This window comes from Schistocerca americana, chromosome 8, assembly GCF_021461395.2.
Source record: "Schistocerca americana isolate TAMUIC-IGC-003095 chromosome 8, iqSchAmer2.1, whole genome shotgun sequence".
NCBI classification, from domain to species: Eukaryota; Metazoa; Arthropoda; class Insecta; order Orthoptera; family Acrididae; genus Schistocerca; species Schistocerca americana.
Genome location: NC_060126.1, coordinates 193454174 through 193575026, shown reverse-complemented (window position 1 = coordinate 193575026; position 120853 = coordinate 193454174). Strand labels below are relative to the sequence as shown.

The 120853-nt window shown below is 41.3% G+C and overlaps 1 protein-coding gene and 1 non-coding gene across 2 annotated transcripts; both read right to left on the bottom strand.

Moving 5' to 3' along the window:
• Positions 1 to 4410: 4410 nt before the first annotated feature.
• LOC124545130 (septin-1) lies at positions 4411 to 59180 on the bottom strand. Its single transcript, XM_047123956.1, has 9 exons — positions 58994 to 59180; positions 58712 to 58904; positions 40419 to 40542; positions 39879 to 40013; positions 39359 to 39476; positions 30936 to 31022; positions 23837 to 23997; positions 12951 to 13052; positions 4411 to 6737 (listed from the first exon to the last, which is right to left on the bottom strand). The coding sequence occupies exons 1-9, from the start codon at positions 59015 to 59017 to the stop codon at positions 6608 to 6610; spliced, it is 1074 nt and encodes a 357-aa protein (XP_046979912.1). The 5' UTR covers positions 59018 to 59180; the 3' UTR covers positions 4411 to 6607.
• Positions 59181 to 76691: 17511 nt separating this feature from the next.
• Trnal-caa lies at positions 76692 to 76766 on the bottom strand. Its single transcript has one exon. It is a non-coding gene; the product is annotated as a tRNA-Leu (tRNA).
• Positions 76767 to 120853: the final 44087 nt, after the last annotated feature.

Below are 120853 nucleotides of genomic sequence, written 5' to 3'. Positions count from 1 at the left end.
CCCGAGGAGGAAGAAATCACCAATGCAGCTGCTGAAAGGATGGCAATGATCGAACTCCATATGGACTTATCAGTGCCATAATGTGGTGAAGTGGTTGGGTTGGTAACCAAGGAAAAGGCATCCCAATCAGCAGTGGCAGAGGTCCACCTGGCACGTTGTCCAGGCAAGTGATACTGAAGAAAAGACATGATGATTGGAAAGTGATTGCTGTTGCACAAATGATAACTAACTCCCCACTGAACAGAGGGGAGGAAACCAGAGCTGCAGGTGGAAAGAATAATGGCTGAGAAAGTGCTGCATGCTACACTAATGTGTGTGAGGGCTCCAGTGTTTAGGAGGCAGAGATCATGCTATGCTAGCAGGACTTAAAACAGTCCTGCCTCAGTCAGTAGTCACAGTACCATCCCACAGACGGTTATGGGCATTAAATCCCACAGGAGGAGGACATGGGGAGGGAGATCTCTAAGGAGAGAAAGAAGAACAGGAAGTGAAATTTAGATTACAGTGCTGTAAAAATATTTCTGAATGTGAAAACTAAGGCAGGCAAAATTTGCATACTGGCCAGTGGATAATCATAAGCATTGAAGAGTTATAGCGTTTCTTTGTTTGTTTCTCCATACAGAAATTAAACTGGTTACGAGGTAATAGAAAAATAATGCCTTCTTCAGTGACACAGATTTCTCAAGGAGTACAAGTAAGATCTGATTTCTCCTCATGCGGCAGTCTCCACAACTTATTCTCTAATAATTCAATATTTAAATGTGTCTTAATTATAGTGTTTTGTGTATTGAACCCCAAAATGACGGAGAGACTTCGTCCCACCGTAGCCCTCGGCGGTTCACAATCCCCCAAAATGCCACAGCAGTCGACCCACCCCACCACCGCCCACACCGAACCCAGGGTTATTGTGCGGTTTGGTCCCAAGCCCCCCCCCCCCCCTCCATCCCTCTGGGAATGTCTCATACCAGACGAATGTAACCCCATATGTTTGCGTGATAGAGTAAGTGTGGTGTACACATACGTGGAAACAGTGCTCGCGCAACAATCGCAGACATAGTGTAACTGAGGCCGAATAAGGGGACCCAGCCCACATTCGCTGAGGCAAATGGAAAACCGCCTTAAAAACGATCCACAGGCTGGCCGGCACACTGGACCTACACTACTCCGCCAGACAGATTCATGCTGAGGACCGGCATGCCTTCCCGCTTGGGAAGCAGTGTGTTAGACCGCACGGCTAGCTGAGCGGGCCTTAATTATGGTTTTAATATCCGGATCCATTTAAACATTCATATAGCAACCCCCAGCACAATAGATACAAAGTTACGACATGCAGTCATTTCACAACAGGAATTATGATTCAGTATTGACTAGTGTGTGCCATGAAAAACATAACAAGACAGAACAGGTAGTTGGGCACTAAACTACTGCAGCCAGTGGCATCTCTACAATCTGAAGCTGATGGAAGATTCGGGTTTAATATCCCACAGACTGAAAAGATGATCTGAGACAAAGCACAAGCTTAATTTGGAGAAATGCAGTCCTGACATTCACCTTAATCAATTTAGGAAAAGAACAGAATGGTCATGTGCTTAAGCCCCAATCCTGCTGAATGATATCTGGTGCCTTGATGTCGCCTCATTTGGTGCACTTGGACACTCAATGAGAGTTGCAACAGCTTATCACACCAATTATATAAACTCCTACAATCTTATTATTGACATGTTTAAAACGATTCACTGGTCATTACTGTAACACCAATAAGTTCCAACTCAAGATCTAGTCAACTATCTCCTCACCAGAAATATGTGTGGAACTCTTAGGCAATCACTTGTCAAATTTCAAGGGCTTGTACAATCCATGTCACATCAGATTGAAGCAGTTTATTGCACAAAACAATTATGTATATTGTTTCTGTGTTATGTATGATCAGTTCTTAGACTGAGCGGGTGAGATTTTAACATAAAGATACGTCCTACTGAGATACAATTGCATCCCACACATTTGCAAAGTACATTACAGTGTCTGTACAAGCCAAAAGACAAAAATGTGCCGAAAAGAAATGTCCATACTGTAATGTAGCCCTCGTTACAGCTGGGCATAGACATACTACATTCAGACAAATTATGTGTAAAACTGACGTGTACAAGGCATCCCCCCCCAAGAACAAAGACGTGATTCAGTAAAACATTTTGTACATCTATTAAGTTTAATTTTTCACAAGTTTTGTAGGAACAGATTTCATTGTTTCAAATGAAACACTGCATGTATTTATTGTATTCATAGTTACTAAGTGATGATTTTTTAAAAATATGTTAAAAGTAGTAGTCCAGCTGCCCTAACCAAGGTGACAGAGTCTAATCTCGAATGCGTTCGATGTGAACAAGCATGCAGAATCTCCTTATCAAATGTCTGGACCCATGTGAACATGAAAGCAATACTAGTTATAATACACATGAAGGTGGCAGTAGTAACCTTGTCCCTCCTAAAGCCTCACTGCTTGTCAAGCAATGCAACATATATCACAAAACCAATTTTTCGTATATTTTCAAGGATAGAAATTTAACTACAGCAGCCAAAACTTTCATAGATGCAGCTTTGTTGAAAGTATCCTTTCCAATGATATGCAATTGCATGAATTTGTATTGTACATACAAGATACATTGAAGCGCCAAAGAAACTGGTATAGTCATGCATATTCAAATACAGAGATATGCAAACAGGCAGAATACGGCACTGCGGTCGGCAGTGCCTATACAAGACAAGTGTCTAGTGTAGTTGTTAGATTGGTTACTGCTGCTACAAAGGCAGGTTATCAAGATTTAAGTGAGTTATAGTCGGTGCATGAGCAATGCAACACAGCATCTCAGAGGTAGCAGTGAAGTGAGGATTTTCCCATATGGCCATTTCACGAGTGTACCGTGAATATCAGGAATCCGGTAAAACATCAAATCTCCAACATTGCTACAGCTGGTAATAGATCCAGCAAGAACAGGACTAACAACAACTGAAGAGAATCGTTCAACATGACAGAAGTGCAATCCTTCCATGAGTTGCTGCAGATTTCAATGCTGGGCCATCAACAAGTCCAGCATACGAACCATTCAATGAAATATAATCAATATGGGCTTCCAGAGCTAAAGGCCCACTCGTGTACCCTTTATGACTGCACGATACAAAGCTTTACACTTTGCCTGGGCCTATCATCACTGACATTGGACTGTTGATGACTGGAAACATAGTGCCTGGTCATATGAGTCTCATTTTCAAATTGTATCGAGCAGATGGATGTCTACGGGTATGGAGACAACCTCCTGTATCCATGGACCCTGCATGTCAGCAGGGGACTGTTCAAGCTGGTGGAGGTTCTGTAATGGCGTGGGGCATGTGTAGTTGGAGTGATATGACTCTTGACAGGTGACACATACATAAGCATCTTGTCTGATCACCTGCATCCATTCATGCCCACTGGGCATTCCTACAGACTTGAGCAATTCCATCAGAACAATGCAACACCCCACACACCCAGAATTGCTACAGAGGGGCTCCAGGAGCTCTCTTCAGAGTTCAAACACTTCCGCTGGCCACCAACCTCCACAGACATGAACATTATTGAGCATATCTGGGATGCCTTGTAACATGCTGTTCAGAAGAGATCTCCACCACCTCGTACTGTTATGGATTTATGGACAGCCCTGCAAGATTCGTGGTGTCAATTCCTTCCAGCACTACTTTAAACATTAGTCGAATCCATGCCATATCATGTTGCAGTACTTCTGCATGCTCGAGCGGCCCTACGCAATATTAGGAAGGTGTAGCAGTTTCTTTGGCTCTTCAGTGTAACTTTGCAGCACTTTTTGTGTAGGAATCTGGAAGCATGTGATTGCCAGCAAGCACTGTGGTTGCTGCGAAGGGAATGAAACTGCGGGGCACATAAGCTCCACCTCCTCCAGGGGGGAGAGGAAGCAGCAAACCAAAATCAACATTGCATTTGCATTACCTATTCCAGTGCTGCACTGCTATGGAGTGTTTTATTGTTTCCTAACCAAGGTTGGCAGCAGGTGGAAACAATACATAACAGCACTGAGTAATGAAAGTTCCATAGATTCCTTAACTTCCCATTAGGTACCATGTTACATTGTGCATATAGAGATAGAACTGAAACTTTTTTTCATTGCTTTCTCATATTTCTGATGTATTCCACATTCCCAAAGGTTATACTGAAAATGATGATTCATTTACTTCTGCCTCTCTGCTCCTCTTGTCCTTCACGCATGTGCATTTGTATTTCCTGATGATTATAAGAGCACAGCTTATACAAATTATAGAATAAATAATTGCTTAAAATCTTTCTGAAATTAAATTTATTTATTTATTTATTTATTTATTTTTTTTTTTTTTTTTTTTTAGCAGTGATTGGGAGATATTATCTATTAGTTTTCATAAAAATACTTTATCCCATCACTGGAATATACATAGTCATCTTAGTGACTAATAAACATCTGGTTCATACATGACAAATATATTTCTAAATATTAAAAAATAGTGAGTAATATAGTTTACAGACACACTTTCAAATTCTTCATACATTTGTTCTGCCTATCTCCAATAACTCACAATTTTTTCACATTTTCTGTTGATAATTATAAAATGTACAATGTTTTAAAAGAATATGCATGGCACATTACAATTTAACTGAATATACTGCTATAGCTACATAAAAAAACCAACATCTTATACAAAATATTGTGCATATAATTTGCAAATGCAGTCTGGGAGTATGAAAGTTTATCTAGTGCAAAAACAGCAGAGGCAATAGAAAATAAATAACCACATTAAAGTGACTGTTCTGCAGATGAACATATCAGACACATTAAAAGTTAAATAGTTGTATTTTTTTAGGCACAATGTTTATTAAAAAAGGGATTTCTTCTTGTTTAAATACTTTCTCACATGGTAATTTATTTCTGCTTTATATCAGTACCACAATATTTACACATACTGCTTAGGGAATCAGAACAAAAAATAATAAAATCTTCAGATTTATAAAACTGTTACACTCACACATTTTCTAATTTATAATATTAAAGCAATTACAACTAACTCCTATCACAAAAAAAATGTGAAGTTATCCATGTCAAAACTATTAACAGTCATTAGTCATCAGGAACAAAATATCTAAGTACAAATGTTATGATTGTGAAAAATGAGAAGGAAAACCAGTCTCATTCCACTAACCATTTATTATGCTTCCTCACTAATATGCATTGAAACATAACAAGTAATAATAAGTTCTTTTTGATCATAGACTAGGGGAAAAAAACTGGTCTTATAATGAACATGAAATATGACATTGTTATGTCATATAAATAATGCGAGGACAAAGAATCAGATCATTGGCTGGCCTTAATATCAATTAGCACAAGAGTAATGTAAACATTTCAGCATGAAGAGACAATCAGCTTAGGATAAAGAGTACTTCATCTTATTTGAAAAAGAATTCAGAGGAGGACATATATTTCAAACTACAAAATTCTGATTACAGTATAATGAATAGACATTTAACACACCAGGAAGGAGCTACTAATAAAGTACAGCACATTTTAGATGAGGTAACAAATCTGTATGATTGCTCTGTACAAAAGAATATCCATTATGCTATGGAATGTGCCACTTTATGGTAAAAAAAAAATTATACTGACTGACAGAAGAGCAAGCAGATATACCTCATCTAACTGCCATTATACTGTTTTGTATAACTAATAATAAAATAAATTCCGATAAGGTTGTTTTGAATATAAGAGAAAAATAAAGTATTATTTCAGAGATACAACTGTGCCAGGAATATTTACTAGAATTTTGTTTTAAATTCTAATGCATGCACAGTTAAGTTGTTCTTGTTAATAATAAATTATTTTCTTTCACATTTTGTCTAACTGTTGTGGGTGTTCTCCAACACATATTTGCACTATAAAATGTTTGGAAAAAGTGCCTTTATCAGACATGTAATAATGTTAGTGATTAAACCTTATTATTGTAAGGATCATAGTAACACTCCTGCCAAAACATTTTTGTTCACTGTGTACATTGTAAATTTCTGTTCATTGCCTTTGTGGGAAAGAGTAGAGTAATCAGATGGACTGGTGTGTCTTAAATTCAACAGAAATCATTTGCACAGTCAAGGGAAAGTAATACTGATAGACAATGGAGGCATTTATCCACAATTAGTATGTTTCCTGTATAAGCAATATCAGCATGGAACATAATTTACTAGCAACATTCAAACAGTACATATTCATTCCTAAAATTACAGTTGAATCTGTGACATTCCTAACTGAAGTAAGTACATTCACAGCAAAGGTGTTTCTTTCCTGTACCTACTGAAGGTACTGGCTATGGATGCAGCCACCAATCAAACAAAAAGAATGTTTCCAACAATTTGTATGCAGATGTTCCTACATCAACAATGGTTATCCTTTATATTCTTATGCAACATAATTTCATAATAATTTCGAAAAATTAAATCAATGTAATGAAATTGACTTAATAACTCTTCACATTACTCATTAAATAAAATGAAAAAAAAAAAAAAAAACCACACATGACATTACTAAGGCTGTTGCTGCTGCATTTGTGCTTGCATTTTGGCTAACATCTCTTGCATTCGTCGAAGTTCTGCTTCTTTCTCTTGCAGGATACGATCCTTCTCACCTGCACCAACTTTCTCCTCTGGCAACACCCTACCCAGAAAAAAAGACACACATAGTAATGTAGAATTCAACAATGCGAGTCAATAACCAACTCACTGTATAGTGGAGACATTGGGCAATACACACACAGATAAATGCGAACTGGGCACGAGAGTAATTAAACGCAGATTCTAAATATTCTAAACAGAAAAGACAAATGAAAAGCTCTCTAATTCTAATGTTCCTTTTTTCTTTGGTAAAAGAAGATAATACAATATGCAGAGGGTATACAGGTGTTCTCAAGAGAAGGATAAATCAATAAAAGGTGGTCAGCAATTAAAAGTTCTGAAACATCTCTGGGATATTATGACAAGTTTCACTGCATGTGCAAAATAGTGATTTATTGATGGTCAGTTTTGTGTAGGAGAGGATGTCTATGTGTGATACTTAGAACAAAACAACTTTGAGAGTTCCCTTGTTATGAAATATCAGCTCACTTGTCTCTGCAGTCTTGTGCATGTTGTCACCCACAGAACTCATCCTGAGTGATAGCTCAGTATCATTTCAGCAAGAGATCTTTATAGGGCTGTTTTTAACACTCTCATTTGGATAAATACTGAACAATATGCCTCTTTTGGCAAAACACAGGAAAATGATGTAGCTGTAAAGAGGAATGTCATCCTCATTCTTCCTCTTAACCACTATGGAGCCCAATGTTTTAATAGGTATCCATTTATGTACAAGTAAAACCATAAAAAAAGGTCCCAACAAAGCTTTAAATAACACACACACTTGTGTGCAAAACTTAATGACGTACTGTCACATGGCGAGAGGTGGGAACACACAATGCACCCAATAACACTGTCGAACATAACTGTTCTGGTGGTGCAGGTGCTAAGGTGTGAACAGACATAATTGGGCATGGGTGCATTAACCTCCAAATCTCTGAACACAGTACACTCACTGGTCAATGTTGTAGTGACACTGTACTCCTTCCCCATGTGTGTCATTTCATTTCAGTAGTGCATTTTCATGGATTACATTGTTCGGTCGCATCAAACTGTGCAGGTAGAGGGGCTCTTGGAACAAGAGTATATTGAATGATTGGACTAGCCTGCCCATTCCCCTGAATTAAATCCCACTGAGAAGCTGTGGAATGTGTTGGGGAGACGTATTGCAGCACACAAGTACCAACGACCATCCAGTGCTGGTGAAAGAATGGATGCCATAGACAACCATCATAAATTGCAGTGGCTTCAGTGTAATTACTGTCTTTAAATAAGGGTGTAATTTCTGTTCATCTCATTTCACAATTCTTTCAGTCACCTTCTGTACTACACTGTAGCAGTTTTTTTCTACGTATGGTCCACGTTTCATTGAGCTGCCATACACGGCAGTGACACATTATGCGAAAGTTACTTTCCTCCTTTAGTTTTGTACACAAATGTGCTATTATATTGGTACCGGAAGATTGTATTTTGTTTGTGGATAGTTGAAAATGCAAGTGCTTATTCACCTTACATTTATTAGGTGTAAGCAACAAAATATTTTTGTATTTGCAGTTAAATGTTGTAGCATTAGCATTTATTGTGTCTTTGCATAATAACTGATTCATAAGTCTGCTTAATTTACTTCAGGAGCTATAATTAATTTCTCTACTTTTTTTGTTTATTTATTTATCTTTAAGTTTGTGCAGAGACAAAACTGACCACTAGTGATGGTTGTAGGAACTAATGGAGGTCCATTAGCGGAGGGGTATGATACGAGTTTTTATTTATTGATGCACAAAAATTATGAAGAAACCAGTGAGGCCCTTCTCTTGAAATGCAGAGTGGGTAATCTGAGTAAACTGTTAGGGGAATAAAAGAGAATCAGTATTCTTCACACACATTTAGAAGCAGCAAAACATGAACTTTCCAGGTTGTGGATAGTGGACCATTCAGAGAATGCTTTCTGAGATTATATTCTCATCATTAATATTTAAGCTGGATGTAAAAACAGTGCAATTAACTAATTGCTTTAGGGCTGTGTAAGATTATTTCAATTTTTAAGCAAAGTACATTTAATTGTGGTCTTCTACAGATCTCCCATTTTATACTACAGGGTGTAGACTTGAAAGTGTGCTAAGCTCAGGTCACAAGCAAGATCAGCATTAATATTTGAACTACAATGTTTCCAGTTTTATTTACAGGTTATTTCACGAACAATAATAAATATTTTAGGTGGTGTTACTACAGACCAATTTGAACAAATCGTTCCATACGAAATGTGTCCAGTTTTTATTGTTTATCAAGATACAGATTTTAGACTGTAACCCATACAAATATTCACAAGTGGTGCTACATAAAGGCAAATAATTAACACAGTAATACTTGTTCTGGACTCACAGTGTCCCAGAATTTTTAAATGACTTACCTTGACCGTCCATTTATTAATGATATCGACTATAGCAATTCAGATATTTTGGTCATATTCAAGTGGTTACTGGTGCTCAGAACAATGCAGTAGCCAGTGTTAATAAGAAGTATAAAAATGACAGGAGCTTCTATGGCTTGTGTCAACCTCTGTCACATGGATAATAATAATGTGATGCATAGGATGCTGTGTTTTCCGCACCTGTGCACTTGAAAGATTGAATTTTCAATGGTGGATGTTGTTAATAAATGTACAACCAATGCCCAACATAATCTCATTAAAAAAATAAGAATGATTAAGTTTGAAGCTGTTTTCCATAAATCACACCTCCAACTTCAATGCACTTTCAAACTCTCGAGAGTAGTTTTTCTGAGGTCATCTTGGCATTATTTTATGAGAAATGCATTAGTCATTATTCAAATGATCAATTCCTGTACTTTGCTTACTTTTAATTTGTAGACTTCACCTTTCAAACCATACCCTCAGGCAAAAATCTGAAGAGGTGATGTCCTGAGACCTATGCAGGCAAGAAATATGATGATTTTTGTTGATCCATCTACATGGGGAGATATGGTGCTACCTGATGACTCGAATGTGCAGGAGATCCATCATGCTGGGAGAACATAGCTATCCTTGTAGCCCAACAAACCTCTTCGAATAATTTTGGAAGCTCATTCTCAGGGGGCTAGATAACTGGGCCCTGTAAGACAATGCAGTAACACAACAGGCCAAATCCAGTGACTGTCTATCATACCAGATTGTACATAAACAGAGAAGTGTTACTGAAAATATGTATCCACAAAGGCATGTGGATTTTCATTGGATCATTGATGTGAGTTATGAGCGTTATTCATACCATCACGAGAGAAATGGTGTCAACATTAAATAGTATTAATGGGGGTTACTTGGTAATTTTCTTTTAATTTACATCTGAAAATCTGAAGTTTATCACTCAATGCTCTTCATTTCTAGTTACATGACCAACACTTCAACAGATACGTAAATTATGCCACAAAAGCCTACTCACAAAGTTCGAAGAACCAGCTTTAATTGAGGATCTAGAAATATACTATGGCTACCTATATATTGCTCCAGTGGAGACTGCAAAAACACTTAAGAGATTAGACTAATTACAGTGAACAAAGAAGCATTTATATAGAAAAGACATGTGATACAATGCTTTCTTCCACGCACTTCACTCTGGTTAGCAGACTATAGGCAGACTACAGATGTACACATAGATTGGTTTGGAGAGCAGGCTAGCATTTAATATCAGGTTTAAGCAACACTAGTCCAGAGCAAGACCCTTCTTTGTGCTAATGTCTTCCAAATGTGCAACACACAGTCCTAGAGTGTCAGTAGGAGATAATTGCAAGTCCCATCTTATCAGCTTCCTCACACTGGCTCTTATGTTCTCTATGCTATTCAAGATGAGATCCTTTGCAGGCTAACAGAGGAGTCTGGTTTTACAGCTCCCAGTAAACCTAGCCATTACACATTTACTGGCAATAATGATCTTGGAATCATACCTGTTGGACATCGTACCATCACAAAGGGTAACACTGGAGATTACCTGCTACAAAAGATCCTGAATGGCAGTAAGGGCACAATCAAATCAATGAAGTATTTCAAACCCTCATGACAATCTCCATATCAACCTGAAACAAATGTATACATACTGAATAAAGGTGAAACTAACCCCCTCTAAGTTTGTATGCATACAACTTGTCATGACTTCTTTTTCTATTCAAAACGGGTATTCATCATTGAATATTATGTGTCTCCACTTTTCATTAAAGACAAAAGCATGTGGTGATATTTTGCAGTCCCGTCTTTTGAAGATGCTTTTCAACAGGACAATGTAGCTTCCTTCAGTCATTACGAAATGCTCTTGGAACTCCAGAGAAATAAAATAAGGACACTCCTGTAAGGTTTCAGTCAGCAACACATCTTCCTTCTTTGCTGAAGTGGGTTGCAAACCACCACTTGGAATCATCTCCACTTATTCTATCCCCTCATCCAACTCAGTACTGTTTGAAATGGTGTTCAGTACCGTAGAAATACAGTCCTTGCAAGTCCTATAAAATTGTCTTCAATACTATATCATAATTACCTGCCAAGTGTGTCTAAATGACAAACCTTGAGACTAGCACTGAGCTTCTATTTAGAGGCAAATAAATGCATATTTATGAATGGCCATGCACCCAATTCATTATATTTATTGTTTGCAGCATAACTGATGCGTGTCTGACAGAGCAGTTTCTTTTGTTCCTTCTGAATTACGAAAATTTAATCTTATCACCACCAATGCCCTATAGTATTGTGACTCTACAGAATGCATAAGTATTCCTCATTTTAATGAGTCACTTTGTTTGCTGTGGATTTTACAATCATACTTGATCCTTCCAGGCCTGAAAGTTGTTAACATCTATACTATATATAACTTATGCATCTATTTACACTGATGTGACAAAAGTTATGGGACAGAGATACGCACATATACAGATGGCAGTAGTATCAGGAATACAAGGTGCAAAAGGGCAGCGTTTTGGCGGAGCTGTTGATTTATACTCTGGTGATGCATATGAAAATATTTCCGATGACATTATGGCCACATGAAAGGAATTACCAGACTTTGAATGCAGAATGGCAGTTTGGGCTATATGCATGGGATATTCCATTTCAAAAAACGCTAAAGAATTCAATATTCTGAGATCCAGTGTCAAGAGGACCAAATATCAGGTGTTACGTTTCACCTCAGACAACGCAGTGGCCAACAGACTTCACTTAATGACTGAGAGCAGTGGCATTTTCACTGAGTTGTCAGTGCTAACAGACAAGCAACTGTGTGTGAAATAACTGGAGAAATCAATGTGGGATATATGCCAAACATAACCATCAGGAAAGAGCGGGTAAATTTGGGGCAGCAGATGACTGAAATGAGTGCCTTTGCTAATAGCATGACATCACCTGCAGTGCCTGTCCTGAGCTCATGACCATTCTGACTGGAAAACCATGGCTTAGTCAGATGAGTCCCAATTCCAGTTGGTAAAAACTGATAGTAGGGTCAAAGTGTGGCACAGACCCCACGAAGCCATGGACTCAAACAGTCAAGAAGACACTGTGCAAGCTACTGGTGACTCCACAATGGCATGGGCTATGTTTACTGGGTCCTCTGGTCCAACTGAAGCAATCATTGACTGGAAATTGTTATTTTCGGCTCCTTGGAGACTACTTGCAGCCATTCATAAACTTCTTGTTCCCAAACAATGGTGGAATTTTTATGGATAACAATGTGCCATGTCACTGGGCCACTATTGTTCACAACTGGTCCGAAGAACGTTCTGGACAATTCAAATGAATGATTTGGCCACTTGGCTCACCCGACATAAACCTCATCAAATATTCATGGAACGTAATCGAAAGATCAGTTCATGCACAAAATCCTGCGCCAGCCACACTTTCACAATTATGGCAGCATGGCTCAATATTTATGCAGGAAACTTAATAGAGCTGTTGAGTCCATGCCGCAATAGTTGCTGCACTACACCAGGCAAAAGGAGGTCAGAGACAACATTAAGAGGTCTCCCATGCCTTATCACCGTAGTGTATTGTTCAAATGCAATGTCCATATGTAATTTTATTACTCTGGTTTCAAAGTGTTAATTTTTTGTGCTTCACCAAACTGATTAATAGAAAACACATTTTTGTTTATCCAGACAATTGATGGCCTGCTAACCAGACTCAAAACCAAGAAATTTATTTTTTATCAATAACACTTCTCATGCCTTAGATATCACTTATTGAATACTTCCAGTTTCAACATAACAGAAACTATAAAACACTTACGTTTGCCTTTTTGGCACCGAAGCTCCTTTAGCAAGTCGCTCAGATCTGTAATTTTCGTAGTGTACTTCCTGTGTCACTTCCTGCAAGTCCTGCATGTGGGTTCTGCAAACAAATGAGATTGTTAATATTCCATAAGTAATCCCTCCATTTTTCCTTAAGATCTCTAAACTGCCAATGCCCCCAAAAGCTTTAGAAGCTCAGAACTTACATCAATTATCAGATTTTCTCAGTTGGCAATTTTTAGCACAATACAAATTGAAACCCTGCAAAACTAACTGCAGATGAGACACGAGAGAAAGAGACAGAGAGAGAGAGAGAGAGAGAGAGAGAGAGAGAGAGAGAGAGAGAAGAGAGAATCACCCTGAATAGTGAATAGACTGAATGGTCCTCCTCCTCCTCCTCCTTTGTACTTCAAGTGTAGATGGTTGGTTATTTTATTTTTAATTTTAGCTTTGAATAAGAAAATTTCATTTTCATGAAAGATACACACAACTAACTCCAAAAAATTTGACACCTAACTGTTTACAACCAATTACACGGCACTGGTAAAGCCAAAATTTAAATGACACTCATAAGAACAGAGTCAAAAGGTACCACAGATGCTGATGAACTGGCACCAACAGAAAAACAATAAAAGAGAAATAATGGTGAAAAGGCAAAAAAATAAGATTATATGATGTGGTAAATATAAAGGAAGGAACAATGAAAGAAGAAGGTTCAGATTACATGTCACAGTGGAGCAGCACTTGCTTATGAATGGCTAAAAGATTTTCAAGCTCTGGCCTAAAGTACCAAAAATGCTTCTTTATGTCTGGATAAGTGTTATGTTATCCAACAAACTACTGTAACAAAATTTGTCAGTTTTGTTACACTACACATGTCTACATTTTTCATTCTCTTTTCACATGACCCTCTTCGATGAAAATCTTCCTAATGCACAGGTCCCTCAATTGGTATCAGATATTTTAATCTTGTGGATTAACGAATACTTAAAATGAAGGGAAGCATGCAACTCTGACATCTGCAAGAGTTATGTCAATAATTTTGATGTGACTAGTAAGTGGTTTCTTTGGTTTCTAAAGCCTTGCCTGCTTACACTACTGAAATTCACTAGATTAGCATATTCGAAAAAATATGATGGTCGCAATAAGTTTTTAAATCAGCATTACATATTTGTTCCCTTCAAACAAATCCAAACTAGTATGATACAATGAAAATTAAATGAGATTAAACTTGGAAAGGAAATTCTTTTAGGCCTTGGAAAGGAAATTCTTTTAGGCTTCACAGTATTGCTGTTGGTGGCCATGACAAATCCTGGACTGAGCTGTCTAGCAACACTTTACCTCCCAACTGTGTTGGTTGGTTGGTTTGTTTGTTTAAAAGAGGGGGTGAGGGACCAAACTGCTAGGTCATCGGTCCCTCATTCCGATTAAAATAATTCCACAAGGGCAGGAGTAAAATAATCGAGACATACAAAACACAGCTGGAAGAAAGGAGAAAACCACAAGAATGACAGAAGGGCAACAAACATTAAAATGGACAAAATCAGACAAGAAACACACAGAGAGATGCAAGAAACATGTACAAGAGATCAAAGCAAGGGAGCAGATTACCATGTCTGCCTGACCATGAGAATAATGAGGAGAAGCCAGTCACTCTGCAATACATTAAAACCTCCACCCTAAAAGCACTAGGGTGGAGGATACAGATGAACAAAGGATCAAATTATAAAACCCATCCTCATGCATAAAATGTAAGACTAAACCTGCTGTTGAGGCATCGTCGCCCAACACCGAAGGTAGGGTGCTGGGAAAGTTAAAAGTCCACCGCAGAGCGGCTAAAAGTGGGCAGTCCAGCAAGAGGTGGACGACCGTCATTTGTGAGCCACAGCAACACCGAGTTGGGTTTTCGTGACAGAGGAGGTAACCATGCATTAGCCACATATGGTCAATGTGGAGCCAGCAGAGGGCAACTGATTCCCTGCGAGAGGACTGCATGGAAAACTGCCACACATTCGTAGTCTCCTTAATGACATGCAGTTTGATGTACGTTCTGTTATGCCATCCCATCTCCCAAAGCCAAAAAGCCCTGTGGCATGAGACAACGCAGGTCAGTTTCGGAGATGTCCATCTCCAGAAGCAGTTTCCGCATAGCCTGTTTAGTCAGCCTGTTGGAAACTTCATTGCCTGGGATTCCAACGTGTCCTGGGGTCCACAAAAACACCACTGAATGATGGGACCGTTCCAGCGCATGATGGACTTCTGAATGGATGCTACCAAAGGATGGTGAGGGTAGCACTGGTTGATAGCTTGTAGGCTGCTCAAGAAGTCAGTACACAGGAGAAATGAGTCACCAGGGCATGAGCCGATGTGCTCAAGAGTACAACATATGGCCGCCAGCTCTGCAGTGAAAACATTGCAGCCATCTGTCAAAGAGTTCTGTTCAATATGTCCTCCATGAACATACGCAAAGCCTATGCGACCATCAGCCATTGAGCTGTCAGTGTAATCCACTTCATGGCTCTGGTACATGTCGGGAATCGAGAGGAAGTGATAGCGGAGAGCCGCAGGGTTAATGAAGTCCTTAGGGCCATGCGAAAGGTCCAGAAGAATTTGCAGCCTAGGTGTACACCATGGACGTGTACGTGCATGGCTCTCGAGGAGAGGTGGTAAAGGGAAGGACTCCAGTTCAGACAGAAGGGACTGGACGCGAACCGCAACGGTACGCCCTGACCTGGGCTGCGGTTCGGAAAGGAGACAGTAATTCGGATGCACAAGAGAACTACTAATGAGTGCAATGTAACTCGCGAGCAGTTGTGCACGCCTAACCTTCAATGGAAGGACTCTGGCTTCCACCATGATGCTGGTCACCAGACTCATCCTAAAAGCTCCTGAATATGAAGGGAACTAGGGGAGGCACCGGCTTGGACACGTAAAGTACGGAGGAACAGTTCCATTTGGGTGAAAATCGGGAGTGGGCCCCAGAGACCCCACTCATACAATGTGACAGGGATATGATGTCCCCAGGTCATGTCATATGCTTTACGTAAGACAAAAAAGACAGCAACCAGATGTTGGCATCTGGAAAAGGCTGATTGGATGGCAGACTTGAGGGACACAAGATTATCAGTGATAGAGCGATCCTGGTGGAAGCCGACCTGACATGTAGCCAGTAGGCCACGTGACTCCAGGACCCAACCCAACTGATGATACATCATACGTTCCAGCAGATTACAAAGCTACAAGGCTGATGGGCTGGTAGCTGTCCACATTAAGCGGGTTATGACTGGGTCTGAGCACCAGAATGATGGTGCTCTCCCACCATTGCAATAGAAAGATGCCATCGCACAAGATCCTGTTGAAGACCACGAGGAGATGTCGCTTGTAGTCAGACCACACAGGTTGTCATGTGCTCTCCAGTGGATAGATGGGAGGCCAGGACTGCAAACCGAGAGATCAATGGCCAAATATGTGCCATGTGCCACGCTGAAATGTGTGGGGCCACCTGTGTTTGAGAAGCAGAGGTCAAGTTGAGACAGTAAATTTTCAACATCCTCGTTTACGCACGTTAAAATCTGCCAAAAGGTTTAGGGAGTTGCTCAATCAGTGCAACCAATGTGTTCAGGGATACTGCACCATCTGGAGGAAGATATACATTGTAGACAGTTATTTCCTGCGTTGTCCTTGTCCTGACAGCCACAGTTTCAAGAGGGGTTTCAATGGGCACAGGTTCACTGCATACTGAGTTCAGGACATAGATGCAAACTCCACCTGACACTCTATTATAGTCACTACGGTTCCTGTAATATCCCTTATAGCCGCGGAGGGCAGGGGTCCGCATTGCCGGGAACCAGGTTTCCTGGAGGTCAATGCAGAAAGCAGGTATAAAGCTTAACAATTGCCGTAGCTCAGCCAGGTGGTGGAAAAACACCCGCAATTCCACTGGAGGATGACGTTATCGTGAGGCTAGGAAGGCATTAAGCATACAAGAAGGCAGATTATGCCTCAGGTTGAGCCACTGGCAGGTGTCCGCAGTGGCATTAGTGGAGACCTTGGGAAAGAGGGCCCCACGAGACCCCTTCTGCACGAGAGGAGGCTGCTGCTTCTCCAGCAGGGGAGAGGGAACCGATGTCACTTGTGTTTGAGGGGGGGGGGGGGGGCGGCCTTGCACCTGAAGTAGGTGCTTTGGGAGCAGCGGAGGAAAATTTGCCCCCTTCCACCAAGGGGGTGGATGTATTCTGGTGGCCCAGAGGGCCCACTGTTCTTGGCACAGAGTGAGTAGCCACTGGGACTTGGGACGGCGATAGTAATGTAGCTGCAGCATATGTCGACAACAACCGAATAGTGTGTAATCTTTTGAAAGTATGTTTAGCCTCTGTGTAAGTCAACCGGTCCAGGGTCTTTTACTCCATGATTTTCCACTCCTTTTGGAGTACTGGGCAGTCTGGCGAGCAGGGAGAGTGGTGCTCTCCACAGCTGATGCAATTGGGAGGTGGCGCACAGAGTATCTGGGTGCAGTAGACGTCTGCAGTCCTGACATGTGGTGCTGGAAGTGCAGTGGGAAGACGTGGCCGAACTTCCAGCACTTAAAGCACCGCATAGAGGGAGGGACGTATGGTTTAACGTCACAGTGGTAAACCATCACCTTGACCTTTTCAGGCAATGAATCACCCTCAAAGCCCAAGATGAAGGCACTGGTAGCAACCCTGTTGTCTTTGGGTCCCCCGTAAATGTGCCGGATGAAATGAACACCCCACCATTCTAAATTGGCACAGAGCTCGTCGTCAGACTGCAATGATAAATTATTTCCTGGACCGGCCTTTATGGAGAGTGATGGAAACAGGAATATCACCCAGCTTCTCACAGGTGAGTAACACTCAGGATTGGGCTGGGGATGCTGTCTGAATCAAGACTGCACCATTTCGCATCTTGGACAACGCTGTCACTTCTCCAAACTTATCCTCAAGGTGTTCAACAAAAAATGGAGGCTTTGTAGGTAGAAAAGAGTCCCCATCAGTTCTACAGATTAAAAACTGAGGCGAATATGGCTCTCACCATTCTGTAGCCCTACGTTCCTTCCATGGTGTAACAAGGGAGGGAAACGATTTAGGGTCATACCTGTTGGCATTGTAATCTATCTTGCTCTTCTTAGAGATTACTGGTGCCGTACAGTCACCAGCAAGAGATGCCATAGTCTGCTTCATTGCGGGTCATCTGCGCTGATGCCACCCACTCCGATCAGGGGCTCTCCCCACGGGCGCCGCCCAGCCACAGCAAAGGCCAACTGGCATGATGGCTGTTGCCAGGAGTCCCAACACCCCAGGAAGACAGGCATCTCCTTGGCATACATGGGGAGTTTACAGCTCAGGCATCAGCAGTGCGACCCCTGTGTTGTCAGTGGGCTACCACCAAATGGATACATGATGGCCCCACCACAACGGACAATATTGGATTATACTGTGGCATATACTGCACCTTCCAGCGTAGGTATCAGTTGTTTTATGTTATGATCATGTTATTTTTACTTAGTTTTATTTGTGTTACCTCAGTAAAATTGTAACAACATTGCGGAGATGCTGAGTTGCAGGTAGGCACAACAAAAAGAATCTTGGAATTCACTGCAGTAGTGTGTGTGTGAGTTGCGTTTGTGTGAGTGTGTGCGCATGTGTGTATGTCTGTCTATTGTTGACGAAGACCTTAACAGCCAAAAGCTACAATTGAGAGTCTTTTTGTTGTGCCTATCTGCGACCCAGCATCTGCCCCGTATGGTGAGCAGCAACTTTCCTTCTCATAATATTGTTACATTCCATCCTGGACTTTCCTCAGTAAAATTGTTTTTGACAGCTTTGACAACTCCAGAAATGCTATATGTTTACAATGGAAATTACATTTTGTGGAAAGTCAGTAAGTTTATTTTCAGAGATAGATTATTTGGGTTTTACGCAAAAAAATTCTATTGGTTTGTGTCATGATAATTTACTCTCTTTTCTTTTATAGTGCCAATTAAATTTTCCACTTATTCTTTGTGTTTAAAATCTGTTTTTGATTAAGTTTGTCTTCTGGATATTTTGGGGAAATGGAAATTTATGATCATACAGACAAAATTATGAGCAAACAGATTTTAAATATCAAAAATACCAGGAAAATTTTATTAATATCATAAAAAAATGTAAATTAGCACAACGAACACAAATCAATAGAATATTATTTACATAATACCAAGAAATACCTTCTCTGATAATCAAATGTACTCACCAAATTTCCGCAAAACACTATTTCACTGTAAACATATAGCATCACTGGACCTTTTGCGGTCAAAACGCTGTCAAAATTAATTATACTAAAATTATACAAAAGTATATAAAAACAACATCATCAAACATAAAAGAAAGGTAACCGATACTTCTGCTCCAAGATGCAAGATTGATCATGACATACCAGCCAAGATGTAAGCATAATGTACCATACACGGACAAAGAATCTAACACAGACATTAGGAACAATATTATATGTATTGTACCATCTTACAAGTACACCAGATAATATAAAACACCGAAACAAGTTCACCATGGAAATATGTAATACCTAAAAGTAAATAAATCAATAGTGCAGCAGAAACCTGCAACAAAAATAAAATATTTTAGTCAAAGAATTCGTGGAGACCACATGCACTGCTAAAATTCGACCTTACTAATCATCATGTTTTTGGACTGACATAACTCACTTAAAAGACCCCATTCCCATCTTTGTAAAGACCATGTTATCTTTTCTGGAAACTATACATTTCAAAAGTTATCCCGATTAAAACTTTTATCATCATAAGTATTCCAGAGTTTTTCAATTTGACAGGGTAATCCTTTCAAAAATTCATTGTCATAGTATTGTAGCCCAAATTTTGCTGATTCAAGAAACGAGGAAGTCTCTTCAAATAACATGTTAAGTTTATGAAATATTCCAATTAGAGAATTTTGAGTTTCTTGGTAAGCTTTGGTAAATTTTCGTATGCGCCAATACTTCCACACTATAAAATAGCACCACCATTTGTACCATTTTAAGGACATTGAGCCAATGGTTCATTAAAATAATTTCTCTGCCTACAGCATATGTATGTCTTAAGTTACTATCTAGAATGGAAGGACATTGCATTTTATGATAACTATGCTACATGCATCTAAATATGTCTCGCTGCACAAAGCCACATCTGGTTGGTGTCTGTAGTAACCAAAACCAACTGCGGGAACGCCTTGGGCTGCGGATTGGAGCCGCCAGGCGGGGAAGCCGGCAGCGGTGGAGCACGCACCACCGGGTAAACACAGGACGAGTCGCACGACAGACCAACGACAACTGACAACAAATGACCACGACCGACACAACAAGGAAGAGATAAACAACGGAGGCTTGTGGAAATCACAACACCAAACACCAACAGTAAATCCACTCGGAACCAGAGCCAGGCAAATGTCAACATGGAGCAACGACCAGAACACAGTACCGCCGAGATAGAAACGAAATCCAGAGCGAGTACCAGACTGACTGGGCTAGGGCAGAGCGGGTCCCTATACACGAAACCGGAGGGAGCGGCTATTGGCCGCTGTCTGCACGTGGTGTAGCGGTGGTGCCCTCGCTGCGCAAGAGCCGCTGCCCGGAATAGCGGCCGCGGAGGCGGAGCCGTCCATTTGTTCTGGCACGTGTTCCACTACCGCGGCGGAAAGTACTAGAATGTCCAACATTCACATTATCGTAAAAGGAAATCAGTTGGAAGTAATGTAATAATTCAACGAAAATTATTAATTGTTTCTTTCAACAGTCTCACTGTAATTTTATTTGTAAAAACAGGGGGAGTAATACATCACTGATTATAATTGTGATGGAAAACAGTAATGCACATGTGTAAATGTGAAAAATCTATTCCAACAACATTGTCTGCAAAGAGTCTTAAATCAACTTATGGAGTTTTAAGAAGAAGGAGGCTATCGATGAACACGATTGGTAGGTCAGTAAAATTACTATCCCACTTTTACAAATTGTGGAGGCAGGAACACATACAATATGCATTATGGGGCAGAAGAAAATGTGAAACAGTTGTGACAGGTAGCTGTTGCATAGTTGTTTGGTGTGATACTTGGAAAAATAAAATTACTAGACTATATTTCACTGATGGAAGCCTCAGCTGCACACTACTAGAATTGCAGGAACATATTCCACTGCACTGTTGACAAAGTATTCAGTATCAAAATGATGGCTGTCCATCACATCTTACACATCCAACAGTGCTGTCCAGAAAAGAAAGTATCCAAACAAATGGATTTATCAAGCAGAGCTCTTTGACTGAATGATTTCTACTTAAGTACATTGTCTACTGCCATCCCCCAATAACCCAAGAAAATATGTGAGAAAGTATTCTTAAAGTATGTGACATAATCATAATGGAATGTTATGATAAAATGATTTCAAAATTGTATCAAATCAGATAACTTCACTTTGAGCAGCTAATAAAATAAACAAAAAAGTAGCTCACTATTCTTAATTTACACAGTAAAACTCTTTCTGAGCTGAGAAATATCACTTAAGTTGTAAAAAGACTAGAAACTAGTTTCTACATTTAATCACACTTAAAGGTAGTCACATTATACATGTCTGGAATTGGCTGAAATCACCTGCCACTCAGTGAATACGAGGTGTGATCTAAAAGTAATTAGAATTTCTGTTTTTCTTAACGAATCTTTCCTTATTCATCAACATCAAATTTGTCCCCTTCGAAGTAATCCCACTCTTTTTCCAATCTTGAAAGCACTTCTGGAACTTACTTTTCATTACAGTGTTGAGCTTCTTCAGTGATTCTGTTTGTATCCCATCAATGGTGACAAAACTATGTCCTTTTATGGTCCTCTTTAGCCTTGGGAATAGAAAGAAGTCAAAACAGGGATATGCCTGGCAAATATGGTGGTTGAGACAACATAACAGTTTTGATTTCTGCCAAAAAATCGTGACCAAGCATTGAGGTGTGAGCAGGAACATTATCATGATGCAATTTCCACAAGTGGTTTTACCATAATTCTGCTTGTTTTCTTCACTCAAATGGTGTGTATCTTCCAGGTAGAATTCCTTATTGCTCATATGACCATAAGGCAGGAACTTGTGATGCACTACCCCACTGTAACCAAAGGAACCAGTCAGGAGAACTTTCAAGAGATCAAATTTGTCAATTTTTTTTTTTTTTTTTCGGTTTTGGGCCTTCAGGCAGTTTTCATTGGCATGACTAGGCCTTGGTTTTGATGTCATCCCACTACACCCACGTTTCGTTACCTGTTATAACTTTCTTTAGAAGTTCTGGATCATTGTTGACTTTATTCAAATATTCCTGAGCAATATCTATGTGACATCATTTTGGTCGAAATTTAACAATTTTGGAACAAACACTGCTGCTACACGTTTCATGCCCAAAATGTCTGAAAAATTTGCGCAGCATGAGAGAAAGGATACGCCCACATTGTCAGCAACCTTTCTGATGCTGATTCAGTGACTTTCCAGAACAACTCTCACTACTTCTTCCATACAGTAATCAATAATTGATGTGCTAGGGTGTTCAGAGCAGTCATCAAATTCACTGTCTTCTCGATCCTCTTTGAAACATTTACACCACTCAAAACTCTTTTCTTACTCAGTGGATTCTCCAAAAGTCACAGACAATTTTTAGAACACACTGCTGGATTTAATGCAAATTCTTTGATCCATCTTTTTTGAAAGCAAAAATTTGCCGAGCACTTGAAGACACATAAATCTTTTCGAATGTCAATAATGAACTAAATATTCAGAACAGCCAAAATGCAAACATACATCAGGAAAGTGTGAACCAAAAACATAAAAAACTGAAAATCTAATGTATAAGCCCCATGAAATTAAAAAAGTGCCATTACTTTTTAATCACATCTTGTATTTAAAAATGACACTGATCTTTCTTTTTTTAGAATATGTCATTCAAGCAATTTTCATTAGCATGACCAGTTAAGGCTTTTACAGCCAAATAATGTTTATTTGGCCCATTCCTTGTCAAATAAAACTTACCATGGTTTTTGCAGATGCACGAGTTAGGTTGGACATCCTGCAAATGGCATTTATCCACTATCCTGAGAGTTATGCAAAGAATTTTGTGTTGCTACACTCTGATTAAAATTATTTTGTGACTGAAGTTTCAGTGAGTTGAGTGGAAGGTGCCAGCCACCATCCAATTGTAGTTTTTCCTTGAGTGCCATATGCTCACTGTGTTGCCTGTTTTGCATATTACAAGCAGTGCCCTGTGAGGCATGGCTGGCTGCATGCCAGCAACACTGCACCTCTCCACTGCAAACTGTCAGTCACAAAGTTTAATTGGAGTAAATGAACACAACTAATCTCATATATCAACTAACTCTTACAGCAGCACTGAACATTCTATTCCCAAATACACTTGAAACATTACAGTACAAACTTCTTTCTTCCCTTTTCTTCTCTTTTACTACCGCATTTAGCTTTTACCATACAGCTGGCTATCCATCACATTAGTATTTTTTATATATGATCTCTTCTCAGTCCTCATGAACAGCTTTTTTCCTTTTCTTTATAATTTGCTTTCACTTTTTAGTATGTCTCTTCCAGTCTCCTTTTCCAATAAATTCCTAGATATGCAGTGTTTGGGTGCGTTTGTGTTTGTGTGTTTGTGTGTGTGTGTGTGTGTGTTTAAGAGATATCAGTTCTTAGCCTCATTACAGCAAATAGTGTGTCTGTTGTTAATACACACACTAGCCACACAGTTCACATCTCCTTATATTTAATAATGTTACAATCTTCATAAATCACACAATCAAATGAAGTGTGAGACTATAAGAGAAATTAAATAGAAAGACATACATAAGCATTGTGCGCAGCTTGATAAAGTCACAATGGTCTGGATTCTCCACTTCCACCACCCCCCAAGGATAGAGACGGCCTCGCACCTTTCGTCCTCTCACCTCCAGAAGTGTATTTGCACCACATACAGCAAAAGGAACTGCTTCTTTCAACTGCCGGACCTGACAGAAAATAATATATATTAGTTATCATTATAAAATATTTATCAATGTTAGCACTGATCGAGGACAAGTATTCAAATTAAAAAAATTCTAACTGTCAAAAGATGAGTTCTGTAGGTCAGCATACACATGTGACATTTTCATAAACATAATTTAATAACTCTGGCACTGTTTTGCAAATTGCAGCTAGTGAATGAAAAAAAAAAAAATCAAAATTTACAGCAATATCAAAAACAGTGAATAAGTATTACACATGCTTGGCAAGGGCACTAGACTATCTAAGAAGTGGCCCAAGACTTGTATTAACAGTAAGCTTTTCCTGAGAAAGAAATGTGTAAAATCCTGGAATATTGTGGTCAATCCATGTGGTGAGTCTCTGAAGTTAATCTATTAACTCAACTCAATTAGGATGTTCATCAAGAGAAAGTCTGGACCAACTGCACTTTTGAAAAGACACATGTGGTTGCAGTAACCCATACCTGTACTTATTATCATTAACAATACTCCTCCAGTTACTAATTGCTATATGGTATCCACCACAATGTCTTTTCTTTACAAATTCATGTGTGACTAGAATCCTACAACAACCAGAACCAGAATTCATCAGTAAAAAGCACTATGCATTCTAGATGACATAATAAACAGGTGGTTTGTGTCTGCACCACCATCCCCCCCCCCTCCCCCCCCCCCCCCCACACACACACACACACTGAACAGGCGTGTGTCTGCACCATCATCTCACCCTCCTTCCCAACACATGGGTGGAGGGGGAGAGGGAGAGTGAGGGGGAAAGGGAGGGGGAGAGTGAGGGGAAGAGGGAGAGATGTCTGACATACAAACCAACTGATCTTGGCGTCAAACACTTAATTTGTCAGAAACTGTGACTGAAAACTTTGAACACAGAAGTCTTCAATCATCAATGTATTCTGCCATGCATTTACAACCAGTTACTGTCCTTTATAGTGACGACTTTACACTAGTAGTCAGAAAACTGTGGCTCATAAACCACATATGCGTCTTTCTCCAGTTGAGAGTGGTTGCTACAAAATATCAAATGCTAGAAACCACACTCAGTGATAAAGCTCTTAATGACTGCAAAATTACAGAACTTTTTTTGTTGAAATGGAGAGTGAGCACACAAGAACAGAAATTAAAGCATTTCTTCTTGAGAAGGATGATCACTATTCAGAACTACTGAACCATCAGTGCATCCAAAAATTTTATTTCGTGGTAGATATAATGTCTTATTTAAACTAGCAGGGAAAAGATGATAATTTGTTGATGTTAGATGAAGTTGTTTCATTGAGAACTAATTATATCATTTTGGTCTTTATTCTGAAGAAAAATTTTGATTCACTTTCAAAGCCTGTTTAAATACCATTACAAAAATATTCTAATACCAACATTTGCCATTCCAAAACAACACTTTTAAATATGACAATCTTTTCCCAACAGATTCCAGGAATTCAGAAATGGCAAAGTGACATCAGAAATTGCAAAAATTATTGCAATAACAAGTCAATGCATACAGTAATGGGATTTATAAATAATAATTGTTAAACAAAAAAAATATACATCAACCTCTTACTGCTACTAATACTACTACTGGAACATAATTAAATTATTCTCTCTCTAACATTGACACTGCAACTCCGAAAAGCAACAGCTAGATTCAAAAAGCAGAGAATTGTGGAGCATGGAATTTGAATGCCTTCTTGTGATATAGAAATACTGAAGAGAAACAAATGTGAACTTAGTTCAGAGCACAAGGGGACTGCTTTGAAAGACCTGGAGTAGTAGGAAATTCTGATTCTTCACACCTGGGATAGTATTCTTAATTCATATAATCAGTTGGGAAAAAAGAAGATAAAGAACAACAACAACACCAAATGGTCCCTAGCCAATTCTTTGTCACTAAACATTGAAAAAACACACTACATGCAGTTTATAACTTTTCAGAGGTTTCCCACCTGTATATGTCTAAAATATGATGATAAATAGATAAAATAAGTTGACAATGTTAAATGCTTGAGATTACAGCTCGATAATAAATTCAACAGGGAGGTGTGTACCACAGAAATGCTGAAGTGCCTAAAAAATCTATATTTGCAATCTGAATGTTGCCAGGCATTGGTGATACAAACGGATAGCATACAATGCTTACTTTCATTCTATAATGTCATATGGGGCTATTTTTTGGGGGTAATTAATCAAGCCAAGGTAAAGTTTTCTGGGCCCAAATATGTGTAAAAAGAATTATTATTTGTGGTGTGAAATCAAGAATATTCTGCAGAGGCCTGCTTATGCAACTAAAACAACCAACTACTGCTTTCCAATATATTTATTCTTTAATGAAATTTTTATTAAAATATATCTCTTTTTCAAGTCAACAGCTCAGTTCATGGAATCAACACCAGAAATAAGAATAATTTACATCTACATCCATGAGCTGCAAACCAATGTGAAATGAATAGCACATCACACTGTATCAGTTATTACAGTTTTTTCCCGTCACATCAAAATATGGATTGTGAGAAGAATGCCTGTGTGTGCCGCAATTAATCTAATCTTGAGGTGCTGGCAGAAGTGAAGCTGTGAGAGCGAGTTGTGAGTCTTTCTTGGGTCGATCAGTCAGCAGAGCAATTACCCGTGAAAGGTAAGGCTCAGTGTTACACAACAAATCATGAGCCACAACTCACAGAAATATCCAGAGGTGCCTCACACAGAGAGCATCCCAGAGTTCCCCCGAGAGCTGCAACACCAAGAACAATCATTTCTTGGCTTTTACACGATCAATGTATAGTATCTTTTTTCTAAATTAGGGCAAGGCTCTTTATCTCAATTTTTATAATACATTGTAAAATAAGCCACAATTTTTACATTTGCACATACACCAGCACCTTTAAACCATACAAAAAAAGACTGTCTCATTAGCCTTACACACCTCCCAAATCCTTATAACTGCAATGCATCAGACGAATCACACGATGCCGTGTTATTATACGAGGAGAAGGCATTTCTGTGGTATGTTTACAAGTCTGTTCAAAATATATCAATTACTACACAGAGTCAATTAGGTGCTCAACCTGTTCTTCGCAGGCCGTCTGTTTTTGTTGGAGGACTTTTGAACCTTACGTTTACAAAGAAGAATACTGCCTATCATGGTTGGGGTGGACAATAGCCACAATTGTATGTTATGGTAGCGTTAAAAACAAGCTTGGCCTTGAATCTTTCAATGCCCATGACATTATTGCTTATCAGACATTTCAGATATCAGAAGTTTTTAATAGGGACATCGAAACATCATATCTCAGTTTAAGTATGCCTTTAGTTACAAGGACTTGGAATGTACTTAAGGCTATTGCGACCGAGTCTGTTTTTGTATGGTTTAAAGACTCTGTTGTACAGAGTGCCAATTACTGAACTATACGAAATAAAACCGTCATAACTTCTGAATGGTTTGCGTTAGGAAGTTCAAATTACGCAGTTGACTGTGCATGATGGGAATTAGTATGTGCTGTTTGGTTTAGTGACAAAGCCCACTTTCATTTGGATGCATCGATCGATAAGCAAAATTGGTGCACTTGGGGAACTGAGAATTTGCATTTCACGATTGAGAAGTCTATTCACCCTCAACAGGTGACTGTGTGGTGTCCAATGTCCAGTCACAGAATAATCGGTGCGATATTCCTCGATAGCATGATGACTACCGAACGGTACGTGGAGGTTTTGGAAGATGATTTCATCCCCATTACCCAAAGTGACCCTGATTTTGAAAAGATGTGGTTCATTCAAGACAGAGCTCGACCTCATCAAAGCAGGGAAGGAGCACTTTGGGGACCACAGTCTGGCTTTGGGGCACCTAGAGGCCACTGGCACGGCCCTCAATTGGCAGCCATATTCTCCAGATCTGAACACATGCGATTCCTTTTTGTGGGGCTATATTAAAGACAAGGTCTACAGCAATAACCTCAAAACCATTGCTGACCCATTCAGGACATCATCAACAGCACGGATGTTCCAAAACTTTAAAGGGTCATGCACAATTGTGCTATTTGTCTACACCACATCATCATCGATGATAGCAGGCATATCAAAAATGTCATAACCAAGATCCGAATATCTGTAGTAACATTTACACGTTGAATAAAGTGTGCGCACACCATAGTCTGTAACTAATTTACTTTTTTTCTTATAGTTCAGTAATTGTCATCCTTATGTGCAAATGAAAAAATTGTAGCTGATTTTACAATGTATTATAAGGAACTTTCAGTCGGTCAGCAATAGTGCGCGCAGTGCCTAGTAAAACCAGGGGCACCGCAGATACACAAGGGTTACTACATCCAGTATGCCTCAGAGTTGCGCAACAAATCATAAGCCAAGACTTGCAGAGATGATTTACTGCACAACGTTGAGCCGTCTGCATGCAGGGACCCCCACGCACCTACCATGCCTCTAGTTGTTGTAACATTAACAATAAGCTTGGTCTTGAATCTTTGAATGCCCATGACATTAGTGCTTATTGGACATTTAGGCATCAGAAGATTTTTAATACGGACATTGGAACACCGTATTTCGGTTCAAGTATGCCTTTAGTTATAAGGACACAGAATGTATCTAAGACTAATGAGACCGAGTCTATTTTCGTATGGTTTAAAAGTGCTGGTCCAGCACACTGTTTTAATCTGGTAGGATGTTTCAAATACTGCATCAAACTGACTCCCTTGATTCGTAGCTTTCTGTATGTCGTGTGAGAAAGGAGGAAGTGGGGTTTCACATAGTCAATGGTTACAAATCCATGCTGGATGGCACGGAGGATGTCATTCTCTAAAAGATATCTCATTATGTTTGAGCTCTAAATACATTCTAAGATTCTACAACAAATGAATGTCAGGGATACTGGACGGTACTTCTGTGGATCACTTCTGTAATCCTTCTTGTAGACAGGTGTGATCTATGCTTTCTTCCAACTACTGGACATTATTTTTTATTCAAGGGATCTACAACAGATTATAGTTAACAGATGATGATGATGACTGGTTTTTGAGGCACTCAAGTGCGCGGTTATCAGCACCCGTACAAATTTCCAATCTTTGCTCAGTCCAATCTCGCCACTTTCATGAATGATGATGAAATGATGAGGACAACGCAAACACCCAGTCCCCGAGGAGAAAATCGACAACCTAACTAGGAATCAAACCCAGGACCCCGCGATCCAGAGGCAGCAATGCTGCCCACTAGACCACGAGCTGTAGACTATAGTTAACAGAAGGGCTAACGCAGTCACAAACTGGGTATAGAATCTGATCAAGGCTCCACTGGACCATGGGACTTAGGTCAATTTTAACAATTTCAGCTGTTTCTCACCACCACTGGCACTAATATTCATTTCGCTCATCTTTTCAGTGGCATGAAAATTAAATTGGGACAATACCAATCGATACATTTGAAAACAAGAGTAAAGCATTTTGCTTCTGCTTTGTCATCCTCAATTTCAGTTTATGTCTCATCTATGAATGACTTGACTGACTTTGGTGTTACTAACAGCCTTTACTCAAACGTGTTTTATTCGGAATGTCTCTACCTATAGTACTATGTTTTGTTTTACATCTGTATTATGAATGGATTATTTGCGGGGTGTGAAGCAAAAACTATGTTCTCTGCATCATCGAGTGACAATAACGGTGGTTGATTCATGCCAGAAATGGCGTTAATGACAGTAAAAATAAAAATCGGTGTGGATGCATCCTTTGATTGTAGACCATCCACACTGCAGATACTTTCATCAGGTCTAATAACAACTCAAAAATAAACAGAGCATTTTTTGAGACAGTTACAAATGTCACAACATATTTTCCAGTTTACTTTAAATATTATTGTACCAGAATTGTTTAAGATATGAAGGTCTGATCCCAAATAATTAATGTAATTTCTGCTGAAAGCAATTTGTAGGGGTACTCACTCTGAGGCAATATTTTGTCAGTTTTTATCCACATTTATTTCATGTACTGCATGTGCCACTTGCACATTTTCATGTAGATATTCTGATGAAAAAATTATAAATTAGTTGAAACACAGGGACTAATTACCAAAAATTATTACACTTAATATTATCCATTACAAAGAAGAAGCAGTTTTCTACAAGAACAGTGCTCAAGTGTGTGGGATCCATTCAAAATAAGACTATCTGCAGACAATGGAAGTATATAACAGGGGGCAGCATCATTGGTCACATATTTGATTGATCCACAAGAGACACTCACAGAAATGCAGAAGAACTACAGTTGGCAGGTTTCAAGTATTAGTATTAAGTGAGGAATCTAGGATTGTATGACAGCTACCTACGTATCACACTTGCAGTGATTGTGAAGAGAAGAATAATCTAATTACAGCATGCACAGAGGCATCTGAGAAGTCATTTTTCCCGCACTCCATACATGAATGGAATGGGAAGAAACTTTAAGAATAAATGGTACAATGGAAAAGTACCCTCTACCTCAAACTTCACGGAAGTTTGAAGAGTATGGATGCAGATGGAGCTGTAGAAGTAGTATGATATGTGGGAAACCGCAAAACAAGGAGCTTGCTACAGTGAATTTGAAGCAGTTGATCACGGCTCAAGTTTCAGGATGGATGGTAATGGTTACTGCTCGAAACACAAAACAGCTCGATATCCTCACCCGGCAACGATCGTAGCGAGCAGTGATGGTGCAAGTTAAATGCAGAGGTAAGACTCTGTGTACTTGTTTCATCATCAGCACGACGTCCCGGCCAGGGGCAAATATTGAGGGGGCAGCATAACGCAACCTTAAAATGATCTATCATTTTCCTCCTTTACTGATATGATGACTTTAGGATAATAGGGTGCACATGGTAGTAAAGTGTGTACATACATTGATTACGTGAATAAAAGAAACTGCTTATGGCTTCAGTAATACCTGCTCTTTGTAATCTTCATCTTCATCACTATCACAATCAGGCAGTGGATAAATTTTGATGCCGTTGCTTTCAATTTCTTCCAGTACCTGCGAAAATGAAAGTTATTAGAACTGTACGATTTGCTACAAGATCATGCGAACAAAACTTTGATAAAATACTGAGGAAAGTTTATGAAGCTATTAATATACACTGATGTCACGGAGGTCATAGGATAGTGATAAGCACATGTGCAAATGGTGGTAGTATGATGTACACAAGGTATAGAAGAGCAGTGCATCAGTGGAGTTGTCATTTGCACCCTGGTGACCCATGTGACATGGTTTCTGACATGACTACGGCCGCATGACTGGAATTAAGACTCTGAACATGGAATGGTAGATGGAGCTAGATGCATGGAACATTCCATTTAGGAAATCGTTAGGGAATTCCATGTTCTGAGATCCAGAATGTCAAGAGTCTGCCGAGAATACCGAATTCCAGGCATTGCCTCTCACCACAGACAATGCAGTGGCCAATGCTCTTCACTTAATGACCGAGAGCAGCAGCATTTTCATAGAGTTGTCAGTGCTAACAGAGAAGCAACATTGTGTGAAATAAGCAGAGAAATCAATGTGGGATATATGACACATGCATGCATTAGGACAGTGCAGAAAAATTTGGTGTTACGGGATACCATAGCAGACAACCGACACTAGTGCCGACAGTGCCAACAGCACGACATCACCTGCAGCGCCTGTCCTGGGCTCATAAGCATATCGGTTGCACCTAGATGACTGGAAAACCAGGGTCTTGTCAGATGAGCCCCAATCTCAGTTGGTAAGAGCTGATGGTAGGGTTCAAGTGTGACGCAGATCCCATGAAGCCACGGACCCAAGTTGCCAACGAAGCACTGTGAAAGCTGGTGGTGGCTCCATAATGGTGTGGGCTGGTTACATGGAATACACTAGGTCCTCTGATCCAAATGAACCAATCACTGGATGGAAATGGTTACGTTTGGCTCTTTGGAGACCATCTGCAGCCATTCATGGACTTTATGCTCCCAAACAATGAAGTAATGTCACTGAGCCACAATTTTAGGGAATAGTTTGGCCACCCAGACTAGCCAACATGTAACCCATCTAACATTTATGGGACATAATCAAAAGGTCAATTTGGGAATAAATCCTGCACCAGCAACACTTTCGTAATTATGGATGGCTACAGAGGCAGTATGGCTCAATATTTCTGGAGGGGACTTCCAATGACTTAGTGAGTCCATGCCATGTCGAGCTGCTGCACTACAGAGGGAAAAAGGAGGTCTGACAATATTAGGAGGTATCCCATAACTTTTAATACCTCAGTGTAGATCATATAATGTAGGAAAAGATAGACTGCTACTTGCTGTAAAGAAGACACGTTAAGTTGCAGACAGGCACAATTAAAAGACATGTACATAAAGCTTGTGACCACAGCTTTCACCACTAAAATAGACACACACACCATTCACACACATGTGCAGGCACAGAAGACACACACATGACCACCAGGAAAGCTTATGGCAGCAAAGGAAAGGATAAGGGCTGAAGAACAAAATTAATGTAGTTTTAGGGTGACAGCACTGTGACATGGAGATATAATTGAAGGGATGGTTTCCACCTGTGTAATTTAGAGAGATAGTGCTGAATACAAGAGAAGCGTGGAACCCAAAATGGCACAGCAAATGAATTTGTTGGTTGTGAGACGTTCAGTAGTATCCGAAATTGGTGTGAGGGAATCAATTCTTCAAAAATTTTCCTGTATTACTATGAACTTTCAATTTACTACTCTCTTCTTTTGTGATTATTTTCTTAACTTTTACATACAATCTTCACATTCCACATTGAATTTAATATTCCTCAACATATAAGTATCTTTTCTTGTTTAACTATGCAAGTCTAAACATGACAGTTTGGTGCCATAAAAAGGACACTTGCCACAATACAATGGCAGAGCATTACAACGTGGCACCCACTGAGCGCCACTGCCCATCAATCAGTCTGTGCCTGTCTAATTACCTAAATCCAGAACACTTTGCCACTTGACATACACAACATCTGCAGCAGCAACACCACAACAAACCTGCTTTGACATGTGTAAACTTTGGCCATCTAGGCATGCAGGCCACTGAATAGTCAAGTCATCACATTGGCGTCCATCACAGTGTCCGGTTATGAGATGTCGCTACTGTGCTACTATTGCACTGGCATCCTGGCATGACCACCTGCCAGGAGGTCCAACCCCAGCACTGAGACACAGGGTGTCTGCTAACATCAGATGCCACCAACCTGTACCGCATTTGGCCTGACCGTATCAGTCTGCTGTATCAGCTCCTGATGCTGTTCAGCCACCAGCCGAAATTGCTTATCACACAAAGTCATGCCACACATGGTCGGTGCTGGGTGTAGGTGCTGCAAGCATCTTCACAATAACGATTCAACAACTAGGTCTGTGATTCGATGGCTGCTGTGCAGTGGCCATCAGATGCGGGCTTGAGCTACTAATATAAATTGTTTGAAAGTAATAAAGGGCTTCTACCGCCATTAAGTGGCTTTTTACTCACCCTCACCCCGTCCCACCATTCTCCACCAGAGCACCTCCACACCCCCTACACTTAACAGTCACTAACAATAATACTTCCACTCAAACATTTGTTTAACCTCTTCAATTAAATTATTTATTAACAAAGTATACTGTAGATGTGCTCATTCTGAGTCTTCTTCAACGACTGCCAACTTTTTATCACAAGAACACATAACATTCATTAAGAACAATGCTTCAGGACATCTTTCAAAGAAACTTTTTAAGTTTTGTATGTTACTTGATAATTTCAGAGGCTCCCATCTAGTCCACACACAATGACTAGCAGACACACCACATCACTTTCTGTTCATGATACTTGTGCGTTTACCATGCACAATACACAATTGCACCACACTGGTGGGTGAGTGTGGGGGGCAGCGTCTGAAAATTATGAATATATCAGCATCAGCTGGTTGAGCTGACGCTAAATGTTTACACTCTTAGATTGGGTTCTCTTTTCTATAGTTAGCCTGGTTGCAATACATTCAAGCAGACCACTGCAGAACAGCTATAAATAATGTGATTGCTTTCACATGTCTCTACCTTTAATTGGACAGGAAATGTATGTGAGTGGACTGCAGTATGAGATACCAGGTTGGTGTACATTAGATGTATTACACCTTGGTCATTCGCAGTGCAAACATTTTTAAACTACCTACGAATTTCTCACTTCCCACCAGGCTTCACTTTCTATCCCAAAATTCCTATCCATAGAAACTAAAATCCTATCTATGGAATGAGTAGCTATTCATGATCTTAAAACCAATCCTGACCTCATTATTATTCTGTACCATCATGGTCATGATGTAAGGTGACATGTGGCTGAAAGTGTCTAGCAGCCATTCGACATTCGCACTTACAAAACACACTATTAAAAACATATTGCTGAAGTCCATTATCTCCAAAAAACTACACATCCATCTGAAAAATGTGACACAAATTGAATGGCAATACTGACAATACCCACCTGTCCAAAACATTCAACTTTTCAGAAGATAGAAAAAGCATTCCATGTCTTAAAATTATGCTGAAATTCTGGTTTTCTTCCCATTTTTTGTTAAAATGAACGTAGAGGGAAGAGTCTCAATGCACGCTGGATGATCACGATATGTTTTCTTGACATTATGTTAAATTGCATGTAGTGAACATATGGGCTTTCTCAATATTATGTAATCCCACACAAGTTTCATTCTTTGCCCATGTTTGCCAACTGAATGTGACAGTGTACAAGCACTGGATGACCTCTTCTCTTGGTAGGAATGGTAAAGTCGCCTTAGGCCATCCATTTTCTTGTCATTTATAGATACACATTGATTATTCTCTCTGTTTTAAAACAGTACCGACAACATAAAAGTTTGGGACATCCCATATCTTTTGTGCCTGCAGGGATTTCTCTTTGATTTAGATGATACAGTGGTTGCATAACAACACAGAATATATTACAACATAAGGATTTTTCTATTCCTTATTAAACTCCTTTTGCCTTTTCTCAAGCTGTCAACTCCAGTGGCTTCCTTACCGGCAGTCCCAACGTGGCTGGTTGCGATACTCCCATTAAAGGGCAATCTATCTTCACTGACCTGCACCTACGAACAACTGTTTGCAGTTTTCCTTTCACGGAGTGTTTCTTCCTATATCTTCCCTATCCATCTATGCTATATATTACTCCATCCCTTTCCACCCATACTCCCAATACTGCCCCGTAGGGAAACCTACAGTTCACAAAACTTCATGCAAATTCGATGTCATTTTGACATCACATGCTGAATCGAAGACAAAAGGAGCTGTCTATCGACTAACGATCATTTGATTCACATTTCACAACATGTGAGAATATATCACATTCAAAACAATAACATTCACCGCAAGTAGCGAGAACCGGAGGTTAAGCTGTTTCTTTACTACAGGATACTTAACCTCTAAGTTACATTGTTTATAAATGTGTAAAGTTCTGCCTTCATGTGGACTTGGTTCTGAATAAGGGAGATAAAGTGTTGACAAGAATTAACTCTTAAACTTACTGAAAAAGATGTACAAACTATTTTTCCTAATACGAAGCAGCTGAAGCCATCCAGCATTTAATCCAACTTCCTGGCAGATTAAAACTGCGTGCCGGACCGAGCCTTGAACTTGGGACCTTTGCCCTTCACGGGCAAGTGCTCTACCAACTGAGCTACCCAAGCACGACTCAAGCCCCGTCCTCACAGCTTTACTTCTGCCAGTACCTCGTCTCCTACCTTCCAAACTTTACAGAAGCTCTCCTGCGAACAGTTCACAAATCCATGCACATAACTATTTCTCCACAATGAACTAGAGAACATTCAGCCTTTTTACAGTAGTTTAAAGCTCACTGTTGATACATCATTATATAGCGTTTAATTATAACAAATCACACTAAGAACAACATATTTTAATCAATATGTAGAGTCGACAAACTGCCTAGTGGCTCTTGTCTCAGGTTCTTCGGCTGACATTCGTTTGATGATTTTACTGAAGTTCTGCCAGCATGAGTGGCTGACATTGCTGGTGGTGAACTGGAGCTGAGCTCACGGCTGCAGACTATATGTACCTGGTGTGCCAATGTCCAAGGGCTTCTCTGAGGCCATTTCCAGTTCGGTTCTCCTCTTGCTACCTCCGACAGTCATTCACTGCAGCATGGGAAGTCAGGATCCGTTTACCTTATACTTTCTTCTTTCTTGTTGAAGCTATTCTCGTGCTTTTGTATTTCTATAGCCTCTCTGAACATGCAGGTGTGACAGTGCTTCTCTACAGCCAGATCTTCCATGTTGGCTAATTTTACTACGTGGTTGGTCTCACACAGTGCATGCTCTGCCAATATTGATTTCTCCACCTGCCCCACATAATGTCAACAGAAGAACCCGAGACAGAAGCCAATAGCCAGTTTGCAACTAGTGGCCACAAAAGCCTTAACAATTTTGTAATATGTAGAGTGCCATTATCTTGAAATGGCATATTTTAATGATATGCAAGTTACGATATGCATTTATGGAAACCAATACGGTGCCTCCCGTGCACCCGTACCGAACATTAATGAAAGTTGACAGCAGTTCCTGTGGTCTTTGATAACTGTGTGGGACATCAAAATGACGTCACGTTTGCATGAAATCTTGTGAATGTACGTTGCCCTGTCACCTAGTTATTTTCCTGTTAACAATGAAAGTTTAAGACCTGTCCTATACACCCACCAACCTCTTCCAACTGCAGTCCAGTCACAGGCATTTCCCGTCTTTTCACAATTAGCTCCAAGCGCGAAAGCAGCCATGCCATGTATGAGCTTTTCTGTAACAATCATGCAACATTTCAATGTTATTGTGACAATATGTTGTCAACTGGTAAGAATGGGCACAGCCAAACAATGGCCAACAATGCAGTCAGCCTCCAAGTTACTGAACTTGGCTGCACATCAGTGACTTTAACAGATTATTCAGTACCTATACCATTTGGATACACTCTCCCTCCAAATCTTCATTCTGAACTATGTAGATGATAACTGTGCTTCTACCATTATTCAGTTGCCAAAATACCTCTGGTCTAAACCCCTGTTAGTCTCCTTTCTCTTCTTATTCCATTACCCACTTGCTTTTTGCTCCTGTTAATTTCCACTCTCCATCCATCCCCTCTTGCCACATCTACACACGGTAGTCCTCTCTCTCTCTCTCTCTCTCTCTCTCTCTCTCTCTAAGCCCCCCCCCACCCACCCCATTCCAAAATCATACTGTTACCAACACATCATCTCTCCCCTCTCTCTTGCCCCCCCCATTCCCACCGTGGCCCCAGTTGCCATAATCCTTCCGGCCTTTCCATTCCACATCCCCTCTTTCCAAGGTGTCACTGCAGGTAAGTCCACTTGGGTGCACAGTAATTAAACAGTAAAAAACTGAAGTCTTGAAACCTAGTTTTGCTGAAATTCAAAATATAGTGCATACTTCAATGCGAGATGCTTTTAATAATTCCCACAACAAAATTCTGTCTCAAAATCTGGCAGAAAACCCAAAGAGATTCTGGTTAACATAAAGCACACCAGTGCCAAGACACAATCAATACCTTCACTGTGTGATAACAACAGTGAAGTCAATGATGACAGTTATTAAACACGGTTTGTCAAAACTCTTCACAAAAGAAGATGAAGTAAATATTCCTGAATTCCAATCAAGAACAACTGGCAAGATGAGAAGCACAGAAGTAGATATCCTCGGTGTAGAAAAGCAGCTTAAATCACTTAATAGAGGCAAGGCCTCCGGTCCAGATTGTATACCAGTCAGGTTCCTCTAGAGTATGCTGATACAATAGCTCTATATTTAACAATTATATACAACTGCCTGCTCACAGAAAGATCCATACGTAAAGGCTGGAAAATTGTTCAAGTCACACCAGTACCCAAAAAGGGAAGTAGAAGTAATCCGCTGAATTACAGGCCTATACCACTAATGTCAATTTGCAGTAGGGTTTTGGAACATATGCTGTATTCAAAAATTATGAAGTACCTCGAAGAAAACGATTTATCAACACATAGTTAGCATGGATTCAGAAAATATTGTTCTTGCAAACTACAACTAGCTCTTTATACTCATAAAGTAATGAGTGCTATCAACAGGAGATGTCAGATTGATTCCATATTTTTAGATTTCCAGAAAGCTTTCAACACCGTTCCTCATAAGCGTCTTTTAACCAAACTATGTGCCTATGGAATATCACCTCAGCTGTGTGACTGGATTCACGATTTTCTATCAGAAAGGTCACAGTTCATAGTAAATACACGAAAAGTCATCGAGTAAAACAGAAGAAATATCTGGCATTCCCAAAGGTAGGTTATAGGCCCTCTATTGTTCCTGATCTATATTAACGACATAGGAGACATACTGAGTAGCCGTCTTAGATTGTTTGCAGATGATGCTGTCATTTACTGACCTGTAAAGTCATCAGATTACCAAAGTGAATTGCAAAATGATTTAGATAGGATATCTGTATGGCACAAAAAGTGGCAATTGACCATGAATAAAGAAAAGTGTGAAGTTATTCACATGAGTACTAAAAGAAATATGCTAAATTTTGATTACACAATAAGTCACACTAAATCTGAAGGCTGTAAATTCAACTAAATACCTAGGGATTACAATTGACAAATAATCTAAATTGGAGGGATCACATAGATAATGCTGTGGGTAGAGAAAACCAAAGACTGTGATTCACTGGCAGAACACTTAGAAGGTGCAACAGGTCTTCTACAGAGACCGCTTACACCACGCTTGTCCGCCCTGTTCTGGAGTATTGCTGTGCGGTGTGGGATCCGCATTGGGTGGGACTGATGTATGACATCAAAAAAGTACAAACAAGGGCAACTTGTTTTGTACTATTGCGAAATAGGAGGGACAGTGTCACAGACATGATATGTGAACTGGAGTAGCGATCATTAAAACAAAGGCGTTTTTCGTTGCGACGGGATCTTCGCATGAAATTGCGATCACCAGTTTCCGCCTCTGATTGCGAAAACATTCTGTTGGCATCCACATACATAGGGCGAAATGATCATCATGGTAAAATACGAGAAATATGGGCTCGCACAGAAAAATTTAAGCACTTGCTTTTCCCCTACGCAGTTCGAGAGTGCAATGGTAGAGAGACAGCTTGAAGGTGGTTCACTGAACCCTCTGCCAGGCATTTTATTGTGAATAGCAGAGTAATCAAGTAGATGTAGATGTAGTGTATCGTTATGTGAACCTAAGAACCATGCATCGATCACGCGACATTGAAGCAGATTGAAAAATTCAGACATGTTCTGAAAGAAATTACTAATCACACTTACCCTCTTTTTCAAACGTGAAACTTCCTTCTTTGTCAATACATCAGCTTTCGCAATAACAGGCACTATATTGACTTTATTGTGTAGTTGCTTCATAAATTCTATATCTAGAGGCTTCAATCTGTAACAGACGAAATAGTTGAAATAAACATATAACAGTACACAACATTTTTTCCAATGCAACTCTAATTACAATAAATCAAAACTGATGTTCATCATTGTAAGAATGACATACACTTTCACAATTGCAAATAGTCACCACTGCCACACTTAAATAAGCACGACAATAACCTACCCAAGCATTATCCAAGTTGCTCAAGTAAGTGGACTATTGCATAAAATATGGAGACTACTTTTGTGAGATGCGAAGAAAATTTCCAGAATAAACCTCACAAAAGGAAGCTGAAACTACACATGATTTTTGCAGTATAAGAAAGCATATCTGTAGCTAAAAAAGTATAATAAAAACACACAAGCTTACAATAATAATTTTATCATCACAGTTACTTTTTATTTTGCTTACCCATGACCAAATGGAGATATGAAATAAAAACAACAATGTATCCTGTTGTCCACTATATTTCTGCGATTCAAACCACTTTCATCCCTAAGAAATCTCTCAAACTGGTCATCAATATATTTGATTATTTCATGGAAACTGAAAAATAAAAAATAAATATATTTCCAACAGTAGAGGTAGAATATCTCTTCAGCTAATGAGGAAGCATCAAAACTAAAACCTTCTATAATGCAGTACTATGTAATTAATGATTTGACATTTCTCTGCTACTACGAAAATAGACTACAGAAGGAAAAAAAAAGTTCAAGCAAAAATATTGTGGTTAGCAAGAAGGTTGAAATTAATTTTTAATTATATGAAATGATCACTGTTTTGTAAGACATTTAAGAAGAATGTCCTGAAAATTCTCAATTTCATGTTAAACACAACTTGTGTAAAAATAAAAAAATAAATAAAAAAAAGCTAAGAAAATATAATGCATGAAGTAATACAATATTGATACAAATGGCAAGCAGAAAGATCTGACATAAATTTTAGCATTACCAATCTGTATTATCAATTGCATCTCCGTATCCTGGTGTATCAACAACAGTAAGCCGGAGCTTCACACCTCTCTCTTCTATTTCCACTGTTGATGCATCTAGCTTCACAGTCTGGTGTGTTTTTTCTGCAATATTGAACAGTTTTCATCAAATTGCGTTTGACAAAGCTGTTTTAGTATTGTATTAAATGTAATGAGGAAGGAAAGAAGATTATGGTTTAACATCCTAATCACAAGGAGGTCACTACAGATGGTGCACAAGCTCTTACTGGAGAAGGAATTTGGCAGAATCCTTTCCAAAAGAATTATTACAGCACTTGCTTTACACAGTTTCAGGAAACCAAAGAAATCCTAAACCAGTATGGCTGGATGGGGATCTGAAGAGTCTCGGGCAAAGATTAAAACACACATATTAGTTAAGGTCAGTCAGGAATCTGCTAATGTTTGAAACACTATTTGTTACAATAACTTTGTCTTTAATCTGCATGTGATGACATTCGCCTACTGATAATGTAACATCTAAAACTACAACAGAACAGAACAGAATACTTTCAACTTCGAAACACCTTCACATGCAGCCATTATTGTCCGATAAAACTAATATACCAGGAGAAATAAAATATTACATGACTTTTGCAAGAGCCACAACTTAATGTATTGAATTCTTTACAATCTTGTCACTATTCCAATGTAGGATGTCATGTATAATGACTGCAACAAAGTATTGACTTACATTTTTGATATAATACTTTAATTTGTACTACAGGGTGATTATAATTAAAGTTAAACTTTGTAAACACCGTAGAAAAAAAACACTGGTCAGAATGACGCCAAATTGTGACAGAATATTGTTGGAGAACAGGGAAAACACACGGAGAAGAAAAAAAAAATTATGTGAAAATTGATCAATAGATGGCACTGTATGTGTTGAAATATATAAATAAAAACACCTGTCATGCACACTACCCATAAAAGTTGGTATAAACACGCTGGGTACACGGCTTTTCTTCCTTTCGCGTCTATGACATTGCCCACGACTGTCTCAATGCAGGATCCCTCTCTGCTTGTAAAGCTGTATTACAAGAATGATGACTGTGCACACGTCACTCTGCAGAAGTTCAGGACACTGAAGGGTTTGAAAAAAGGCGTTGGTCCGATGACTGCCGTGAGTCTGGAGAAAATGATTCAGCAATTCAAAAAGACAGGTTCTTTTGGTGTGCAATCTGTTATAGGGAGGAAACGAATTGATTCAACGTCAGTTGCAGCAGTGGCCACAGCAATGCAAGAGGAAACGAGTGGTGGTGTGCAAACGTGTAGTGCACAGAGAATTGCCCGAACATCGGACATAACCGTGAGCACAATGCATAAAATCCTACACAGCATCCTCCTTTGTTATCCATTCAAAATTACCCATGTGCATGAATTGCTTCCTGTTGACCTGCCAGCAAGAGAGACCTTTGCTTTAGAATTTCTTGCTCACATGGAAATGGACAATGATTGGCCGTGGAAGATTTTGAGGATAGATTATGCCCGCTTCCATATGACAGGATATGTCAATATAAAGAACTGTTGAATATGGGCAATGGAAAATCCACATGCAAATCAACCAGTACCACTTCATCCTGGAAAGGTCACTGTGTAGTGCGGATTTATGGCATCATTTATTGTAGCGCCATATTTTTCCGAAGAGACAGGTGGTTCCGGTTCTGTTACCTGTACCATCACTAGTAAGCACTATGAGTGTCTTTTGCACAACCACATCACTCCAGCTCTCCAACAGCGTGGATGTGATCATTTTTATGTAAGATGTCGCACCTCCGCACATTGCAAATCCAGTTAAGCAGCTGCTGAAGCGCCATTTCAGAAATGCTAGAATTATCAGCTGCCGTCTCCCCACAGCATGGCTGTACCGATCACTTGATCTTAATCCCTGTAACTTCTGGCTGTGGGGCTATCTGAAAGATGTTCTATTCAGTGTTCTGATTGCAAACTTAGCTGCATTAAAGGCATGCATTGCGCAACACATTCTGAATGTGAGCTCAGAAACACTTTGGTCAGTTGTGGAACATGTTGTTTCTCGATTTCAACTTATTCCAGAAATGGTGGACAGCATATTGAACATGTTTTGCACCAGTCGCACAGAAATTAATAATCTGATTTGATTTTGATTGATGCTTTTTATGCAGTTTTTGGGCTCAAGACAGTTAAAAACTGATGTGATTGATGATTTTTGTGTTTTTTTGCCTCAGGACAATTAAAAACCAATGTGGGTGATGCTTCTATTCGGTTTTAGGCCTCAGGACAATTAAAAACTGATTTTTCCTATCCAATGTGGTGTGGCCTTGCCAGGGTGGATGGGCTTAATGTAACTAACAGTATCATGCCTGTATATCCACACACACTGTCTAGTACAGTTTGTTTAACGTCAAACGTACACCTTAGGCATTGTTGTATCTTTCATTTTCCATTTGTACTCAACCATTATTAAATTATGGTGCTTACAGCACCATCTATTGCTACATTTTGTAACTATTTATTTTTCTTCTGACATGTTTTCTCCCCTCTCCGATAATATTCCGTTACAATTTGACATTATTCTGACTTTAATCATAATCACCCTGTACATTTCTAAGAGCACACTGTATTGAATAATCATAAGTTTTAAAATCTTGCACATGGATGGACGCAACAGCAATGTACTCATCACAAGGAAAAGATGAAAAAATACCCAAACCAGTTGCACTAGTACAAGGTTTATTGAAAAGCACTTGACCCAGGTTCTGATGTCTTTAAAAATGTCTTCTTTGGAAGGCTCAATGATTAACACCTACCATGGTTAACATTATATATATATATATATATATAAAAAGCAAAGGTAAAAATAAATCACTGACTTACGCAGAATTTTTACCGTTACCAGTTACATGAAGTTTTGAGGCACATATTAAATATGTAGCCATAAGGCGCAACTGAAGATTAAATTCACCTCCCCAATAATAAAACCACAAAATATTGTACAGCTGTTTATTGATTCTCCCTCATTGCAAATCACATACAATCTTATACTCATCAATTAACAGTAACAATAATAAGTAGAAATTCTAGTGTCAAATACAGATCCCAGTGATATATACAGACTGTACCTACCATTCACAGCACGTTACTCTCATTTATCCCTCCCCCCAACCCCCACCCTTCTGTGGCTTTGTATTTATGTACAGGATGTCTCAGAAATGTTTTGACAGGCTTCGAGGGGGTGTAGAGGGTTTCTGGAAGAACAAATCAAGGATACGAACCCGTGTGTAGAAACATCATCCAACAATGCTACAGAACGCTGAAGTTATAGGCGTTGGCACATGCTATTAGGCCACCCATTCAGCAGAAAATATGACTTTGTACACTGACAGATCATAGGCTGAACATTCCACAGTGTTGTTCATTTTTCAGTGATCACGACTGATTGTCACCATGGCCAGTGGAGAAGTGGAGCTAGCGGAGCTAGCGGCTCCATAAAAAAGTCTTCTCTTCTATGAATGCGATGCTCTGTTAGCTCGGTGGATGTCTGTTTCAGACACAGGTTTCCATTCACATGTTTTCTTTCTCCTCGAACCCTCTAAAATTTCCAATGTTTCTTTTTACACACGATAAAAATAAACTGCAGATGTAAATTCTTGTTTTCATCATCACCCACCAAGGCAACGGAACACTGTAGTCATAAGGGACAAGGCCTATCTACGCAACAGCTAGCACCATCTTCTCCACTGTAGATCATGGCAATCAGTTGCACACCACTGAATAAGAAATAACATTGCAAAACATTCTGCTTACGGCCTGTCAACATACAAAATCATGTTTGCTTCCATAGGAGTGGTCTAATGGCAGGCACTGGTGTCTATAACTTTAACGTTATGTAGCATTGTTGGATGTTGCTTCCAGACACAGGTTCATACCCCCGATTTGTTCCTCACGAGATCCTCCACAATGCCTTGGAGTTCATCACAACTTTTCTGGGTAACACTATTTCACAACGCCAACTGACAAGTTCTCCTTCGCTACTGTGTAGGCAGTTTTAGATCGTATCCTACTTTGTTTATGTTTTAGTTATGTATATATCATTTCTGTAACGTACCTGACACGTCTGATACTGTTGCACCAAATAGTCTAAGGATGAACAAATAAATAAACTAGGTAAATTACTGAAGTGGACATCGCCAAAAATACAGTTCACATGAACTTAGCAATACTAGATGTCAGCTTCGTTGCTGAGGTAATAACACTGTGGCATGTGATGATATACATGCACAAACAGAAAGAGAATGCTGTCAATACTTCTTTTGCATTATGTTAGTTTTTGGAATGTAGGATGTGGTGATAGTTTGATCTGCAACACGTTCCAAAGTGTAGGTTTTGCTGAAAGGTAACGGTTTGAACACTTCAGTTAATAGGGAGGTACTTTTTAACTACCATGAACGCTCACCAAACTATGAGTATTGGCTGTATGCTTCATGCGTTGTACTCATGAACACTGCACATTAGGTACATATAAGGTACCGCAATTCTCAAGACACTGACCTCACATTTGGAAGCATAGTGTTTGCTCTGTTCAGCCATTTTTATTTGTTTTCCCAAATCATTTCAGGCAAATGCTATGATGGTTCCTCCAGCAAGGCCATGGCCAACCACCTACCCTATTCTCATAAAAATATACTAAGCATATTTTATGCTATTTATTTTCACTTTGTAATGACAACGAATCTTACATCACCGTAAGATGATTCCTATGTGAATAAATAAATAAATAACATGCATTTACCTACCAACAAAATACTAACGACATTTATGATATTCAGTTTTTTCAAATAATCACTACATGATTCACACAGATATAGTTAATAACCTCTTTCTGCACTGAAAAGGAACAAAAGCACTTCCTGAGAAATGTTTCTACAATGCAAGAAAATATATTAACTTCCAGAAACATCAAGCCTTCATTTATTATTCTGTATATTTTTAACCCATTAACAGGTTACCAACTTTGCTGTGTGTGTCTTTGCACACAAACATTTCTGCTGTTGGTTTCCTGTTTCCTCTGTTTCAGATGCAGTGCAGTAAACAACCTCAGTGAAGGAAATCTGTTACAAGAATAATAGTGGAGGAAGTAGAACTGGCAAGTGTTCCTGTGTATTTTTCAGAAGTGTAATACAACAAGATTTCTTGTCCTAATAATGTTATTGTTTATCTATTTATTTACACGTCTAGTTCTGGAGGACCAAACTGAGTAGCAAATCTTGAAAGACATGGAACATGTCAGTACACGAAATTACAACACAGAAGTAATAACAGACGAAATAAAATGTTTATCAATCCAAAAAATGTCAAGCCATAAGCTTAAGTAAACGCAATCTACAATATAACATAGGAATCGGCTTGATTTTTCAAGGAACTCCTCAACAGAGTAGAAGGGGTGACCCATGAAGAAACTCTTCAGTTTCAACTTGAAAGTGCGAGGATTACCGCTGCGATTTTTTAATTCTTGTGGCAGCTTATTGCAAATGGATGCAGCCGTATACTGCACATCTTTCTGCACAAGAGTTAAGGAAGTGCAATCCAAATGCACATTGGATTTCTGCTAGTATTAACTGAGTGAAAGTTGATAGTTCTTGGGAATAAACTGATATTGTTAGAAAATGACAATATATATAATCTGAGGTTTTCCAGGCCTACAGAAATCTTGAAAATTTCTCAGGTATTCAGCTGGGTAGCGTCATCCAAAAGGCGCGATATTTCAACAAGCGGACTTCTTGCCATCTTCAGGTGTTCTTGGAGTCTGATTGATCTCTGATGGATGCCGACTTTAATCTCCACCCCTCTCCCACAGCCTCCGTCTGGGTGCTTCCAAATGGCCCGTGGCCAATGGTGGGGGAAGAGCAGGGCTGGGTGGTGGGGGAAGCGCAGCGCCCTGCGATAGATCATGGGCCGCAGTCCTTCCGCGGCCATGGCCGCTTGCAGAACTCTGCTGTCATGGTGACAATGCTTCTTCTTCTTCTTCTTCTTCTTCAGGTGTCCTGACAGTAGCGGATTTCCATGTAGACTGTTGTTGTGTTTTAATCATACTCAAAGCTGGATCCCAAGCATTGCTTAGCTGGAAACCACTGTCTTTATTTATAAAGTTTGTCATCCAGCCGCATCTCCACTGACTCTTTGAGGATACAGCCCCAGAAGGTGTTCAATTACTGTAACACCTTTGTGCCATCGTAGTTCATGTCATGTCCATGTGAGATGCAGTGCTTTACCATGGCGGTCTTGGTCAGCTGTGCGTTGTCTGTGTGGCACTTATGTTTAAGAAAATATATACTGAGAGGCCAATGTCAGAATATCCAGACTAGTGAACAGGGGTCGACAAGAGGTTCGCGAACTTAGACCAATTACTGCCCGTTTCTCAGCCAAAAATATCCTATGAGAATGAGAAGAGTTACACCAAAATATAAGACCATATGACACAAGCGAATGAATATATGCAAAGTAGGCTAATTTTCGTGTTGTAAGATCATTTACTTCAGACACCATTCTAATAGTCAAAATGGCAGCATTTAGTCTTTTCAGGTCTAATACTGTCTACATTATTCCTTTTTATAAAGTGGCTTTACTAGTGAGTACTTAAACTGCCCAGGAAATTGACCATTTTTAAAGGAAAAATTACAAATATGGCTAAGTACAGCACTAAAACGTGCAGCACAGTACTTTAATATTCTGCTAGGCAGTCCATCATATGCATGAGAGTCCTTGTCTGTATCACATACGAGCATTTCCGACATCAATCTCCGAAAGCCATTTTTCAACAGAGTTATGTGATTCCCTGTAGAAACAAAATTTTTATTTAATTCACCAGTAATGCTCAGAAAATGATTCTTACATACTGTACATATATCTGACTTATCAGAAACAGAAATATTTTTACTACAAACTGACTTTATATCATCAACCTTGTGCTGCTGAGCAGACACTCCCTTCACTATTGACCATATGGTTTTAAATTTATCCTGTGAATTAGCTATTCTATTTGTGTACAACATACTCTTTGCCTTCCTAATAACATTTTTAAGCACCTTACAACACTGTTTGCAATGGGCTACAGTAGCTTGATTGTGACTATTTCTAACATTTTGATATAATTCCCGTTTTGTCCTACATGATATCCTTATCCCAGTAGTCAGCAACCCAGGCTGCATTTTACTGTTAGTACCCCATTTAGTACATTCTAATGGAAAATAACTCTCAAAGAGCATGAGAAATGTGTTAAGGAAAGCATTATATTTGTCATCTATGTTATCAGCACTATAAACATCCTGCCACTCTCATTCCTTGACAAGGTTTAAAAAACTCTCTATTGCTGTTGGATTAACTTTCCTACATAGTTTGTAATTATGCGTAACATTTGTTTGAGTACAAAAGCCTTTTAGTGTTAAAATTTGTGCATCAAGGTCTGAAAGGTCATTCACCCTTTTACTAACAGAATACCCAGCCAGTAATGAAGAAAGAATAAAAATATTGTCTATGGCTGTGCTACTGTTCCCCTGCCTCTTGGTTGAAAAAAATACAGTCTGCATCAGGTCATATGAGCTTAGGAGATCAACCAACATCCTTTTTCTTGCATAATCATATACAAAATTAATATTGAAGTCACCACATATAACTAATTGTTGGTACTTCCCTCTATAGCTTGAGCAGAAATGCTTTGAAGTCAAAGCTAAAGGACCTATAAACAACAACAATTAGAAGTTTAGTTTCACCAAATTCAACTGCCCCTGCAGAACATTCAAATACCTGCTCAGTGCAGTGCCGTGATACATCTACGGACTCAAATGGAATACTGTTTTTTATGTACATGGTTTTTCCCTACCCACTCCGCAAAGAAATACTTGAAATACAACCAGCTAATCTGTATCCTGGTAAAGGAAGCCTCTGAATTGTCAAATTATTTAAGTGGTGCTCCGATATAACAATAATGTCAGACTCAATATCTATAAGCAGTTCACTAACTTTATCTCTAACACCTCTTATATTTTTTTGATGAAATATGTTAATTCCTTCTCTATTACATGCTTCTTGTGCTTGATGTAAGCTAATTGTCAAGTAAATACATGTGGTTCCACATCTTCATTGTACTCCACAAGCCACCCAATGATATGTGGCGGAAGGTAAAACTGGCATCACTAACTGATCCCCCTAACCTCCTACATCACGATGGCACAGGGAACAGTGACTGTCAGTAAGCTTCTGTATTGGTTCTAATTTCTCAAATTTTCTTATCGGGGTCATTACACAAAAAGTACCTAGGGAGAATAATATGTCGTCCAATTCTTCCCGGGCAGTGCACTCTTGAAATTTTAATAGCAAACCTCTCCATGATTCATAACGCCTCTCACATAATGTCTGCCAATGGAATTTGTTGATTACCTCAGAAACACTCATGCACTAAGTGACCCATGATGAAACACATTGCTCTTCTTCATTGGATCTCCTCTCTCTCTCTCTCTCGCTCTCTCTCTCTCATCAGTCCTCCTTGGTAAGGATCCCATACTGATCAATAGTACTTAAGAACCAGTTGAATAATCACCTTGTAACCCTCTTCCTCTGTGGATGAGGTCCATTTCCTTAAGATTCTTTCTATGAATCTCAGTCTGGCATCTGATTTTCTTACTATTTGCTTTACATGGTCATTACACTTAAGGTCACTCTGTGTAGTTATTCCTAGATAGTAGTGGCTTCTTTTCCTATGTAGGCACAATATTCCATTTATTTATGTTCAGGGTCAAATGCCAGAGCCTGCACCATTCATCAATTGTCTGCAGGTCATTCTGCAAATTGATACTGTCTTCTGGTGTTGCTACTTTGTTACAGACAACTGAAAAGTCTATAAACAGTCCTAAAGAGCATCTGACACTTTCTGCTATATCATTTATATGTAAAAATGGTGGTCCTATCACACCTCCTTGGCAGTACTCTGGTTCTATTTATGTTTTCCCACCAAACTGTATACCAAGCGAGATGGCACAGTGTTAATCTACTGGATCAAAATTTGGGAGTTTGGGGCTCGAACTCTTATCTGACCGTCCTTACCTACGTTTTCCATAGTTCCCCAAATTGCTAAGATGAATACTGCGATGATTCCAGAGCAAAGGTCATGGCCAATTTCCTACTCCGTCCCTGCCTTATCCAATGCAAGCTAGCATATGTTTTATATATTTACCTGAATATATTATATCTGTAATGTATCTTGTATGTCCTATACTGCTGTGCTGGGTGGTCAAAGGAGGAATATGTAAATAAGAAGGAAACGTATACACTAACAGGTTTTACTAGCACAACTTCTCATCTTAATATAGTAGTGTATCACATATGCCAGTCCAGCACACAATCTTTCTGTGTGAATATGTTAACTGAGATGATGATCTGTGAATGCATGGTTTTAAGGTGATATATACTGATAAAACTGTCTTGAGATTCCAGCTTTGTTAAGTTGTTTAAGATCTATGAGCTTTCAGTTGAGTAATCCTCGGCCATTCTCAAGTGGTGACTGTCTTCTGCTTGCTGCTGCCGTCCTTACACAGCTGCGCTGCCTCCTTTGACGCCATTGGTGCTCACTCCAGCACCATATGTGGCACCATTTCTGTTGCACTCCTACTTTAACCTTCCAACAGCAGAGTTCCAAGCTATGCTTAACTGCAGGCCACTGTCTTTATTGAGGGCATTGTCACAATCTTTTATCTCAATGCCTTCTTTTATGACACTATTCAGAAACTATTAGTCCGCAAAGTAACAGACGTCTCATTGAGTGCAATACAATGTTTGTTTTCTAGAGCATGCTCTGCTATCGATTTCTCAGGGTACCAAAGGCAAAAAAAGTCCCTTGTAATCAACAAAGTGCTGTTCAACAGTAAACACAGTCTATCTGACCTACAAATGTCCAAATGCACACACAGTATTTTACATACTCCTGACATTCTGAGGCCTACATTGTCATTTACAGGCCTTGCTAGTTGTCAAATTGTTGCTGGAGTCCTGAACATCGAGTCCATACCTGACCCAGCTAATCCTTCCTGTTACTGAGCCACAAAACGGCAAAAAAAGAAGCCGCTTCGTGCCTCCTCGGGTGCATTGTGCTTATGTGTCTTCAGCAATGGCTTCCGAAATCAGTAGTTGCTGTAGCTGTTTACTCAGCATCTGAGACTGCTTCCATTTGATGCATCCTGGTCCTCAGAAGAGAACGTTTCTGTGATGGATGGTCATGGCTGTTAGCACGCTGATATCATTCCATGTGGGTAGGTCTTTGATAAACACTGTGGCTGAGATTTCCATTTGTGTTTTTGGTGGGCAAGGATGTCAAGGAATGGTAAGGCACCATCAGAAGTGGTCCAAAAATTCTCCTGAATTTTCAAGTCCATGAGACAAGAAAACAAATGGTCTAAAGTCTACATCAGGGCCAGCAGTAGCCATGATGGTGCTTACCTACAATTCATAAGATGGTAATGTGTCAGTTTTCCATATTGAATGGGTCAATTCTTTGACAAACAATGAGAGGTGAGAACAGAGGCAACGTATTTCTAGTGCCAAAATTGAAACCATTGGCTTGTTTGCTGTATCAGCGAGTTTCAAGAGAAATATTTTATGATTATGGCAGCAAGTGCTATAAAGTGGACTGATTTAAGTGATTTAGTTCGGCACGGTGATGTCGTCCACTGGTGCATCTCTCATAGATTAATTGCAGAGACATAAAGTACCAAATGTGGTGGTGAGATGACTTAAAGGGTCAAGGGTTTGTATGGATGGAATCATCTGGAAGCACAGCAAAAGCTGTCACGTTGAGTAAGTGGACCAACATTTTAATTCAGTCATGGAGAAAGGTAGGTGGATTAATGTTTATCAATAGCAGAGTCACATGTTTGGTACATTAATAAACAATGATCCACTTATTCAGTGTGCTCGTGCAGATCGACTGTGTAGCAACACACAGCAAAGAAATATTTCACTATTTCCAGAATGAGATTTTCACTGTGCAGCGGAGTGTGCGCTGATATGAAACTTCCTGGCAGATTAAAACTGTGTGCCGGACTGAGACTCGAACTCAGGACCTTTGTCTTTCATGGGCAAGTGCTCTACCAACTCAGCAACCCCAGCACGACTCAGGACCTGTCCTCACAGCTCCAATTCTGTCAGTACCTCGTCCCCTTCCAAATTTCACAGAAGCTCTTGTGCACACAAGAGCTTCTGTGGCGTTTGGAAGGTAAGAAATGACGTATTGGCAGAATTGAAGCTGTGAAGACAGGTCATGAGTCGTGCTTTGGAAGCTCAGACAGCAGAGCACTTGCCTGCAAAAGGCAATGGTCCTGAGTTCGAGTCTTTGTCCGCCACACAGCTTTAATTGGCCAGGAAGTTTCATTTCACTGCTTTTTCGAATATATCACTGGCTGCAATGTTGTCCTTGGTCTACAGATACTAGCATGATTTAAACAGCTGTGATTCATAAAAGGAGCAATTAAATCTATAATCCTTGTTAATTCCGAATGTACTATCTTTAAAACATGTCATCTGCCTGCTGCTCTCTCATTGGCTGCATAACACAAAGAGCTGGAAAACCGTCCTTTGTTCGCATCATACCTCATGGCAAGTGCTGGCAACATTCCTTCATGACAAGTATGTCCCTGGCCTATTCGAGCCCTTTACCCAATGATTGTGTTGTAAACATAATGATAAAAGCAACTAGGCTTCGCAGGAGCTATGTCCAGGGCACTGTCCCCAAAGTACTCCATAAACAGGTTGGTTATAACAGGAGCTCCTGAGATTCCCATTGCAACACTGTCCATATGGTTCAGATTTTCTCCACCATACAAAAATATATGGTGCTGTTGTGTGTGCTTAAATAAATTCACAACCTTCTCGTCAAGTAACTGAGAGAGCAGATCTATACAATCTTAGATGGGAACCTGCATGACACAAGCATTTAATTCAACTGATGAAATCTGTCATATTTTGATGTGGTGCACACAGAGACAAATGTCTGGAGTAAGGAGGCTGGCCACATGTTTCATGACTTTGTAAGTTGGTGGTAAATGGTGCTTACGATGGGAATAGGGTTGTGTTCATCTTGTGAACTTTTGGAAGGCTATACAATGTATATGGTCGTAATGCCCAAAAGAGAACATTTTTAATGGCATTCTCTTCCAGTGAATGCTGCTTGGGAAGCTCGAACAACTTACTCAGTGTTCTAGATGGTGGTTCGATCAATAATTTTGTTATGTCTCGTCCTCCATCACCATTCGAATCTTCACATAGTAGTCAGATCATTCCATGATGTCGGTGCATTGCCCTTATCATCTAGTAGGACTATGACGAGAGAATCATGGAATCTGCGAAGACCATTGCGCTCAGCTCTAGTCACGTTCAAGGCTGGCAGCTTGGATTTCGAGAGAAAGCAGCTTGTTTCTTGATAAATTTTCTCTGCAGTTTCACAGGGCATCTTGCGAACTGCATGTTCCACACAATGTATTGTGTCAGCGAAAGGGCTACTCCATAGTTAGGGTGTAAAATTAGCGAGTCCCTTCTTAAGAGCTGACATGGCACCCATGTTGATATTTCTCACCGCTATGTAGATAATGATGTGCTCTGTTGTTTTACACGCTGTCACTGCAAAAGCTGGCCCAATTTCCCTTTCTGTCTCTCTGTGGTTTTACACTGTAATGATATCTGTTGTACTACTGTGGCTGCATCAATCTATTCCCAATCCAAAGCTGAGAGTGACTCCATCAGCCACAGGTGGGAGGCCATTAGTTTCCACCATGGCGACGAAATGTGGTGCAGCATTAAATATTTAGGGAAGCTGCATGTTAAGAAGGCAAATTTATTAATCTCCTTAGCCCTCCTACTACACTGTGTGATTCCACCCTTTGCTGTCACGAGCCACCATACCAACAATGCTGGTGCCAGGAGAATTTTTTGTGGTGCCAGCTTTGCCCTGCTGTGAGAGAGGATTCATCACACCAGAAAATAGATGGAAACAAAGGGCCGCAGGCTGATGGCTGTCCACCCGCAGCTGACAGAGTCACTTTGAATTCAGACTGTAATGATGCAGGCCCAGTGGCACAAAAAGAGGTCATTACAGAGCAAAACCGTGGAGAGACAGAAAGGGAAATTCAGCCAATTTTCGCAGCGACCGCATGGGGCAGAATGTAGAACAGGACGCATCATTATCAAAGAGACGATGAGAAACATTGAAACAGGTGCCATGTCAGCTCTTAGAAATGGACTCAGTTTTGCACCATAACTATGGAGTATCCCTTTTGTTGACACAATAAGTTGTGTGGAACATGAAGTTTGTTGAGAAACAAGCCGTTTTCTCTCAAAATCCCAGCTGCCAACCTAAAATGTGACAAGAGCTGGGTTTAATGGTCTTCACAAACTTTGCAATGATCCTCTCGTCATAGTCCTGCCAGCTGACAAGGGAAATGTAGTCATCATTACGGAACAAGCCAACTATGATGCAAATATTCAGTTGATGCTGGAGGAAGAGACATATAAAAATTATTGAGAGACCCAACATCCAGAATGTTGAGAAAGATGTTGGAACTTCTCAAGCAGTTTTCACTGGAAGAGACTCTCACTAAAAAACTTCTCTCTTGGGAACCACAATCACCTACATTTTGTGGTCTTCCAAAGGTTCACAAGAAAACAACACCCCTACAGCCCATCGAAAGAAAAATTGGACTACTGACTTACAGACTTGCAAAACATGTGGCCAACCTCCTTATTCTGAACATTGGTCACGATGTGCACCACATCATGAATACAACCAACCAACCTCATCAGCTGAATTAAATGCTTGCATCTTGGAGAAGGAGATATGATCATAAGCTTTGATGTAGTGCTATTATTCATGTGAATTCTCATCAAATATTCTATAGATCTGCTCTCCCAGTTACTTGATGACACCTCTGTTGATATATTTAAGCAAGTCCTGACAATGTCGTCACATTTTTTTGTGGGATGGAGGATATCTTAATCAGATGGGAAGCCCATTAGTTCTTGTTAAAGGGGTTGACCAAAGCATCCGACCCCACCCATCGGCGTTGAACCGTGAGGTAAGACGGCTGTTGTGTGCGACGTCACGACGGCGTGGAGTTTCTGAGGGCGGCATGTTTGTAGGTCGTGTTGCTGTTTGTGGTGCCCTCTGGTAGTGTTTAGGGGTTTCGTGGTGTGGTGTATTGGGTTCAGTTTGGTGTTAGTGCTTCTTCTGGCTGGTTCTCGTTTTGGCTGTGTGTGGAGTGGAATTGGTTTCAGTGAGTTAACGATTTAGTGTTTTTGTGTGACAGTTATTGTAGTACTGTTCACCGTAGGTTGTGTGTTAATTTGAGTAAATTAATTTGTTGCTGCTCTTGTTTAGGTATGGATATGACGGATAAAATTAATAGTGTGCGCTGGCATGCTATGAAGGGTGCGACTCCATTGGAGTTGATAAAATTTCTGAAGCTGTTTGGGTTGATTGCGGAGGTGGTGAAGTGTGCTGTTTGTGGGCATAAAATGACATTGGCAAAAGTTCCACCATCTTGGACCAGGGACAGTTATATGTGGCGGTGCCGTAGGGATAACCTATGGCACTCCATATGTTGCGGTTCCTGGTTCGAGAAGTCTAGGTTGGGCATGTGCGAGATTGTGTTGTTAACATATTACTTTTGTTATAAATCCTCTCTCAGTTTTTGCGCCCATGAGACTGGCGTGAGTGAGAGGAGTGTGCTTGACTGGTTTTTGTTTTGTCGTGAAGTATGTTCTGAGTTGATTAAGTACAGGGGGAAGTTGGGTGGGCCTGGGGTTGTGGTGGAGGTGGATGAGTCACAGTTTGGGGGAAAGGAAGTATGGGAGGGGTACGTCTGTGGTTGGTCTCTGGGTGTGGGAGGCTGCTGTACCAGGGGGTTGGTGTTCGGAATGTGTTTTTAGGGTTATGAAGGGGCTGACTAAAAGGGAATTAGTGAGGTTAATTGAGGAGTTTATAGAACCGAGTTCTACTGTAGTTTCTGATGCTTTTTCTTCATATAGGGGGTTGGGTATGAGGGGGGTACAATCATTTACTTGTGACCCATAGTTTAGAGTTTAAAAATTATGAGATGGGGGCTTGTACGAATGCTATAGAGGAGATGTGGGGGGGCATTAAGTCAGTTCTTGGGAGAGGAAGGGGTGCTCTTATAACCTTCAGTCTCATTTAAATGAGTATTGTTCGTGGTAGAGCGTCCCTGAGGGGTTTATTATTTTTTTTATTTTTATTTTAGGGTGGGGGCTATCAGTAAGATGTACAGGTGGTTAGTTAGGGTGGTTTGGGCGGGTGGCTGCGGCTCGCGCGGAGGGGGGGGGGTTAGTAGTTGGTAGTGTTTGCGAGGGGGAGTGTGTTGGTTTGTGATTTAGTTGTGGAGGATCTATTTTGCTGCAATTTTTGTTGAGTTGTAACGTGAGATTGAGATTTTTTATTTTGCATTTGTTTTTTGTTTATGGGTATTTTACTTTGGGGTGAGGGAGGAGGTTGGGTCGGGGTGTGGGTGGGTTGGATCTTTCTTTTGATTGTGTATTTTTTTCACTGGTGTGTGCGTGTGTGTGTTTTATTTTTCTTGTTTTTAGTGTATTTGTTGTGTGGTGTTGTGGCTAGTGGGGTGGTCCTGAGTTGTGTGGTTTGTTGTATTGGTGATTTGGCATTGTATGTTGGTTTGTAGGTATGTAGTTGAAGGGAAGTTTTAGATTCCAAGTTGTGGTCATATCTGTGGGTTTTTTGGTATTGGGAGTTGCTGTTGACCTATGTGGGAGAAGCGAACTCTTTGATCCCAATTTGTGGTTGTGGCTGTGGGTGTTCCGATATCGGGAATTGCTGTTGAGCTATGTAGGTCAAGGAAAGTGTTCATTTCCAATGTGTGGTTGTGGGTGTTCCGGTATCAGGAGTTGCTGTTGAACTATACATGTCAAGGGAAGAGTCCGATTCCAGAGGATATTGTGTTTATGGGAGTTTTGTGTTGGTGGTTTTTTTCCTCATTTTGTGTGGTTTGGTATGGTGGTGTGTGTCTACATTTGTTTACATTTACTTTGTCCCCACCCAAAAACCCCCGTTTCCCACGCTTGTCCTGTTAGCTTCATTAGGTTTTTTGTGGAATGTGTGTGTGTTGGTTTTTCAATGTATTTTCATGTTTGTTGTCATGTTTACACAATGACATCATAAGCGCCATATTGGAGTCATAGTGTATGGTCGTTTCCACCATATTTGTGACATCAGGTGTCAAAGCAGACAGGTGGAATCGGAAACTTCTGTATTTCCTGTTAAAGCCACCCTATTTTGAGGACATGCCCTACACAAGGCTCCTACAAAGCTTAGTTAATTTTATCATTATGCTGATGACACATTCACTGTCTGATCTTATGGACTTTAGAAGTTGGGAGAATTCTTGGATCATATCACCAATATCAATGACAACCCTCACGATCACAATGGAGAGAGAGAGGTCCTTACTGATCCTTGTCTGCTGTAAAACAAATGGGTGTCTCAGACACAGTGTTTACCAAAATCCCATCCATATCTACACTGGCAGCTACCACCATCCACCGCAGAAATGTTCTGTTCTGCGGACCCAGGCATATTGACTGAAGCTGTCTAATATGCTGCAACCTGCCAAAGTAACTGAGCCATGTATGGGGAGAATTCAAGGAAAACAGCTACAACAACAGCCATATTTTGCAACCCATCTTTATGAAGACACATAAGTAGAACGCCCCCACATTTTTGCCGTTCTGTGGCTCAGTAACAGCTCGTAAAGAGGCACAATACTGACTCAGACTTCAGGGCTCCAGCATCTATTCAACAACTTGTGAGGCCTATGAATTACCGTGTAGGCCTCAGAATGCCAGGAGTATATAAAATACTGTGTGGGTGTGGACAAGTTTATGTTGGACAGACTGTATGCACTATAGAACATCACTGTGTAGAGAATGAGAGATGTTTTCACTCGCAGTACCCAGAGAAATTAGAAGCAGCGGAGCAACTCCAGTACACAGACACAATATTGCAGTCGATGTGACATCTGTAATTTCTAAATTATTTATTCTAAAACATCATAAAAGAAGAAATCAAAATAAAAATGAGTGACAAAACACTGTGGCCTACAGCTAAGCACTACTTGGGACCCAGAAATCAGAAGGTTGAAGTGTGCATGCAACCAAGACATTGCCGTACATGACAGGAAAAAGTTACAAGTCTTTTAGCTCACACTACGGCACTTGCATCCAATCTTTTAACACCAAAACTGGCAGAAACAGCTACAAAATTTAACCCCGAAAATTCGAGCTATCGCTACTGAAATAAGCAGACCAGTATTTGCACCTCTAATATCTTTATGACAGTTATCACCATGAATGGATAGATGATATACCAACATACCTATATAGTTCAATATCTTACGAAAGCTGTAACTACAGTCTTAATACATTTCTAAATATTGAACCCTCTGCTTATATAGTTTCATACTCGATTGACATTGGTGGATACATCATCCTTTTGATTTGTTTTGCAGCATCATATTAGTTCAAAACAAAATCCTCTAATGCATCACAGCTGGAGCAATTCACTAAAGACCAAAGCAATTTAGGGGATCCAATTGGCACTCATGTTTATTATCTAACATTCGTGATGATACTGGTAGATTAAAATACACGAAAGTCAACTACACACTCCCATCAGGGAATTATCACAACTTTATTTTACTTCAGTGGTGCACACTATTTATCTTTTTGTAGGGCACTATGTCAGATAGCGACTAACCACACTGTGTGATAGTTGTTTTATCAGTGTTCCCAAAGAAACCACTGAATCACCATTTTCTTCTATGGACTTATAAAATTGTAGTACTTCATGGCAGATATCTTGAAAGAATAGAGATACTGTCAGTTACTACTGATTTTATAAATCCCCCTAAGGAAAGTGTTTCATGCTCTCAAATGTGGTCTCAACCTGATGACAGTGCAGTCATTTGATGTTGCCCCCATTTCAATGAAAACAGTGTTAATCAGTTTTAAAAAAAGATTTGGTTTTTTCGGTTGTTACGGTTAATAATCCTCCCGTAGTTCAGAACTTCACAAACTTCTGGTGGAAGATATATGTTCTTCGTGGTACTGAAAGCGCAAATAAGGTGTTATCAAGTTAAGATGTATGTATTACATTTACATTAAAGGAGTCATCTATCTCCCTTACTGCTTATGATGGAAAGTTACTCACCGACAGCATCTGGTACAATTCGTTCTGGATACAAATCTGTCAAAAACAGACTGTTAACGAGAGTTGACTTGCCTAAACCAGATTCACCTACCACCATCAACGTAAATTCAAATCCTTTCTTCACTGACTTACGATGCACTTGATTTGGCAAATTTGCGAATCCTACATATCCCGGCGTTTCGATACTTGCGAACTATAAAACGGAAATGCAATCATTAGTGTACAGAAATCCACTCAAAACTGAATTTATCGCCATGCAAGCACTATAACTGATTGACTTACTGTTTTCACTGATTCGTTCGACATAATATACTACTTTGTATCAACCAACACTACTATCACAACACTTACACACACTCACTCTTGTTACAACCTAAACAAATACAGGGCGTTGACAGTCTTTGGTTTAGCGCGCTCTATCATTGCCAACATGTCATATCCTATTCGCAGAGTATTTCCTGGTGGAAACATTTCAGAGTACTTCGTAAACATTGTGGATCGACCAGTATTCTCTGGGATCTATCGATACGATCCTAAAAAACTTTTTGTTACTTGATAGTGCATCAAATGTCATGCAAGTGGTATACACGTCTGAGGACATTCGCCAAAATCCTGACAATATGTAAGTAGATCGAAGATAAAACTATTCTCTTCCGCAACAACAATTTTGCAATTACGGCTACTAAATAGTTATAACATAAACACCACACTTTAAGGGCCACTACATCAATGAAGCGGAGCTGTAAGAAAGATACAGTGTAGTAAAAATTTTAGAAGAAGTTTTTATAATAAGAAACATCAATTAACATCGAAATATAAAAACTTTGACATTAACTTATCAAAGATATTGGTGGTTGAACTACGTGGATTAAATTACGTGTAGAAATATAGCAACCAGCCACTTTTTATATATATCTTTATTTATGGCTGTTGTAATAACAAGAAAAATGTTTCTCGATTTGCAGTAAACTGCTGTGCCATGATATTTTAAAATATCCTTGATTTTTATATAAAACCCTCTTTGTAATTCGTTTAGTTACTGAATAATCCATACCCTGTAAATAAATAGTTTGCATGTGGAACTCTGTTGGTGAAACTTAATACGTCTGCTATAGGTTATGGGCCAAGCCATAAGAAATTGGAAAATACATGATTAAAGAAGACTGAAAAATTCAAAGTATGCCCGTAAAGTTATACAGAAGAGGCAAACTTTCCGTAAGAACATGAAATGGCGATTATAAAGTGATTATTAATAAACTTGAAGGACATAATGCTTGTGTAGAATGATACATCCCTACAGTGCTTCTTTCATAAGAACTTAAAGATATTATGTGCGAACGTGTGACAGTGCCACAGGCAACACCGCGTGAACAAAAGGCATCGTACGCAGAATGACAAAAGGATGACGCGAAAGCAGCAAGTCTGATAGCAAATTTGTGGACTTCTGGTGACGTGCAATAAGTTAAAGAAATGAGGAATAATTACGTGCGTGATTTTCGAGTCAAGTGCGATGAAACAAAAGATTTTAGCGCACATCTAGCTAAACTGCGTAAGCTATTTGTAGTTCCATTCGATAAATTAAAGAAACGTGAAAAGAATATGTAGACTAGATTCTAGAACAATGTTAAATGGTCAGATTTTATCCACATTAGAAAACGAATATTATAATTTTGAAGATCGTTGTGACGAAAGACCATTGGGAAAAGGGTTAGAATTTACACATGGCATACTTACTGAATGCCATGGATCAAGGTTGTCAAGTAGCTGCAATTATCTCTATTTCCGAAAAACATTTGACATGGTACCACAACTACACTTATTATAAAAAGTACAATCATATGGGGTATCAAGCGAAATTTGTGACTGCGTTTAGGATTTTTGTGTATGGCATATGCAACAAGTTACGTTGGACGGAGACTAATCGACAGCTGTAGAAGCGACTTTGGGTGTACTCTAGGGAAGTGTCTTGGGACACTTGCTGTTCACGTTGTAGACAATATTAAGATTAACTTCAGATTTTTCCCAGATGGTGCAGTTACTACAATGAAGTACAGTGTGAATGAAGCTGCTGCCAGACCTTCATAAGATCTCAAAGTGATGCTGAAATTGTCAACTTGCTGTAAACATTCAAAAATGTAAAATTCTGCACTTCAGAAAAAGAATAAATGTAGTATCCTATGACTATAATATCAGTGATTCACAATGGAATCAGTAAATATATACAAATACTCGAGTGTAATGCTTAGTAAGGAGATGAAATAGAAAAATTACTTAGGCGCAGTCATGTGGAGAGCAGGTAGCAAACTTAAGTTTATTGGTGGAATACTAGGGAAATGTAATCAATCTACAAGGGAAATTTCTTAAAAACCACTCATATGAATCATCTTAAAAAATTGCTCAAGTGTATGGGACCCATATCAAATAGAACTAACAGGGATATTGATCATATACAGAGAAGGGCAGTATGCATGGTCACAGGTTTCTCTGACTTGTGGGAAGGAATGTTGAAAGAACTGAACTGGCTTATTCTTGATGATAAATGGAAATCATCCCAAGAAAGTATACTTACAAAGTTTCAAGAATCAGATGTACCGAATATCTGTAGGAATATACTACAACCACCTACATTTCACTGCAGGAATATAATATAAGACCCTTCATTACAGCACATACAGAGCTGTTTAACACTAGAACAATATCCTCATATCTCGAGATACACAATAACGCAAATGTGGCTTCAGAGCGGTTGTAGTCTTCCCCAACCTATCTTCCTAATCCATGTGCCACCAGACAACAGTGTAGTGCCAACCATTGCTAGGTGAATCTTCTTGCTCTCAGTGGCTTTTGTATCTTTGAGGCATAACAACAGAAAATGTTTGACCAGTCTATATTTTTGTTCTTAACTGTATTATTGTGGTATGATTATAATTATTTTAGTAGCATGCGAACTTACTGTTATTTTTCTTCCTTTTGAACTGAAGATCGTCATGATCAGAAGCCTGTGCCTCTCCCGAATATAATAACAGCGAATTTGTACGAATATTTGCTGAATCTATAATTTTGTTCTTGTTTCTATTTATGTGCGTTTACTCTAATTATTTTACCAAAACACGCGTTAACTATTAGTATTTTTTTCATTACAGACTCAGAATGGTATTACAAGAGCATTTTTTGACTTAAATATCTCAGCTGACGTAGAAGGAGTCCACCAAATATTGTCTGATGGTATGGATGAGGATAAAGTGCGAGCAACTTCTTACGATTTAGAAGAGGAAGACTGTGACATTGATGTATCAGAGAACATTAAGGAGTGGGAGGAACACTCAGAAACAGAGTAGAGCAACAGCACACATGTGAGCTCTCAGAAAAAAAAGCCAAAGCAGAATTTCTATGTCATCAGAAGCAAGTAAAGACGGTAATAGAGACATTCACTTGGAAAAAAATTCCTTACACTTAACAGAGGAAAACCACCAAGCACAGTCTAATTGCACAGCATCCAAGTGTATCTGGAAAGACTCAAAATACTGATAAAATGGTGGACGCATGGAAGCGTCCAATTGATCATGACGTGATATGAGACTGGTCTGAAAAGTCCTTGGAACAGAATAGAAAAAAAGTTCTTACATCACTGAAACTTTTTTTAAAATTTTTCAATGTAGTCTCCTTATAGATTAACGCACTTGGTCTAACGATGTTCCAGTGCCTTGATCCCATCTCGAAAACGAGTTTCCTCCAGGTCTGCAAAATAGTTGTCAGTTCCGGCTATCAATTCCTCATTTGAAGTGAATCTTCGTCCACCAAGAAAAATTTCCAGTTTTGAAAAGAGATGGAAGTCTGACAGGGGCGAATAAGATGGGTGTGGCAACAATTCATACCTTAGTTCATGTAACTTTGCCATGGCGATGGCACATGTGTGCAGATGCACATTATCTTGATGGGACACGATTTTCTTCCTCGTTAAAGCACGCCTTTTTTCACATATCTTCTGTTGAAATTTGTCGAGGAGGTTAGCATAGTATTCTCCAGCAATTGTTTGCCCAGTGGGGAAATAATCTACAAACAGTATCCCCTTCGCATTCCAGAACACTGATGCCACGATCTTTACCACCGAAGGAATTGTCTTTGCTTTCTTTGGTGACAGAGAATCAGCATGTTTCCTACTGCTTTGACTGTTGTTTTGTCTCTGGGGTATAGTAGTGCACCAAACCGGCGCAAAAAATCTTGTTCGTTTCTCCAGCATCAAGTGTTGTGCAGATAATTTTTTCATTTCTAATTCTTCAGTTAAAATGTGTTATACTCTTTCAGATTACATCTGGCAAGCATGACCGTTCTGTGCACTTTTGCAATGATTTCTGGAGTAGTGACATTCTTGGCCTACCACTTGCAGATCATCATCTAAGCTCTCCTGATCAAATTTAAATTCATTTGTCCACTTGGCAACAGTTGAATATGAAGGAGCAGAGTCCCCCAGTGTATTCTGGAAATCGTCATGAATGGCTTTCGTACCTTTCATAACAAAGTACTTAATCACTGCTCGAATCTCTATTTTTTTCCATTTTCGAAAATCACTATGCGGGAACAACAACAGAGCCACATCACCGCCACAACTCTCTTCCAAGAGCACTGACGTTGCAAATGTTTACAGGCAACAGTCCAATGAAATCACGTGAACAACTCATTGCACTAGCACTGACCTCTTGTGGTGATTCTGAGAACTTTTCAAACCACCCTCATATATATGATTGTTAGACTTTCAAATCAGTATATTGACAGCATAAGCCAACATTATTCACAGCCTAAGTTTGCACAGCATACTGATCAGAATTAAATACATGCCTTCATAGGCCTTTTATACATGGCAAGACACGTGAAGGTGAAGGAATCGATCTTGAAGATTTGTGGGGTAAAAATTTCTATGCCAACTCCGTCTCTGTCTCACAAATGTTCAAGATTGATTCTTCCATCTTTATGATGTCCTGCCGTGTATAAAGGGTCTATGAAGGCATGTATTTCAGTTCAATCAGTATGGTGCGCAAACTTAGGCTGTGAATAATTTGAATGTCTAACAATCATATTATCTACCATATCATCATCAATGACCACTTCCAAATGTCCACAATTTTATCAATAATTCAGCACTTTCAATTTATTGCCTGAATGCTGCTTGGTTAGATTGCACTGTTGATGGTAAGGAGTGTTTTTCCAAGTAAATGTTTTGTTATCTTCTTCCCTTGATTCTGGCGTCAAATAGAAATTCTGCTGTTCTTCTTCTCCTGCAAGTCTCACATCTGTGCAGCTCTGCTCTATTACTGCCTTCCTCCCACTCTTCAATGTTCCCTGATGCATCAGTGTCACACCTTTCTGTTTGGCATCTACTTTGCTCCAGCTGCATCTTGATGCAGCCTTTTTTTTCTTCCTCCTCACCCTTCAGTCCCTTGATGCTGCGATCAAAGTGCTAGGCAGGAGCACAGCTGGAGCGTTCATGGTTACTGACTGCTGTTTGGCTAGTTCTGGCGTACTGTGTCTAGTTCTACATAACAGAGAAATGTGAATGAAAGGACAGATTGGCTCATATTGCACACTGTTAAGAACAACGACACAAACCAAAGAGCAACATTTGTAAAAGAAAAAATCTACATAAAGTATTGTGTAGTATACTGAAATGGTACAAGCTTCCTTTAATTTCAAGGAAGTAGTTTTGGCGATAAATTCCATTATATCCTATAAAAAAGTAATATGGACAAACCCTCATATAATTGTTTTCCATCTCAAATAACATTTTTTTTCTTACTGTGATATAATGTGACATTCAAATCTCCAGCAAGCAAAATGTATGTTAGAACAAAAACTGCAAAACAAGTTGAAAATATTTTACTAAAGAAATACAATATGTTAAATTATAATTTATGAAAATCAATACAGTTTAATATAGAACATAAGAAATTAAATTTTTGGTATCTGTGAAAGGCTGCACTCAGAAAGACAAAATTAGAAACAAAGTAATTAGTGAACAATTAGGATTACAACAAATAATGTAAAAGGCAATCCAATTAAAAAATGGAGAGAACATGTACTTCATACACTACCACAAAGACTTCCTAAAATAGCAGCAGATTATAAACCAGGGACAAGAGAAGCGTGGGAAGACTGAGGATGAGATGGTAAACCCAGAGCAGGCCCTAGGCCTAGCCCTGAGGAGACATAAGAAGAAAAACGAACATCAGTTAGCCACAATTTAAAGATCACATTCTACAAAAAAAAAAAAAAAAAAATAGTGCATGTAAAAGGCTGATTCTGGTGCACATTTTCCTGACTCATCAAATTCAAGCAAAAATCTGGCAAAAATCAAGGAAAAATCGACAAATTTAGGGAAAACATGATTCTCACCAAAAACAGCGATTTTTTGGAAAAAGAGGGAAAACCTGTTTCACAAGGGGAAAGAACAACAATTTCTACAAGAATTTTCACTCTTTGCCCAGATTTTGATCAAGCAGCAATTTTTGTAAAATTTTACCTTTTCTTGCATTTCACACAATTTTGCTCCAGTTGGAAAGACACAGCCAAAGCAATGACAGATTTGCCACCACAAAGATAATTCTCATGTTCTTCCTCCCAAAATTCAATGTGTTCTTCATATAATTTAATGTTATCCTGATGAGTGATTAATATACAGAGTGTCCTACCTAACTTTGCCACCTCACACATCTCTGGAACAACAATAGATATTCAAAAATGCTTTACACCAGCATGAACATACGGCAGAGGCTTAGGAAACCAAATACTGTGCTAAGTTTTAAAATGTAAACAAATGCTATTTTCAACACAAACTTTTGTATTTTTAAATGGACACCACATGTTATTTCGTGTGTAATCAATAGCATAAAAATCACAAAAATAATGGTGTTGGTTGCATCACAATACGTCAGTTACATCCTGAGAAATTGCGAAGCGAAGTCGACACTTGAAATAAATGAAGTGCACAGCTAGCGCACATCCTGAGACTCAAGCTTGTACCTCACGTTGCCTGTGTCAGGGGCTCACACAATGGAAAGGTATGCACAATCCACAAAAATAAACAATGAACAAGTACAACCCAAAGCTACGTTTTTCAGATTGTAAATGTATGTTTATTCTAGAGAAATGACAACTAGTGCTACAATTAGAGATAACACACTTGAATTCACTTTGCTAAATACATTTACTAGGCCCTGTCGCCCACAGAAACTGTATTGTTGTGCATTACATCCAGAATAGAAAATACACCCACATCTTGACCAATGAAACTGTCATGTAAACATGTGTTCAAAATGCCATCCGTTTGCATCAATGCACATTTGCAGATGGGTAACGAGAGAGTGTTGCACAGACTGTAGAGTTTCTACAGATATTGCCGCACACGCCGCAGTAATATGATGTTGCATATCCTCTACTGTCGTTGGGGGTTCTTGATACACTCTATCACTGCACCCCAGAGAAAGAAGTCTAATGGCGTCAAGTCAGGGGACCATGCTGGCCATCACACAGTACCTCCCCACTCTATCCACCTATTGTGAAATGTCGCATCTAGAAAGTCTCTGGCAACTTTTGCATTGTGTGCGGGACATCTATCATGTTGGAACAACATTCATAGACGAGTTTCCAATCCTAGATCCTCCATGAGGAGCGCTAATGTGTGTTGAAGAAGTGATACATATCACTGTCCGTTCAACGTTCCACGGTAAAAATAGGGACCTACAATACAGTTAGCAATGATACCGCACCAAACACTGACATTCCACTGTCGTTGATGAGCAACTTGGCGAATCCAGTGGCGATTTTGCATGGACCAGTAGTGCATGTTACGCAAATTCACATTACTATGACTTGTAAACGAAGCCTCGCCAGTAAACAATGTATTGCTTAGGAATACTGGATTACCTTGCAACTGCTGAAGCGCAAAACGACAGAATACAATGCAGGATTCAAAGTCATTCCCGTAACGTTCTTGGTGTAGTGGGATATGGAACGGATGAAACTGATACCGATGCAAGATTCTGCACACACTACTGTGGCTTATTCCTACACCTCGTGCAATTTCTCCTACGCCCACCTGAGGATTGTGTGCTACAACAGCCAGAACAGCAATTTCGTTTCCATTGCCAGTCGCTGGCGTTGTACGTCGACGTTTTGTGGGAGCCCAGCTTCCTGTTTCCTAGGGTGTCTTGCAGATGTTGCCAATGGTTCGACGTGACGGACACTGGCGACCTGGGTAGCGTTCAGCATACAGTGTCACAGCTGCGGTTGCATTTCTGTGATATTAGCCGTAAATTAAAATAATATCTAGTTCTTCTTCATTACTGAAGGCCGGCATATCGACTAGATGACAGCAAATGTAACAAGCCACAAGCAAACAGGTTTTAATGTGGCAACGTATGTGGATTAGGTTACAGTAGGAGAGCAGTTCAGCAGACCAGATTAGGAGACACTTTTACACTGAAGGTAGAGCGTGCCGTTGTGGTATTGGGCGGGATACAGGCGCCAGTGCAGGCAACCCCTGCTTGAGCACAGTACTACATGCGACGCATTACGTCAGAAACTGGGGCGCCGTTGCTATCTTTTACAAGCCACATATTTCAGAACGTATGAGGTTTAGAAACGTGAAAACAAGTGTGTTACCACTAATTCTGCCTCTAGTTGTCATTTCACAACAATAAACATTATGTGCAGGACATCCATGATTCTGATACCGCATTATTTGACACATTATAAGAGGTACAGCTCAAAAAGGCGATAAACTATCCCCCTTTAGGAGTGCCATCAATGAAATATGGGCCAATGATGTGTTGTCATACAATACCATACCATACATTAACACTCCACTGACGTAGTACGTCAATCACATCACGATTACTGGCAGTGTGAGGTGCATGCTTGAGTCTCAGGATGTGCGCTAGCTATGCGCTTTGTTTGTTTCAAGTGTCAACTTCGCTTCACAGTTTCTTGGTTTCCTAAGCCCCTGTCGTTCGTTCATGCTGGTAAAAGCGTTTTTCGATATCTATTATTGTTCCAGAGATATTTGAGGTGGCAGAGTTAGGTGAGACACCCTGTATATCCACGGTAAATTTTTCTTCAAAACGTGCTCTAATTTTTCTTCCTTCAGCCATGTAATGATGTTGTTTTAAATTATATCACCTCGGTTTTTGCATGACCAGCTGCAACAACCTTTGTGGGCCCATTTACATAGGAAACATTTCTCTAAATAAATGGAGAAAACTAATACTAAAGAATGCAAAAAATGTAGAGTGGAGAAGTCACTTGGTGACCATTATTCGTACAAGTACACAAAGAATAAGCATTTGCATATTTGAAAAGAATGTACTAGAAACAATCACAAAATTAGGTATGTTAACGGTGGCAGAGTGCTTTGCCCATGTGGAAAATATGTCACAGCTGCTTATTACAAGGAACTTTTAAAACTAATCTCGAATGATGAACACACAACACTATTGACATCCATGAAAAATTATGAACAAACTGAATCTAGTATAACAACAAATTAATGAATAAAGTGGCCAAAATTTAGAGATTTAGACTTTGTGCAAGCAGGGATCTAAGAACAAAATACAGTTAAATGCAAGATCTGTTAATGAAAATATCATAAGAAATTATCACCATCTGCGAAAAATGCTGACTGTTATGCTTCGATCTGCAGGTGACAAAACAAGAAAAAATATATCAAATGCCATTAATTTTAATATTTTAATTGTTTTTATGAAAATCCAAAATCTGGGGATGAACATATAAGCAAATGTAAAAATTATTATCAAGATTATGCAAATATGAAAGTGATGTGGAACTGAAGTATGTAGATGTATCTTTAGATAGCATTTACTATCGGCCAGACACAAAAACTGGTAGAAATACAGGAAAGTGAGAAAGAAATTTTAAACATTTTCACTCAAGGTTCTATGCTGATCATCATATGTCAATTTTTTCTTGCCATACATGACTATATAAACAAGTTTATCTTTCGGAATTTTATCACTGAATATGGCACACACTTTCATTGTTGTTTTTTGTGTTGCCAACAGATTCATGCTATGTGACATGTTTATGATGAAGATGTGGCTATTTTCAATGAAACTGAATGGATGTATGTTAATGTTGCCCCTCAACTGTGTGATACGTTTGAAATCGTGAAAAGCATCGTAAGCCTTCTAAATGCTAGAAGGTGGGTCGGTGTTCCACATTTCTTACGAAAAATTTCAGTTCTTCTATTCTTCAGGTAGACAGACTGTAGTTTGAAGTGATCGAACAAGGAAGAGTCAGCCAACTGGTTGTTTTCGTGCTTGATCTGAAACACAATGACGATGAAGTACAGCATGTCACGTCTTGCAGAACTGTAATAGTTCCTGACACTGAGCTCAAAATTTCTCTTACTAATCAGTGCTACAACTGACATGATTTGTGAAAGAAAAATATGGGAATTTTCGTACTTTAAGCCTTTCTTGCTCTAGCTCGAGCATACACTCAGCTTCGTATCTGTCTGTAGGAACACGGATTTCCCTGCTTCTACAATAATTCTGCCTTCCTTTCGGAGTATATCGTTTTCCTCAACACCAGCTTCGTTGTGGTCAGCCCAATGAGGAACGGCATCGTTTACACTTGAACAATGTGTGAAACATACTGATAGATCACCTTCCTACATCACTTATTTATAATCTTTGAAGATCCCACCAAGCACATCTGGTGGAAAAAGTACTTCATTTTTCTTACTTTTTATTTTCCCTGTGTTGAGGATATGGCCTTCCATGGCTAGCTAATCAGCAAGAGGCAAAGCAAAACATAACAAGACTAATGAAGAAATAAACAGATACTCCATTCGAGACGAAACATAGGTTGAACAGCTTCGTTACATACACTGAGGTGACAAAAGTCAAAAGATACCTCTTAACATCGTGTTGGACCTCCTTTTGCCTGGCATAGTGCAGCCACATTCACGTGGCGTGGATTCAACAAGTCGCTTGAAGTCCCCTGCAGAAATATTAAGCTCTGCTACTTCTGTAGCTGTTCATAATTGCAAAAGTGTTGCCAGTGCAGGATTTTGTGTACAAACTGACCTCTCCATTATGTTTCATAAATACTTGATCGGATTCATGTTGCGCGATCTCAGTCAGGCAAATCGTTCACTCGAATTGTCTAAAATCTTCTCCAAACAAATTACGAGAAAATGTGGCATGGTGACATTGCGCATTGTCATCCATAAAAATTCCATTGTTATTTGTGAACATGAAATCCACGAATGGCTGCAAATGGTCTCCAAGAAACCAGAAATAACCGTTTCCAGCCAATTATCGGTTCAGCTGGACTAGGTGATCCAGTCCATTTCATGAGAACACAACCTACACCGACATGGAGCCACCACCAGCTCGCACAGTGCCTTGTTGACAACTTAGGTCCATGGCTTTGTGGGATCTGTGCCACACTCGAACCTTACCATCAGCTCTTACCACAGAATTTGGGACTCATCTGACCAGGTCGCAGTTTTCCAGTCGTCTATAGTCTAACCAATATGATCACATGCCCAGGAGAGGCGCTGCAGGCGATGTCGTGTTGTTATCAAAGGCACTCTTATTGGTCACCTGCTTCCATAGCCCATTAATGCCAAATTTCAGCGTAACTGATATGTTCATAGTTCATCCCACGATGATATCTCCAGTTTTTTCACGCAGTTCTGTTGGCCTGTTAGCACTGACAACTCTATGCAAATGTCACTGCTCTTGGTCGTTAAGTTAAGGCTGTCAGCCACTGCGTTGCATGTGGTGAGAGCTGATGTTCTTGGCACACTCTTGACACTGTGGATCTTGGAATACTGAATTCCCTAACGATTTCCGAAATGGGATGTACTTCGTGTCTAGCTCCAACTACCATTCCACATTCAGAGTCTGTTAATTCCTGTGATGTGGTCATAATCATGTCAGAAATCTTTTCACATGAATTGTCTGAGTACAAAGAGCAGCCCCACCAATGCACTGCCCTTTTACACCTTGTATGTACGATACAACGCCCATCTGTATATGTGCATATCGCTGTCCCATGACTTTTGTCTCCTCAGCTTAGTTCTCAATCAACTTTTTACTGGATTTTCTGTTATACATTGGATAATCTGTGCTATCGGCATGGACAGCACTAAAGTTCATGTACACCTAGACATCAATGGGATGAACCCAACAATCATACATGTAGATATTAATCACCACATCTTTGTTAGGAGTATTTAGGTTACTTTTTGTGTTCTTGTTCACTAGGATGCTATTCATTTATGAAGGATAAAATTTTACTACATCAATTCGAAAACAACTGCCATGCTGGCACCACCAAAATCAATCAGCTCGTCATTGTCGACAGTTATGGTTAGTTCTGGCTGTTGTGAATTTAAACAAAGAAAAATTATTGGTGCACAACACTCGACATATGGCTGAACGAAGCAATAATGTTTGTTCTCGATGAGATTGGTCATTGTGCTTCAAGAATATGTCATCAGCATTGTTAAAATTAGTATTAATTAACTGAAATGGTATAATTTTTGGTAGATCAAGAGGGACAGTTTTTTCATTAGCTTCAAGTATTTGGCTATTAAATCCTAACACAGTATGAAAACCACATTTTGGGTCCTTATACAATTTAACATCACTCTCAATAGCAACTGTATGAAGGATTCTATGTGTTTGTTAGGCTTCCATGCAAGAACAAATTCAGCCAAACTCTTCAAGGTATACTGACTGACAGGAATCACTAATGTTCGTCTATCACAATACACTTTGTGGTTTTTTGTTGTTGTGATATTTAGAGCTAAAAATGTTCTACAGAAATCTACCAGTGCAATACGCGCGTTTCTATACATCATAGGCACAGCCAGTCTCTTCTTGAGTACTGAGGACTTGCCACTAAATTGAAACAATCGATCTGTCTACTACTAGAAAAATTGCTAATTGAATGAAAACAGATTAAGAATCAAATGAGAAAATTCCTGAGAAAAAATAAAAAACGAACATGGTAAACTCTTGGCCAACTCCATTCAATGTGCAGTCACAGGGCCAACCAAATGTAGAGAAACACACTAATGATAGACAGCTATGTCCTAGCTCCAAGATGGTTGAACTGAGAAAAAAAATCAGTGTTTTGTATGTTTATTCTAGGAGTTAGATCGGCCAAAATATCAAGGATTCATGAAAATGTGTAAAAAGGTTGAAGGCAAAAATGTTGATGGTGTTGGGACAGCAACCAGCCACAAATTTACTTTCAGTTCCCTTATTCAAAAGGTACTGTTACCGGTTTCGAATCGTTGTGATTCATCCTCAGACAGTTTACATGCTTTCTTTATGACATGTGGTGTGTTTTTTACAGATTAATTGTCATGAAAAGTCGGTTTCGAGTGTTTGTTTTCATAAAATCCGTCCAACAGATGTAAATGCATTCCCACTGCATTTTTATTGTTGCACACGTAAATTGTTCTCACTGAACACTTAAGAGTTGTCACTGAGCCTATTTCTACCACACACCACATGTTTTGATACATACAAAGAGCCAAGATCATCAATATTTGTCTTCATACAACAGCCACGATCTCCATCATGTCATCATATGACAAAATTGCGTGAAGACAAAAACGATGAGAAAATTCCCATTTTTGTTGATAATGACGATATCATACTGTTAGACAAGTGTGAAGAAAACTCAGTCGTTGTGTTTGGTGACTTCATCCTCAAAAATCAAGACATCATTAGAGATTATTTCACTAGAGGACGACACAAGAGGATAGACTGTTTATATTTGGATTAAACATACTTGAAGATACCAAATCAACTTGTGAGGTACAACCTAAATTTTTTGAACATCTTTAGGCAAGATGACACAAATTTAAATCATATCTGCCATGATTTGTTGTTAGTGATGTAAATTTTAATGACTTTAAGAAATGTGTAGTACGCGTTGGAATGGAGATCAGTTTGGTTTTTCGACGATAGACATGAAAAGGAAGCCCACCAATGGGAAGGACAGCAACAAAATCAAAACTTTTTTGACAATATGAACATAGACATTGAACACATTGAGCATAGACATCTAACAAAAATTTATGTTTTTGTATCCTAATTAAATGCTAGTGAAGTATGATCCTGTGGCTGTTGAAAAAGCCAAACAAAGCAGAAAAAAAGGAAGAGTTGAAGAAAGCCTTCCAAACATGGAAGAAACAACCACAAACAGAATTCGAAAAGTACAATAAAGAAGATCAATGTGTTATCGATGCCATCGACCAAGTGAAGCAAGGAATGAAGTGCTTGGTGTCAATGTACTGAAGGCCTTCGAAGTAAATCATTAAGTTGAAAAGAAAATGTAGAATGTAACAACATACCAGCAATTTAACACTTTGAGGGTCCCAAACGACTTCAGTATAGCAACCACAGTGAAGACAAAGTTTTTGGGTTAAGGTCCATTGATACCTTTAAATATGTTGGATGATTTGCTAGTAAAATTTTATGGTTACGGACTCACATACAAGGAAACAGATGGATTGATGAATCTTTTGACAAATAATGCATCACTATGGATCACGTGGACACAAGATTTACAAATTATGCAGATATTTTGTTCCATTTAGAAGTGCTGTATTCCGATAAAAATCCTTACAAAATCAAGTCGAGTGTAGGCATCAAGTACAATTGTTTGTTAAAAGAAATCATTGGCATATACTTTCCAAACTTGGCGCAAAGAACCGATCATTCATTGGAGAGACTGTGTGAAGTGGGATGTATGTCACATAATCGACAGATTAATGATTATCCACGGTGAAGAGATGGCTGGCAACAAAAAAGTTGCTGTAACGCTGGAACTGATTAATAAATCCAGTGGCTTGATTATCAACAATCACAAGGGCATAGCATATTTGATCAGATGTTTGAAGAATCTTCCTAACACATCTGGGCGAGTGAAAAACATGGGGAAGACTAGCTCGAGGAGACCAAGGAATAAATTCGTTAGATGAAGCAAGTAGAATACATGACATTGCCTACAGAGACTACAAAGATTTAGATAAAAGACATGAAGCTGACAAAGAACTTCAACTGGCCACAGAAAACGAATGCATGGAGAAGTCGCTTCATTTGGCGAAAAATTGGTGCAACAGCAGTAAGAGAAATTATGTATGGATTTAGAAAACTGGGCATGGCCACAAATATTGATGATAGTGGTTAGAGGTTATAAAAATTTCAGTTGCAATGCTACACAAATATATTCATCCTCATCAAATTTTTATTCTCTGTAAATGAACAGTTTAACGATTGACTACAGTGTGTGTTGCCTAACGGAAGACCAAGGCAAAAGCAATTAAAATTAAACTCAATAACGATCAACTGTACAGTACCGACAATATTTTCACTACCACTCAAAATATGGAGAGACAAACATGCTCAGGCTATCGAGATGGATTTCTAGAGATGGAGTTGTAGATATTCCAGGCTTGATCACATTAGAAATGATAGGATCAGAGAGGTTATTAATGTCGAAAGCACAGTCCTAGACTACATATAAAGGAAGCACCTACTCTGGTATGGTCACTTTAGAGCGTATGCCAGACACAAGATGGCGAGAAGTGTATGGCAATGGACTCCACATCAAAGAAGAAAGTGCGGTAGGCCTGCGAGATGTTGGAAAGACGACATCAACGAAGCAATGGCAGCAAGAGGTCTTTATGAAGGGGACTGAAATGACCGTGAACGATGGAGATTGAGATGCGAGAGTCGGCAGCAATCGTAGAAACCTCGCTCACATACATATAAACATACTGGTGAAAACCTACTCATAACAATAGGTGTATCTCTTGTGAAAAAAATTATAGAATATCTCATGAAGAAGAAGGAAGGATCAGGCGGTTTTCTTCCATTACTATTAGTTACACTACCATACTTGGCTGTTGCTGGTCATTTGCTGCTGGAGTAACTGCTGTTGTAAATGCTCTCATAAACAAAAAGATAAAGAAGTGGAACAACAGAAGAGACATAACCTTGCACTAGAGAAGAAGGGAACTGGAGTGAAGAGAAAAAAAAATTCGAAGAAATAACGGGAGAATATGACAAATCTTTATCACATTTTGATGTAGAAAAGTCGGTCAAACAGTTGAAAATCAAGCATTGATGAGCTACCTACAGTGTGTTAACTGTAAGACGGCAGAGTTGTGAGGGGAGTGTGGGGAGAGGAGGAAGCAAGCATTGGCTGGCGAGGGGAGAGGAGCCGTTGGGGAGGGGACAAGGCACGCCTACCGCTTGCAGTGCTGGCACTAAAAATTGCGCGTCATGCTTACACGAAAGCAGACGAAAGGCTTGGAAGGAAAACTCGCTTTAAGTGTTGTTCGTAAACGAAACTGAAATCGTCATGTGCATTAAAATCTATATATATAAAAATGAATGTATGTATGTTTCTCTATTATGCGCTCACAAACCATTCATCCGATTGCAATGAAGCTTTTGTGAGTTGTTCTCCGAACGCCCGAAAACAATAATATACAATGTTTTAAGAGTCAGGTCATTGCAGCATGCGATTCCCACTGCTCGCAATTTTTTTTCATTTTATTTCATTCATATTGCCAGGCGTTTGTGGTCATACGCCGGGATGATTCTTGGAAAACTGTTTGAATCTTCCAATGCTACGCATGCTGTGTCCTGTGTATGTAGCAGCTCTCACTGAAGATTTGTAAATGCGGTGAAGCAATTTTTTCTGTTCCCTTTCCCTTTCGCAGCATTCAATCACACGCAATATAATTTTACGAGCATCGCTACGTAATACTGGTTTCCTTCTAACCGTAGGCCTACAGGTAGGCGTTGTTGGCGACTCCCGAGATGGGCCAGCACCTGCCTCTTCACTCATTTTGATAATGTTTAGCACAACTGCACAATAAAAACACGCAGAACAGTACAGCGCAAAACAATAACGAAGCAGACGACAATGGCTACCTTGTACAACACAGTCAGATACGTAATGTTGGCAGCAGTCGAAACTGCGTGCCTGCCGAAGCCTCCCGACGTTTACCGATTTCTACCGGTTGAGGACTAGGGAGAGGTCTGCCATCTAAAAGTTTACACACTGTACTCATCCTAGGGAGCACAAGTGTGAGGCAGTAAATTTAGACATTTCTGACAATGCAGGCGCAAACTGGGTATGTTTCGATAAGGCCTACGACATTAAATCTGTGTTCGACTCGATTGGCGGCAATATACGAAGAGAACTAGTTGATTACTTAGATTAAAGTGAGCTATACTACAACGTTGAGAAAATACAAAACAATGATGAAGCCCTATGTGGTCACTTGTCTGTATTTGTTCTTAAGCTTTTGTCAGTTGGTTGCAAGTGTTGTGAAATTTTAAACCTAGTAAATGGACGGTTTTGTAAATAATCAGTAGTTTTCCGAAGAACTGGAAGCTAAAATCGAAGATTTTCTCTAGTTTGACCCAAAATTAAGCGAGAAATAACTTCCAAAATCGACGATTTCCCCTAAAAAATCGAAGGTTTTCTTTCAGCTGAACCGAAAATTAAGAAAGAATTGACTTCAGAACTGAAGAAAATAAGGCCAATATTAGAGTCGTTAGAGACAAAGATGAAAGAAAAGTCAGAAGAATAGGAAGTAAAAATCGAAGATATTAGATCGTTTGAACCAAAAATTAAGAAAGAATTAGTTTCAAAAATCGAAGATTTTCATTCAAAAATTCGAGATGTTTCTAAAGACACGAGCATGATGCCTGATAATCAAAATTTAAAAAGGAATAGACCTCAGAATTGGGAAAAATGAGGCAATATTACAGTCATTAGAGATAACAATTGAAGATCTTCAGCCGAAGTCTGCAGAAGTGGAAGAAAAAAAATCGGCTTTAGAACGAAAAATCAACGACTTTGTATCATTAGAACCGAAAATTAAGAAGGAATTAATGAAGTTCTTGGCAGATTAAAACTGTGTGTCGGACCGAGACTCGAACTCGGGACCTTTGCCTTTTGTGGGCAAGTGCTCTACCAACTGAGCTACCCAAGCACGACTGCCGACCCGTCCTCACAGCTTTATTTCTGCCAATACCTCATCTCTTACCTTCCAAACTCCAAAGAAGCTCTTTTGTGCACAAGAGCTTCTGTGAAGTTTGGAAGGTAGGAGACGAGGTACTGACAGAATTGAAGCTGTGAGGTCAGGTCCCAAGTCGTGCTTGGGTAGCTCAGTTGGTAGAGCACTTGCCTGTGAAAGGCAAAGGTCCCGAGTTCGAGTCTCAGTCCGGCACACAGTTTTAATCTGCCAGGAAGTTTCATATCAGTGCACACTCCGCTGCACAGTGAAAATCTCATTCTGGAAACAGTGAAATATTTCTGTGCTGTGTGTTGCTACACAGTCGATCTGCACGAGCACACTGAATAATTGAAGGCATGATTAAGCAGTTTTATAAGGAATTGGGAAATACTTACGTCACTTTTAACAGTTTAAGGTTAGTATAAGTGAGTGACCCAGTAAGTGGATATGGTGCACTCACAAAGAAATATTTAGAAAAAGAACTAAAAAATCTTACCACGAGCGCAGAGTATACGAGTATTCTCACACAATTCAGCTACTATATCAACGAGCAAGATCTAGAAAAAGAAGTAAAGCATCGTGTCACGAAAGCTGAATCTAAGAGATGTCTAGAAAATTGTAATAAACAAAATGGAATTTCTGATGGTGTCATGGAGAGCTTAATGCAGAGACAAATAATATGAAAACGAGTCTTGAGCATACATTAGATGGGGTCAATATGCTAAAAACAGAACTGAAATCTTTTCAATTAAAAATCGAAGAATTTCGACCAAAAATTAACAATCAGTGATACACAAAAGTTGGAAAAGGTATAGAAATACTGAATCTTTAGAATAATAAATTGAGGATTTAATGTATATAAATCCTTAACATCAATCATATTTTGTGTTCAAAGTGCAAAAGATTTACTGACACTCCTCATCCTCAATGCATGACTGCAAAAAATTGAAGACAAGGGATTTAGGGTCTATACACAGTATGCAAGCCAAACAAGAGTAAGTTTGTTCTAAAAAAGTTGTAAATGTGTACACTGGAAGTGTACTCATATTTCAGGACACATTTGAGAAGAGATCATCAATGAACTACACAAGCCAATGAGGAAGGCTTTCAAGAGAAGAGTGTTGTTTCCATTTGTGTAGACGATTTATGGCAAGGAGATGTAGTAGAGATGAATTGACCCAAGCTGTAGGGCATCTCTAAGATGAACCAAGGGTACAAATATTTATTGACTGTTGTTGATGTGTTTTCAAAGTTTGCATTTGCCATCCCAGTTAAGAACAAAATGGGCAAAAATCTGGCTGACGCCTTCGAACAAAATTTGAATGGTGAGAATACCAAGAAACCTACAGACGCACAATGGTAGAGAGTTCTTCAACAAAGAATTTAGTGAGCTGATGAAGAGGCATGGGGTCAACCACTATTCCTGTAGGGCGTATAATAATTATGTAAAATAATTACGTGTTATTTATGGTTCTTCAAAGCAAAAAATTATGTAAAGACTTATTACACGTTAAGTGACATTTTAGAGACTTTGACATGTTAAGCCACAATATTCGGGAGTGGCAGCAGTCGAACAAGGAAAGCTGGCACTTGTGTGGCACTGGTCACGTTTCTGTCCAGCGTGAGAAGGCCAGTGACCAGCAGACTTTGCGCAGCAGCAGTCACCACTTCAGCAGATCAGTGACCCAGCAGATGGATAATGCTTCCAAGGAGAACAGAGACCAGCACTGTTCATACAGCAGTGGTCAATGCTGCAGGAACTGTCAGCATACAGAACTCACGTGCTATCTGTATGGGAATAAATTCAAAATAATCATGGACCATGCTGCTCTCAAGTGGTTACTTGGGCTAAAAGATCCCCTGACGCATTGGTCCCTATACTTCTCCAAAATGGACTTTGAAGTCATTCATAAGCCAGGGAAGTAACATTTCAACGCATATTGTCTTAGTAGATAGGTAGTGATATTAGAAGCAGTAGGTCGCGAAGCAGAAGAATGGCAAAAGGCACTGGCTTCAGATGCAGATTGCAAAAGATACGTAACACAATGACATTTTTGTCTGCAGGATGGGGGTCTTACGTCAATAAACTAGACTTGGGCCACACTATTTTTGGAGTGGTGTTGAGATGTGGATCCACAATATGGCGTGCATGGGATAGGGTTTGGAGGTGGATACGTCACGCGCAATGTACGAAGTGGTGTTGGGATGCAGATCCACAATATACCACATACGAGTTAGTGTTGGAGTGTCAATCTGCCACAGACTATATATACAGATCTATGTTCGGAGACGGATCCACCACATGCCACATCTGCAATGGGGTTCGCAGGTGGACCAAACTTCAAACATAGAATACTCAAATACTAACTTGGATGTGGTATATTGTGGATCTGCATCCCAACACCGCTTCATACATTGTGTGTGACGGATACACCTCCAAACGCTATCCCATGCAGGCCATATTGTGGATCTGCATCTCAACACTGCTCTGGAAATAGTGCGTGATGGATCCACCTTCAAACCCTATCCCATGTGAGCGTTGTGTGAAGCAGTCGCCCTCCGTTTCTGGCGGTGGCGTCGCTGTGGCAATCACAGCTTTGGTGTCTCCCTCTGGTGGGAAAGGGGAAAGGTTGCCTGTTCACGTGCATTTAAGGGGCGCTATGAGCTCGCCAGTCGGTCAGTCTGGGGTCAGTCTCTCGTCCCTAGCTTGCTAGTCTGTCTCGTCCGAATTTGTGGCGCAGTGAGAGAACTCAATGAGTGCTCGCCTGCTTGGGGGCTTAGTCCCTGCATCTGAGACTGCGCGTGAGACCGCGAGTCTGCTCGAGTTGCTCAGGCAACGGTCATTGGCGGCTGGATCGATCGGTTGGTCGGTCCCGCACTGAGACACAAGATTACTTGTCCGCCTTGAGCGTCGGCGCATGTGAGGTCACCACGTGAGTCCAGTGGGCCGCGCCGTATAGCGAGGGGTAGTGGCTTCGCGATCGACACGTGAGCAACAGGAGTCAACCCACGACATCGGTCTGGCCGGTGTGAGCGGCGGCGCCGTGGTGTAACTGGTTCTCTGAGCGCTTCTGGGCCCCTCAGTTACCATCTTGTGGTGCTTGGCTCGGTCCTTTCCTGGTGCAGGGATGTCGTTTTGCCAGTCGGCGTGTTTCCTCTGCATGGTTGGGTGCGAGCCAGTATTTCCGCCATCATGGGAGACGCACCAGCAGTGCAGTCGCGACGGAACAGCAGCCGCGGACGGATCAGCGGGCAGTCGGTCGGTTGGCGCGCCTTCCTGAGTTCGTTAAAGCGGCTGGCAGCGGGTGATTCGGGAGAGCGATTTTGGGGTGCTGCGCCAGGTCTTCTCCAGAAATCGCAGTTTATTAGAAGTTAGGTGATTGGTGATAAGTTGTTTCATTTACTTGTTAAATTCTACTTGTTTTCTTGGTCAGTCTCTCGTCCCCAGCTTGCTCGTCTGTCTCTCGTCCGCATTTGTTAGGCAGTTAGTGTCTGTCTGTCTGCCGTACGTTAGTAGCTGCCTCTGTCATGTTTGTCGGATTTGGCGTGTTAACGAATTTATTGCTTGTCGTGTGGTTCAAATGGCTCTGAGCACTATGGGACTTAACATCTCTGGTCATCAGTCCCCTAGAACTTAGAACTACTTAAACCTAACTAACCTAAGGACATCACACACATCCATGCCCGAGGCAGGATTCGAACCTGCGACCGTAGCAGTCGCGCGGTTCCGGACTGAGCGCCTAGAACCGCTAGACCACCGCGGCCGGCGCTTGGAGTGTAACGGCCTAATTCCTGAAAAATGTTTTGATCTTGCCTATCATCTTGAGAGGCGGTATCTGTGTACTGTAGAGCATCTTAAATTGTTTGGCCAACCTTGTAGGATTTTATATAAAACTGCATTTTATGGGCTTTTATTTAAATGATCATTTTAGTATATAAAGTTGCCACCCTTTCGCTGTAAGACTTTTCTTAGAAGTTAAAATCATGTTGCACCTTCGCTGGCAAAGTTAATCTTTTAATTTTAGTGTTTTGTACCATTTCCACCCCTCCTACAGGGTGCATAGTTTGTGTGCTTGTGTGAATTGTTAAAACTTTTATTTTAAGGTAATCTGGTGTGTTGCAGATTTGCACCTGTGTAGTCTTTCAGAGGTTGTTGTGAGCGGTCGTGACTACGGCCGTGTCAAGAGGGAGTGGCAAGGTTCTCAGCCCGAAAGCTCATACACTCAAAAATTTGTTTCTTTCTGCCTCTGAATAAATTGTAACTTGATATTTAGAGAGTGCTTTCTGCTTATAATTTTAAATCTGTTTCGGTTTCATCAGTTACTCCCTGGCAACTACTTCCACGCTCACATGGTGTGATTAAATGTGTTACTGTTCTTGATGAATCGCTAGTAAATAACGTAAATTATTAAGTATATTCTTTGAAAATAAAATCACGGTTCACCATGCTTGGCATATTGTGGATTCGCATCTCAACACCGATCTGGATATAACACGAGGCAGATCCACACTCGAACGTTCTCGGGACTACTGCAGGTCCTGGTAGCCTTCTGTGAGGTGTGCATATGCACAGACATACAGAAAACAGGGCAAACGCTCTGCGAATGTGGAGGCGACTGGATACAGTCGAGTACAGTGCTATATTACGCTTCCAGATCAGTGCATTCGGGATAGGTGTTGGCAGCTGTGCTATTTTTACAAGCAATTTGAGAACAGAGTGAGATGTTATATCGTGATCGCATGGATGGATCTAATCAAAAATCGATAGAATTGCGTAAAATGACGAGGGAATAGGTATAAACTGAGAGAATATACGCCGAAATGTTGAGAAATTGAGGAAGTACTTGCGTATCTTCTGGTTCACGCAGTACAGTTTGTACATGGGAACAAGTATGTGGCAACAGGAGGAACCAAGGAAAACGTCGACATCGAAACGAAGGGAATCAAGGAGGTAGTCAATTTTTTTTCCTCGAGGCAGTATTATACTGTATGTCTGTTGAGGTATCAATGATACAAGCGAGTTGACTATTGTATTTGATGCTTTTCCGGAGGACAGAGAACCATTCACCTCTAAACTTACTTGCATCTGCGTTAAAGGATGATGAGAGTGGACGGAGTGATCGACTGAGATAGAGCTGTAACGAGGTACTATTTAATCGTTGATTGATTCATTCTAGAGAAGTAGAAGTTGCTGCAGGACAATTTTTTCCCAGTGTTTTGTCTGGATGCATCAGTCACGTGACATAGCCTACGTTCTACTCGTATAAAGTCACGTGTTCTGTATGCGGTTTAAAGCACTGTCTACTTGCGATCGTTAACAGTAAGTAAACCTGTCGGTCATCAGAGGACTTCCATCTCATGTGTGATGAAACTTGACACATTCCTCTAAACGAACTTTGATTTATGTGTTGTATTCCATCCCCCCTATCGTATCTTGGGTGTAAAATCGAGACTTCAGCGTCATAACTAAGTTAGCGATAAGAGCTTGTGAGGCGTTGCAATCCCCGTGTACACATTTGCCCGACAGATGTGCTGTTTACAGAGTTAATAATGGGATGACGTAATTTTCACATGTCGGACGCTACTGCTATTCGTTTATTTGGTTCCTTGTAGGATGTATCCTCCGCTACTAACGATCATTTTATATAGGTCTGATGCAGGCATGGTATAATTTCTGAACAGTGTTCGGATGTGAACAGTGGACACAATATGTCTTCGGAAAGATATATTGTGCTTGTTTTACAGTTCGAGACGATAGTTTTTGGTAGAGAAACCGGAATGGAGCATGTATGTCATGCGCTTGAGATAATTTCTCACAAAGCAATATTAACGACGCTACATTCCATACGTCTGATAGGTCGGAAACGCCTGTGAACGTTGTAATCTTAGGCATGTATGTGTTTATGTCCTCTCTCACCAATACCTTTCAGGTTCCGATCCTAGACTCTCGAACAGTACTTTGTAGTTGATAGCTTGGTTGATTTACGTAAAAATGCGTCGAACCCCATCCGTATGGAGCTCCATCGCCTATAAAAATAATTCCTTTCTTGTTCTTCGTAACTGTCTGCTATTAAATCACAGCACTTTGAAATCTGTTACTGTACATCGATAAGGAGTACTAAGCTCCTCGACATGGGCGCATCTCGAGAAATCTAATGGACTTGGACCGGTGAGGATTCGGAAAGCTCAATTCATTCAAGAGACGTGGAGTGTAGTGGTTTCTTCTTGACGGTTGCAGATTAATTCGGTAACGGTGCTACATGGCTGGTTGGTCAATGACAGTGTGAGGAGGGTCTTTCACTCTCTAATTTTACCCTAAGACAGCGAGAATGCCCTGTGACTCCCATACACAGAGAGATAGATCGTAAATTAAACACTATACTCGAGGAGATAGAAATATGTGGAGCGTTGTCTGGTATACTTTGATGATTTATGATGTGTCGACAGAAGTGCCGACACAGTGTTATTTTGAGGAGGCCGATAGGCACGCTATCTAACGCAGACGGGCGTGAATTCTGGAACAAGATACGTTATGACTGCTATCAAGAAAATACGTAGCTTTGGAATATACTTAACTTTATTTACTCCTTGTGATACATCTCTCTTGACTATACAAATGAGACTCGTAAGATACATGCACTGTTATAATTGGCGCCTTGCTAGGTCGTAGCCATGGACTTAGCAGAAGGCTATTCTAACTGACTCTCGGCAAATGAGAGGAAGGCTTCGTCCGTATTGTCGCTAGCAATGTCGTCCGTACAACTGGGGCGAGTGCTCTATCGTATATCGAGACCTGCCTTGTGGTGGCGCTAGGTCTGCGATCACACAGTGGCGACACGCGGGTCCGACATGTACTAAATGGACCGCGGCCGATTTAAGCTACCACCTAGCAAGTGTGGTGTCTGGCGGTGACACCACATTCCTCCCCCGCAAATCGGCGAACGGTCGTGTGATAAGGCTTCCGCCCGCCGTGGGGAGGACCCCATGTTGACGTATGCGAGGAGGTGGGGAGCCTAACAACAGGCGAGGCTGTGCCACCCGCACCCGGCCATTCGGTCCGAGGGGATCTAGGAAACGTCTGAAAACCTAGTCCAGGGTGCACGTCAACATGCGGTGTATGCGCCCGTAATGAGACAGGAGGGGCCGAAGGGTCGACCTCCATTGCGTCGGGGTACCCGACGCGCGATGACGTCATGTGGCCCGGAGCGGGCAAGAGGTCCATGGCGGAGGACGGCTGGTCACTGGAAGCGATCGGCGGCGCGTGACCAGGGAGGCGCTGGGCGGCTGCAGCGAAGCGTCGAATGCGGGTGGCGCCGGCGGGAGAACAGGCGGCGGCGGCGGCGGCGGCTGCTGCGGCGGCGCGTCGCCATGGGGCAAAATGGAAGGCATCGTCGGTAACACCTGGGGATGAGGCGAGCCAGTAGATGGGTCCCCAGGGCGCTGACCGGACGGCACCGTCGCTGAAAGCAGACGGGGAGCGGCAGAACCCGTGCGACGACAGAGGCGCAACTGATTGAGATGCCGACGCACCTCACCAGAGGCCCCCAAAACCAAATACATCGCGCGGCCGAGGCAGCGAAGAATGCGCCCTGCGAGCCAACGCCGGGAACCTCGATAGTTGCGATAGAATACAACGTCGCCTGGAGCAAAAGCAGGAGTCTGCCGCTGCACAGGAACCTGATGCGGCGGATGCAGCAAAGACATCAAGGTGCGATGAGGACGACCGTGGAGCAACTCAGCCGGCGAGCGACCATCTCGGGGCTGAGAGCGATACGAAGACAAAAAGAGCAACAATGCGTCCTCCCGAGAATGCGACTCTTTCAATTTCAACATCTGTGACTTGAAAGTCCGGACCAATCGTTCAGCGGCACCGTTTGACTGAGGCGAAAACGGCGCGGACGTCAGATGTTGAATACCATTGGCCTGGCAGAATGACTGAAATTCTGCGGACATGAATTGTGGGCCATTGTCGGAAACAATAGTCTGCGGAAGACCTTCAATGCAAAAGATAGCAGACAACGCTTGGATGGCGGCAGTTGACGTCGTGGAAGACATCCGGACAACAAAAGGAAAATTACTGAAGGCATCTACCAGAACCAACCATCGAGCATTCCAGAATGGACCAGCAAAATCAATGTGCAAGCGTTGCCAAGGGAAAGTGGCTTTTGGCCACGCAAAGACTTTCCGCGGCGGCGCGGATTGTTGTTCGGCACACGTCATGCAAGAAGAACACATTCGCAATCGCAGCATCGATTCCGAACCAAGTACAGTGCTGACGAGCAAGTTGTTTCGTTCGCACTATACCCCAATGTCCTTGGTGAAGAAGCCGTAAAACAGAGGACTGTAACGAACGTGGGACCACGACTCGGGACTGATCATTATCAGAACGCAACAACAAAACACCACGTCGAACAAAAAGTCTCTCCTTATAAGCAAAAAATCGGCGAACCAACGGATCCTCGATCCGAGACTTTGACAAAGGCCATTGCGTAGCAACAAAACGCAAAACGGTAGCAAGGACAGGATCAGCAGCTGTGGCTGTAGCGACACGACGAAAATCAATCGGAAACGATTCGATCACTTCATCGGTTCCCGAATCAATGAACATGCAAGCAAGTTCGGAAGAATCGAATGCTCTATCCTCAGCAACAGGCAAACGGGACAACGCATCGGCGTTTCCGTGCTTAGCAGTGGACCGATACAAGATATCGTAGCGGTACTGCGAGAGGAAAATAGACCAGCGAATGAATTTCTGCGCTGTACGTGGAGGTACAGGCTTGGTCGGATGAAAAAGCGATGTCAAAGGTTTGTGGTCCGTGATGATGGTGAAGTGACGACCTTACAAGAAATCATGGAACTTAGTAACACCAAACACGAGAGCCAAAGCTTCTTTCTCTATCTGCGAGTAATTTCGTTGCGCAGACGAGAGCAATTTTGACGCAAAGGCAATAGGGCGATCATGCGAGCCAACTTTGTGCGCAAGCACAGCACCGATCCCGAAATCCGAAGCATCTACCATCAACAAAAGGGGTTTCCGGGGATCGAACGGCGTAAGACAAGTATTTGAAAGGAACGCCGATTTCAACTGGCTAAAGGCGCGTTCGCATTCCGTCGTCCAGAGAAACGGAACACCTGTACGGCGTAAGCGATGAAGCGGAGCTAAAATCGAAAAGGCATTGCGCACAGTCACTCACACCTTGTGATTCTAAATCGTTAAACATTCTTGCGACCTCATCACGCAATGCGTGAGGAACATTGCGCGCTCTGAAAAATTTCTGTTGCGCGTTTACTTTCAGGTCCAAATGTGCTTCATAATTCTGAGCGCAACCAAGGCCCGGTGCAAAAATGTCTGCAAATTCATCACATAGACTAGAAACACTGTCTGAAGGCACAGTTTGATTCACTAATAGGACCTGATTTACAATAGACATGTTAAACAAATGAAATAAATCTAAACCAAACAAGTTCACTGCAGTAGAAGAACGAAGAACGTAAAATGACACAAGTTTTGTTTGTCCCTTGTATGTTGCAAGAAGGCTGCACTGTCCCAACACAGGGATCTGCTGTCCCGAATAACTTTTTAACTGAACATTTGCGGCGCGCAACGGAGGTTTGCCCAGTTGTTTGTACGTGTCGTGATTGAGCAATGAAACTGCAACTCTGGTATCGAGCTGGAATGGTATGACCTTGCCATTAAAGTCCAAATCTACAAAAAGTTTATTGTCCTGCTGACGACAAGAGCGACAGTCTCGTGCAATTTGAACAGACACTGGTACAGAATCACTTGCTAATTGACGTGATTTCCGGCGACGTCGACGCACAGTTTTTGTGGGACGAACACAGGCACTGTTAGAGAAAGTGTCACTGGACGAAGTGGAATTAACGACATGAATGTCCATGGGCGAAGGTCCACGAGCCTGAGTGTCCTTGGTTCGATTCCGGCGCGAAGCCAAGGGCCTGGAATGATTGTGATTGTCTGATCTGAGCTTTCTCTGGCAAACACTTTGAACATGTCCTTTCTTATTGCAGAAAAAGCAAATAGCTTGGCGTGACGGGCAATGTTCACGCAAATGTCTAGTAGCACACCGCGGGCATGATTTCACTGCCTTTGTGTGCTGGCGCGGCACACCTGGCTTAGCGCGCGGCGGCAGCTGCGTCGAAGTACGCGAGGGCCGGTTACCGGGCCGCGCAGCGCGTCCAGCGGGCCGGTTAATGTTACACGCGGCTGGCGAAGTTTCAAAAGATTCCTGAGCACAGTCAAGTGTGTCTTGTCTATCCAATATGTCTATCACTTGTTGAAGGGAGGGATTTACTAGTTTCAAAATTTGCTCCCGTATGCGAACATCAGAAACGTTCTGTGCAATTGCATCACGTACCATTGTATCTGAATAAGAAAGACCACAGTCACAGTCAAAAGAACACTCCCTAGTAAGTCCTTGCAATGTTGCTACCCACTCCCTATTAGTTTGACCGGCCGTACGTTTTGTACGAAAGAACGTATATCTTTTTGCAACCACATTAACTGTTTCTTTGAAATAGGCATCTAAAGCAGACAAAATTTCCTCGTAGGACAGAGTTGCTACGTCGCGTCGGGGAAACAATTTCACTATCACACGGTAGGTGGACACACCGACACAAGAAAGCAAAAACGGCTGCCGCTCATTACCTTGAATTCTGTAGGCGGCTAGATGGAAGGCGAACTGTCGGGACCATTCTGTCCAGGACTCGTGGTTTTGATTAAACTGGTGAAACTGCGGTGCAACTGCATGTTGTGGCTGCGGTAGCGGTGAAGCGGCGGCTGCCGCATCGGTTTGAATGGCATGTTGACCCTGGACGAGCTGTCCAAGGGCATCCAATAACGCCTGCGTCTGCTGATTCTGCAAGCAATAAAATTCGGACAGTACATCTGGCGAAGCCATGACACAAATAAATGTAAGCAATCAGAAAGAACACTTTAAATCGTCGCCAAATGATGTGTCGACAGAAGTGCCGACACAGTGTTATTTTGAGGGGGCCGATAGGCACGCTATCTAACGCAGACGGGCGTGAATTCTGGAACAAGATACGTTATGACTGCTATCAAGAAAATACGTAGCTTTGGAATATACTTAACTTTATTTACTCCTTGTGATACATCTCTCTTGACTATACAAATGAGACTCGTAAGATACATGCACTGTTATAATTGGCGCCTTGCTAGGTCGTAGCCATGGACTTAGCAGAAGGCTATTCTAACTGACTCTCGGCAAATGAGAGGAAGGCTTAGTCCGTATTGTCGCTAGCAATGTCGTCCGTACAACTGGGGCGAGTGCTCTATCGTATATCGAGACCTGCCTTGTGGTGGCGCTAGGTCTGCGATCACACAGTGGCGACACGCGGGTCCGACATGTACTAAATGGACCGCGGCCGATTTAAGCTACCACCTAGCAAGTGTGGTGTCTGGCGGTGACACCACAATTTATGTGTTCGAGAGTTAACACTGAATGGACGTACTGCACAGTCATCTATCCATGTTCGCAATGACACTTGCAAAGTGGAGAGGGGCTGGTTTAGCTATGATACTGAAATTGGGAAACTTGCTGTCACATGATTGGCCGCTGTTGAAGTTATTGTAAAATTCTTCACACTGTCAAATGTGATGTTTATTATTAAAGTACTTCGATGGTGTGTTTTCCAGCCCATCCGTCCACTGATATCGCTTATTTGAGTTGGGGAACAAGTTTTGGTGGATGGGCAGCAACATCTGGGGGATTGCTAGCAGCGAAACAGTGATCGTGTACATGAGTGCAATATGAGGAATCAGTCGCAAGGGAACACAGAGGTCAGCTATTCCGTCAGTGTGAGAGACGAGACTAAATGTGTAGCTCGTGAGAAAACTGCGGACCGTAGTTTGGTGACCTACGCCAACGCCATAAAACTCTTCCAGTTTGCTTATGTTGTAACTGTCTTTTATTTAAAATCATCCAGTATTATGCTATCCCCCGTAAGAATATGACTTACGCTGTGCTACGTCTAGTTTCCTGCGAGAGGCTGTGGATCAGAACTTCTTAATGTCAGTTTAGAATCTGGCCCAGGTCACCAAGTCGTGGCAGAAAAAAGGAAATGTTTGACATTGTACAAAGGCGTGTTTGAAAACAGAGTCTGAAGCAGCTAAACACGACCAGAGGGGGCATCTCATAACGATCATTCGCCTAGAGTATAGGTGATCAAACTTTGAAGTGGCCTCTGCGGAACCTGTATATCTAACAGGCGGCAGTAGCAGTAGCAGTTTGAGGTGATGGACTTGGTAAACCGTTAGGAATGCGTAGATGGCTGCATGGTGCGGTTTGCTGGGTAAGCATTGCGAAATCACTTTCTCCACGCTGGAGCCCCACCGCAGCTTTGCGTAATTGCGTCAGTATCGGTGTCTAGGTGACTTAATATATCGGATGAGGTTAGTGGAAGTTCTATACTTCGTAATTTTTCTCTGATTGGGGAGTAGAGAATAACGATGATAACATGTTGGGTTGATTGATTTGAATGGATGCGGATCTGTAGTACTTATATGTAGTTTGGGGACGTAGCACATTGCGCGCATTTCCGTCGAATGGTCAAAACACGGTCCTGTTGCACTAACTCAGATCGTTCTGTTTCTACACAGGTTGCAGAAGGTGGTGGGTATGGTTTTCTCTGACTTTTGCTCAGTTCCGACTTAAAATGGAACGATCGAATGCGCGAAGCTGTAGAAATGGGATCAGGTGCAAGATGTGTAGCCAGGTTGGAATTTTACTGTAGCAGCTAGGTTCGAGGATGGTGACTCGTTTCGAGACATGGGAGTGTGAGAAGTATGATTCATTTGTGTGTGTTATCCGGTGGAGGTATGTGCTTGAATCGAGAGACCCGATTCCAAATCATTGAACTCATTTCTAGCAGATAGCGTAACACTAGAGATCTGAGAAGCTAGTGTACATTTTTCTTCTTAAGACCTCAATCGGCACATCATCTACTACTACTGTTTGTGCTCCTTCTCAATCAGTCGATATATCGCCGAAGCTCTGATATGGTATCAATGTGCTACAAATACTATAGAATTATCTAGTTGGGGCGGTGTGAGGGAGTCGCAAATACCGCTTACATACCACGATCCTTAGCTGAATCACTTTCAAAGTTCAGTGATTTTATCACGAGGTAGCATCGTGGACGGATAATATGCACTCGTACGATCACCTTCACAGTATTTGTCCGGAAAGAAAAACTATCTCATTCAGAGGTCATGTTGTACCTCGATTTGTAAAGCGGGTATAGCTCTTAACATGGATATTTGTGTGCACCTGTAGAACTAAGACTGCTTGCGACAGTAACATGCAGTAGTTGATGCGATCGGTTTTTTCTTTAACATCTTGCCGATTACGGCTCTGTTTCTAAGACACATTGCTAGGACTCGCAAGAAAAACATAAGAGACATGCACACCCATCGTTGATTTTCGTTCAGTATTATTTCGTATCGTAGGCAATCAGTTATTGACGGAGTATTATGCTTACAAGGGAACCTCCCCATCGCACCCCCCTCAGATTTAGTTATAAATTGACACAGTGGATAGGCCTTGAAAAACTGAACACAGATCAATCGAGAAAACAGGAAGAAGTTGTGTGGATCTATGAAAAAATAAGCAAAATATACACACTGAGTAGTCCATGCGCAAGATAAGCAACATCAAGGGCAGTGTGAGCTAAGAAGCGCCGTGGTTATCGTGAGCGGCTGCGGAACGAGAGGTCCTTGGTTCGAGTCTTCCCTCGAGCGAAAATTTTAATTTCTTTATTTTCGCAAAGTTACGATCTGTCCGTTCATTCATTGACGTCTCTGTTCACTGTAATAAGTTTAGTGTCGGTGTCTTGCGACCGCACCGCAAAACCGTGCGATTAGTAGACGAAAGGACGTGCCTCTCCAATAGGAACCGAAAACATTTGATCGCAAGGTCATAGGTCAACCGATTCCTCCACGGGAAAACACGTCTGATATATTCCATACGACACTGGTGACGGCATGTGCGTCACATGACAGGAATATGTTGTCGACCCACCTAACTTGCACACTTGGCGAATGGGTAAAAAGATTCTTCTACCTTGCCCGATTCGGGTTTTCTTGTGGATGTGATAATCACTCCCAAAAAAGTCATGAAAACATAAGAGTTTGTGACATAAACTGCAACAAATGAATGCAACAGTTTCACAGTCGCACAGTTGTCCCTGTGCCCTGTCAAAACATATGTTTTTTACGTTTTTCAAATGTTTCCATGTGTAGACAACTCAGTTTGTATATTTTGCTTATTTTTTTCATAGTTCCACACAACTTCTTCCTGTTTTCTCGATGGATCTGTGTTCAGTTTTTCAAGGCCTATTCCTGTGCCAACTTATAACTAAATCTGAGGGGGGTGCGGTGGGGAGGTTCCCTCGTTAGTAGTAAGGGATGCGTCATATGTTCGCATTTGAGTATCCGGTCTTAAAAAGTATGTGTTTGTGGGAAGGAAATGACTATGTACAGTGGTAAGGATGGTATGGATTTGACTTGGAGTACTGTGATAACAAAGGGAAGAGTGTGTCCAATCGTAAGGAAGGTATAGATATTTCCATTTCCAGAGCCACTGCCGACAGCAGGGTGTATTTCCGATACTTCGCTCATTGTCGAATGCCGTTCAACTGAGACCGCAATCGTAACATTTAATTGTAAGTATGATGATAAAAGATATCTAGAATGATTACATGTATGCATGGTCTGTGGTTATTAATGATTCATGTTTCCCATTAGCAGCAGCACCCGTTCGAATGCATAGGCCTATGGGAGTGTAGGAATGTATCTGTGTTAACTTTGCAGTCCTCTAGACGACCGAATAGTGAACTAATAGTTAGTATGTGTTGGGCAGCTTTCATAATCACGTGGAAATTTGAGAAGATCCTGCTTTTGCGTTGGACCGTTATTCCCTCCCACGTAAATCGTTCGGTTGACTGCTTCTGCACATTTCGCGCCTTTATTTGGTTGAGAGAAGATAGATTGTGATGAATGGAAGACACGTTTGCCTGTTCTCTAGACATGGGAAAGAGGTTAGTTGGCTCGTAAATTATAGGGCTGATTTGGGATCTGTTACATCACCGACATCGGTATTCGAGAGTGGAAATAAGAGTTTCCTCTATTTGTTTCTAGTTACTCAGTGGTTTACAGCATGCTGCACGTCGCTAAAGTTTGGGGTTGTAGATAAATAATTTACAGTCTATATCTTGGGCAATATGTTGCGCTAGGAATCGGTAGGATGCTGTCTAGTGCTCGATATCGAGAAGTACCGTGAAAATGATACAACATTATGGCGACAATATGCGTGTTCTTGTAATCCCTGAGATGTGTGTAGAAAAAAGCGAGCAAGCAAGGAAGCATGAGCAGTAATGCATTTGAGCCGGGGGTAAACGAGTGCACGTTAGTACACATCAATGCACATTAATGTATGCGACACTCTCCCCTTGAAATATACCACTTGGAGTTCATTCTATCATGTAGCCGTTGTAGTTCAATATTCAAGCTCCTGTACTCAGTGGGAGAACAGTGTAGTTGAGTGAGAGTCTTTCCGTATTTGACGATATGTATGACAGTTTGCGAAGTTTAGTTGTCGGTACAGACGGCGCTTCCCTAGAACTAGGGAGCATTGTGACATACAGCAGGCGTGAGTGTATATATAAGATAACTTTTTCGGGTGTTGTAGAGATATAAAACGTAACTGCACTGTTGGTGTAAAATGTGTATATATTGTATTGTAAAGTTAGTGTGGCTTACATTGTGTAAAATGTATATATATTGCATTGTAAAGTTAATATGGTTTATGTTATGGCATGACTAGAGAGGACGAGTGTGTCCTATGATAAGAGTCTTTCCATATTTGACGATATGTATGGTAGTTTGTATGATTTAATTGTCAGTGCAATATGACGATCTGTGTAAAATAACAGCTGAAAGCCTCGTCTGCAGAAGGAAAAAAAAAAGAGGCAGACAGTGCTTCGATATTGGCGGTATCAGTAATCCGGTGGGTAAATTCGATAACAGCCAATCAGAATGCTCGATTCATTCACATCATTTGTGCTGGGAAATAGGAGCCTCTATATAGCGGAGGGAACATTTGCGTATGTTGGAAGCATGAAGGGTAACAAGTGGTGGACTGGGTACCACGTTAGGCCCACGAGGAAGACTGCATTCGGCGCTATTTTCGAAAACAGGTTCTGATAGCATAGGAATTTTTGTGCATGCAAGCTGAGACGTTTAGAAAGCGAGCGTTAACTATTTCTGGGATAGGCTACTATAAAATTCCCGAGAGGTCGTCTTGGGTGTTATTTTTTTAAAATAACAGTGTACGTAAGAATAACATTGGGAACGTTTTAGATGGCGAGTCACCACGCGGATGTTTTGCATCGAGGTGTCAGTGACATTGGGGCGGGTATGAATCTCTGATGTTCCGTTATGGGGAGAGCAGGCTGTGCTATTCTATCAGCAGTAATGACAAGTGCTGCCCTAAGGTGTCTCGCATATGGGGTCTGCGCCTTGGAGTTCTGTGACGGCGGTATATAACAGTAAATGTATACTCGAAAATAGAAGCAGCTTTCACCTGTGTACAGCGGCGGCTCGAGTCTGGGCTCCTGCCCGTTCACAATGGCTGTGTCAACCACATGCACGTGCGGCTCAGCTTGGAGCATCTGCACTCTGTAAATAAGTCTTCGCTCCTGTCCGATCACGTCATCATCGGCGTCCAGGTGACCACGTATTGCGATAGGAATTTCTCTGGTGTTAAGTATGAAAACGGATGTGGCCGCCTCATGCCTGAGGGCACCTGGGTATAGTTTGACAGCTGACGGAGGCGCCACTTCATTGGGGCTGCCTGTGCACTCTACTGGACAGGGGTTGGTGGAGGGTGCTTGCGTGTGTTGATTTCAGGTCTGTAGGCTATGCTATGCGTATTTGGACAGTTTATGAGTACTGAGTGTGTCTACACAGCCCTATGCTGCATTATTTAGGAGGACTCCGAAGGTGTGTAATGAAATTATTTCGGAAAATTAGGAGTTGTTTGCGTGTCTGGAGAGCGTTATTTAGAAGTAGGTTACAGGTCTATGCGCTGTGTGAGATGGCCCCGAGTATTTCTTTTGTATCAGTGTGATAAACAAAAGGCGTCCGCTGTGGCCGAGTGGTTCTAGGCGCTTCAGTCTGGAACCTCGCGACCACTACGGTCGCAGGTTCGAATCCTACCTCGGGCATGGATGTGTGTGACGTCCTTAGATTAGTTGGGTTTAAGTAGTTCTAAGTTCTAGGGGACTGATGACCTCAGATGTTAAGTCCCATAGTGCTCAGAGCTATCTGAACCATTTGATAAAAAAAATGTTCAAAAATAAATAGAGTGCACTCCTTCCTTACTCACCCCAGCAGCCCAGCACAGCCTGAGTCACTGTCGCGCCATTTTCCCCCTACAGACCACCATCTGGGGTTCTATGACATAGATCACGAGACTAATGCAGTAGCCAATAGGAGTGCAGCATTCTACGTCATGAATTAATTAACATTGCGGTCCTAGTGGGAAAATGTGAAAATTCTCATTTCATAATTGAGTATTGAAATCGTACGTTCATTTATGGAATATAATTCAAATTGAATTGGAATTAAGTACTTAGGTAATTGATACGTTAGATGCACTCTGTGGGTGTCACGTGTTCAGTTACATTCGTTAGGGTATTTGCAGAAGACTATCTGTGGCACGAGTATGAACATGCTGGATGGAGGCTGTGACGTCATCAGTCACGCGTTCGCTGACCGTAGATGCACCGCGTATCCCGTTATAAACGTGTGAGAGAGAGAGCAGGCGATCTCGGATTACGTAGTGGGATCGTGCAATGGGTATGTCCTTGAGCACATGGACAACAAAATATATGAGCCAATCTTGAATAACAGTACTCGCGTCATCACCTGACATCACGGTAGCGCACTCTGGTGGCACGATATGAACTAAGCCAGCTGGGGCCTGGACCTTGTGGTGAACATACTGGGTCCCGCCATCTTGAATTACGGTACTTGCATCATCACCTGGCGTCATGAGAGTGCCCTGTGCTGGTGGCCATATGTACAAAGCCAGATGGAGTCCAGACCCAGTGGCGAACACATCTGCTTGAAACTGGTAAAATAATAAAGACAAGTCCTTTTTTACCACGAATCCTTAGGAGGAGGTCGGGTTAGTACAAGTGTCCTTTCTTTTGCGCCAGCAGTGAAACCCCAAGTGACCTATCGTCCCACCAAAATTCAATCTTGGCGCCAGTTCGTACGTTGAAGTGGCGATCGGGTGACTTAGGTTTGCCCAAGTGACCTTTCTTCCCGCCATTTTCTTTGCTTAGTAGAGATAACCGAGGTGTGGTGCATTATCCTGTTGGAAATTGAAATTCGCGCCATTTTTCTGGGGGAGGGGGGCGTGGCACTTTCCCGCCAAAATTCAGACTTCCCGCCATCTTAAACGACATCATAGCCGCCATCTTGGCTGACGTCATGCGGTGTCGCCAAGACTACACGACGCCATCTTGGATGACGTGTTCGCCGCCATCTTGGATACATCTGGCAACAATGCAGAGTGGACTCATATTCAGGTTGTTCCACTACTATTATGAAGTACCTCAAAGAGAACCATCTATTGACACATAGTCAACACGGATTTAGAAAACATCATTCTTGTGAAACACAACTAGATCTTTACTCATGTGAAGTGCTGAGTGCTATCGACAAGGGATTTCAAACTGATACCAAATTTCTAGATTTCCAGAAGGCTTTTGACACCGTAGCTCCCCAGCGGTTGGTGATCAATTTGCATGCTTATGGAATATCCTCTCAGCTATGTGACTGGAACCGTGATTTCCTGTCAGAGAGATCACAATTCGTAGTAACTTGCGGAAAGTCATCGAGTAAAACGGAAGTGATTTCTGGCGTTTCCCAAAGTAGTTTTACAGGCCCTCTGCTGTTCATTGTCTGTACGGTTTAGGAGACAGTCTGAGTAGCTGTCTTAGGTTGTTTACAGATGATGATGTCGTTTATGGCCTAGTAAAATCATCAGAAGATCAAAACAAACTGCAAAAAGATTTAGAAATGATATCTGTATCGCGCCAATATTGGGAATTGACCCTAAATAATAAAAAGTGTGAGGCCATCCACATGAGTGCTGAAGGGAATCCGTTAAACTTCGGTTACACGATAAATCAATCGAATCTAAAAGCATTAAATTCAACTAAATACCTAGGAATTACAATTAAGAACAACTTAATTTGGAAATAACACGGAAAATGTTGTGGGGTAGGCGAACTAAAGACATGATACAGGATTTGGGGTGGACATCATTATAACGAACGTGTTTCTCTTTGCAGTGGGATCTTCTCACGAAATTTCAGTCACCAACTTTCTCTTCTGAATGCAAAAATATTTTGTTGACATAGGGAGAAACGACAATAATAATAAAATAAGGGAAATCACAGCTCGCACGGAAAGATACAGATGTTGAGGAATGCAACAGTAGATAATTATTGTGAAGTTGGGTAGATGAACCCTCTGCCAGGCACTTGAGTGTGATTTGCAGAGTATCCATGTAGATGTAGATGTAGATCTCGCACCTTCCAAATTCCATCTGTTTCGTCCAGTGGAGGATGCACTTCATGGGAAGCGGCATATGGATGGTGGGGAGGTTCTTGATGCAGCAAGACATCGACCAACACAATGGTATCATGCAGGCGTACAGGTTCTTCCTAGTAAGGTGGCGTACGGCCCTCACACTGAACAGAGGTTATGTTGCAAAACTGTTTTTTGTAGCCAAAAGAGTGGGGAATAATATGGTGATTTCAAGAAAAAATCTGTTACTTATCGAGTGGCTCTTGTAATTTCAGTGATTACGAAATCGTGTCTGATTTACAAAGAACTCAACAGTATGAGCGCAGTTATCTGTGTACCTCTTCTGGCCTAGATGCAAGTATTGGTACGTTTGGGAATGGAACCATAAAGCCATTGTACCATCTCCTGAGGCAGTGTGGCACACAGCTGTTGTGGCTTTGTCCTTGATATCTTAGATACTGGTACTGGGATGGTGTTGATGTCCGAATTGGTCCTAGACATATTCTGCCAGGGACTGGTCAAAGAATCTTGCTGGCCACAGGAGTACCTCAACATAAGACAGACACTTTGTAGAGTCACATGTCGTATATGGACAAACAATGAGAAATGTCACCACATTACAGTCGTATGAGAAGTAACACGTGAAGATGCGAGATGTCTGTGACTTGCTGTTGTGCTGTTAGAGCTTCCTAGTCACTACCATCTGTGACCCAAATTCACACCCAATCACTTCTTACACCATGATGCCAGGAGAAACGCCACTGTGTCTCTCCAGAACCCCGGAATGGGACCTCTCCTCAGATCGTTACCATACTCGCTGACGATGGTCAGCCAAATGCGGAACTACAGTTGATCACTGAACACAATGACTGCCACTAATCTCTGATCAATGATGCAGGATAACACAGGATGTTGCATGCAGTCCATTACTTGTTCTCAAATATCAGGCACAGATGTGAAGGGGTTATCATGTGTTTGGTGCATAACACGGTAATCCTCACTTGTCGTAGTCAGATATGGCTGATAGGAACTTTGACGAGTATACCTGCCTTCACTCTCTCTTGCAGCCCAACAGTAGGCCTCTGTCACATGTGTATTGCACGATTTGTTCAGTTGACCAAATGAAGTCCCATAATGAGGCCAATTTCAAACTGTGTTGGCGCCTTGTGAACTCTATCAGACCTGGTAACAACAATAAATACGAATGACACCAATGTCGTCTGGTGGCACTCTTACCTGTCACAGAGAAATCCGGCTCTATAATCATTTACGTACCCACTGAACGTACATACATTACTGGCCATTAAAATTGCTACACCAAGAAGAAATGCAGATGATAAATGGGTATTCATTGGACAAATATGTGATTACATTTTCACGCAATTTGGGTGCATAGACCCTGAGAAATCAGTACCCAGAACAACCACGTCTGGCCGTAACAACGGCCTTGATAGCCTGGGCAATGAGTCAAACAGAGCTTGGATGGCGTGTACAGGTACAGCTGCCCATGCAGCTTCAACACGATACCACAATTCATCTAGAGTAGTGACTGGTGTATTGTGACGAGCCAGTTGCTCGGCCACCATTGACCAGACGTTTTCAATTGGTGAGAGATCTGGAGAATGTGCTGGCCAGGGTAGCAGTCGAACATTTTCTGTATCCAGAAAGGCCCGTACAGGACCTGCAACATGCGGTCGTGCATTATCCTGCTGAAATATAGGGTTTCGCAGGGGTCGAATGAAGGGTAGAGCCACGGATCGTAACACATCTGAAATGTAACGTCCACTGTTCAAAGTGCCGTCAATGTGAACAAGAGGTGACCGAGACGTGTAACCAATGGCACCTCGTACCATCACGCTGGGTGATACGCCAGTATGGCGATGACGAATACGCGCTTCCAATGTGCGTCCACCGCGATGTCGCCAAACACGGATGCGACCACCATGATGCTGTAAACAGAACCTGGATTCATCCGAAAAAATGTCGTTTTGCCATTCGTGCATCCAGGTTCGTCGTTGAGTACACCATCGCAGGCGCTCCTGTCTGTGATGCTGCGTCAAGGGTAACCGCAGCCATGGTCTCCGAGCTGATAGTCCATGCTGCTGCAAACGTCGTCGAACTGTTCGTGCAGATGGTTGTTGTCTTGCAAACGTCCCCATCTGTTGACTCAGGAATCGAGACGTGGCTGCACGATCCGTTACAGCCATGCGGATAAGATGCCTGTCATCTCGACTGCTAGTGATACAAGGCCTTTGGGATCCAGCAAGGCGTTCCGTATTACCCTCCTGAACCCACCGATTCCATATTATGCTAACTGTCATTGGAATGCGACCAACGCGAACACCAATGTCGCGATACGATAAACCGCAATCGCGATAGGCTACAATACGACCTTTATCAAAGTCGGAAACGTGATGGTACGCATTTCTCCTCCTTACACGAGGCAACACAACAACGTTTCACCATGCAACTCCGGTCAACTGCTGTTTGTGTATGAGAAATCGGTTCGAAACTTTCCTCATGTCAGCACGTTGTAGGTGTCGTCACCGGCGCCAACCTCGTGTGAATGCTCTGAAATAATGTTACTTAAAATCCGTCTTCATTGCAAATTTTTTTATTATTCATATGACCGGTTTCGGTTCATTCAGAACCATCTTCAGATTTGTAAAAATAATTATACTAATTTACTATTTCACGAAAGCAAATCTTTTTCATCCTATCTACTCAACATCAAATGTACCAGAACGTACCTGATATTTCAGTTACAGGAGTAACCCGTCCAAATCCAGCAACTTTCACATGCTACGTCACATAAAATTGGTTGGCAGGGTGCACGTCATTTATATTAATTATAACACTATTAGCGACAGGTGGCGTCTGGTACATTTGTTACATTCGATTTGCACATACTGTATTCAGTAGATCTTTTTTACATGGAACAGTTTAGCTGGGGAACAGTTTAGCTGGGACGCTGGCTGACATTTTTGTAAATCACTTAGAAAACAAATTCTCTGATGAAAATCCTAATATCGCTGAGAAAATTGTATATTACAGGATATATGTGGACGACTCCATTTTATTATACAAAGGAGATAAAAATGATATCGAAAACTTAGCACAAAAAATGAGCTCTCAACACCCGAAAATTAGATTCACCATGGAATTTGAAGGAAACAACCGTATAGATTACTTAGATTTAACACTAATAAAGAAAATTGGGAAGCATGAATTTAGCATATTCAGAAAACCTACGTGTACAGATCTAGTTATCAATGAGCGCTCTTGTCACCCACCGCGACACAAATGGGCATATTTTACTTCGATGGCATACAGGCTACTAAGATTGCCACTAAGCCAACACGAAGTAGAAAAGGAGTTAAGTATTTTAAAACAAGTGGCCGTAGCGAACGGATATACGTGTAAGCAGGTGATGAGTATTTATAGGAAGATAAAGAAGAGGCAAATGGAACAAACAGAAGGAAGTCAAGTAGCAGTTAAGAGGAACAACAAGAAAAAAAATATGTAGCTCTCACTTACAATGGAAGAATTGCAGACAAAATTGAAAGATGCTTTCGTAAATCCGGCGTTAAAATAGGGTTCCGAACAAATAACACGTTAAAATTGAAGCTCCGGCACAGAACATGTAATAGTAGGAATAAATTTCAGGATTCAGGTGTATATGAAAACAAATGTAATGACTGCTGTAAACAATATATAGGGCAGACTGGTAGGAACTTTGAAACCAGATTCAGGGAGCACACCTACTCTCAAAACAAAACAGCTTTTGGGGCGCATATGGCTGCGACAAAGCACTCAGTCACGAATATTGGAAACAACTTAGACATCCTGCATAGAGCTCATAAGGGACGGTTTCTTAACATTTTAGAAGAGATCGAAATATACACCCACAAAAATAAAGATCCGGATTTAATCCTCAACGAACAAAGCGAATTCAATCATAACGCCTATTTTAGCATTTATGACGACCTACTAAGATGACAACTGTTGCGTATGGAGATCCAGGCCGAGGGATGAGAGATGGTGCGCGGTGGAGAAGCCGGAAGACGCGTGCAACGCCTGGCGTCGTTGAGGGGGCCCTCCTGTGCGGCCCTCTTGCCCGCGGCGATGGACAGCAGACGACTAAGCGGACCGCGGCACAACACCAAAATGGCGGGAACCACGGAAGCAGACCGTAGAAGAAAACAAGTTCACACCAGCACCATAGATATATAAATCGCCCTATGCCTTTTAGATCGTATAAAAATGATAATTTTACTGTTTTTTAATCCTGACAAGTACAGATTTTAGCTTTGACATCTACATATTTTAATTAAATATTTTTAATATAAAAAAGATCTACTGAATACAGTATGTGCAAATCGAATGTAACAAATGTACCAGACGCCACCTGTCGGTAATAGTGTTATAATTAATATAAATGACGTGCACCCTGCCAACCAATTTTATGTGACGTAGCATGTGAAAGTTGCTGGATTTGGACGGGTTACTCCTGTAACTGAAATATCAGGTACGTTCTGGTACATTTGATGTTGAGTAGATAGGATGAAAAAGATTTGCTTTCGTGAAATAGTAAATTAGTATAATTATTTTTACAGATCTGAAGATGGTTCTGAATGAATCGAAACCGGTCATATGAATAATAAAAAAATTTGCAATCAAGACGGATTTTAAGTAACATTATAAAATCACTGATTGCTGTTATCCCATAAGACATTATGTCTGTTTTTTCAAATGCTCTGAAAAGCTAATCATTTGCATATCACAGCATCTTCTTCCTGTCGGTTAAATTTCGCGTCTGTAGCACGTCATCTGCGTGGTGTAATAATTTTAATGGCTATTAGTGTATATATACAGGGTGTACATAAAGTCCGGGTACACTTTCAATTATTTAGTGGACAAGAACCAAACAAGGTACAGATATCATACATATGTCACTTTGAAGAGAAACCTTGAAAGTTCTTTTTTTTTTTATCTCATGTATACCGCCACAGCGTAGTTTGGTAATTTGCCAATAGTCGCAAACATGGCGAGTTCAGGTGTGGAGCGAGTTTTCTGTGTGTTGGAGTTCGACAAAAACAAGTGTGCAACAGCTGTTCAACGGATGGTTAGAACCAAGTACCGTAAGAAGTCACCAACAAAATGGTCCAAACGGCTCTGAGCACTATGGGACTTAACATCTATGGTCATCAGTCCCCTAGAACTTAGAACTACTTAAACCTAACTAACCTAAGGACAGCACACAACACTCAGCCATCACGAGGGAGAGAAAATCCCTGACCCTGCCGGGAATCGAACCCGGGAACCCGTGCGTGGGAAGCGAGAACGCTACCGCACGACCACGAGATGCGGGCAAGTCACCAAAAAGGGAAGCCATTTACCACTGTCACAACAAATTCGTTACGACAGGTGCTTGTGCCCGGAAAAGAGAAGCAGATGTCCTAGTGGGAGTGAAGTGAATGTGGAGCGCGTACGAGGGACATTCATAAGAAGTACAAAGAAATCGGTGTGTCGTACATCCATGAACTCGAAATGGCTCCAATGACAGAGTGGAAAGTCCTGCGACAGAAGCTGTCTATGAAACCATTCAAATTGGAGCTAGTGCAGAAGCTCAATGACGACGACAAAGACAAGCGTTTTGCGTTTTGTTCGCAGTTGCAACAATTGAATGAGGATGGGGATGCCGTTGTTGATCGCTTAATTTTTAGCGACGAAGCTACTTTTCACACTAATGGGAAAGTGAACAGGCATAATTGTCGAATCTGGGGTACAAAGCATTCACACGGATGCACTGAATATGAGAGTGATTCCCCAAAGGTAAATGTTTTTTGTGACTTGTCACGTCGAAAACTGTACGGGCCATTATTCTTCGCCGAGAGCACTGCCACTGGATATTCCTACTTGGACATGTCGCAGCAATGGCTGATGCCTCAAATGCAATCGGACTCTCCATTTGTCTTTCAGCAGGATGGGGCTCCACCCCATTTTCATCGTGAAGTTCGTGGGTACCTGAACACGGAGCTACCGCATGATGGATCGACGGTGCTACAGAAGGAGACAGCTGTTTCATGAAATGGCCTCCCTAATCACCAGATCTCACTCCGTGTGGTTTTTTTCTGTGGGGACACATTAAAGATCTGGTGTATGTACCGCCTCTACCACGTGATGTAGCAGAGCTCTGGGAGAGAATACGGGAAGCGACTGCCACCGCCGGCCGCGGTGGCCGTGCGGTTCTGGCGCTGCAGTCCGGAACCGCGGGACTGCTACGGTCGCAGGTTCGAATCCTGCCTCGGGCATGGGTGTGTGTGATGTCCTTAGGTTAGTTAGGTTTAAGTAGTTCTAAGTTCTAGGGGACTTATGACCTAAGATGTTGAGTCCCATAGTGCTCAGAGCCATTTGAACCATTTTTTTTTTTGACTGCCACCGTCGACAATGCTATGCTGCGACGGGTATGGCAAGAATTCGATTACCGTATTGACGTCTTCCGGGTCTCTCATGGTTCTCATACCGAATGTTAGTAAAAAAAAAAGTTCAGCGTTTCTATTCAAAATGCAATATGTATGACATTTGTTTAATTCTTGTGCAATAAATAATTGAAAGTGTTCTCGGACTTTATGTGCATCCTGAATGTGTACAAAGTGATATTGACATCCGATCGCATTTGTGTTGCTTCACTTTTTTGCCAAGCTGTGTATTTCAACTTTTAAATACGAATTTAAATGTTATGAATGTTTTCTGAAAGTGGAAGTGAAATGTGGATGACATGCAGTATTGATAAGAAGACAACAAAAGCTACTGAAATGTGGTGGAGAAGATTTATGAAGATTAGAATAACTATTCTTTAACATATTACTTTTCACGACCAGACTACGCGCCTTGACTCCTGTTGCAAATGAATTGTTTTAATTTGTACCCCAAATGTGTGTATTTATTGTGATTTATCATTTTTGTGAATGATATATAAAAGTTTTGCCACCTATCCTCAGCGCCAAGTGCGTTATGCGTCACTCCCGGGATTCAATCTGCCTCATGGATTAACGACAAGGGTTGGTGAGCTGGCCAGCCTCAATGTGACTTTTACGTGGTTTCCCACATCCATCTACCAGACTAGCACCCACGTAACACTTCAGCTACATGCTACGCAAAGATATGGTAAATGTTGTTGCATTTGAACATGAGATTCACCCTGTTCAGAGGCAGATACGGTAGTCGAATTCGGCCTAGAGGAAGAGGCGGTTCGGAAGTGGTGGCGTGAGGAAGGCCATCCGACCATCAACTGTCACTGCGAGACGTTGAGAAAGGACAAGTTACTCTCTTACCGATTTTTCATAAACATTTTGTATGAAACAAACATATTTGTTACAACGTTACGCAACCGGTGCGAGACACCAGAAAGTTAACTGCCTCAGCGTTAAGTTGATGGAGCTAGAAGCATGAGGAATTTTTATGGTTATTAGTTCTTAGAAACGGCGTGTTTGAAGTTGAAAGCAAGTGGCGGCGAGCCACCCCTCAGTAAATCTTGCCGGGCAGGCCCACGGCCGCATAGGGGCCGACTGAGAATCACCTAGTCGAGATGGGTTTCCAGCAGAACAATGACCACTTTACCTACATCGGCGCCAGCTGAAAGCTGGGCTGGGGGCGACGGACTGAAGGGACACGTCTACACACTGGGGTTGCAAACAGGGCATTGTGGACTGCACTAAATCTAATAAAAATTTACAAGTTTTCGCTGAAAACTCAAATGGGCCTGTGACCCACTCCCATAGCCGCCTTGGTCGTAAAGGAAACGCTGGCGTCTGGGAAACGTTTAGAGATAGAATCTTTATTACAACACATAGTTAGCACTAACTTGCTCGAAGGCACAGGCAATTAAGGTAAAGATCTGTAAGATTGTATCTGTTCGCTTGTTGCTGTGGGAAGCGACGAGACTTCAGAGAGAAACACCTTCACCCACCGCGAAAACTTAAAAAAGTCAGTAATTGGCGGTTTCTTTTTTTTTTTCAGAGACACAGGTCTCTTAACTCTTCGCTGGTTGGTCGTCAGTTCATGCTGGCAAGTAGGAGGGGAAGCTCTGTGGTTGGCTCAAGACAGAATGGAAGGCGTTGTAGTTCGTGTACTGTGCGGAAGAACGGGAATTTTTGTTTATCTGGAGAGGTGCGAGGCACTCTTTGGCTTAGGACTTCGGTCTGCGAGGCACTCTGGTTCTGGACTTCGATCAGGAAGCAACTTCTGGTGGAAGTTCTGGCAGTTGTGGTTGGTACTTGGGACCTCTCCTAAGACTGAGTCAACTTGCGAGAAGTTAGACTGGGGAACCTGTGGTGAAGCTTTCCCTGTACTGACAGTGTGACTTCAAACGGCTCGAACTACTCGTTTGCCGAGGGCACACTTATTCGATTTGGTTTACCAGTCTCGACGTTCGGCATCCTTGCGTGCTCAGCCATATAAGTGAGCCGAATTGGTCCTTGTATGACCAGCGAATGGGTGTGTCACACACAGAAATCGTCCGTGATTTCAGTGCTCTAGCAGGGAGTAAATTGCGATCCGTCTGCCTGATCGCTAGATCGTGGGATTTTTTATTTCTTTCGTGGCGCGATCGACTGACAGGTGCCACCTTACGACTCGCTACTGCCGCATACGACTGGCCAGATGCAAGTAACATCGCTGCACGAAGCGAACAGGGTAAAGTACTGCCGCTCCGCCCTTGTCTAGGCGTACAAACCCCAATCGCCACTTGCTCTCAGCTGCATCGACATAGCCTAATATAGAGTGAACAGTCAAGGTCTGCTCAGCCTCAGAACAATTAAAGATCACGTTATCCACATTTTTTTTAGGGCCAGTGTATTTAACTCACCTTTGTCACCCAGGATCCTTGTCCATTGTGGTCTTAAGCCAACTGTTAGTTGTTTACGATATTCGAAAATAATCTGTTTAGGTTTAATTAGACCTGTCTTTGTTTCTTTTTTTGTGTGTTTGGAAAAATAAATGCTGTCAGTAAACTAAATTTTGCCTGCCTTCTCAATCAAATCATCACTTTAATATAATCACCCCAAGTGTTAACTTTCATTGCGTACGGCTCTGGTAGGATATTATTTATGCATTTCAGCGTCAGCTGCCTAGAGTAAACATTACATTTAGCGGACCCTATCAGAAAAATTTTCGTAACTATTCCATTTAGCGTACCCTATCACAAGGATAAAATTTCATAGTAGTAGTAGTTGTCTTCAGTCCTGAGACTGGTTTGATGCAGCTATCCATGCTACACTATCCTGTGCAAGCTTCTTCATCTCCCAGTACTTACTGCAACCTACATCCTTCTGAATCTGCTTAGTTTATTCATCTCTTGGTCTCCCTCTACGATTTTTACCCTCCACGCTGCCCTCCAATGCTAAATTTGTGATCCCTTGATGCCTCAGAACATGTCCTACCAACCGGTCCCTTCTTCTAGTCAAGTTGTGCCACAAACTCCTCTTCTCCCCAATTCTATTCAATACCTCCTCATTAGTTATGTGATCTACCCACCTAATCTTCAGCATTCTTCTGTAGCACCACATTTCGAAAGCTTCTAGTCTCTTCTTGTCCAAACTATTTATCGTCCATGTTTCACTTCCATACATGGCTAAACTCCATACAAATACTTTCAGAAACGAATTCCTGACGCTTAAATCTATACTTGATGTTAACAAATTTCTCTTCTTCAGTAACGCTTTCCTTGCCATTGCCAGTCTACATTTTATATCCTCTCTACTTCGACCACAATCAGTTATTCTGCTCCTCAAATAGCAAAGCTATTTTACTACTTTAAGTGTCTCATTTCCTAATCTAATTCTCTCAGCATCACCCGACTTAATTGGACTACATTCCATTGTCCTTGTTTTGCTTTTGTTGATGTTCAACTTATATCCTCCTTTCAAGACACTGTCCATTCCATTCAACTGCTATTCCAAGTCCTTTGCTGTCTCTGACATAATTACGGTGTCATCAGCGAACCTCAAACGTGTTTATTTCTTCTCCATGGATTTTAATACCTACTCCGAATTTTTCTTTTGTTTCCTTTACTGCTTGCTCAATATACAGATTGAATAACATAGGGGACAGGCTACAACCCTGTCTCACTCCCTTTCCAACCGCTGCTTCCCTTTCATGCCCCTCGACTCCTATAACTGCCATCTGGTTTCTGTACAAATTGTAAATAGCCTTTCGCTCCCTGTATTTTACCCCTGCCACCTTCAGAATTTGAAAGAGAGTATTCCAGTCAACATTGTCGAAAGCTTTCTCTAAGTCTACAAATGCCTTTCCTTAATCTATTTTCTAAGATAAGTCGTAGGGTCAGTATTGCCTCACGTGTTTCTACGGAATCCAAACTGATCTTCCCCAAGGTCGGCTTCTACCAGTTTTTCCATTCGTCTGTAAAGAATTCGCGTTAGTATTTTGCAGCTGTGACTTATTAAACTGACAGTTCGGTAGTTTTCACATCTGTCAACACCTGCTTTCTTTGGAATTGGAATTAACGATCCCATTTAGCGTACGCTGCCAGTATAACTTTAATTTTAGCGTTCCCTGCCAAGTGTTATCTTGTAATTTAGCGTACCTTGCCAGGATCACCTATATATATATATATATATATATATATAAACGTACCAGCGTGACTTCAAACACTTTGTTACAGGAAATGTCCAAAATGTCCTCCGTTAGCGAGGATACGTGCATCCACCCTCCGTCGCATGGAATCCCTGATGCGCTGATGCAGACCTGGAGAATGGCGTCCACAATATGAGCACGAAGAGTCTCTACATTTGATACCGGGGTTGCGTAGACAAGAGCTTTCAAATGCCCCCATAAATGAAAGTCAAGGGGGTTGAGGTCAGGAGAGCGTGGAGACCATGGAATTGGTCCGCCTCTGCCAATCCATCGGTCACCGAATCTGTCGTTGAGAAGCTTACGAACACTTCGACTGAAATGTGCAGGAGTTCCATCGTGCACGAACCACACGTTGTGTCGTACTTGTAAAGGCATATGTTCTAGCAGCACAGGTAGAGTATGCCGTATGAAATCATGATAACGTCCTCCATTGAGCGTAGGTGGAAGAACATGGAGCCAAATCAAGACATCACCAACAATGCCTGCCCAAACGTTCACAGAAAATCTGTGTCGATGACGTCATTGCACAATTGCGTGCCGATTCTCGTCAGCCTGTTGTGGGTTGGCAGGAGAACCAACACTGTATTATTAGCGGAAGCCGAAAGGCACGCGTTTTAGCTCACGCAGGCTGGCGTGAGGTCTGGAACAGGACAAGGAAATTAGACTTTAGAAAAACGGACGTAGCTGGTAGAATACCATAAATGATGAGCGTCGCTCTTGACTGTACATGACTCAGTATCAATAGTAACTGGTAATGGCGCCTTGCTAGGTCGTAGCAAATGACGTAGCTGAAGGCTATGCTAACTATCATCTCGGCAAATGAGAGCATATTTTGTCAGTGAACCATCGCTAGCAAAGTCGGTTGTACAACTGGGGCGAGTGCTAGGAAGTCTCTCTAGACCTGCCGTGTGGCGGCGCTCGGTGTGCAATCACTGATAGTGGCGACACGCGGGTCCGACGTATACTAACGGACCGCGGCCGATTTAAAGGCTACCACCTAGCAAGTGTGGTGCCTGGCGGTGACACCACACAGCCCACACATGTTGACTGTGAAAATTTACAATTTGATCACGTTGGAATGAAGCCTCATCCGTAAAGAGAACATTTACACTGAAATGAGAATTGACACATTGTTGGATGAACCATTCGCAGAAGTGTACTCGTGGAGGCCAATAAGCTGCTGATAGTGCCTGCACACGCTGTACACGATACGGAAACAACTGGTTCTCCCGTAGCACTCTCCATACAGTGACGTGGTAAACCTTACCTTGTACAGCAGCAACTTCTCTGACGCTGACATTAGGGTTACCGTCAACTGCACGAAGAATTACCTCGTCCATTGCAGGTGTCCTCGTCGTTCTAGGTCTTCCCCAGTCGCGAGTCATAGGCTGGAATGTTCCGTGCTCCTTAAGACGCCGATCAATTGCTTCGAACGTCTTCCTGTCGGGACACCTTCGTTCTGGAAATTTGTCTCGATACAAACGTACCGCGCCACAGCTATTGCCCCGTGCTAAACCATCAAATGGGCATCTGCCAACTCCGCATTTGTAAACATTGCAGTGACCGCAAAACCACGTTCGTGATGAACACTAACCTGTTGATGCTACGTACAGATGTGCTCGATGCTAGTACTGTAGAGCAATGAGTCGCATGTCAACACAAGCACCGAAATCAACATTACCTTCCTTCAATTGGGCCAACTGGCGGTGAATCGAGGAAGTACAGTACATACTGACGAAACTAAAATGAGCTCTAACATGGAAATTAAGCGTTTCCGGACATATGTCCACATAACATCTTTTCTTTATTTGTGTGTGAGGAATGTTTCCTGAAAGTTTAGTCGTACCTTTTTGTAACACCCTGTATATTTTGTAAGAGGTCCATGATTAAGGAATTTGTTGCTAGTGCACTCGAGCAGATGTAATTTCGATGAATTGCTCACGAGCTGCCTGGGATATATAAGCTATAAGAGAATCTCAGACCAGAGAGCAGTTGTATGCAGTAAGAGCAGTGTCTGTAGCAGTTGTAGTAGTAGTAGTAGCTAGCAGTCTGGTGTATCGAGTTGGCTGGGCCGGTCGTGTGGAGCGATGGCGGTGCCTGAGCATTGTAGTATAAGGTAAAAGCACGCTCGCGCATATGTACTATTGTTATATCAGATCCCATGTAAAATGTTTTAAAAATCTCTTAATAATAATCTTTCTCATAAAAAATTAACTTTTGACAATCATTCATTTCAATTTAAAGAATTTACTAATTTCTCCAATCCGTGGTTATCCTGATTATTGTAAAGAAAAATCAGTTGTTTCTTTTTATACATGACAAAGCTATCGGCCAGCATTGCACAGGGCTGTGCCAGAAAAGTTTAGTTTCATATAGGAACAGATATATACACGTTATCCGGCGACTTGACTGAGGTAAGAATTTTCAATTTATTCAGTATGATCTTTCAGGGCCATGACGCAGCACTGTTGACGTCGAATATTTACCAGTTTACATTCAATCAATTATTGAAAGGTTATCTATGAGTCACATTTTTTTTAACTGTAGGTTAGTCACATTGTATTATTGGTAGGTTACAGAATTTATTTATTGGGAGGTTACGGAATTTGTTGTGGGGAGACCGAACGAACAAGAAATCGTGTTAACTGATTGCTAATCGTGAAATTGAAGTGTTAGTGATTGCTGCGTCGGAAGGTTAGCGAGTAAAGAGGAACAGAACCACAAAGAGTAAAATTATGACTGATAGGTCACATCACAGTGACTGACTTATCAATCTGAACCAAGCCACCCATCGTCCCATACGAACTTAGTGCGCCGTTGCTGCGACACTTAACGTCATTTGCGGGAGGCGAAGCACGGTGAAGCCGCAGTCAGGGGCAGACGCTGTCGTGGCGCGGCCTATCTGCTCGTGAATCGACTGCCGCTCTCGTAATAAAGAAGCCTGTCCTCGAAGTGATATCTGTGCCTCTCAGCCGCGAACTGTTACTTTTCTTCTCCTGCTTGTCCTCGCTGTGAGCCTGCCAAAGCTGCCATTTCAGCCAGCCTGATACTGCGCACTTTATTTCGCCAATCCCAAACTTCCTGACAATTTTGTTCTGGAGGTTCAGCGTCGATCTTTTGGAACATTCGATCGCCGACCTACCCGAAGGCCTCTTTCCATCAACTTGCGAGTACCACTCTATGGCACATGGCTGTTCCTAAAGATTCCGATTGCCGATCTATCAAACAGCATCTCGCCAAAAACTTCCCGTAACATTCTCAGTGTTTACATTCAAGGCATCGGCGGTCCATCGGCACTACACTAAAGACTTGCCTGTGGAACCACCCCATGGTTACTGCACAATATAGTAATGTTATCGCACCGGGCACGCCATTTACGTGAGTGGTCTGTAATTCGGAGAAAACTCTATGTTCGCCAACTGACGAGGAGAGAGCGAGTTTATTGCAGTCAGCACGCAGATGGATTATTTCCCTAGCGTGGCCAATTTTGTCAAAGACGCACACCGTCCTCTGCTCGGTAATGTGACGGCGTGTGGCAGCTCACAGGACAGGCGGAAGGCATTATACCCCGTTCCCCTCCCCCCCCCCTCACCCCTCCAACCATCGTGTGTTACAGCCACGTCGTCCGCTGAAGGCAGGCCAAGGCAAGCATCAAGTGCAAGGGCCATGTTGTCACTCCTCGCTAACCACTAGAATGAATTCAGCGTGCACTTTAGAATTAAGAGAAGTTAATGGAAATTCTCTACAATCATCGCCCACTCCCAAGGACAATCCGCTCTTTTGCATATATACCGGAACTTACTGATTAATTACATCCACCTCATCGATGTAGGCGTTCTGACGGCCGAGGCTCCAGATGTCAGACGCTCAGATCGGTACCAAACGTTATGTGTCGATAGAGTATCAATAAAACACCGATTTAATTTCTGCTATGTGCTGTCATCCAGTAGAACAAGCGTTAATGGTAATTAAAAGTAGCACCAGAACGAGGGAGTACACGAAACGCGTATCAGTGAGTGTTAGTTTCGTCGATCTCGCATCGATTTGTTGGTAGCGCATGAGACCGTTGTACCAATGGTCCCACGTTCAAACCCCGCTGATGACAATTTAACAGTTCACGCGTGGGACCATTATATGGGAACACATTTTCCTCACATATAAACGGAATTTTCGGATTTTGTACCAATGTTGTTTTGGCAGTCTCCATTGGCTTCAATAGTAAAAAGTAGCAACCTATAGATTACATATGTATAGATAGTTGTGGCGTTCTACACACATCAGAAAAAGTTTTGCATCTCCTCGGTTCCAAGAGTTCCGCAACCTCTATAGAAAATTTGAATAGAGATCAACATAAACATCATTTCCGCCCTTTTTATTGTTCATGAAAACCACACATTGCATGTTGTACCACCATACAGCGAGACCTTCAGAGGTGGTGGTCCAGATTGCTGTACACACCGGTACCTCTAATACCTGGTAGCACATCCTCTTGCATTGATGCATGCCACAAGTTCATCAAGGCGCTGTTGGTTGAGATTGTCCCACTCATCAACGGCGATTCGACGTAGATCCCTCAGAGTGGTTCGTGGGTCACATTGTCCATAAACAGCCCTTTTCAATCTATCCCAGACATGTTCGATAGGGGTCATGTCTGGAGAACATGCTGGCCACTCTAGTCGAGCGATGTCGTTATCCTGAAGGAAGTTATTCACAAGATGTGCACGATGGGGGCGTGAATCGTCATCCAAGAAGACGAATACCTCGCCAATTTTGTGCCAATGTGGTTGCCCTATTGGTCGGAGGATGGCATTCACGCATCGTACAGCTGTTACAGTGTCTTCCATGTCCACTGTCGATATAAATCGGCCCAACATAATGTCACTCCAAAACATCAGGGACCTCCACCTTGCTGCACTCGCTGGACATTGTGTCTAAGGCGTTCAGTCTGACCAGGTTGCCTCCAAACACATCTCCGACGACTGTCTGGTGGAACGTATATGTGACGCTCATCAGTGAAGAGAATGTGATGCCAATCCTGAGCAGTCCGTTCAACATCTTCTTGGGCCCATCTGTACTGTGCTGCATGGTGTCGTGGTTGCAAAGATGGACCTCACCATGGACGTTGGGAGTGAAGTTGCGCATCATGCAGCCTACTATGCACAGTTTGAGTCGCAACACAACGTCCTGTGGCTGCACGAAAAGCATTACTCAACATGGTGGCGTTGGTGTCAGGGTTCCTCTGAGCCATAACCTGTAGGTAGCGGTCATCCACAGCAGTAGTAATCCTTGGGCGGCCTGATCGAGGCATGTCATTGTTCCTGTCTCTCTGGATCTTCTCCATGTATGAACAACATCGCTTTGGTTCACTTCAAGACGCCTGGACACATTCCTTGGCCGGCTGGAGTGGCCGAGCGATTCTAGGCGCTACAGTCTGGAACTGCACGACAGCTGCAGTCGCAGGTTCGAATCCTGCCTCAGGCATGGATGTGTGTGATGTCCTTAGGTTAGTTAGGTTTAAGTAGTTCTAAGTTCTAGGGGACTGGTGACCTCAGAAGTTAAGTCCCATAGTGCTGAGAGCCATTTGAAGCATTTTGAACCACTTCCCTTTTTGAAATAAGCAATTGTCAAACCTCTTCATAAGAAAGGGGGCAAAAGTGACTTAAATAATTATAGATCAGTCTCATTGCTGACTTCATTTTCTAAAATATTCGAGAAAGTTATGTATTAAAGAGTAGTATCACATTTAATTGAAAATAATTTACTCAGCATGTCACAGTTCGGATTCCGGAAGGGTTACTCGATTGAGAATGCTATCTACACATTTACCCATCAAATAGTAAAACCCTAAATAACAAATTATCGCCAGTTGGTATTTTTTGTGATCTCTCCAAGACATATGACTGTGTGGATCATGTCACACTCTTAGAAAAACTCAGGTTTTATGAAACTGAAGGCTATACACACAGCTGGATTGAATCATACTTAATGAACACAAAGCAAAAGGTTGTGCTGAATAGCACAAATAATGTTGGCAGGGTGATAAACTATAGCGAATGGGGAGTTAACACAACGGATGTCCCACAGGGTTCAATTTTAGGTCCTCTGCTGTTCCTTATTCATGTGAATGACCTCCCACTTAACGTTCAGCAAGCGGAACTAGCACTTTTTGCAGATGATACGAGTGTTATAATAAATCCCATTCCAGAAAAAACAGCTGAAGATATTGTTAATGATGTCTTTCAAAGAATTATTAAGTGGTTCTCAGAAAATGGACTCTACCTTAATTTTGAAAAATCTCACTATATCCTGTTCTGTACACCGAATAGAGTCATACCGGCAATTGATGTAGCATATGAACATGGCTCAGTTAACAGAGTAGATTTCTCCAAATTTTTGGGTGTTCACATTGATGACAACTTGAACTGGAAGAAACATATTACTGAGCTTCTCAAACAACTAAGTTCAGCTTCTTTCGCTCTTTGTATAATCGCTAGTCTTGGTAATAAACAGACCAGCCTCCTAACGTACTTTGCATATTTCCACTCAATAATGTCTTATGGAATAGTTTTCTGGGATAACTCACCACTTATACATAAAGTATTGATTGCACAAAAGAGAGCAGTGAGAATAATTAATGGTGTTCACCCAAGGACGTCACGTAGTCATCTTTTCAAAGAGTTAGGTATTTTAACTGCACCATCGGAGTACATATATTCGCTAATGAAATTCGTAACAAATAATCCATTTCAATTTGCGAAGAACAGTGATGGTCGTACGTACAACACTAGAGGGAACAACGACCTTCCTATCCGTTATTGAAGCTGTTAGTTGCTCAAAAAGGAGTACATTATTCAGCAACAAAAATCTTTGATCATTTGCCCATGTACATCAAGTTTTAAATTTAGCTTAAAATCATTTCTTTTGGACAACTCCTTCTACTCCATGGACGAGTTTCTGTTCCAGAAATGGTAAAAAATGTACCTCTAAATGTAGTTGTATGTGTAGAACTAAAAATTTCAGTAATATTAATACTAGCACTATTCATGTGTAATATATATATATATATATATATATATATATATATATATATATATATATATATATATATTTTGTAATCTGACTTGTTCCACATAATATCTATAAAATAATCAGGAAAATGATCTACGGAACATGACATAACTAAAACTAAACTAAACTAAAGAGCCCTTCCCGGCAGAAAGTAACAATGCGGATTTGATCGAACAGCGGTATTGACCGTCTAGGCATGGTTGAACTAGAGACAACACAAGCTGTGTACCACCTTCCTGGTGGAGTGACTGGAACTGATCGGGTGTCGGACTCCCTCCGTCTAATAGGCGCTTCTCATGCATGGTTATTTACATCTTTGGGTGGGTTTAGTGATATCTCTGAACAGTCAAAGGGACTATGCCTGTGATACAATATCCACAGTCAACGACCCACTCCAGGAGTTCTAGGAACCAGGGTGTTTCAAACCTTTTTGATGTACGTCTGCTTTGAACAAATATAACTGTAACACCCCACCCGTCACTCAGCTGGTTTTGGCGTGTGTTCACCCCAACTAATTGACTAGCAGATCAACAAAGAGCGCAAAACTGCCGCAATATTGGATAACGCAAAAAAGTAATATGGCCCTGTGACTCCTGATTGAACTGCGGTGGCAGTGTTGACATTAATTTATTTAGAATTGATCACTTTTAATTAAAAAGGGGTGCACATTGATGTTATATTCAGCTATTGAACACCAGATGCAAATGTTGAACATAAAATTAATTAAGAAATTGACTTGGGATTTCAACTACTTGATTGAAAACAGCTGCAGTCGATTAGCACAAATTTATTTTAACTCACGACCTTCAATCATCACATTACAAGACTCTCCTATCGGGCAGTGGTAATAAATTGCGTTTGCGTGAAGTAAAGCGCGATAACTCAAAAGTAATTCCTATCGACTGACCCAGGCGTAATGCGAAGTGCGAGAAGAATTCTACAATACACGGCCCATGAAACCCTCGTGGAAACTTTGCCGACATGATCCAACAAATTAATCAGTGGCTGGAGCGGGCGCAATATCACCGAATACAGCATGGTGGAGCAGCGTCATTGTGTGGACGTCGGCCGACCATGTGGTGCTGCAAGGCTGCGCTCGTCCATTCACTCCTAGCCATCTTGCTCAGTACATAGCTGAACCAAAACTTCCTATCTCCAAGCTCAATCGTACCATTTGCTAAGTCCTAAACTGTAGAGATGCTCACTCTTTCTCAGGCAAGCTGAGTAAAGAGCGCCACATCCGCACTCTAGGCAAGCTGCGAACGGAAGACCTCTATGGAGACTTCTCACAGTCCGTTTTTCGCCTCAGTTTCCCCTCCAGCAAAATCACTTACGCCAATTGCACCGCAAGTCGCATTAATTATGCGTCGCTTCCCAGCGCCGACCAATGCCTGCTCTGGGAAGTGAACAAATTCCCACCAAATTTCCCTTCTTCTCAACTTCTGCTTATAGCTCCTCCCAGGCCACCCATCAAGGGTAGCGTCTGCACAAATGCCAAGTTTTTCGGAATTCTGACTCCCAGGAGAGTACTTCAAATTCCTTGGTCCCATGTTCGCATCGGAGGTCGGCGTATTTCATGCTGTCGCTCTTCACCTGATTTGCTTCAGGCTCTGCGGACCGTGAATTCACTGTGAAGTTGCTATAGTCAGGAACACGCATATTTTGACCTCTGTTGACCACTCCACCATAGCTTTGCATGGCTTTCTCGCATGTTTCACAGAAAACGGGACGACGGACATTTATCAACAGGTGTAAAGATCTCCGTCTGTTTCCCAGTACAGCAGCATGGAGTCGGGGTCAACCACCCACTCACTGTCAATCATCTTAAGGCGGCTGGAGGCCGCACCGCGTTACCTCTTTCTCAGAGCTTGAGCCGCCCTAAGCTGCCTATTGTCGCTTCCCTTAGCCGCTCCCCCAGTGCGCCACGGTCAACTCTAAATGCTTCCCTGGGGTAAACTAGCGTCCAGTAAATCGACTCGTTTCCACAAAGTTTTCATGTCGTGTGAATTACTTTGAAACCATCACCCGACATTAATTATTCCACTACATCCGTACTATACCCTCTACAAGATGCATTGTGCCTTGTCAGTCATTTTGTTCAGCCCTACTGTTCGCTCAATGTGAGTTAGGTGAACTTTAATGACTTCATGTAAGGGGCATAGTTCTTGCCATCTTACATAACGAACACTAAAGAACAAAATGAGATAAAAAAAACGCTGTTTTAACTGTTTACCCACAGAACCGTTATATGAGAGAACATTTTCCTGACATGTAAACGGACTTTTCGGGTTTTGTAGCAATGTTGTTTTGGCAGTCTCCTTTTTGCTTTGTTAGTTGAAAGTAGTAACCCATAGACTACATGTGTATAGATAGGTGTGGCGTTCTGTCGGACATATTCGACAGAAGAGTCACCACTCATTATGAAGCAGCTAGTGCATAGTTTTACAGAATAGATGTAAATAATCGAAGAGTACAATAAAAAGATAATTGCATCACACGTGCGGAAGTATTAATAGTCCCATATTACACTTTCATGCATAACACACTAAAAAAGAACGTCATCATTTAGGTTTGAATCCATGACCCTTGGTACGATGATTTATCACTCTACCAACTTCCCCACTTGTCATTCACAGTTATCTTTTCCTGTGTTCCGCGCGACTGCTATGGTCGCAGGTTCGAATCCTGCCTCGGGCATGGATGTGTGTGATGTCCTTAGGTTAGTTAGGTTTAAGTAGTTCTAGGGGACTGATGACCATAGCTGTTAAGTCCCATAGTGCTCAGAGCCATTTTGAACCCGTGTTCCGTAGTTCTGGCGTTACTTTTAATTCATGTTTACGCCCGCTCTGCTGGATGACAACACATAGTACGAACTAAATCGGAATTTTGGTTGATATTCTATCGATATACAACGTTTGGTACCGATCTCAGTGCCTGACATCTGAAGGTTTGATTGTGAGTAAAAAGTTAAATGAAACACGAGGCTGGCTACAGACTGATGCACGTCATCACTGACATTGCAAAAACTCATGTGACGATGGTGACACCGTAGAGAAACGAGAAAGGGCAAGGAGGAAGAAAAAGATAAGAAAATTTTTGGCGTTTCAGTAACATGAAATTTACGAAATGTCTTTCACCACTAACACTGCAAAAACTAATGTGACACTACTCACCCCCCCCCCCCCCCCCCCCAGAGAAACGAGAAGAGAGAAGGAAGAAGAAGAAGATATGAAACTTACGAAATTTGAAGGAAATTACATATCACAGAATCCAGTGTGCAACATCTGAATACGAATACTCTGAATCCATAAGGTGTTTATTTGTTTAAATTTTGTTTTTCAATGAATAAATTATGGCATTATTTAAAAGCCGCGGAAAAACGCTCATGTTGGAAAAGGCTAATATGTTCCTGTTTTGTTTGTTATTGTGGTCTTCCGTCCAGAGACTGGTTTGATGCAGCTCTCCATGCTACTCTATCCTGTGCAAGCTTCATTGTCTCCGAGTAACTACTGCAACCAATATCCTTCTGAATCTACTTAGTGTACTCATCTCTTGGTCTCCCTCTATCATTTTTACCCTCCATGCTTCCCTCCAATACTAAATTGATGATCCCTTCATGCCTAAGAACGTGTACTATCAATTGATCCCTTCTTTTAGTCAGGTTGTGTCACAAATTCCTCTTCTCCCCAGTTCTATTCAGTGCCTCCTGATTAGTTACGTGATCCATCCACCTAATCTTCACCATTCTCCTGTAGCACCACATTTCGTGAGCTTCTATTCTCTTCTTCTCTAAACTATTTATCGTCCATGTTTCACGTCCATACATGGCTACACCCCATACAAATACTTTCAGGAAAGGCTTCCTGACGCTTAAATCTATATATGACGTTAACAAATTTCTCTTCTTCAGAAACGCTTTCCTTGCCATTGTCAGTCTACATTTTATATCCTCTCTACTCCGATCATCATCAGCTTTGATGAGATCTTCTCGGGCTTCCATCCGGGGAGCTGCGTCGAAAATCCGCGACGTTTCGATGTGCTCCACAAATAGCAAAACTTATCTACTACTTTAAGCGTCTCATTTCCTAATCTAATTCCCTCAGCATCACCTGATTTAATTCGACTACGTTCCATTATTCTCGTTTTGCTTTTGTTGATTATCATTTTATACCCTTCTTTTAAGACACTGTCCATTCCGTTCAACTGCTCTTCCAGGTCCTTTGCTATCTGAGATAGAATTTTACAATGTCATCGGCAAACGTCAAGGTTTTTATGTCTTCTCTGTGGATTTTAATTCGTACTCCAAATTTTTCTTTTGTTTCCTTTACTGCTTGCTCTGTACACAGATTGAACTACATCGGGGATAGGCTACAACCCTGTCTTACTCCCTCCTCAACCACTGCTTCCCTTTCATGTCGCTCGACCCATAGCTGCCATCTGGTTTCTGTACAAATTGGAAATTGCCGTTCGCCCCCTGTATTCAGAATTTTAAACAGAGTATTCCAGTCAACATTGACAAAAGCCTTCTCTAAGTCTACAAATGCTAGAAACGTACAAATTTTAAATAGCCTTTCGCTCCCTGTATTTTACCCCTGCCACCTTCAGAATTTGAAAGAGAGTATTCCAATCAACATTGTCAAAAGCTTTCTCCAAGTCTACAAATGCTAGAAACGTAGGTTTGCCTTTCCTTAATCTTTCTTCTAAGATAAGTCGTAGGGTCAGTATTGCCTCACGTGTTCCAACATTTCCACGGAATCCAAACTAATCTTCCCCGAGGTCAGTTTCTATCAGTTTTTCCATTCGTCTGCAAAGAATTCGCGTTAGTATTTTGCAGCTGTGGCTTATTAAACTGATAGTTCGGTAATTTTCACACCAGTCAACACCTGCTTTCTTTAGGATTGGAATTGTTATACTCTCCTTGAAGACTGAGGGTATTTCGCCTGTCTCATACGTCTTGCTCAACAGATGGAAGAGTTTTGTCATGGCTGGCTCTCCCAGGGCTATCAGTAGTTCCTATGGAATGTTGTCTATTCCCGGAGCCTTTTTAATGACTTTCAGTGTTCTGTCAAATTCTTCACGTAGAACCACATCTCCAATTTCATCTTCATCTACGTCCTCTTCCAGTTCCATAATATTGCCCTCAGGTACATCGCACTTGTAAAGACCCTCTATACACTCTTCCCACCTTTCTGCTTTCCCTTCTTTGCTTAGGACTGGTTTTCCGTCTGAGCTCTTTATATCCAGCTGTTCCTGTCTTAACATACTCTAACTGGAAAGTGGGGTACCAGCTGCCTCATTCTACTTCCTCAGTAACGTTTTTTCCCCCCAAATATTTTTGCGTGTAAACGTATTCGCGCTCTTTTCAATACGAGATTCGGATATCACAACCAACTCTAACTCGCCCACATCCCACTAATCCATCGCCGTACGCCGCTCACACTCGTACATTCCCACTTGCCCATTCTCTCTCACTCATTCCGTCCAACTGATTGTCGTTATTTCTTTGTGTCTCTCGAACTGCCGCTGTCTCCCGTCTCATTGCCTCAGTCTCCTTCGTTCTATCCAACAACTAATGTTCCCTCACCCTGTCTCCCTATTGCTGTCTCTTCCTGCTACTACCTCATTCATTCCTTCCCACGGCTGCTGTCTTTTCGGACTGTCACTGTCTCTCTCTTCCTCGTAGTCGTTGTCATAGACTCTGTCTCTCATTATCACTATCACGTAAAATCTAAATAAAGATGGCCGGACACGGGTTTTAACCGCCGTCCTCCCGAATGCGAGTCCAGTGTGTTAACCAGTGCGCCACCTCGCTCAGTGGCTCTTTTCCTCGCACTGTTCTGTCACGGTCATCTACGTTCCAGTAAAACTGCGTGCCTCTCTCTCACACGCACTGCCTTTGTCTCCTTCACTCTTCCCGAATCACAACCATTGTCTACTATCTTCCAGTATTTATTACTTTTCCGTCTTTTCCCAACTTCCGCTCTTTGCATCTCTCCCAGCAGAAAAAGAGCGAATATGTTCCTATGCCAAAATTTACGAGAAAATTTTTAAAGGTGGTGAGGAAGGTAGATTGTGGCAGCTGGTAACACCGCTTTTCAGTCAGAGTCTTTTTAAACAGCGGCATTTTTTATGTTCTGATAGGAGCATTTTTCCTCTAGTTCTCTTCTTTTTCCTGGTACGATAGGGCACGCAACTCATAATAAAAGAAATGTATTGGTCAGTAACATTCAGGTAGTTTACTTATGTGCAACTGAAACAATAAGAAACTAATTTTACGCATCAGACCTGATTTTACGCGCACAAAAATTTTTGCATATGCTTCAGTACCACAACATAGGGTTCCCAGAACCCTACTAATAACAGAACACTTAATAGCATATTTCTCCGTGCTACGACATTTTACTAACTACGTTTTCGTCTCATACCGGATAATGGTTCAAATGGCTCTGAGCACTATGGGACTTAACTTCTGAGGTCATCAGCCTCCTAGAACTTAGAACTACTTAAACCTAACTAACCTAAGGACATCACACACATCCATGCCAGAGGCAGGATTCTAACCTGCGACCGTAGCGGTTGCGCGGTTCCAGACTGTAGTGCCTTGAACCGCTCGGCCACTCCGGCCGGCATACCGGATATTACGTGCGTATTTTAAGTGTACAAGTAATGTAAAATTGAACCTCTGTTTCAGGGAAAC

Bases quoted from the DNA above. Each gene is read 5' to 3' on its own strand.
- LOC124545130 (XM_047123956.1), bottom strand. From the start codon at position 59,017: ATGTCGAACGAATCAGTGAAAACA. The intron at 40,543-58,711 runs GTGAGTAACTTT...TCAATATTGCAG, and splicing joins AATTGTACCAGATGCTGTCG to AAAAAACACACCAGACTGTG. The intron at 40,014-40,418 runs GTAATGCTAAAA...TTTATTTTTCAG, and splicing joins GCAATTGATAATACAGATTG to TTTCCATGAAATAATCAAAT.